The following is a 111580-nucleotide window of genomic DNA, read 5'->3' on the forward strand; positions in this document are numbered from 1 at the left end:
AGCAGAGATAGGAAATAAAAGATACACACAAGGAGTAATAAATGATCAGGAGTAGAATTTATTTAGAAAAAAAAGAGTAGTAATCATTGGTCTCAAAGTTAAAACTAAAATAGATTTAATCAAAAGAGAAGTGGGAAATTACATCATATCTATATTAATCAGTATTGTTTTAGACTATTTAAATTAACCACATAGTATAAGATTGGAATATTGCTGGGTGTAGGAAATGATTAATTACTGCATCTAGAAAAATATGGAAAGACTTGGACATATGAAGGATGCTATCCACCTTCAGAGAAAGAAGGCAAGCAAAGACTATGTGTGTGTGTGTGTATACATGAATGTATATGTAAATATGTATGGTATCTATGACTATTTGTGTTTGTGTATGGGTATATGTGTGTGCATGCATATGTATGTACATATATGCATATATAAGTACATCCATTCTTAATTGTAACCTTCTTGGGGATGTGGGAAGGAGGAAATAGAGAATAAAGAAAAAAGTTAAATGTGCACAACAGAAAACAAAAGAAAATGTACAAGTGAGTGTAATGGGAAACTGAGGACTTCTCAAAATAAGTCACTTGATAATTCCAGACCCAATTTCAAAGGTGTGTAATCATTAAGGCTCTGGGAAAGAGAACAAAAGGCTTGCTCTTCCAGTAAAATATCTGAAGTGATCCCCTGGACCTTTACTTAACTGCTTAGAGAAGAATCTAACTATTTAATAGCCTGCAGATATTCTGAGAGGTCTATAAACTGGCTAATCTCTATTTGTTGTTTGAGGAAGTTTGAGGTAAACTAAGTCTCCTTGGTTATTCTAGTTTAATAGACTACTTACCTCTAAACAAATTTCCTTTTTGTGGAGGATTATATGGTTTCTTATAAAATCATTAACTAAGGTAGATTGAATTTATAACTTAGATTCAGATTGTCTGGGGAATCTGGGAAATAGGGTGCTCATATTGGCTAAAATAAACAGTTATAAGCAGTTGCAAAACTGCCCACCATAAAACATACATGCAAACAGTTGGAAACCTTGTGAAACAGACCATTATAAAATTCAAGTCAAAATTTAACAAGTTCATGTTACTTCCAAGTATTAAGTGAGAGTGAGAAAGGGGAAGGAAGGGTATCATGGATTCTATATAACTCTAATTTCTGTGGAAATTAACCTCTCTCTACTGGTAGAACTCCAATGGAAAGATGTTCACTTCTTCCAAAATTCTAAAATAAACACTTCTATTCTTCACTTACCACACATAAGGAAGGAAAGATGAACAGTTCTGAACATAATGTATAATTTTTATTTTCATAGGCTTTCATGAAATGGAAATTTATTGTCTCATAATTTTGAATCCTCTCATATTCTACCCATGCACATGACAATGGTGCTTTTTCTTTTTTTTCTATTTTTTATTTATTTTAAATAAATTTTTTTAAAAATAAAGCTGATATGGGGCTTGTCATAGTGAAACTGGTTTGGAAAGCTCAAGCAAGGGAACCCACTATCAGCCTAGCATGAAGCAAAGTCAAGTGAGCAATCTGAACAAGGTCCACTATTTAGCACACACTGACCATAGGCTGTGAGAACTAGGGGAAGAGAGTTAGGAGGTGCTGAAGGAAATGAGGAAAACTTAAAATGCCAGATTGTCATGGCGTAAGGAAAAAAATCAAAGTTTAGCAGATTATTTCCATGAGAATCTGCATTTATAATTTGCTGGCTACCTTTTTGTACAACAGGGTTAAGGGAAGTCTTCACAAATAGGCCACTTCAAGCAACACACAATAGTGCTGGGGATTTTCTATGACATTTGTTACCACAAGTTCTCATTGTTTTTTGGCAAGTCCCTAAAGTCATGCTTTTAATATTGTCATGATTTCTTTACACAATCCAAAACTAAATGGAGTAAGTGTTGGTGCATGATTTTTTTGTTCACAGGTAATTGTGCACTCAATGCAGTGTCTGAAGCAGAAATGCAACAAAGTATGGATCAGTTCTCTGCTGCTTGTGCTAATTTTGACCTAAGAATTAACATCCAGAAACAAAGATACTCCATCAGCCAATACCACATCATCCCTATGTAGAGCCATCAGTTATAACAGATGGAGAAGTTTTGAATGCTGTGGATAAGTTAGCTGTATTCTTTCCTGGCATGTATACATAGATAATGAGGTTGACACACATTGCCAAAACGAGAGGTATTTGACTGACTACCAAATCAAAGAACCATTGTGCTGACTTCCTTGCTGGATGCCTCTGAAACCTGCATGGTAAAACAGCATCATTGACAGGAAACTAAATTGATTCCATTTGAATTATATTAGAAAGATTCTGAAGATCATCAGGCAGGATAAAATATCAAACATTAAGATTTTTTTTGAACTAAACTGCCATTCAACCTCTACTGCAGAGAATGTAACTCCATTGGGTTGGCCATGTATGTTTGCCAAAAAGAACTCGAAGAAAGAAAATGTAAGCAAAAAAAAAACAACAACAAAAAGAGTGAAAATACTATGTTGTGATCCACACTCAGCTCCACTATCCTCTCTCTGGATATAGATGGCTCTCTCTTCATCACAAGACCATCGGAACTGGCCTTCATCACCTCACTGTTGAGGAGAGCCACAAGTTGGACACATTTCAGCTTGACTAATGTAGCTTTATCATTTTGGTCCTCTTTGAGAATGAAGGACAACCACCAACCAATGGTTCCCTTATTCAAAGTAGAAGCCACTGTTCAAGGGAAATTTTCATTAAAATCCTCATGATTGGAATAAGAAAGGTAATATGAATTGGTCATCAATCAATAATCAACAAATCAATCAAATATTAGACATACTAAGTGCTGTGCTAAGTACATTATTAGAAAACTCGCTAGTTTATAGCTAGAGAGAGAATATGTAAACCAGTCTGACATGCCCTCTAAATGATCCCCAGATATGAATGTAGTTATCTATACTTCTACTGAAGTTGAACACAACATTTACAAGACAAATACATGTCACATGAGCCATCATGGGATCCAGGACTTTCCTCCAATAGTCTATTTGGTGAGATTCTCAGTCCTACTTCCCTAGAAGTTGATGATGGGGGTGGTAAGACATTTTCCAGTTAAATCTCCACTGTTGAAGAAATAGATAGCAGCAAGGATGAGGGGGGACTTTTGAAGTAGAGCTGAAGAATGGCAAAAGCAGTGTTGTTTAAAAAAAAGCAGGGGGGGAGAAACAACATCAATAAAATTATAAAAAAAATCCAACAAAAAACAAAGGTCATATTCACATTCTACATAATTTAGGAACAGAACCTGGAAAACATTTTTTTTCAAATGCAAATTTTATTATAGTAATTTATATTGTTTAAAAATTGGCAGATTCAAAAGAACTTGAAAAGTTTGTAAAGTAAAATAATAATTTCAAAGTTCATTCTGAGTATTGTACTTCATTTAATCAAATTATTTGTTAATAGTGCTGTTCTATTTGTTCACTAACAAAATGTAATAATGCTGCACAATTTATCTTTGAAAAGAACCATCCAAAAAGGAAAATGTACAGAGAAGTACATAAATTAGCTGTAATTTCATATATATATATACAATGTCAATAAAGAATTTGTTCACCAACTAAGAAGGAAGTTAAACCAATCTCATATGCAAATTACCTTGCATAAAGTCAGCTTTTGTGTTATGATGCATTATTAATTAGCTGTATTGACCTGGTCTTTTAATTGCCTATTTTTTAAGTCTCTGGAAAAAAAAACAAAACCAAATGGAATTTTAATGTATTTTATCGGCAAAGCCCCAGAAATTATATTCAGTTATATTTTTTCAAACCAAGGTGGTAAAATGGTTATACGTTTTAAAACAACTCGGGTCCAAAGCTGATTCATGGTGGAAAGACATCCTTCCAAATTCAAAACATAAGAATACATGTTATTTCAATCAGGGGCAAAGTCTATTACAACCAATTAGCAAAAAAGGAATCTCCATTTCTAAAGACAATTTGTTCAAAATATCTTTTATTTCATGGATATAATTAATAAAGATGAAAAAGATGTAACATTCTTCAATATATTTCCTCCCAGTCTGGTTTTTTTTCATTTTTTTTTTTTTTTTTTGTAATTCAGACAACTTTATTTAAAAAATTAAATGGACAAGAACATAGAATGCATATGAATGAAGGTTACTATCATCAAGAAATTTAAGTACCAAAGTTACTTAATTCCTTTGAATTATCAATATTATCAAATTAATTTTCTGCTTCCCTGTATTTCAAACGTTAGTTTTAAGACATTCATCCTAAAGGTAGACAAATTAATATCCATGCAGTATAAAATTAAGTTAAAATATTTTAAGTTAAAACTTAAGTTAAAATATTTCCCCAAATTTTAAACACCATGTAAGTACTTTACTTTTAAATGGTAAAAATTAAATAAGTCTAAGTGTATTTAACTATAAAAGCAAAATACACTTTTTGCATTTATCTCAGTAACTTCCTGAAATTTTGGACAAGACATAAAACTTCAATGAAAAATAAGAAATGAAATGTCTTTAAGACTCTCAAAGCAGCTGAACCTAAAGAACCTTAATTAGCAACATCAGTACAAAAGAGCAACTGATGTTGAAATTAGGTAACCCCATTCCTTCAAAGTAATTAAGTTTTAAAATTACTTTTCTGGGAAGGAAATAAGCTAAGTTAGAGCTTCTCTTTAAAGGTTTAAAAATCCCCTAAGCCAAATCAAAGGGCCCCATCAAACTGAAATACACCGTATTTTCCAGTAGTCATCCACTGAGGATCAGTATCTGTAATCTCTTCCCCTTGCCCAGTTGTCAAACCAACCTGAACTTCAGCTTTTATTGTTCTTATGCTGCAGAGAGGTGCAGGATGGAAACCATTCAAAGCCTGATGAAATGGAACTGTAAACTTCCACTTTCTGTCTCCTACTAATTTCCTATAGTTTAAATCGCCTTTGAAAAGAATTAAATTTGACTTCTGTAGTTCAGCATATAAATCAGGAGCAAAATGAGACATAGTACAATATTCGTGAGGCAGAGTCCAAAACATATGATCTTGGTAAACCCATGTATGCTTTTTAAGATAATGCTCCCAATTAGCTCCACACTCGAACAAACACTTAGTATTGGAGGCTTTTAATTCTTCAATCATCCAATTTAGATCTTTTTTATTAGTATCTGAAACATACCAGGGAATACTTTTTCCATGAAGATGGATCTCAGTAGCCAGCTTAGATGCTAAGAGGAAGTCTGCCATTATCAAATCTGTAACAAGTTCAAATCCTGCATTATCCAGGATAAAGTCCACTCTAGTAGTAGAAAATTTCTCCTGACTAGTTTTCTTTCGGTTTATAAGAAGTGACCAAAGCATTTCCAAATTATTCACTAAAATGAAAGGCTTCAGTTCATCCAAAACAGCCAATGGACTAGCTATCTGAGAGCTGCTCTGACCACCTGAGAGTGACAGATCACACTTATTTCCCCATAACGAAATCTGGGAAAAAAAAAAAAAAACAAACAAACATTATTCATACCTATAAACAACTGAAATATTTCACTGCCCATATCGTTAGTGGCATGATAGTTGTTGGCCTCCCCAAAAATTTCAAACGTTTTATTACTAATCTTTACATGAAAAAGCAGACTGATGACATTTTTCACTTTAAAACTAAATGTTTTTTAATTAGAAAAACAAACTCAAGAAAGAAAAATTCAATCAGTCAATACACTGCAAATTTCCCCATTTATGTGTTCTGAGTAATTGTTAAGATATTGAATAGAAATAAAAGGTAGGTAAGATTTTGTTAAAAGACAAGACTTCAAATGATACAACTTAATTCAATATTTAATAAAAAATGTGAATTTTCTATTTTTATATTCTAAAAGTGAAACTAATATTTTATTATTACATTAATAACTTTTTTTAAAGTTTTTAAGCTTATTTTTGAAAGACGTAACTAAACTTCAGCAACACATTTTGAACTAGAACCTTTAATGAACTTATATTAAACATGTTTTCAACAAAAAAACTTTATTCTTAAGAAATAAATGAAATTGTATACTTATTGTGTATCTAATTTATATTTTAATATATTTAACATCTACTAGTCATCCTGCCATCTGGGGGAGGGGATGGGGGCAGTGGAATTTTTTGAACTAGAACCTTTAATGAACTTATATTAAACATGTTTTCAACAAAAAAACTTTATTCTTAAGAAATAAATGAAATTGTATACTTATTGTGTATCTAATTTATATTTTAATATATTTAACATCTACTAGTCATCCTGCCATCTGGGGGAGGGGGTGGGGGGGGTAAGAGGTGAAAAATTGGAACAAGAGGTTTGGCAATTGTTAATGCTGTAAAGTTACCCATGCATATAACCTGTAAATTAAAGGCTATTAAATAAATAATAAATAAATAAATAAAATAAAGTGAAATCACATTATCCTAAGGAAAAAAAAAGAAATAAATGAAATTGATTAAAAGGATTTTTTTGTTTGCTGTTTTTGCTGAGGCAATTGGGGTTGACTTGCCCAGGGTCACACAGCTAGTGTTAAGTGTCTGAGGCAGGATTTGAACTCAGGTACTTTTGACTTCAAGGCTGGTGCTCTACCCACTCACTGCACCACCTAGCTGCCCTGATTAAAAGTTTTTAAAATACTGAAATAATTTTAAAATATTATTTTGGAAATATTTCTAACCCTACCTCCAACAAAAATAAAGTCACACATAATAGTATTAATACTTAACCATTATAGAGCATTTTGATTAGAATTGAATAGTTTTTTTTTCCATTTTTGTTTTATTATTAAAAAAAAAAAAGACCCAGCTAATTTATTTGTTTTGGATTTTGGAGGTAATTGGGGTTAAATGACTTGCCCAGGGTCACAAAGGTATTTAGTTTCTGAGACAGGATTTGAATGCCTGGCTCCACTGCTGGTTCTCTATTCACATACTACCTACCTGCCTCTCAATATTCAATGTAAATTATCATACTAGTTCTTCAGGGTAATAATAGACATTAAAAATTAAAAGTTCCATGTGTGGAACTAGTGTGGTGGTCTGGGAGCACTAAGAAAAACCGGTAGCAAAAAATACAAGGCATTCTCCCCATATATTCCATATTCCCTTCTGATTTAGAAATTATATCAAGCCGGGGAGACAGTTGTAGAGATAAAAATTAAGCATAAAGGGTGACCTTTTCTGTTTTAAAACTCCATCCTTAATTTAAAACTGCAGCTGGGGCTTGGGGAGGAAGTTATATGATTTTATGCAAACTGTGGAGTGTTATAACCAACTTTAATGATTCCCTTACATCTCTTTTAATTAATTTTATTCAGCTACACTGAACAAATAAAAAGAATTTTACTCTAGGCAAATAAAGTTTGAAATCAGTTTTTTAAGGTCAGAAGATTACACTAAGATATTCTTTCAGTATTTCTTATTGGAAGCTTCACACTGTGAGCACCAGAATGATCCATATTACTGCTGGATTATCGTGCTTTCATAGATACTCATTAGAATTTAGTAGTATGCAAAACAAAATAGCTGACGAGAGTTCTATGATTATAGGCCATGGTTCAAAACAGAGGTCTGCAACGTGTAGAATTTTAACTTTCTAACTCCAAAGCAAAACTTGCCTAGATTAAGTTGCATAGGTGAAACATTTTTTGTTGGAAGCAAGACTGGACAAGCAATTTAAAAGTCTGAACTTCTAGAACATATAATGATGTAACAAAAATGGTTGATTAAAGAAGAACAAACCCAAATATTGTACTAGTATACATAAAATATAGTAAGGATCAGAGAAGGGGTAGAAGGATACCCCTAGTCTAGTTTTTCTAGACTGCAGGGGTCCTCAAACTTTTTAAATAGGGGGCCAGTTCACTGTCCCTCAGACTGTTGGAGGGACGGACGTAAAAACAAAAACTTTGTTTTGTGGGCCTTTAAATAAAGAAACTTCATAGCCCTGGATGAGGGGGATAAACGTCCTCAGCGGCCACATCTGGCCCATGGGCGGTAGTTTGAGGACCTCTGCTCTAGAGGGTTTTTTGGAAGATATGAGTAATAATTATATGTGATGACAATATATAGCCAGATTATATTCTGCACTAATGCAAAGAGTACTCACAATGATGAGACCAAAGATCTACTAAAGAATTTGTGTATCTATATACGTATTCACATGTACATACAAATATATTAGTCTGAGAAAGTAAAAATGGAGAATGAACTCCAGGATAAATGTAAAATGCATTCTGCCAAGATTGATATTCTTAAGATAATTACTACCTACAAAATTCATTTATCAATATTAGTACCTCAAAATCTTTCCTATAAGCATCTTGAAATATTACTTAATCCATTATTTTATTTTATTTCTTGTAAGAAATGTCTTTTTCCATTCCTCCCACCCTCTTCCCCCATCTCTAACTAGGTTATAAACTCCTTGATATGGGAATAAAATTGAGAAGTTCAACAGTTCTCTATATTTCCTCAGAATGTTTATTTTAATGGCTTGGACAAGGGAAGATGGTCAATAAATTTTAACTTGGAAAAAGTTCTCTGCTTCGTCTTTCAAATATTCTATGCTGGGGCAGCGAGGTGGCACAGTGAATAGAGCACTAGCCCTGAAGTCAGGAAGACCTGAGTTCAAATCTGGTCTCAGACACTTCATAGCTGTGTGACCCTGGGCAAGTCATTTAACCCCAATTGCCTCAGCAGAAAAAACAAAACAAATATTCTATGCTTTCAGTTTTTTTTGCTTCTTGGCTCCTGAATACACTTTAGCCACATCGATGAGTCTACTTCCAAGAATTACTCTGAACAACAATAATATTAGCATTTAAGAATGTTTTAATGAAATACCTCATTGGAAAAACTAAAAAATGAGCTGGAAAATAGAGCTAGGATAGATAATTTTAAAATTATACAACTGGGGCAGCTAGATGGAGTGGTGAATAAGAGTGACCTGAGTTCCAATCCAACCTCAGACATTTAATACTTTCTAGCTGTATGACCCAGGGCAAGTCACTTAACCCTAATTGCCTCGGGGGAGGAGGGAAACTCTTTAAAAGCCATGATTTAAAAAAAAAAAAGCCTACACGTCACAATTTCAAAAAATTATCAGAGTAAACTGCTCTGATAATCTAGAACCAAAAAGTAAAATAGAAATTGAAAGAATCCATTAATCACCTCCTGAAAGAATCCCAACATGAAAACAGCCAAGAATATTAGTCAAATTCCAGAGCTCCCAGGTCAAATAGAAAATATTGCAAGTAGCCAGAAAACAATTCAAATATCATGGAACCACAGTCAGGATAACACAAGATTTAGCAGCTTCTACATTAAAGGACCAGAGGGCTTGGAATAAGATTATTTTGGAGTCCAAAGCAATCCCAATAGACTTTAGACAGAAAATTGTCATCTGCATCCAGAAAAAGAAGTATGGAGACTGAATGTAAATCAATACATGCTATGTTTACTTTTTTCCCCCTCTCCCATAGTTTTTCCTTTATTCTGATTTTTCTCTCCCAAAGGAAGGAAGGAAGGAAAAGAAAGGAAAGAGGGGGAAAAAAAGATTATTCTAGAGTTCACAGGAGAAATCAAGAATCACCTACATAATAAAATTGAGTATACCCTTCAGGGGAAAAAAAAAAAAAAAGACAGTCAAGGAAATAAAGGACTTTCAAACATGAAAAGACCAGAGCTGAATTGAAAAGTCTGACTTTCAAGGGAAGGTAAACAGGTAAACAGGAAAAGGAAATAAAAAATCATTTAATAAGGTTAAACCATTCACATTCCTATATGAGACAATACTTATATCTCATAAAAATTTTCTTATTGTTAGGGCAATTAGAAGAAGTATATATAAACAGAGGGCACAGGTGTAAGATGAAAATAAAGGATATCTAAAAAAATAAAGGGAAAAGGTAAAGATTGAATGGAGTAAATTATCTCACATAAAAGAGACAAGAACAAGCTTTTACAGTGAAGGGGAAGAAGGGAGGAGAGGGAAGGAATAACATGAACACTCAGTTGAGTAGAGAAATCTATCTTACCCTATAGAAAAGTAGATAGGGAAGGGAATGAGATACAAAGGAGAGTAAATGTGGGGAGGTGATAGAAGCAAAATTTTTTGAGGAGGGAAAGGGCAAAAAGAGAGAACTAGAATAAACAGAAATAGGACAGAGAGAAAAAGTCAGCAATATAGTAATTATAAAAAAAAATTTGAAGCAAGTTTTTCTGTTAAAGGCCTCATTTCTCAGATCAAAAGATATAAGGTTTTCAGATGAAGTATTGAATGTTATCTATAGAAAAATTCTCTAATTCACTATAGCAGAAATGCAAATTAAAACAATTCTGAGATACCTATTAGAATGGCTAGCTAATAGGACAGAAAAGAAAAATAACATGCACCAGAAGGGATGTGGGAAACATGAGACATTACCATATTGTTGGTAGTGCTGTTAAGTAATTCAACTATTCTATAGAGCAATTTGGAATTATACTCTAGCAGGAGTCCTCAAACTACAGCCTGTGGGGCAAATGCGGCAGCTGAGGACGTTTATCCCCCTCACCCGGGACTATGAAGTTTCTTTATTAAAGGCCCACAAAACAAAGTTTTTGTTTTTACGATAGTCCGGCTCTCCAACAGTCGGAGGGACAGTGAACTGGCCCCCTATTTAAAAAGTTTGAGGACTACTGCTCTTAAGGGCTTTAAACCATGCATACTCCTTGACTTAACAATGTCACTATTAAATCTATATCTCAAAGAAAAAAAAATAAACAAATATTTATAGCAGCTCTTTTCTGTTACCAAAGAACTAGAAACTGAGGGGATGCCCATAAATTAGGGAATGGCTGAACAAATTGTGGTTGGTGATCATGATGGAATACTTTTGTTTTGTAAGAAATGATGACCAGGATGATCTCAGAAAGACTTAAACAAGTTGATGCAAAGTAAAATATACCATACACGAGGTAACAGCAATATTGTAAGATGATAAGCTGTGAATGACTTAGCTAGTTTTGGCAGATCTAGCCAATAGATAGCCAAAAATAAAATGCTAAATAAATTCCTTCCATAAGAGTGTCTTAAATAAGAAAAGGGAAAAAAGGATGACAAAGAACTACAATGATCTAAGACAGCTCTTAAGGTATAATGATGAAGAATGTTATCCATCCCAGAGACCGATGGTAATTGAATACAGATTGAAGCATACTTTTTTTTTTTTTCTTGATTTTTTTTCCCTTTTGGTCTGTTTCTTTTTGAAGAGGGCTGAAATTCTTGAGTCGTTGCCCTGAGGTTGGTTCAAGCACTTAGGGCTAATTACTTATTGGACAATATTCTATGGGCATATGCTTGGAAAATGGTCCTTCCCACTATCCTGTGCTGGCTCAATGATTGGTGTATACAGAGGATTGTAGAAGGGACTAGGGGGCAGAGTAAGACCAGCCAGAGTAATTTTTTGCAGTAGATGAGGAAGAAGGCGGGTCACGGAGATTCTGCTTCCATCCTGTTCCATCCCGTGTCTAAAGACCAAGAATAAAGACTAAGGACTTTTGCTTATCCTGACTCCTGCTGATTCTGGGGTATCTGGGGTACTAGCGTGGTTATCACACTTTTCTTAACATGACATAATACAGAAATATTTCACATGACTACACGTGTAACCTATATAGAATTGCTTGTCTTCTCAACAGGGCATGAGAAAAAAGGAGAGAATTTAGAACTCAAAATTTTTAAAAATGAATGTTAAAAATTGTTTTTATATGTAACTGGAGAAAAATAAAATGCTAAATAAATTCCTTCCATAAGAGTGTTTTAAATAAGAAAAGGGAAAAAAGGATGACAAAGAACTATAAAAAGTTCAATGTTCCACAGCAGAAATATCTACTGAGTTAATTGACTGCTCAAGCTTTATATTATATATATATGTATATGTGTACATATGAATAATTTTTAAACATTAAGACAAATAGTTACTCTGCAACTAACAAGGATCCTAGCTAAAGAAAAAAAAAATTCTAAATTGACTTCAAAATTGATTTCCAAGTATTAAAATGAATTTTGTTTACTGAATAACATTATCTTTAAAAACATCCATTATGGAATATTACTGTTCTGTAAGAAATGACCAACAGGATAATTTCAGAAAGGCCTGGAGAGACTTACACGAACTGATGCTGAGTGAAATGAGCAGGACCAGGAGATCATTATATACTTCAACAACAATACTATATGATGACCAGTTCTGATGGATCAGGCCATCCTCAGCAACGAGATCAACCAAATCATTTCTAATGGAGCAGTAATGAACTGAACTAGTTATGCCCAGAAAAAGAACTCTGGGAGATGACTAAAAACCATTACATTGAATTCCCAATCCCTATATTTATGCCCACCTGCATTTTTGATTTCCTTCACAAGCTAATTGTACAATATTTCAGAGTCTGATTCTTTTTGTACAGCAAAATAACGTTTTGGTCATGTATACTTATTGTGTATCTAATTTATATTTTAATATATTTAACATCTACTGGTCATCTTGCCATCTAGGGGAGGGGGTGGGGGGGGTAAGAGGTGAAAAATTGGAACAAGAGGTTTGGCAATTGTTAATGCTGTAAAGTTACCCATGTATATATCCTGTAAATAAAAGGCTATTAAATTTAAAAAAAAAAAATCCATTATAAGTATGTATGCCTCATCTTAAATGACTTGGCAAATTTAAATATATATATATAAAACTATAAATAAGATACACATATATATGGGTATAAATATACATATGTACACTTCTATACATACACATGAGAGGAGAAAGGGAGAAGAGGAAGGGAAAGAGAAAAAGAGAATAAAATAATATTTTACCTGCAAGAGTTTAAAAAACTCATTTTTCAGTTGACTTTCATTTAGGTTTTCAATCCCACTACTTAACTCTTGTAGGTAAATACATAAAGTTATGATAGCATCCTGTGATTCCAAGAAATTCTGTTGTTTTGATTCTTTAAACACATCAAAGTCACTGATTGGTGAACTGAAATGGAGGCAAAAGAAACAAAGTGCAAAAATAATCATGATGCTATACTTTAAATAGTTGTTAATATTATCTTAGTAATTCAATAGTCAATTCTTATACTCTAGTAAAGGCTAAAAAGCAAAGTTTTTTGAAAACTGAAATCTTGTAAGATAATCATAAAAACTTATTTTAACAAATCATAGCCCTTTCCCAATACACAATATTTAAAAATTTGGCATATTCTTCTTGGTTGTCAAGTTCTTCTGATGAAAATTTCAACAATTAGGAAGCATAAGAGAGCAGGAAAAGCTAGTCTTAAGATGATGACAAAAAAAACCAAACATTTTTATAAATCACTTTAAAATTCTTGAATTTATCCTCACAACAATGCTATGAATAGGTGCTATTGTTATTCCAATTTTCCAAATGAGAAAACTGAGGCAGAAAAGAATCAATTTGCTCAGAGATAAGAAACTAAATTTTCCAGCAAAAATTCAAACTCTGATCCCCTGGAGTCCAAATCTCACACTCTACCTATTTGGCCATTCACCTGCCTTAACTTCATTATATAATCAAATTTTGATTACCTATGTGTGGATAACCTCTGAAAAATCTAAAATTCCAAATTAGTTACTCCCGTCTCCTCATCCCCATGCTTGACAATTATTTTCCTGGGCCATCTCATAATAGAACATGGAGTAATAAGATTGTTAACCAAAAGAAACAAAAAGGGATTTAAATCTGAAAGGGAAAAAAAAAAGGATGACTTATTGCAAAGTCAAGTGCAAAAAATTGGGGGGTTATATTCTATTCTAAATTATCCATATCATGGATCCCCTTTTATATTCACGTAAACAATTGAAAGTTTATGCTATATGAGTTGTGACAAGAAAGTACAGGACTGATTTTTAAAAACAACCTTTCAGAATTTATATATCTAAATGAGTATTTTCCCCTTCATAGCAGTCAAAGTATTAGTCAAAATATACTTATTCCAATGGTATTATCATCATTCAAAATATTTTTGGCTTACTCTTTTGGAACTGTCTTCAGAGCCTATGGCAGTCTTTTGGATATTTTTAATGGTGGTATAATAATAGTGTTGGGCTTGGAACCAGGAAGACATGAGTTCAAATTCTGCTTCAGACACTTAGCTGTGTTATCCTGGGCAAGTCACTTAAATGCTCTCTGCCTCAGTTTCCTCATCTGTAAAATTGACACATCTCACAAAGAATTATTATGAGCAAATGAAATAACATGTAAATCACTTTGAAAGTCATAAAGTGTCACATAAATGCTGTATTCATTTACTTATTATAGGCCTACTATGTGTAGAGTACTATGCTTCCCAGTGGAGGAGATTCACCATATAAATAATTTACATTTCCAACTTTCAATTAACTTGTATTCTAATAGAAACAATACATCAACATAGAAAAAACAAATGATATTACATAAGTAAAGTAGTTACGAAATAACTTTCAATGTCTAAATATAGAGAATAAAGGAAATCAAAAACAAGTTGCTCAGAAACTGGAAACAGAGTGGATGCCTATCAGTTGGAGAATGACTGAACAAATTGTGGTATATGAATGTTATGGGATATTATTGTTCAGTAAGAAATGACCAGCAGGATGATTTCAGAGAGGTCTGGAGAGACTGACATGAACTGATGCCAAATGAAGTGAGCAGAACCAGGAGAACATTACACAACACGATAACTATAAATATATAAGCATATATTGGATTTAACATATACTGGACTACTTGCCATCTGGAAAGGGGGGAAAACTGGAATACAAGGTTTTGCAAGGGCTAATGTTAAAGAATTGTCCACACATATGTTTTGAAAAATAAAAAGCTTAAAAAACAACAACAAAAAACAAGTTGCTCTTTACAATACAGAAAGCAGGCAACATTAAGGAATATGGACATTCCAAGGCACAGCAACAGCCTGAGGCAAAGTCACAGAAAGGAGCTCCGCAAGGAGTCCATTTTGGCTACAATACAGGGTACAAGAAAGTCTTTTCAGCTAAGACTCAAAAGGAACAAGTGTTGTGAAATTTTGGGAAAAGACATGAAGCATAAAAATTTTATCCAAAAGGCAAAAGTGATTAGCCAGAATCTCCATGAGAATATTTTTTCTGGGAAAGAATAAACCTGGATTAAAAGGGTAAAGATAATGGAAACAGGAAATATGTTTGAAAAGGGTGCTGGGAATAGGAAAAAATGAACAAATGTGAAAGATGTTGTGACTTCCAGCATTTTTTTGGACTGGCTAGATTTTAAACAATACAATGAACATGGCACTGTGTTGTACAGGTGTGATGTTCTCCTTTATAAAGTGAATGCTGAAATGTTACCTATTTTTTACCATTAGAAAATTTACTCGATTTTGCTTTTATAGTTGTAAATTATTTTAATAGACTATTCAAAAGTCAGATACAGTACAGACACTCTTTAAGTCTTACATTTGGCCAAAAGCTATGAATTTGGACTTCATAAGAAAATAAACCTTTAATACAAAATAAGCTAAGTAATCAAATTTTTAAAGAATTTTAAAATGGAATGGCAGATACAATCTCAAAGAAGTATGTTTATTTTAGTGAAACCTGTCATAATCACATTTATAACATGACTTTTAAGAAATATGCATCTGAAAACTTCCTGCAACTCACTTATGTTTCTACTAGTAGCCAGCTAGCTTTTTTTTGGCTCTAAGCAGTTTCAAAAAGATAAGGTTTATGACTGAACCTATGAGTTCATTGTTATGATAAGGAAATTCTTTTACTAGTGCACCTATGATTTCATTGTTATGATAGGAAATTCTTTTACTAGTGCACCTATGAATTCATTGTTATGATAAGGAAATTCTTTTACTAGTGTACCTATGAGTTCATTGTTATGATAAGGAAATTCTTTTACTAGTGTACCTATAAGTTCATTGTTATGATAAGGAAATTCTTTTACTAGTATGAGTCAACACTTTCTTTCCAACTTGTCTCTAGAAATTTACTGAGAACACAAAGTTAAATTACCGAGGGTCACATAGTTAACTGCTAAGAGACAGGATCTGAATCCAGGATTCCTTGGCTTCCCAGATGGCTTTTGTTTGGGGAAAGGCAATTGGAGTTAAGTGATTTGTCCAGGGTCACAGAGCTAGCACGTGTCAAGTATCTGATGTCATATGCTCTAACCTTTTGACAAAAAACAATGTCCTAGAATACAACAAGTAACATAGAATTCTACAAGATATTAATTTACCTTAGCAGTAATGCTTCATGAATTCTACGGTACATATAACACTCTACATATAACCAAGGAGACTGAAACCAGCTTATTTTTTTATCATTTTCATTTAAAATACTATGGTGATATTCCAGGTGTTCATTCCATACATCGGCATCAACCCAGGTATCAGCCAAAGGCAGTAATGGCTTATCAGTTTCTAGTTCATTATGTAACTTAGAAAGAAGAGAGAAAGCTTTCTTTTCTGCTTCAGCGCCTACCTGGAAAAGAGAATTAAAAATATCTTTCACAAACTATAGTCATCATAAGTCATATTTTTAAATATTTGGAGCTCAAAAAGCAAAATTGCTTTTTTTTTTTTTTTTTGGAGAGTTCAGGGTATTACAGCTGCCAAAAGCTGTTTAGAATGAACCATGTTCCAATTCAATATTCTAAAGTTCCAAATCACTTCCTATCCATGTAGGTTTCAACATAAATAAATAAATATATAAAAATATAAATAAAAATATACTTCAGGAAAACCCAATGGTAGTAACCAAGTTGGTGAATTGTGTGTTTGGGGCAACTCAGTTCCAAACAATAACATGTGACAAATAAGATACAAAAACAACAAAAAAGAAATAAATCATTAGAAGATTAAGAGAAAGACAATATAAAGCAGAAAACCAAATCTAATGAACAGAACTATAGAATTTTTTTTAAAAAGCAAAGAGAAATAACTGTTAAATTATCTCATTTTGGTTCCAAAATAAATTGATGAGCAGGAAATAATGGATATTATCCACATTCTACAGATGAGGAAAACAAAGTTCATGGTCATTAAGTGACTTGCCTAGGGCAAAATTTGAACTCAGGTTTTTCTGACTCAAATGCCAACATTGTCCACTATGCTGCATTGTCCCTATAAAAAAATATCTGGTACCTCTTAAGAATGTTAATTAAGTTACTAAAGGAAGAATGAAAAAGTGTGAAAATAAGAAGTGAAAATGTTGAAAGGACAAGGGAAAATCTTAAAGAAGTAGTAGATTCTCTGAGGAGCAGAGTGATTCAACAGAATTTTAAAAATGCTGAGACAGATGAAGAAAAAAAATTTTAAATGGTAAAATTGAGGAAAGACCTTTATAAACAAAAGAATTAGATGGCCAAACTTAGCAAGACAAAGGATTACAGTTCTCCTTGTGGGGAAAACAAAAAAAAAGAATCTGATAATCACATTCCATGAAATCATGCAAGAAAATTACACACAAGTAACAGAAACATAAAGCCAAAGAGAGAGCCTTTGAAGGACAAAAAGAAAAGAGAATCCTAATTTAACTAATTTAGAAATGAACTTAAATTCTAGAGCTAGCATTTCTAAGAAAGAATCCATAAGCACTTTAGAGGACATAATTTACATTATCAGCAAAAATCAATTCAAATTGTGAAAAAACTATTCAATAAGGACAGGAATTACTAAAATACAATATGGTAAAAAAAAAAAAAAAAAAAAAAAAAAAAAAAAAAAAAAAAAAAAAAAAAAAAAGAAAAAAAAAAAAAAAAAAAAAAAAAAAAAAAAAAAAAAAAAAAAAAAAAAAAAAAAAAAAAAAAAAAAAGACAAGAAAAATTGGCCTGTTTCCCCAAACTGTCTATCAATCAAAAAGAAGCATACTTCTGTCATTAAAAAAGATGCTTCATCCATAAACTGGAAAAAAACTTAATTCTTTCTTAATGAGAAATATAGAACTAGCCATGTAAATTGACCAAGCAACTGAAACTTAAGTAAACTACAATAGTATGCAAATAAGGAATAAAAAATAACTAAATGCTTGCATATTTTAAGAATGTGAACAATTCATTATATAGACTTTCAACCAAAACTTTTTTTAAAGTTAAGTAGAAGGAAGACTCCGTGAAAAACAACATGAAAGAAGTAGATCTGAAAAACTCAATGAGAGGGGGAGAAGTGAAATTTCTCTTGAAATTAGGTATCAATCAGAAAAGATGGTGGAGCAGAATGAAGCACAGACCAGTTGCAAGTTCCTCTTAACAACTACATCAGCAAAGATCCAAGATCATCAAAGCAAGTAGTGGCTTGAAAATCTGAGGTGAAACCACAGAAAGTTGTATTTCTAGCCCTAGATCACTAATTAGGCCCACTAGGAGATGACCAGAGTGGAAAAAGTGCCATAGTACAGGCTCAAAACTGGGAAAGGCCTATAATGGCATTCTTGATTCTCTAACTTCTGCATAGGAGTGAAGATTCAGGTTCAAGTCAGGATTACAACCTGTAAAAAAATCACAAGCTCCCAGCATAATGAGCAGACAGTAAGTAGGTTTGCTCTGAATCTGGAGACCTTTCTAGCTAGTTAACTGAGGGAGAAAGAAGAGGGAAAAATGCCAGAAAGGAGGAACCATCTCTCAGAACTCCAAGAGGCAGCTCTGTAGCTATACTGCCTAGAACCAAACTAAAGATCAGGGTCAAGAAAGGATGTGATTAAAACATGTTTTAAATCAAGATTAAATAAAACACAATGAAAGTTGGTAGTTCCTATATCAAATCACCTCTCATAAAATCTGAAAAACACAGCATTCAAGTGCCAGAAAAGTGGCAGGTCCTCAGATAATCCAAGGCAGAGACAAACAAGTCCATGACAATCTTGTCAGAAGTACGCAGAACTTGGTCCTAACTCAAAGTTCCAATCTGGGAAGTAATGATGAAAAATGAATAAATTTGTTAAAATTGCCTTAATAAAGTGCTATTATGGATAGTATTATGGATACTCAAGACCCAAACTCAGAAGAGAGTAACTCCAAAATATCTACAAAATCCCTATAAGCACTACAAGATCAATTAGTATTCTTAGAAGAAATGAAGCAAAGGTTTAAAAATGGCATAATAAATGAATTAAGAGTGGTAGAGGAAAGAACTAGAAAAATGATAACTTTAAAGGAAAAGCTTCATAAAAAGAATAGCTTAACCAGTCCTGAAATCAGGAGGACCTGGGTTCAAATTGGACCTCAGACACTTAATACTTCCTAGCTGTGTGACTCTAGGCAAGTCACTTAACCCCAATTCCTAGGGGAAGGAAGGGGATAGAGAAGGGGGAGAAGAGAGAATAGCTTAGCATTAAAGTTACAAAACCTTATCTAATTAAAAGATGCCTTGAAAATTAGAATGGACCAAAGAGAAGTCAATTATCTCCATGAGACAAAATATATTCTAAAAAGTTAGGATTGAAAAATAAAAGAAAATGTAAGGTATCTTTGAAAAAACACCACCACCACCAAAGTGGAAAGTATCAAGGAGAGATAATTCAAGAATGAACAAAAAAAGGGCCAGAATATTGTATTTCAAGAAATCAAACTGCCCACAATTATTAGAATAAGAGAGCAAAGTAAAAATAGGAAAAAAATCCACTAATCATCTCCTAAAAGAAACCGCAAATGAATGAGAGCTTCATTTACCAGGTTCAATTATTAAATATATAACCCTTACCTCTCCATACTTCTCAAAGAATTCATCTTTATGTTGGTGCAATGTATCAATAACCTTTGTTAGGATCTGTGGTGCTCGATTTTTCATTGTAAAATATGCAAAAGATCTAAAAGAAAGAGGTAACAGGTACTAGTATGTTATTTAATGATAATAAAATGTTAATAGTAATAGATCTGGAATCCCTTCATTTACAAAACATATGTATACCTTACAATTACTTTTCACATATTTGCTAAGTCATTATTAGTATGCCAATGTATACTATTTTGAGATAAATTATAAGACCTAAGTGATATGCTATTCAATTTATTCCAAGCAAATGTCTATTATATAAAAGGCACTGAAGATATAAAAATTTAAATTAAAAAAAAGCCTCTGCTTTATGTATTAAAATCTAATAGGAAAGTTAGTCATTCTCTTACTAATATTTTAGTGAACTGTATAAATACATGGGAGATGTAAATCTCCAATGATCTGTCTGTTTGATACGTCTATTTCTTTATAGGTAAGATATATACCTTGCAAACACAGTCCCTATCATCCTGAGACATTAACCAAAAAACAATTTCCTTTTAGGACTTTCATTTCTATTCATCTAGTCCTAATTCCCTACTCCAAAACACTACACATCCCTATTTTCCCCTTGCTCTTTCCTTTATATCTTTGGTTCATCTATTCCTCTATTAAATTCCTCTTTATGTTCAATCTTTTTCTTTTACAATCTTTGCATTAATTGAAACCTGATTTTCCCAAGGACTCGGGATCACTGGTATTCTCCAAATTCTGGTTGCTCCATCTTCCACATCTCCACCCTTCACTTCAGGTAGAATTGGTAAACTTCTTACTCTTCATCACAAGTTCTAAACCTTTATTCTACAATCCTCACTCAAGTCTTGAACAATTCAAGATTCTATGAAACTTTCTTCAGTAGAAATTTGTTTTGGCTATACTATCCTCCCTAATGTGCCACTTAGCTGCCTGCGTTGCAGACACACGTTCTCTGAGAATCTGGCATCTGACTTACAGTCTTTTATTTTTTCCCTTTCTCATTTTTTTCAATAACTCATATAAAAGGTTCAGATCTGCTTCAACTGTACACATCTTTTTCTCATTATTTTTTACTAATTCTGAATTTAGGTCTGATGAATCAAAGATAGGACTGTACAAAGGGAACTTACTCAGGAAGAAAGGGCAAATGAAATTTTTTCCCCTATTCCATTCTTGACGGCATTATTTGCTAACCACTATTTCCTACACCTATCACTTTTATTTCCCATACCTACTACCTTTTTTTTTTTCGTTTAATATTTAATTTGGGGGGGTTACATTTTAAGTTCCAAGCTGCCTACCCCTACTCTTAACTGAAGACTACATCACAAATATATACATACTTATACACACATAGTAAAACTATACTCTACATGCTTCTATTTATCACTTCTTTCCCTAAAGATGGATAGTATCTTCTTTCGTAGTTGTGGTTTATGTCTATTTATAATACTAGAACATCCAGATCACTTACAATTATTCTTTAAACAATATAGTTGTTACTATAATCAACATTCTCATGGCTCTGCACATTTCATTCTTCATCATTAAAATCTTCCTGCTCGAACTCTGGGAGATGACTAAAAACCATTACATTGAATTCCCAATCCCTATATTTATGCACCTGCATTTTTGATTTCCTTCACAAGCTAATTGTACAATAATTCAGAGTCTGATTCTTTTTGTACAGCAAAATAATGTTGTGGTCATGTATACTTATTGTGTATCTAAGTTATATTTTAATATATTTAACATCTACTGGTCATCCTGCCATTTAGGGGAGGGGGGGGGGGGGGGTTAAGAGGTGAAAAATTGGAACAAGAGGTTTGGCAATTGTTAATGCTGTAAAGTTACCCATGTATATATCATGTAAATTAAAGGCTATTAAATAAAAAAAAAAAAAAAAATAACTGATTCTCAGCCAGAATAAAAAAAATAAAATAAAATAAAATAAAATCTTCCTGCTCATCATTTCTTATAGCATAATAATATTCCATCACAATCATTTGCTTAGTTGTTCCCCAATTGATGCATATCTCCTCAATTTTTAGTTCTTTGCCAACACAAAAAGCATTGATAGCAATATTTTTAAATGGACTCTTCCTTTTCCCTTAAGTATTCTGGGAAACAGGCCTAAGCATAGTAATGGTGGATCAAAAAGTTTATATAGTTTTAAAACTCTTTAGGTACAATTCCAGAAGGCTCCCTAAAATGGTTTCCTCAAAAAGTCACGAGTCTTCTGAATAATGTACAAATCTTTGACCTCTTTTGTTTCTTCTTCCTGTGTCATCATTTCCCATGTATTTCTCCCTAAATTCAACTTTCTTTCTTTTGCATCAAAATCCCCACATGGACAGTTAGATATGTGTGGGACAAAGACCCAAGAGGATTTCTCAAGGTAAAAGCAGAAAGGAATTATATTACGATCTCATGAGAAAGGGTGTCTTCCTCCCAACAAGCAGTCAGATAAGGAGAGGCCTGTGTCTCACTTTAATCTGTAAAATAAATCCTTGGTTGGAACAGATAGTGATAATGATCTCCATGACAAGATGGCCTGATACACCCTTGAACTAAATATTTCCTAAGGAAATTGTGGCTAAAACTGGGAGGCTATAATACTATGTAAATGATGATGATTTTGAAAATGAATTTAGATTAATTTTGGCAATTGAGTTTAAATTACCTATGAAAATAAATTTTTTAAACATTTTTAAAAGCTAAAAGTTATGAATACATCCCATAGACACATGATTGATTCAACTTTCCAAAGAAAATAGAATCAAATTATATATTTTAGATGCTTTGCAAAAGCTTAAGCCACTATACAAAATTTTTTTCTTTTGGTGAGGCAATTGGGGTTAAGTCCCTTGCCCAAGTGAAATAGCTAGTAAGTGTTAATTAAGTGTGTGAGGCCAGATTTGAACCAAGTCCTCCCGATTCTAGGAGTGGGTTTTCTATCCACCGAGTCATCTAGCTGTCCCCACCATTATTATTTTTTACAGGAACATATAACTGCATAGCAACGAGGAACTTCATAAATTATTTAATCTAATCTCCCCATTTTCAAACTGAGAGCAAGAGATTTTACTCTGGTCAGTAGACAGAAATGAGGAGGGAGACCTTTCCAGCAGAGAAAAAATGTCCAACCCAGAGAGATGGGAATGTCTGGAAGAAAATATTCTGCAGTTAGACTGGAAACTGGGGAACCGGGAGCACGAGGTTTCGAGGGGCTTTTATGTTTGTTCCCACAGACACAGGGAGCAGTTAGATTTTGTTGAATAGGGAGATGACTGAGATCAGTGACTCTAAAAAGTCACTTTGGAGCAGGGAAAAGAGTTGAGGCCAGCAGACCCATCAGCAGGCTATTGCAATAATCCAAAACTGAATTGGTTATTGCGATTTGTCCTATGTCACTCGGCTATTTGAGTGACGGAAGCAGAACTAGAAACCACGTCTCCTTACATTGTCTTCCTCACATCGCACTTTGACTTCGGAAAGGTCTACTAAGGGCTATGAGTAACTTCAGAAAAGCGGTCCCCTGAAATAACAAGAGTTCTGCCGCGCTACCACCTAAGAACCCTCGGAGGAAAAGGGAGAGAAAAAGAGAAGTTCCCCAGAGGGGCAGACCTGCCCCAGTCACCCAGAGCACGGCCGTGTGACGGAGCAGGTTCACACCGGCTGAATTCCGCTCGGCAGCCAGACGAGCATCCTTCCCTCTCCTTAGCTCCGGTCCTGGCACGGCTGCTCGGCTTCAAGGCCCCGAGACTATGGGTGGGCCCGGGGGGGGGGGGGAATGCAGGCAGGCTAAATCTGAGAGAAGAAATGCGAAATGTACCCATGGTCTTGAGCCGACATCTGAGGGGGGAGCTCATCCATCACGAATGCTACACAAGGCCGCCAGGCTCAGGCGCCGCAAACTACCCCGAAGCCGCCGGAAGTAAAGTGAGTACGGGGAGAAGCGGGGAGGGGGAAAAGTCAGTGACGAGGAAATGCGTCACCACAGCCGTGCCGTCCAACCCCGCCTTCTCCCGGGCCGTACGAAGAGACCGCACGCCTTGTTTTGAATAAACGAACTTTATTCGACCTCGCTTTGTGGGAAAGTCGAGCACCTGCAAGGCGCAGGCTCCCGGTCCCCGCGACTGCGACCGCGGAGGGAGTGGGGGGGGCCAGGGATGAGGGGGAAAGCTGTCACGTGGAGCCAGACGCACGTACGCGCTGCGCGGGTATGGAGGTCAGCGGACCCAGCTGGCTGTGGAGTCCCGATGGCTCGGGGCCCTGCTTTGGGAGTAGGAGGTTCCGGGTTAACTTTGGCGTAGCAACTAGGGGACGCGTCTGGCTGCCGGCCTAGTCTCCATCAGTCTGTGTACCATCCGGGTCCCGGGCGGCCCCGCCCTTCCCCCCAGCGGGGAGGAGTCTTTCCTCCCGGACCGCAGGTGGGGCAGGTTGGCCTCCCCTCCCGGCCTCCCCTCCCCCGCCTCCTGGGTCTCCGCTGACTCCGAGATTCTGCGGAAGCGTGAGTGCTTCTTTAATCCCTGAAGCCCCGGGGATAAAAAGATTAAAAAAAAAAAAAACCCCTTCCCCTGCCCGCGGAATTGAATGATCTGCCGGGGAGGTAACAGGGGGAGAACCTGAAGGTCATCCCGTCCAAATCCACCCTCACCCCTCGCCGAACTGAGGTTCTGAGACTTAAGCGACTTGCCCAGGGTCATCCAGAGAATGCAAGAGCTGGGGTTCGAACTCGCGCCGTAGGAACGCCATCTTCAGCCCTGACCCTGATCATTGGTGGTCCTTTAGGTGCGTTTGGGTCTTTTTGACAGAGGTACTTTGGTTTGCCATTTCCTTCTCCAGCTCATCTTACAGATGAGGAAGCCGAGGCCGGCGGTCACACGGAAGCCAGATTTTGAATCAGAAAGATGGGTCTCCTTCACGTCGGGCCGGAACATTGCCACCTAGCTGCCCCTCACGGTAGCACAGGGAAATCCTGTTTGTTACACATTCAGCTAGTATGGAAGTGCGTAAAGCCCTGGACCCCAGAGTTCAAAGTTAGTTAACTCTGACACTTATTAAAGGACCCCGAGCAAGTCGCTTAATTTTTCTCTGCTTCAGCTTCCTCCTGTGTAAAAAGGGATTAATTCTATCGTTGAAGGTGGTTGTAGGGACAATGTGTAAAGCACTTTGCAAACTTAGTGTAATGCCGGAGAAACTGAGACAAAATAGAGATTAGAGAGTTTTTAATAATTTATTTTAAAGGGAGGGATTTACTGGGGGACCAAATGGATCCATGGTTTGGTCCCAGGGCCGAATGAGACTATGGTCTCCAAGAATCCAGCAGTCTGAGTTCTCAATGACATATATGCACGTGGTTCAGACTCAGGGGGTAGATCGAGGCAGGGGCGGAGTCCGGGTGCTGAGAGCGGGTACTTGACTCAGGCAGGGTGGGATGAGCCGCCGGCGTAGGGGAGAGGCATCTTGATGAGACAGTATCTGATACTCCAATAGCTTGGGATGGGGAGAGGCATTCTGATCTGATTAAGAGGGAGGGGTGGTTTTGCAGGATTGAGCAGAACAATTTAGGGAATCTGAGTCAGGATAATTAAAAGAGAACTGTGGCACAATATTACAACGCTATAGCTATTATAGCGTGGACGGTGAAGCCTTCAGACTCCTCAGATTAATTGTTTTTCAATTTGTAACTGGAGGAATTACTCAGCCCCCCATTTAAATGTTAGTAAAAATAGATGTCTTTTTTTTTTTTTTTTAAAACCAAGATTCACGAAGCTCTTGAAATCTGTCCATGGCCCCACTATCTGTTATGCACCCCTGCCTTGGAGGTCATCTAGCTTGAACTCCATATTTACAGACAAGAAAACTTTAGACCTAAAGAGTTGCGCTAAGTGCCAACCCAAAATTATACAGGTTAAACAAGTAACAGAAAGATTTGAACTCAAAGGTCTTCCAAGTTTTATGATCTTTTTATACTGCCAAATCCATCATTTTTCACTGTGAATAGGCATAATACAATATGGATAATAAAAATAGATACATAATACAATGAACTTAAATGGTGTCGCCTTAAAGAATAAAGCTTATAATATCCTAAGTAAAAGCAGCAGCCTGGAGCTTTAGTCACTCACAGCTTTTGAAGCCTGTAATTTCTTTTTTTTTTTTTTTTCCTGAGGATTGAGGTTAAGTGACTTGCCCCTGTCCGAGGTAAGATTTGAACTCAAGTCCTCCTGACTTCAGGATTGGTACTCTAGCCACTTCACCATCTAGCTGCCCCTAAACCCATGTTTCTAATTTAAAAAAAAAAAATTTAAAAATCATGAAAACAAACCAGACATTCAGAAAAAGAACTTTAATTAAATTTATTTTAACAAACATTATTCTAGAATCTCTCCCTTAGCAAGTACACTAAATTTTAAGTTTGCCAAATATTCAATTTATGTAAAAGGACCTGAAGGAAGAAAAAAAATCAAACAGTCCCTGCCCTCAAGAAAAATGTGTTTCTACTGATAATATGTTATCATTTAGGCACAGATAAGTAAATCCCAGATTGGGAAAGGGGAGTCCTCTGGGGTGAAAGAAGGAATGGGAAGAGGCTGGAATCAGAGAAGTACTGTTGAAGGTGACCCAAGAGCTAAAATTGAAAGAAGCCAAAGTATTAAGAGGCAAGAGGTGAAGAAGGAGTCATTCTCAGCAAAGGGGGACAGCAAATGCACAGAATGTTAAATCTAGGGAACAGTTCTATTAGGCTAAAAGACAGACTGAATGAAATTGAGTAATGTAAAATATAGTTGGAAAGGTAGGTGAGAATTAGCCTGTGGAGGAGGGCTTTTAAATGTTAGTATGAAAAGTTTGGATTTTTCTTAATCCTAGAGAGAGAAAACTTCACTGAGGTTTTCTAGTTACTGAAAGGATAAGGCCTATATTTTAAGGATATTAATTTGACAGCTGTAGAGAATGGATTGGAGAGTAAAGAGAGGGACAAGAGAATTTAGTAGTAATCCAAGGATGTAATCAAGGATGAGGGAGGACCTCAGGGTAGTGGTATATAAGTACAGGGAACTTATTAAAGGTTATGTAGAATTGAAATCAAGATTTACCAACTTATCAGATGTGGGGAAAAAAACTAAGAGAAAAGGAAGAGTAAAATATAAATTCAGATTTCAAACTTGAGTGATTGGAAGTATAATGTTGCCATTACAGAAACAACCAAATTTGGAAGAGATGCGAGTTTAAAGAAAAAAGTACTGATTTTAACCTTAGACATATAGAATTAGAATTAACAGGGACCTCAGAGGCCATTTACTTCATTTCCCTCTTTGTATAGTTGTGGAATTCATTCCAAGAGACTTTATATGACTTTCCAGAGGTCTCTTGGGTATTAAATGGGAGAGCCAAGATTCACACTCAGGTCCCTAAACTTTAGCACATTTTCCACTATACTAACTATGTAGCTAGATATGTCAGTAGGCTAGGATATTCTCTAAAATGTCCAGCAGACAGTTGGAAATTCAAGACTGGATTTCAAAATTAAGAAAATAAGATTTCAGAATTTGAGAAACCTTTATCCTCAAGAGAAAAGATCATATGAGTAAGTAAAACAGATTAAAACTGAGTAAGTGTGTATTACATGTACATATAAGATGTCCCCCAAAAAAGTTTTAGTTCAGTTTAAACTTTAGTTCCTCAAAAACTGCACTAAGACTTTTGGGAAATCGTGTGTGTGTGTGTGTGTGTGTGTGTTTATGCTTATGTGTATGTATATGCATATATATATATATATATATATATATATATATATACCTCTAGTCTTGGGAATTATCTAAATAGAGACATTTGAACTTTTATGTTAATGAGCTCACTAAAGGAAAAAAAGTATAAAGAAAAGAGCAGAGATAAAAGACAGAGCCTTAGGACTGGAGTTCTTATTTGATCATTTTGTTTGTGCTTTTAAATTTTCCTGTTTGCTGAAGACATTCTGACCTGTAATAAAACCAAGAATGTTTTGTAATTCTTGATAAGGCATTCTTTAGTTTATTCAAGGACCTTCTGGCTCTCAAACTTTTGTTTGGGACTGCATGAGGGACAAAATCACTGCAAGTTCTGAATATGGACAGAAGAATGAGTTATGATATTCTAAAAAGGCAGGTCAGAAGAGAAATAATAGAAAACTGGCTAGTTGCTTGAACAGACTTTATGAACAAGTTAGTAGCTGCTCAGATAATGTGGTAAACTTCCCTAGTAGAGAATGATTGTGACCTTGAGAACTGTATGTGGAAATGTTAAGTCTTAGAGGCAAATTTAGTCTTGCTACCTGTCTATAGCTTTTAAAAGTTACATTTAAGTTTTTATATTATAGAAAGGTTAATGAAGAAGCCCGAGGTGTTCATGCTTGTAGATAAGGCCCAATGTGCACATCTTGCATAACATCAGACATCTTTCACTGTAATATCTTAGTACATTGTGAACAAAGCTCATGGTAATGTTTTGAAACCCAAGTAACTTCTGAGTACTCATCAGAAACAGGAGTTGATGGAAACATGTTCCTTTTTCTCAAGTATATAACTCTAAAGATCCCTCTGGCCTGATCCCTTTGGTTTTCAATGTATCTGTAATTGACACATTGATTTTAATGGTTTTCCTCCCCCACAGCAGGACAGGTTTACAGTTAATACTTATTCAGGATATAAACTTATAAAGCCAGGTAAATCTCTTTCTGAACCAATCAAGACCCTTTAAGAATACATTCTTCTTCAGTATGATATCTAGGTGTTAAATTGGATAAACCTCTGCACTTAGATATAGGAAGACCTGATCTAGGTTGTATGTTCTTAGGCAAAGAGGTTAAGACCTCTGTTTCTTAGCCTCAATTTCCTCAGCTGTAAAATGAGGATAAGTAACAGCATATACCTTGCAAAGCAGCAAAAGAAGTAATGTTTGTAAAGTATTTTGCATGGCATGTAGCACTCTCTGGCATGTAGTAGGCCATATAGATACTTATTCCCTCTCTCCCTGTGGGCTTCCTTCTGCCATTGACTCTGTTCAGGATATACTCATTTTACTATGAACAGTGTCAGGAGCAAGCACATTGCCTTCACATTTGCTGTCTTTCTCATCTTCCACACCATTTTCACTCAGCTGGAATGATACATGAAATACTCAAATTACTTCTAAAACAACATTTCACCTCAGATGATTGAAGGTAGCTGTGCTACTTTGCAGAGACTTTGTCTTTAATAAATCAATGCTATTCGGAACAAATCAGGGAAGGCTCTCCATTCTAGCAGTTTCTTGGATCTATTTTTTCAGGAGAACTTAGCTGAACAAGACCACTGATATGGTCCTACTTGACTCTTTCTAGCTTTTCCCTATTATATCATCTATTTTGACTAATGGATCAAGGAATCCTGAAATACAAGTATAGCAATACAAAGTGACTCCTGGTGTCACCTTAGATCCCAGGAGAAGTTGCATGTAAGAGGCTATGATCTCAGCTATTTTAATTCAGATGATCCAAACTTATTGTAGAGATCAGAGACCATATCAAAAGGATCATCTGTTCTGTGGATCTAAACGTTTCTGGTCGTCACACATGTTTTATTTGTAGAAGATATCACTTTCCCACTGTTGTGACAAGACTTATTTTTTGATTTGTGCTGCTCCAGTACTGCTTATGTTGGGGTGATTTTAAGAATATTTTAGTGGTGGAAGTTTACCTAAGAAATTTTAAAGACCCTACTTCCTGGGAAAAGGACGAGATAAGTATTATCTGTTGTATTGTAGAATGGGAATTATCTCCTCTTGAGCTGTATCTTTGGTCCATTGAGGCCATTTTCCTTCCTTACTCTACTTGCTTGTCATTTAGACAAAAGGTTTCCAAGACTTGTTTGCAGTATTGATTGTTCAAGAGAGGTCAAGTAATGTCTTCTTTTCCTTGTGTCCTTTTTAATTGATGTTTTTAATTTGAATTTTCTTTTAATCATGTCTTATGTTCAAAAAATATTTGTTGTTTTTTGAACCTGGAACCTAATTGAGGCTTGGCCTACAATCGTAAATGAAGATAGAATTAGTTCATTGAGTGCAGGAACTCTTTCATTTTGTCCTTGTATCTGAAGTTCCTATCATCACAGTTTCTGTTGTAAAATTGGTTTTGATTTAATAAATGTTTCTTGCTTGCTTATTTGAACACTTAAAGTAACAAATTTGAGCTCATAGATGTATCTTTTGGATTTTCCTAAAGTGCTCTGTTATAGCTTCAGAATTTTACGCAACTCAAAAATAGAACATTTCCATTGGAGTTTGTTACACTGTATATAATTTGTATGTCACTAGATAAATTATCTCTCCAACTGGGAAGACATGTTCAACTGGAACATGTATTTCTCTAATACTGGGAAAGTATTTTGCCTTTTTTTTTTTTTTTTAAATAATTTAATCATTTATTAAGCAATTACTATGTGCAAAGCTTTGTGTTAAACTGGGGGTTCAAATAAAGAAGTCAGACAGCTTCAATCTCCAAGAGTTTTCATTCTGGTTGGAGAAGACAAAGCATACAGAAGTTTTCCACAAGTCCCAAAGTAAAACTCTTGGTCTTATGGCCCAGAAGCAATGTACCTGGTCAAGCCTCTTTTTGATGTCATTTTCACTGAGAAGATGATAGGTTTCTACCATTGACCCCTATGACAATGTAAAGGACTTGAGTAACAAGTTCTTTCCTGGGTCTCCAGTAGCTGTGGCTATATAGTTCCTGTAGGATCAGTCAGTTCTCTCAGGCTGCAATTCTACTGGAGCTGCTTTTCAGAATTAGAGGTGAGGATAGTAGGCTGGAAGCAAGGCCGGAAGCTTGAGGGTAGAGGGACATTAGTGGTATCCAAGATGACAATGGTTTGACCTACTTGGTATGTATTTCTTCATGTCTCTTCCTCAAGGTGCCTTGATGCTTCGGAAAGCAGCTAAACAATGGGGGCAAAGTCTGGGAGATTCAGAAGCCAAGCCCAGAGGGCAGAATGCAGAGGGATGGACAATCACTTCATAGATAGCTGTAATTTGCCTTTATTTATTAATAAGTACTTGTTGACTGTCAAATGTTAAACTCTGAAATTTTGTTTTATTTAGTTTTGAGTGCTGTGATGCAAGTTCAACTGCTCCAAGATCTGGCCAAATCTCCCTACATTTTAGCAAAACTATACCAGTGCCAAAGTCTTCCTAGAGTTCTTCGTCCAACACTAAAACCACTAAAATTATTTGAAAAGACAACATGCAGGACCCTGACAATAAATCGAAACTCGGGTTTATGCTTTTCTGAAACAGCAATTGATGATTTGAAATGTTCATTTCCTGGACACATCAATTGGAAAGTATCAGCTGCAAACATAGTATTTCAGCTGAAGACTGTGTTCTTCAGAGTTGAAGAAATGAATGTTCTATCCCAGAAATCTTTTGGGACTTGTAGGAAAATGAATCACAAACTAAGACTATTATATACTAATTGGCCTATGAAAATATTGAAGAGACATTATTCATCTACACCAACTGGAAAACTAGAAGTTCAGCAAATCAAGAGACCACTTAAAGCATCAAGGACCAAGCAGCCATCCAGAGCTAACCTTCCACTCTCATCTGTAAATGAGGTAAAGTTTATATTGTTACTGAATTCTATTTAATGATAAGCATGTATGCTAGTTAACTGTGAATATAATACTGTATCTCTATGCTGATATTTGAGAGTCAGCAAGTTAAAGTGACTTAACTGGTTTTCATTATTAAGACCTTTGACATGACTAACTGAAATCAATTCCTAATGTTTAATTGTTAATAATACAGGTAAGAATACAATAATTACCATGGATAAATAATTTCTTATATAGTAGCCATAGAACAACTTAGGGCTTCAGGCATCCTGAAAGGACCCTTAATTGATGTCCTCAAGAAGGCTTCTTCCAACTCTTAATCTATAGTTCTTTAACTCTGTGATCCTGGTGTATGTGTATTCTGTGCCCTCAGGATTTAAAGGCAGAATTCAAAGAAATTTTGAAAATGGGAAATGAAGATCATTTACTTACTAATATGTTGTTACATGTAAGCTTTTTGAATATGTCTTCATATTTGATATTTTGGATAGCAAAATATTTAATAACCTCAAAATGTTCACATGAAACCCCGTTTTGGTCAGGTAGAACATGAGGATTTTATAGAACACAGTTTCAGGAAATGGCTGCCTTAGACTATATCATACAGTATCTTTTAAAAGAGAATGTTATTTGTATGACAAAATTGCCAGGAGGCTCATGAAAACAACTCATCTGACATTAGGGTTTCATTGTCAAAAATGTATCTTTTGTGTTTTATCTTCATACATGCTTACAGGTAATTGCTCCCTTATTTGCGTAAAGTAGGTGAAAAATCTAGCAATCCAAGTTGGGAAAGAAATAGGTGATGTTCATTTGTTTTTCAGTTGTGCCCAACTCTCTGTGACCTCATTTAGGACTTTCTTAGCTCAGACACTGAAATGGTTTATCATTTCCTTTTGTAGTTCATATTCAGATTAGGATACTAATGATATTGACTTGCCCAGGTCACATAACTAGTAAGTTTCTGAGATTAAATTTTAATTCAGAAAGATGAAGTTTCTTGACTTCAGTCCTGGGTGCTCTATGTCCTGTGAGAGCTAACTACCCTAAGTTATAAGGTAGGTCTGCACTGTTCTTTTCTTGAAATATCATATTCAGGGTTTTTTGGTTTCATTTTGTTTTTCTGGGAAGCCAGTAAATGATTCTCAGATTCTCTCTAAACTCTGTTTTTCAAGTCATTTTTTAAAAATTGAATATATTTCAGGTATTTCAATTTTGTTGTATCTTTTGATATTATTTGCTGTATTATTGAATTCTTTTTTGCTTCCATTTTATTTCAGCTTATCTATGTTGCTAATTTTTTCTGGGTTCTCAGCTCTCCTTTTGGATTTTTCTTTAAGAGCTTTGTTTTAATTTCTTAGGAGTTCCTATAGTCATTCCATTTTCTTTGCTTGCATTCTAGTGGTAATTATTATTAAATAATTATTTTCTTGTGGGTTTGTGGCAGTTAAACACTACAGAGTCAAGTTGTTTTTAATAATTTAATATAATTTATACAAGGTTATTAATTGCATAGAGTTCTGTAGTAATAATTTACAATTTGCATAGTGTTTTACAGCTTTTAGAGCATAGTCCCATACATTTAATATTTGATTTTCATAGACTTGTGAGGTCGATGGAATGGGGTTTATCTTCATTTTAAAGGTAAGAAAACAGGCTGACAGACAGGTTGTGACTTACTCAAGATTGCTAAGTAAAGTAATTTGGATTTGCACATCATCCCTCAGAATACCATAATAAAAGGTTTGGTTTTTTTTTTTTTTTAACCTTGCAATAATGGTGTAGAATTCTACATATATAACCTTTCTTAGGTTCCAGTCCACATATTTTTGCTGATGTGAAAAATTTTGACCACTATTACTTTTCTTTAAAGTAACTACCTTAAATAACTAACTCTCTGTTCAATAAATTAAATCAAACATTAAGTATCTGCTATTTGGCCCTCCATTAATCAGACAGAAAACTTTTTTTTTTAATTGTAACTTTTTATTAAGAGAACATATGCCTGGGTAATTTTTTACAACATTATCCCTTGCACTCACTTCTGTTCCGACTTTTCCCTTCCCTCCCTCCACCCCCTCCCCTAGATAGCAAGCAGTCTTATACATGATAAATATGTTATAGTATATCCTAGATACAATATATGTGTGCAGAACCGAACAGTTTTCTTGTTGCACAGGAAGAATTGGATTCAGAAGGTAAAAATAACCCGGGAAGAAAAACAAAAATGCAAACAGTTTAGATTCATTTACCAGTGTTCTTTCTTTGGGTGTAGCTGCTTCTGTCTATCATTGATCAACTGGAACTGAATTAGATCTTCTCTTTGTCAAAGAAAGTCACTTCCATCAGAATACATCCTCATACAGTATTGTAGTTGAAGTATATAATGATCTGCTGGTTCTGCTCATTTCACTTAGTATCACTTAGCATTCATGTAAGTCTCTCCAAACCTCTCTGTATTCATTCAGACAGAAAACTTATTAAGCACCTACTCTATGCCAAGCAGTTTCCTCATCAGTACAAAAAGAGGCAAAAGACCATTCTTATCCTCAGGAAGGAGCTTATCTAAGAGGAAAGACAACAAGCAAACATACAAACAAGCCTATGCTCATAGGCCTGTTGTTCAGTCACTTCAGTGATGTTTGACGATTTTGGATTTTCATTGCAAAGAAATTAAAAGTATTTGCCATTTCCTTCTCCAGCTTATTTTTCAGATGAGGAAACTGAGTCAAACAGGGTTAAGTGACTTGCCCAGAGTTACATAGCTACAGTGTGAGATCAGATCTAAACTCGGGTCTGCCTGACTATAGGCCTGGCAGTTTGCCCACTGTGACATCTAACTACATACAGAATAAATAGGAATGATTTTTTAAAATTTTTAAAATTTTATTTTTAATGTATTTTTAAATTTTAAATTTTAATTTAAAAAAAATTTTTAAAAGATAGAATTTTAGTTGAGACATACCAGAAGCCATTAGGCAGAGAAGGTGTGAATGACATGATTGGACCCATGGTTTAGGAAAATTACTTTGGTGGCTGATTGGAAGATGAATCAGAGTGGGAAAAGACTCTAGTAGTGGAAAAAGACTCTGTAGTAGGCAAACAAGTTATTGCAAGAGACCAAGCATGAGACGATGAAGCCTGGACCAGAGTGATGGCAATGCTGGAAGGGAGAAGAGATACTGCAATGGTGAAACGGACAGGCCTTGGCAAGATATTGGGTGTGGGAAGGTAAGAAATAATGGAGAATGGAGAATGACTCCTAGCTTGTGAGCAGATGGACTAAAAGCATTGTGGGGCTCTTTAAAGTAATAGAAAGCAGAATCGGAAGAGGGTTTGGGGGAAAGACAATGGATTTGAATTTGAACATATGTTGAGTTTCAGATGTCTGTTGGCTATTTCAAGTTGTCTGAAAGGCAGATGGAGTTTGAAAACCAGCAGAGAATTTAGGGCAGTTTAGAAAGGTTTGAAAATCAACAGGATAAGAATGGTAATTAAATCTATGGGAGTTAATAAGATCACCAAGTGATAAAAGGAGATGAGTAGGGCAGCCCAGGACCCAACACAGTGAGTAGAATTCTAGACAGTGAGAATACTGAAAAAAGGAGTCAAGAAAAAGAGTTTAAAAATTAGTACAATAGTTCAGAGCAGATGAGGGTTCTGAATTAGAATCAGTGCCTTTGTCTTTGGAAAGGAAGGGACAGTTGTAAGCAATGTTATGAAGGTAGAATTTAAAAGACTTTGATGGAATAATTGTATGTGGGTGCTAAGTGAGGAAAAGGGGAAAGTCAAAAAAAAATACTGAGGTTTTGAACTTGGTGGGTAAGGTGCTAGTGCCATTGACAGAAATAGAAAATTTAAAGAAATCTCATCAATAAGCATTTATTAAGTACCTGTTATATGCCAGGCATTGTATTAAGTGCTGAGGATGGAGAGGCAAAAAAAACATTCTCATAAACCCATAATCTAATAAGGGAGAAAACAGTTATGTATAAACAAGATATGTATTGGATAAATTGGAAATAATCTTAGCGGGAGGTTTGAGTTGCAGGGGAAGAGAGTTTTAAAGAGATATAAGATCAGATTCCTGTTCTCATACTCTTTACTTCTTTATATTGCAACTCTGACACTGCTAGGCCAGATTTACTTAAATCTTATGTTTAACTGTTAACAGGTTTAAGATTTCTTCAGGTTTGGGGGAATGATAGAAAAGGTAATGTGAAAAAGATGTAGGTTTTCTAATGTTCATGAGCCCATTATGAGTCTGCAGTATGAAAGACACCCATGCTTCTCATTCATGATAAACACTCGTGGACCTGTGGATTGAACTGCTGGTCCACCCTACTTACCATTATTAATTTAGTTCTTTGGAACGCCGTGTTACTGGATTCTTGGGGCACTGAGTCTGGAGTACCATGTAAATCCCCCAGGGAAAGATTACTCACAGAAAAGAATTGGGGTAGGGAACCTCTCTCAATTGTTATAGAATACTCTTAAATCCTTTATGACCATTGTGCATTTTATGTAGAATGAAACACAGGCTTTCTTGTGCCTGAAAAGAAAGCAAAGGAAAAAAAAAACAATGTTAGGTGAAATATCACAGGAAAAAGTTAGTGAAATAGGAAGTGTTAAAAAGAGATAATGAACCAAGCAATCTTTCTACAAGATTTTGCTGTGCTTTGGTGGCTTTTGTTTATTTTGTATTAATGAAATTATTGTGAAAGTGGTCAATCAATAAATATTGTGCCTGCTATTTGTCATGTATTAGCGTTAGGAATTAAAAGATAGCCCCTGTTCTTGTGATAATGAGGAGCTCACTATCTAATGAAGGAAACAACATACTAATAACTATGTACAAATAAATTCTATATTCAGGTTCATTGGAGATAATCAACAGAAGGAAGGTATTGGAATTCAAGGGAATTGGGAAAGACTGTTGAAGATGGGATTTTAGCTAGGACTTCATGAAAACCACGGGGTAGAAAAAAGGAGACAGTGCTATGCTGGATATGTCTTATCATCTTTTTTTTAAAATCACTAGCTTTGGGATAGGGGGGTACGGAATAGAGTTTAGTAAGTAGTAGAATACTAAATAAAATTAATATCCTCAAAGTATAACGTTTGAATTTTTTTAGTATATATTGCAGAAAATAAAGGAAAAATTCTGATGTGATGTTTGTAATGGGGGAACGAAGTACATTCCTCTCTTTTTTCCCCAACAATATAACATTGCTTCTTAGAGTTTAGTGTTTTCATTTGGGTAATGCTTCTATTATACAAAAAAAAAAAAAAAAAAAAATCCTGTGACTTAAAAGTGTATTGTAACACTTTTGCTTTTTCCATAGCTATCTTGCACCACCTACTGGAGTATGTTTTCTTTAGCCAGAATATCATGTGGACTATACCTGTTACAGAAAATATTACTGATGGACCTTGTTTGACTTATCCAGCACCATTCCTTGATGGGTTTGGCATATTTTGCAGCAAGGTAGTGATCTATAATAGTCCTCCTTATGTCTAACTCCTGCCTTAATTTTTAATAAAAGTCAATCACCATAAAAATGTATAGTTAAAAGCTTATGTGAAACTATAGGGGATTCATATTAAATACTACACAAAGTGAAAAAAGTTCAAAAATTAAAAACTCTACCTAAGTAAAATTAAAGATTTTTAAAAATTACTTTTTATTGTAAGTAGAAATTTTTTAATTACTTAATATTGATAAAGATATTATATTGGCAAAACTTATATTTCCCAATTTCTCTCTCCCTCTCCTCACAGAGAAAAAACCTTTATAATTACAAAGAGGAGGGCACCTAGATGGCATGAGCAGAGCACCAGCCCTTGAGTCAGGAGGACCTGAGTTAAAATCTTGTCTCAGACACAACAATTCTATGTGACCCTGGGCAAGTCATGTAACCTCAATTGCCTACAGTAAATAAATGAAGAGTGACAAAAACAATTAGAAACACTAACCAATATTGAAAAAATTTTCCTATAATATGCTGTTACTCACCTTTACCACCCTACCCCTATATTCCTTTCCACACCCCATCCCGCCAAAAAAAAAAAAAAAACCCTGCCTTTTCATGAAATAGGACACTTTTTAAGTATAATTTAAGAATTATCTGTGAAAACTTATCTGGTAAGTACTCTACCATTGGAGTAAGTTTTGAAGCAGAGTTGACTTAACTTAGAGTGAGTACCTCAGTCTCTATTTTATATAATTTTCTCTTAACTGTCAGACAGGACTAGAGACTAGACATCTGCCCTGTTGCTATGTGCTTGTTTCACCATCAACTCATACCTCTTCAAATCACCTTGTTCCTCACTGAGAGCACGCAATCAAATAGGCAAGCATTTATTCAGTACCTGCTATGTGCCAGGTACTGTGTTAAACATTAGAGATACAAAGACAAAAACTAGTAACTTCTCTCAAGGAATTCACAAAGTAATTTCATTCAAATCAATCCAAATCACTCTAAAAAAAAGTAGTAAATAAAGTTATGTTATAAAGAGGATGTGTTCTATCTCATTCTTTAGTAAAGCAAAAGAGGAAGTGCTTCCTTCTAGCTCTGACATTCTGTACTTATGTGATTTTAAACGTTTAAAAAAACCAAGAAGAAATGTGTTCCATTCTTTAAGCAGAAAGTATGCCATTTTTGCCAGGATAGAGAGTGAATCAGATTTGCGGAGTAAAATTCATTGCTCACCACTGGTTAGACTAACTTTCAATACATGTTCCTTCACCCTTTCATTCCCACTGACTGTAACATGTTCTCCTTCCTTTTTCCACTGTGGTAAGGGTACTTCAGAAGCCATAGCAGTTACGTACTCATTCTTTCCATGTTAGACTACTTTTGAGTTTTTGTAGCAATCCATTTTCCCTTTAAATCCAGTGGCTGTAATTACCCTAATGGCACTTTATTTTGTTTAAGCTCATCATCAGCACTGAGAGATGAAATGACCAAATGTCCTGTGAAGTGTTTCATGTTACTTTGGGGCATTTGATAAAACCAACTTATGGATGTTTCAAGGAGAATCTGTGAGTTATCCATTCATATGTAGGAAAACTTCTTATGTCTTTTGGTTATGTTTAAAATGAAAATGTCAGTAGTGTAGTAGGTCAGTAACTTCTGTAACATGTGAATTTGTTAATGATTGGAAAAGACTCATTGGTATTATTTTTTTTTTTTAAACAGGTTATTTTAATATCCTCTGTCAGTCATTTTTTTTTTTTAAGCACTCATCCCTCTGATTATTGTGGTGGAAAAAAAAAGCATGCAAAGACTTGGATCATCTTTTTATTTTTCTTTGTTTTGTAGTTTTTCAAGACTCAAGAATTCATCATCTGTTGGTCAGCCTTCTTTTAGTTTCTTCTCTTTACTTAGCTAGGATGGTCCTTAGATAGCAGACTTATACCTCATATTGTACTTGCTGCTTTCCTATGCTTTTCCAATATGGTCTACCCTGCCAGTACTTATCCTTTGTTAATACATGATAGAAAAACCATAATATAGAATGAGAATTATTGTTTTATATTGCCTAAAAGCATTTGGAAAAGCAGTTATAAGTTAAAATGTTAAGAACATTATTGGACACTTTTGTTGGAATATTGTGGGATTACTTCCTACTTTTAGGAGGTCTTATTACTTTTAAGCTCTTCTTCCAGAATGAGCTATCTTTGTACAGTCAGAACATTAACTAGTTTTAGCAGTAGCCAAAACCAACTTGAAATTAGTAGGAAGGATAAGACAATTGCAAACACTTTCAATAACTTCAGCTTGCTCTATTCAAACAAGCCATCAAAATAGGAAATGGCAAAAGACAAACTAACTTTAGTTTTCATGATTTCCCATAAAAATTTGTTATATAAAGCAATTGTGATTTGCTCATCTCTTGGAGAATGATTTTCAGACATATCGATGATATATTTAATGAAAATGAGAAAGGAATAGACAATATTCACAAATAGTTTTATGCAACAGAAGACATCTCTAAAGTTATACAACTGACTAAAAAGGTGACTAATACTAATAGGTTGAATTCTTGTTAATCAATCAAAAAAATGGGGGAGGGAGCACTTGTTTCAAAAAGCAAAGTATTGATTTCTAGGCTTTCCCTCAACCAGGAATATCTCATGCATATACTACTAGCATACAAAATTCTTTGATAAATGACTGTTCAGTGATCTGGTGATTGTTTTGCAGGCCATAAAAATAGGAAAATATGAATTTGTCAGAAGTGTTTCCTGCTATCAATAAGGATTCCCTAGTCCAGGAATTCTTAATCTTAATCTTTTTTGCATGTGTCATGAACCCAGTTTCAATATTATATTTTCAAATGCATAAAATTAAGCATATAGGTTTACAAAGAAAAGAATTATCTTGAAACAGTTTTCTAAACATTAAAAACAAAACAAAACAAGTTCATGAACTTCACACCTTAATGACAACAGATCATCTCTACTCATACCTAGTGACTGAGCAGATGTTATCCTCTTTATTGTAGCCCTGATTGATGTCACTTCTTCTTAATGTCATTTCTTTATGTCACTATTAGCTGTAAAATGTTGGAATCACCCATAACATGGATCATATTGTTTAAATCAGGCCTCATCACTTTTAATTGGGAAAGTTGAACCAAGCCTATCATTTCAAGTCTTCATCATTAATTGACTCAAGGGCCCAAAGAGTTCTTCCTCAAATCTGGTTACTACCAAAAATTAGAGCCTAGGTATCCCAGCCTTACCCAGGCCTGCTCTTTCCTGTAAGGTTATCAAGGAAAAGATAGTAAATATAGGACACTCCCAGGTCCACCATTGAAAGTTGAGTGCTTTTCAAATTTTACCTCATTCTTTCAGTAAAGCCCTTTGTACTTCACTCCTACATCTTTTTTATTTGTCTGTTCTTTGGACATCCCTGTATTATATCCATGACCTTGTATGGTTTAACCCTTTAGAATTTGCAGTTCTGCCAATGCTAAATAATAGCTCTGCATTCACAATGTGCAGGTCTGAAGAAGCAGAAATCCAAACCTCTATCAGGAGACAGAGTGGAAGGGTGGAAGAAGGGAAGATGTTCATTTGATGTTCAGTAATAGATATGGGATTAATCTTGGGGAAAAAGCTATACTCTTAATTTAAAATAGAATGTACTGTAACAAAGATTTGGATCAGTGAACAAAATGAGATGTGGGGGGGAGGGGGAATCTCTGCCTCAGGTATATCAATGTAATTATTTCAGCTAGATATAAATTGTAGAAGCTCTAGTTACTTTCCTATTGTATATACTTGAGATATGACCCCCAAAAAGCTCCCTGAGACTAATTGAACCTGATAACCACTATTCTTGGTGATACTGTCAAAGGAAATTGATGAGATATACAGATTATTATTATTATTACTGCTAGTATTTAAATGTAAGGACTTAATAAAATAGTTGGATTTAGGAAATGAACAGTTAGATAAAAAGAAGTATTTTTACTTTTGGACCATACTTTAACATAAAGTCATGTCAGTTTCTTCATTAGGTTTAGAGAATACCTAAAAAGGGCCTGAAATATGTTTTCTGGAAGGTAGTAACCCTAACGCAGGGAGTCAAATGTAAGCCTCATGTACACATGAATTTATAAATTAAGCTTTATGACTGGGATATGACAGCTATATCCTAGTGAACTGAGTGCTGAGACTAGAGTCAGGAAGACCTGAGTTCAAGTCCAGTCTCAGTTACTAGCTGAGTGACCTGGAGCAACTCACTTAACTGCTTTCTGCCTCAGTTTCCTTGACATTAAAATGGGGATAATAATAGTACTTAACTCTTCAGAATTGTGGTGTAACATTTAAAAACATTCAGGAGACATAGTTCCTGGGTAATTTCATCATTTTACTAATGAGGCCAACAGGGCTGGATCTCTCTTTTGCTCTTTCTCTTAGAACAAATATTCCTAATGGGCATAGTTTATATGTCCTTTGAAGAGGAGGTGGGGTGGCTACTCAATTCATTAATCAAATGGGAGGTGTACTCTGTTGGGATACCTGACTTAATTAATCTTCATCAAAAACACATCAATTTCATATCACCTGTCTTGAAAATAAAGAGAATCAACATTTCCCTGAACCTGTCTGAGCAAACACAATGAGTAGGAATACACCCATTAGCCCAAACTTAGAATTTTTTTTTACTATCTGATTAGATCTCTCTGCCTGGATAAATCTATAAGAGATTTCTCACACTGGTTGATTTCTGGATGAGGAAATAGAAAACAGGAAAAACTTTGGTACTAACACAATAATTAGTTACATATAAGAGAGAAATATTTATTTCTCACAGTTGCAAGGATCAAATGAGATAATATATGTGAAGCCCTTAGCACAGTGCCTAGTTCAGAGTAGGCAGGCACCTAAATATTTATTGGCTGAATAACTTGATGAGGGATCTCAAAAACTGACATTTCCTTTTGGATTCTATGTCTACCATAAGTATAGCTAATGTAGTCTGTAATTGTAATGACAAATCTTGATCCAGAAAACTTGACGAGGAAACACTCTTCCTTCCTAATAGAACAGCATATGAAGAATGGGCATTATAAATTCAGAATGAAGCAAGTTGAGTTGTCTTTTCTCAAATATTTCTCTTTGTTTTAGGGGATTGGGAGGTAAGTGGATGGGAACAGGATTAAAGAGAAATAGTCAGAAAAACAAAACAGTGATTTAAAAATCAAGTTGCTGATACATTTTTGACTTGCCTTAATTCAACTCAACAAATATTAAGTGTTATGAATTCTAAAACATTCTCCCTTTGTCAGGAAATCCTAAAATGCTCATCCCGGAAACTTAGTTTTCCAGACTGTCTTATTGCCACAGTTTAAGGCAACCATAGTGTGTCCAGACTACCTTGATTTGCAACTTTAAGGTACCTTTAAGATATCTTCCCAAACTGTTTTGTTAAGCTCAGATAGGAACCAAGATTTCCCAGAGTATTTTTAAGATCATCTTAATATCAACATATATCTTTTATCTCCCCACCTTTTCCCTGATACTTCCCCTCTTCCCCTGAGAGACCTCCCTCAGATTATATTTCCCCTATAAAAGATGTGCTTATAAAAGAATGCTAAGTCCTTTTCTGGACCAAGCCCGCAATGAGGTATTCTCTCCCTCTTTGTAGGCTCTTCCCTTTAATGGCATCTTTTCTCCTGATATAGCTAACTCTGGTTGATCTGATAGACTCCTCTGTTGATATAGCCTGCCAGTCAATGCATACTTATACCTCATAGCACTTTTCTTTAATGACTTCTTCCAAATCTCTTTCCTTGCTAATTCTGTTATTCTCCCAAATCTATTTCTATTTACCACTCCTGGTGCCTATTTTACCTCTTCATTTTATGTATAATCTCTTCTCATAAATAAAGGTACTTTTTGGCAAAGAGAAAACTCTTGTGAATTCATCACATGTATCATATTTCAAACTAGGAGTTTCTACTCTGATCCCATTATTAAATGCATACTACATGCAAGGTATTTGCTAGAAATATAAAAATTAAAATTAGCATGACTCAAGAAGTTTGTATCTAATTGGGAGAACACAGCATGGTTTAGTTAAGCTAGCATAAGAAATGAAAGGAGTAAAGCAGAGATCTAAAGATGTTTTTGTAGAAGCTAGTTGTGGGGGTAGGGCAGTTAGATGGTGCAATAGATAGAGCACCAGCCCTGAAGTCAGGAGGACCTGAGTTCAAATTTGGCTTCAGACACTTAATGCTTACTAGTTGGATAATCCTAAAAAGATTACTTAACCTCTGTTACAGCAATACTTGTTGCTGTGCACAAAAAAGAAAAAAAGTTAAAAAAAAAAAAAAAAAAAGAAGCTAATTGGTACACTTTGAATCTAGAAGACCAGAGTTCAAATTTGGCCTCAGCACTAGCTGTGTGGCCATGGACAAGCCACTTAGCTCTCTCTGCCTCAGTTTCCTTATTGGTAAGCACCTTCTCAAGGTTGTGAGGATAAAATGAGATGCATGTAGAATTCTTTGTAAACCTCAAAGTCCTGAATAAAATAGCTATGATTGCAATAGCAATTTGGGGAAGAAAAAAGCACTGAAGGTTATGGGAATTGAGAGAGCTTCATGAAAGAATTAGCACCTATGATGAGCCTTCTGAAGAAGGATAAAGATTCTGAAAGAACAAAATGAAAATGCTTCCCAGGAATAAAAGAAAACCCATATGAGTCACAGAAATGTGAAGTGGCCTGGCATCTTTAGGGAATAGTTAATAGCAACCTAGAATGCTTGAAGGGAGTAAACGTAAATTAAAATTGGAGGATGAGGTCAGAGCCAAAGGAGAGGGTCTTAAATGGCAAACTGTAGTATTTTAGGCTGTGTTTTATGAAAGGATGACTAGAAAAGTTCTAAGACCACTTCTTGGGGAACAGATGGCGGAGAAAAGGTAGGAATACTTAACTCCTGTTGTGTTTTTGTTTTTCTACCAAAAGTTTGTTGGAGTTACATGCTGGTATCATAAAAACAATTTGTAGGCTTAGACCATCTCCAGATCAAGAGACAAAGATTTTATTACAATGAAAATAGGCCAAATCTATATGTTTTAGCATTTAACAAGAAGAAAGACAAGAATTAAGTTTCCTATCTGAATTCCAATTAAGGGAGTAGAAAGGGATGCCATTAAATGTGGCAAAATCTTAAGGAACACTCAACACCATAAAATGGGCTAAATTCGTGAAAAAGGAGTTTAACTAGGATTACCCCAGATCATTTGCTTTCAAACCAAAATGGTAGGCCAAATCTAAAAAGAAATTTAATAATGCTTTTTTTCTGAACGTTACACTTGGTTTTAAAATAACCTGATAGGATTAGAAGGACATGACTGAACAACAGATCTTTCTAAAAAATATTTGTTGGTTTTAATGGACTATAAACACATTATGACTGAACAGAATAGCCACTAACACTAGTTAGTGTCGCATTAAGAAAAGTGTAATATACAAATTAAGAGAAATGATAATCCTGCTATACTCTGCCAAAGTGAGACATATTTTGAGTTTTTTAATAAGTCATCATTAAAATGACATGTTAACAAGGGTGAAAAGTGAAGGTGAAGGGCGCTGAGATCATAATATATAAGGGTTGATTGAAGGAACTTTGGATATTTATATTGGAGAAGAAATGACTTACTGGCAATATGGGAGAGCTCTTCAGATATCTAGAGAGGATCTTTCCACCTGGTTCCAGAAGGCAGAACTTAGAGCAGCAGGTTGAAGAGTTGCTAGAAAGAAAATTTCCTACCTTCTAAAAGAAGAATAGACCATGGAGACAAAAGGGATGTCAATTTCCAGGCCAAGGAGTTATCAATTTCATATTAGTCAAACTGGAATCTTGGGCTGACTTTTACTGCTTTAAAGTAAAAATATCCTGTCACAAATGTAATTACAACTATCAAATACCTTCAAAGAATAGTGGGGTTTTTTGATCAATTGTTATTTTTTTTTAATTTTGTGTATATATAGAATTTTAGTTTTGCAAATCCAAATCTATAAAGTGATAAATTGAAGGGACTTGAACATAAGTAACCTATGTTGTATTGATCTGATTGGTACAGGACCTGATGCACTGTACAGCCTTTGCAACAGCAGATGAATATCATCTTGGTAATCTGACTCAAGAACTTGGATCTCATGGATACATAGAAATAACCAATTTGCCTAGAGGTATATTTGTAATATGAAAGCCATATATGTTTTTAAAAAATGTATTAGAAATAGAATTTGTTTTGATGAAACAATTGTCTGTCTTATTTATTTGAAGAATTGTCATATCCACATTTAGTACCCACAGTCAATTAAAGTCACTTTACATAACATATTTATATGAGAGAAATCTAATGTATTTGTGCACAAGTCAGTTGTAATAGACAAAAATAGCATTTTTTTTAAACATTATTAAGTAATTTGAAAATAAAAATTCATTTCCTTTAAAAGTCTAAAATAAGAGGGAAGATTCCTGAAAAAAGAGGAAGTGGTAGTAGTGGTAGTCACATTTTAGTCACAATTTTTAGGATGGTTCCAGATAGGATCATCTCAATAAATAACATTATTTGAATAAAAACATAATGAACTAGAAAACTGTAATAGAGGAAACTTCACAAAGCAATTGTGCTGAGCTATCCCTTAACCCCAAGATAGCGAGCACCACACTAGTGTATTTTGACAACCTTATGAATTAGAATATCTATTGCTGCTTGATTCCAAAGCAGACATAGCTTATCTGGGGTGATAAAGCTTTATCAAGAACACTTTTCACTAGAAAGCTATAATACTAACCATTAGCCTGATATTGTGTTTTAGAGGTATTGTATGTCTTTAGTTCCTGAAATCTAGACAAAACTCTTATCTCAATTCTCTGGGAAGCTTTGAATTGAAATCATCTTGCCCCTACTTATTATCTTTGTCCATGCTAGTTAAGTTGCCCACTTCTACAGATTTTTAAGTAGGTTGTAGTTCACAGAGAAGGGAAGTTTAGGATTTGGTTTCTCCCAGGACAATTTGGTGGAAGGTTAGAGGGGAGAATTTTTTAAATTAGAAGGTCTTGTTCTGCTTTGTTTATGTTCATTAAATAGGATAGTAGTTCTCATGGAGAACTTTTAAAGTAATACTCATTCCAGTATTATCAACATCCTTGTTTTCTTACCTTTATATATTTCCCCTATAGAGCTTATATTTTAAAATATTTTAAAACATCATAGTTAGGTGGTACAGGAGAGTGCTGAGCCTAGAGTCAGAGAAGACCGGAGTTCAAATGTCACTTCAGACATCTGCTACCTGTATGAACCTGGGCAAGTCACTTAACCTCTGCCTGTCTCAATTTCTTCACTTGAAAATGGAGATAATAATAGTACCTACATCTCAAGATTGTTAATGAGATCAAAAAAAGATAATAACTGTAAAGTACTTAGTACAGTAAATGCTATATAAATGGCAGCTGTCATCATCATAAACTATGTTAGCAAAATATATTAAGGAACAAAAAAGTATTCGTTTAAGATTTTTTTTAGTACTGAATCATAGCAACTAGTCCAATTTCAGTCATTAGTAAATGAAGCAAATTGTAGAATCAAAATTAGTTTTAACTGGACAATTTTAAACAGTGCCAAGTATTGCTATCAACATGGTAAATCTTTTCTTATCCTTTTCTCATTTCTGATATCCCTTTTTTGGTAAATGTTGGTAGACACTTGTATCATTTTTGGAGTAGTAGACTTAAGAATTTGAAAATTAGTTTTCAAAACAATTGATTGGGAGGAAGAAAATTATCTTTTTATATAGCTTTTCCATTTACTTTGAATTATAGATGCAGCAAATATTTTGGTGATTGGTGTAGAAAATTCTGAAAAAGAACATGATCCTGGAACAATCTTTTTCTTCAGGTAATGCAAAAATCAAAATCTATTCAAGATAATCCATCTGTAGTCTAGAAAATGAATTTCTTAATCTTGTATAGTAAATGGGACAATTAATTCTACTTCATTTGTGCTCTGAAGCTTATTTAAAAGAATCCTGTGATGCATCCTTTTGTAAGATTCCTTTTCAAGAAGTGAATAATTAGTCTCCAATTCGCCTTTTTTTTCATCTAAATTTTTCCTATATTAGGTATTTATAATAGGATACATCTATTAAAGCTTTATGTTCTAATTTTAGCATTACAGTTCTAATTGTAGGCCAGCTTTCCATAGTGGTTATTGACTAATTGTCTTTTCCCTACTCTATTTCTCTTGAAATTTCATGGACCATTTCCTCTGGTCTCCTGACTTCTTACTTTCCAGCTCTTTAGAAGCTTGATGAATTGGATTGCATCCAAGAAACTTCATTCAGCAACTTCCAGACTAATGTTGATTCCTTTCATAAGCATCAAATTAGGCAAGTTCATCCATGGCTACATATAGGTTTTACATTCTGGCAAATTCTTAAGGAACTCTGAACAGTTTAAGGTATCATCACAATTCTTTATCATTGTGGCACAACCTCATCCATCCCTTTATCTGTCCAGAGCTCTGCTTATGTCAGTCATTATGTAATGCATGCTCACAGCGTGTATTGTCATGGAGTTCCTTTCTCGTTGCTTAGGAACTGGAGAAAGTTTGATTGATGCTGGAAAAGGAGGCTAAAAAGTATCTCTGGACTATCTAGATGTTTGTAAAACCTAATTATGGCTCTGAGTGTTTGAAGAGTAGGAATTACTTGGGCATTAAAATAATAGTGATCTTAGAAGAAAAAAAAAAAACAACCTTTGTTTAAACATAAAAATAGTTATTTGATTTGAACTTAGTTTAATTTTGTCCCTTTGGTTTATTTTGGTCAAAAATGTCCATCATCTTACCTTGACAAAGTTGAAAAACACTTTAATAAAAAAACACTTTAACTAGTCCATATAGAAAACAAAGTTTCACAAGAGTTTTTTTTTTAAGTTTACTCACTTTAATAATACTTACATTTAGGAATACTCCAGGATATATAAGCATGTTTTTCTGTATTAAATAAAACAGTGTAACTCTTAAACTAAATGGATTCTTTCGTTTATTTTATATAGGGAAGGAGCTGTTGTATTTTGGAATGTGGAAAATAAAACTGTAAGTATGAAAAAAAAAAACTTGAAAAGTTGGAAGTTTCTAAGAACATGTTTTAAAAGTTTTTACATAGCTTTTAATTGTCATAATGGATAAAAGCAATGGTGCAAATAATCTAAAAGCAGCAGATAAATCTAAGCAGTATTTCTATTTGTTCTTTATTAATTACTTTGCTAAGCATATTTGTCTTTCTAATGTTTTCTTTTGTCTTATATGAAACCAGAGCAGCATGGTATGTTAGGGAGAATACTAGATTTAGAAAGACGAGTTCAAAATTCTTCTTCAGACATTTATTGGCTATATGATCCTATATAAATTATTTTACTTCTCTGTGCCTTGGTTTCCTTAATTGTAAAATGAGGGAATTGGGCTTGAATGGTCCCTTCTGGCTTTAAATCTTTGATTTTATTTGTTTTATGAAGCAGTTTATTGTAGTAGAAAGAGCTGCACTTGAAGTTAGAAAAGACCTTGGGTTCTAATGTGTCTCTGACATCTATTACTGATTTAATCAACTATATAACTTATTTGTGGTTTAAGTCACAAATTCTTTAAGCCTCAATTTCCTGTATAACATGGGTCTTAAAATATCAATGGTTCCTACCGCAGATGGCTGTTTCAAGATTCAATTGAGATAATATATATAGTTATTCTAATGATTGATGGGAAAGTAGATTACAAACAGAAGCCTGCTTGTGATTAAATATTTGCAGGGCATAATCTGCAAAATAGATAATTTATGCCTTGTTCATTGAGAACAGGCCAAACTAAACCTTAGTTTACGAAAGATTTTTTAAAAAATGTAAACATTGCAAACTATACCCTGTCAATATCAAGACCAGGATTAATTTATTATTATAATAATTGAACTTTAACTTTAAAAATAAATTTAAACAATCCCCCAAAAAGTTAACAAGTATTGTAGAAAAATACTGATATTAACATCATAGAATATTCATGTGGTTTAATTTATCTCTTATTCGGAATTGATTTTTTTATTTTCCTCTAGATGAAACATGTGATGCAAATTTTAGAAAAACATGAAGTTCAGCCTTATGAAATGGCACTGGTTCACTGGGAGAATGAAGAACTTAACTACATAAAAGCAGAGTAAGTAATTTGTTGAATTTCTCTGTGATCTCATTCATGTGGGCATTTCTTCCAGCAGTGCAGATTACAGCTCACTCAAACCTGCTCATTCCATCTCTTCTGTTTTTCTCCTAAGTTCAACATAAGGAATCCATACCATACATGGTTTGGGGCCTGAGTACCTTTGACATGTCAAAAATAGTAGTGCAGAAAAGGGCTGTCCATTGGTTATATTCCTTTTTCTCATCAAAAAACCAGTCCATCTTCTTTTTTAATCATAGATTTCTTTGACATCCTTTTTACTATTTCCCCATGTGATTTCTTACTTGTGGTTATGTTGCAACCTATTTATGCTGATCATGCACCCTTGCATTAACTTTCAAATTATATTCAAATTGAATTATAGAGAGACTGCAATAATCCATGACTCACATTAGTATTAGATCACTGGAGTAAAATGGAATAACATTGGCATGAAAAATATGGGCCTTTGTTTTAGGGAGAAGCCAGAGATCATTAAAAGAACTTTGCTATTTCTCAAAAGCAATTCCAACATTCCGTCTCCAATTCTAGGTCTTATTCATTTGCAAAAATTGTCCTGTATTGTCAGAAATATTACATACACATCTCTCAGAATTGAGTTATATGTTGTTTTGCAATAGACCATACATAAACATATACATGGATGAGCTCTTTAGATTGTCCATTTTACAGTATACTATAATTCTAAACGATAGATATTCTTTATCCACTAGTTTTTTGGTGTTTTTGGTTTTTTTTTTTTTTTTTTTTTTTATGAATAGTTAGGCCAAATTCTTGAGAATCTCATTTGGCAGCTTTATTGTGTTCCAGGACTCGGTAAAATCTGTACAATGTCATCTGCAGAAAAGAACATCTGAAGGACTTCATCATTTTTAAAGAAATGTTCTTTAATTTGCACTCCATGGTAATTGAGAATCCCTTTGGTGAATGTGCATTTATTTACCTGTTTTGTGTGGGTTGCAGGATAATAATGATCAGAGAATCATTAAGAAAAGATTCTCTTCTATTTTTCAAGGAATCACATAAAATGTTGGCATATGTAAAGGAAACACCTTGATAGAGAAGCCTAGAAGGGTGGCTTTTTTGCTGAACTACTTCTCCCTTTTTCTTTTGTGTTTTATTGCAGAGGATTGATCTCTGGGTAGGGCAGAAGGAAGAATATATTTGAAAAATGAATGTGACATAAAAATAAAGATAATTAAAGTTTTTTTCTTTATCAAACCTGTAATTTCATCAGGACCTCTCTAGTGAGAAACTTGCTCCACCTATGCAACTTGTCATTTACAGAGGGTTGCCTAAGCCACCAAGAGGTTAAGCATCTTGCCCAGTGTACCAACTTTAAAAATATCTGTTGATTTAATTTAAATTCAACAAATTCTTCATGGAATGTTTTTAACATTTTCTACAGCAGAAGTTGGCACATAAATTACTTTTACTTTCTTGGTCAACTTTTTTGCAAATATTTACCATGAACATTCAATGGGAGATTCCCAAATACTTCATTTTGTTGCAACTTTCTGAGCATATACTTCATTATATATTTTCCAGAGATTTTATTAATTTTTCAGTTACTAAATAATTGCCTTCTTTTAGTCATTTTTGCATTTGTAGTTGTTGTGTATATGGTCCTCTTGATACTCTGTACTCTCCATAAATTTATAAAAGCCTTCCAATGTTTCCCTGAATTCTTCATAACAGTCATTTCTTATACCTAATTAATATTCTATTACATAAATATATCATACTTTGTTCAGTACTCAATTGATGGATACCCACTTTGTTTCTTTGTTTCTTACACCATAAAAAAGTACCACTCTGAATATTTTGGTTTATATTAGACCTTTGTTTTCTGTCTTTGACTTCCTTGAGCTATATTGTAAATTTCTATTGCAGATGTGTTGAAATCTATTGAAATTGCTGAATTAATGGAGTAGACATTTTACTTTTTAATATTTTTTTCAAATACAAATAAAAACTATTTTTAATATTTGGGTTTTTTTAAAATCTTGAGTTTAAAATTCTTTTCCACCCTCCTTTCCCTTTCCTGTGAGACTGAAAGCATTTTGATATAGGTTTTACATGTGTCATCATGTAAAACATTACCACATTAATGTGGTAAAAGGAAAAAAAACATGAAAAAATGAGGAAAATAAGGAAAACATTCTCTGATCTGCATTTAGACTCCATTAATTCTTTCTCTGAAAGTGGAAAGCATTTTTCATACGTCTTAAATAATTCTCTTGGATCATTGTGTTGCTAATAATAGCAATAATTGCTGATAATAGCTAAGTCATTTACAGGTGATCATCATACAGCATTACTGATATTGTTTATTGTAATGTAAAGGGCTAGCTCTTTAGTGGGCCTTGGGATCAGCCCGAGACCTTGGACTTAGAGGGGGAGTGAAGTGAAGAAGGTAGGAGAGCAGACATGTGGCTGGTCAAAGATGGCAGTCTGGACTCTGGAGTCTGGAGCCTTAAGTTCTCTGTGGCTGAGATCGCCAAGGCCAAGAGAGCCCTCTGTCTCTGGGACTCTCAGAGTCCCAGCACAACTACATTACTACACCACACTGGGCATGCCCAATGGTAGAACATCACATCACCACATTACCCTAAGTATACACCAACTAGATTGACCATATCATTACATTATCTCAAGTATGTGCTTAGAGAACCACCATCTCCCACCCAGTAGATACTTAACTACAAGCACCCTGCTTTCTTTGATTCAACTACACCCTTTCAGAATCTATTACAGTTTACAATGTTTTTCTAGTTTTGCTTATTTCACTTGCATCAGTTCATATGAATCTTTCCAGGTTTTTCTGAAAGCATTCTGTTCATCATTTTCTATAGCACAATAGTATTCTATCCCAGCAATAAATCATAGTTTGTTCAACCATTCCCTATTTGGTAAGCATCCCTTCAATTTCTAGTTTTTTGACACCACAAAAAGAGCTGTTATAAATATTTTTGTTTGTAGATAGATAGATGTAGGTATAGATGTTCTTTTCATTTTTTTTGTCTCTTTGGAATACACTTGGTCAAAGGGTATGCACAATTTTATCTTTTTAGGCATAGTTTCAAATTGTTCTCCAGAATAGATCAGTTCACAACTCCACAAAAAGTGCATTAGTGTATCAATTTTCCCATATGCCCTTGAACATTTGTCATTTTCCTTTTCTGTCATAGTGGTCAATCTGAGAGGTATAAGGTGATTTCAATAGTGATTAAGAGCATTTTTCTATATGACTGTAGTTAACTTTCATTTACCCGAAAACTGCCTATTTATAGCTTTTAACCATATTTATCAATGACTTGAATTCTTAGAAATTTTAATCAGTTCTCTGTGTATTTGAAAAATGAAGGCCTTTATCAGAGAAACTTGCTGTTTAAAAATGTTTCCCAGTTTTCTCCCTTCCTTCTAATGTTGGCAGCAGTGATTTTGTTTGTACAAAAATAAAAAATTATGTAATCAAAATTATCTAGTGTTTTTAATAGGAATGAATGTTGTATTTTGTTAAAAGCTTTTTTTGTATCTATTAAATAATCAAATAATTTTTGCTGCTTTTGTTAATGGTGGTGTCAGTTATAATAGTTTCCCTAACATTGAACTAGCCTTGCATTCCTGGTATAAATCTCACTAAAGATACTATGTGATTTTTTTTTAACATTGTTGTAATCTTCTTGCTAATATTTTATTTAAAACTTTTGCATCAATATTCATTAGAGGAAGTGGTCTGGAGTTTTCTTTTTCCGTTTTGCTCTTCCTGATTTAGTTATTAGCACTCTATGTCTTAAAAGGAATTTTATAGGATTCCTTTTCCTGCTTTCCAAATAGTTTATATAGTGTTGGAATTAATTGTTCTTAAATGTTTGGTACAATTCACTTGTGAATGTATCTGGTCCTAGGGATTTTTTCTCAAGGAACTCACTGATGGCTTGTTCAATTTTTTTTTTTTTTTTTCTAAAATAGGATTATTTCAATTGATAAATGGTCAAAGGATATAAACAATTTTCAGATGAAGAAATTAAAGCTATTTCTAGTCATATGAAAAAAATGTTCAAAATCACTATTGATTAGAAAAATGTAAATTAAGACTGAGGTGTACTACTTCACACCATTCAGATTGGCTAAAATGACAGGAAAAGATAATGATAAGTGTTGAAAGGGATATGGGAAAACTGGGACACTAATACATTGTTGGTCGAGTTGTGAACTGATCCAACTAATTAGAGAGCAATTTGGAACTGTGCCCAAAGGGCTGTAAAATCAGATGTACTCTTTGATCCAGCAGTGTTTCTACTGGGCCTGTATCCCAAAGAGATCACCAAAAAAAAAAAAGAGAAAAAGACCCTCATGTGCAAAGATGTTTGTAGTAGCTCTTTTTTGTAGTGACAAGGAACTGGAAACGAATGGCTGAATAAGTTAAGGTACATGAATGTTATGGAATATTATTGTTATATAAGAAATGAGGAGCAGGATGATTTCAGAAGCGCCTGGAAAGATTTACATGGACTGATGGTGAATGAAGTGAGCAGAACCAAGAGAACATTGTACACAGTAACAAGATTATATGATTAACTGTGAGGGACTTAGTTCTTTTCAACAATGAGGTGATGCTAGAAAATTCCAATAGATTTGGCATAGATAATGCCATCCATCTTCAGAAAGAAAACTATGGAGACTGAATGCGGATCAAAGCATAGTGTTTTCAACAAATGAACTATGTTTTTTATTTGCTTCTTTTTTCTTCCTTGTGACATTTTAGCCACTTTATTAGCTAAATGTCAAATTTTATCCAGAATAGTTAACCTACTCTGCATCTCCATCAATAATGCTTTAGCTTTTTTGTGCTTCTTTAGATCCTTCAACACTGACTATTCCTATCTTTTGTTATTTTTGCCAGTTTCCTGGATAGCTCATAAAATCTCAGAGCTATTTTCATTTCTGTATTTTTTCTTACTAGTGATTTGGAATAACTGTTCATATAATTATCAAGAATTATTATAACAATTATTATTAATTTTATACCTTTTATACAAATGAAAATTTGAAGCAGACAAAAGCTAATTAACTTACCCAGAGTCACACTGGTTCAAAATGTCTGCAGTCATGGCAGGGTTCTCTCTGTTGTGCTATTAGTTGCCTCCTTAAAGGGCTACTGAATTATGTATTTTACATCCTATATAAATAGTTTTAAATAAAGATTTGTAAAGTGATTTTTAATATAGGCTTTGTTTATCTTTTTGTGTACCTTTTCATAGGGGCCAGTCAAAGCTTCATAGGGGGGAAATCAGGTTAAATTCAGAATTGGATCTAGATGAAATCATACTGGAGAAATTTGCCTTTTCAAATGCCCTATGCCTTTCAGGTAAGTTGTTATTTCAGAGTTTAGTTTCACAACATTTTTAGTAGTTATTGAGAATTTGTAAATTAGTAGAAGTTTGTCATATTTTCATAGATTAATTTACCTAGCTATAAAAACAAATAATACATAAACTTCCTGAATAAGGAACAAAAATCTTAGCTAAAACTTTTAGCATTTTGTAAGTTAGAGTGAATTTTAATAATCAACAAAGACTTTTGTTCTGTGCTCTCTTCTAGGTTTGTCTATTGTGCTACCTATTTTGTTCTTTAGAAAATGTTTGAAAATGTTTTAGAAAATGTTTTAAAATTTAATTGTTATCAGTAGATATGTTTCTAACTCATAATCTAGATTTCCTATAGGTCTTTTATTTCATATTTATTGCTTTTTACAGTACCATCATATTTCGTTGCATTAATATAGCATTAAACAGACTTTCTATGGTTATTAGACATAAAGGCTTTCTAATATTTTGCTATTATTGCAAAGAGAATACTTTTAATACTTTTTGTACAGCTAGGTAATATTTTCCTTTATTTTTTGAAGGGAAGGTAGAAATCTGGACTTGAAGCTTTGGTTGGAAAAATATGATCAGTTTTATGACTAGTATTACCCTATTGCTTTATAAAGTGCCTGTACCAGGTTACTGTCTTACCAAAAATTTAATAATACTCCTATTTTTCAGTAATATTTTTTCCTAATTACATGTAAAGATAATTTTTTAGCATTCATTTTTTAAAATTTTGAGTTCCATATTTTCTCTATCTTCTCCTCACCTCGAGGCAGGAAAGCAGTTTGATATAAATGTACAATCATGCATCATATATCTCTAGGTTGGTTATATTGTAAAAGAAGACACAGACACACCCTCTCTCTATCCCCCCCAAAAAAACCATTAAATGAAAAATAGTATATTTCTGTTAAAGACCATGTCTAGATGAAGGGACAGGTCAATTCTCTGAGAGCTTCATAACTATTAATCATAACATCTGAAGGAGAAAGCAAAGCAGCTTTTACTGAGATAGGTGTTGTATAATGTCTGGGCTAGCTATCTGGAGGGCCTCAGGATCAGTCAGAGTCAGGATTAGTCAAAGTCCTTGCTCTTTAAGAGGAGAAGTGAAGGAGGCAGAGAAGCTGCCACACAGCTTGCCAAAGATGAATCCTGAACTCTGGACTCTGAAGCCTGAAGTCTTCTTTCCTCAGCATGCTGTGTCAGAGAGGTTCTGACCCTTTCCCTCAGCCCTCCAATTCTTACCTCTCATTACCTCATCACAACACATTCAGCAAGCACCAGTTGTGAGGAGAGCCATCACATGACCATATATTTATAGAACCACTATCACACCTTGAGTAGGTAATTAGCCTTAAGTGCTCTGCTGTCTTAGATTCAAATACATCTTATCAGAGTTCCAGCCCTCTACATTTCCTGCTTTCTTTTGTTTTAGAACACAGATGGTCACGCCTTCCCTGACTTCCCAGGAAAGGGGGTGAAAACACCAAAAAGGAGGTGATCATGCCCTCCCTGACTTCTCAGGAAGGAGAAGTGTTTTTCACCACACCAAAGGGAAGTGGGGAGTCAAACCAGATATTGTTAGCGGGTTTCTAGGCTGAAGGGTCTTACTAGAAACAGGTATGCACAAATCTATCAGCATGGGAAGTATTACACAAGCCCAGGCTAGCAGTGATAACTCTCCCCACAACCGGTGCAGGCTCAGTGTGGTGTAACAAACATGAATTGTACATCCAGGTAGTGATATAACAAACAATATGAATCAACATGGTATTGTAAAAGATTTCCAGAAGTCCTAGAAGAAGAGTGTGTAAATAATGATCACATATATGCCTCCTTCAGCAGCTGATAGTCTAAAACCAATTTATTGTCCATTACTTCATGTGTCAGGGAATCCAATGATTCCTGCAAGTTTTGAAGTCCTGCAATAGTCTCATCATGTATCAGGGAATCCAATGATTCCTACAAGTTTTTAAAGTCCTGCATCAGTCTCATTAACAATTTTTGATGTCCATTAGTCAAACGCCATAACTGCCACGCTCTTTCAGTGGTGGGCACAATCAGTGATGGTACCACCTGATGTTTCTTGGGTCTTCTCCTTCATTTCAAGGGTCTGCTCCATCTCTCTCCAATGGACAAGGTGAATATGGCTCACTGGCACCCATCTGATTCCTTCTTCATCTGTAGAGAGAAGCAAACCCTCTTCCCCAAGCAGTTAACCTATCTGGTCCCTTCCATTCCCCACTTTCTGGATCTCTCCACATCACCTGGCGATTATCTAAAGATAGTGGAGCTGCTCGCACTGGACACTGCCCTTCTGGGGTTATAAAACCTGTCTGCCAGAACTAGTGCATCTTTATCAAAAATCAAGAAGTTAATTGTATAAAGAGCAAAATTTGAAAGTTCTCTAGGGTTACCTGTGGCTCCCCCTTTCTTTTGTTTTTGGAGGAGCATCTTGATGTCTGTTTCCCCTCTCTACTATTGCCTGTCCTTGAGGATTAAAGGGTATACCAGTGGTGTGTAAAATGGGATACTGTGCACAAAAGTGTGCAAAATGTTTGGAAGTGTATGCAGGTCCATTATCTGTTTTTATTGCTTGTGGCACACCCATAATTGCAAAAGCTTGTATAAGGAATTCAGTGACCCCTCGAGCTGTCTCTTTTGCTGCTGGTATTGCAAAAGTAAATCCTGAAAAGGTGTCTACCACAACATGGATAAAAGACAGGTGACCAAAAGATTTATAATGGTCACATCCATTTGCCAAATTTCATCGAGGGTTATTCCCTGGAGGGAGCATAGGAGCGTGGAAAGGAAGACAGCTGTACAGGTTTTTACTATGCTCCTAGCTTCCTCTTTTGTTATCCCAAATTGCAAATGTAAAGCTTGAGCAGCCTGATGATATTTAGAATGAAATTCTTGGGCTGCCTGAAATAAAGGAGTATTGACTAACATAGTTAGAAGGCTATCTGCCTTTGAATTCCCATCAAAAATAGGACTTGGAAATCCACTATGTGAGTGGATAAGCAAGATATAAATCTTACCTGGATGCTTTCTCACTTGCTCTTTAAGTTCCTTAAAGAACTGATATATATTAGAAGCTACAAATTTTATTTAGGCTATGGCAATTCTTTATGCCACACCTACTGAATAGGCTAAATCAGATATTATATTTACATCTCCAGGATAATAAGAGCTAGCATGATTGCATACAATTCATTCTGCTGAGTGGACTGAAAAGAAGTTCTGACTATAGTTAAGTCACGAGAGGTAGCACAAATGTTATGTTTAGATGCATCTGTAAAGATAGTTGGTCCTTTAAGAGGAACCTTAGAAACGTTTTCTTTAAGAATCCATCACCAATTATGTTAATAGTCGGGTTATCTTTAATGGAGTTCTAGTTTAATCACCATTACCTATGATGCTTATTGATGGTTTTAAATAGATGCTAGTATTTTAAGGAAAAGTCCATTTATTCCTATACTCTCTAGTGTTTTTAATAGGAATGGATGTTGGATTTTATCAAATGCTTTTTCTGCATCTATTGAGATGATCATATGGTTTTTGTTAATTTGGTTATTGATACAGGTAATTATGTTAATAGTTTTCCTAATATTGAACCAGCCCTGCATTCTGGTATAAATTCTACTTGGTCATAGTGTATTATCCTGGGGATGATTTTCTGTAAATTTTTTTGCTAATATCTTAAGATTTTTGCATCAATGTTCATTAGAGAGATTGGTCTATAATTTTCTTGCTCTGTTTTCATCCTACCTGGTTTTTAAAGTGTAGGACCTGGCTGAACAAGACAGCTTTAAAGACTCTTCTCCAACAAAGTATTGCATTTACAGATGTCAGAATTTGAAATTCTATTCCGGCTTTGACTGTAAAACTTAACTTTATAATAGCACTAATAACTGGCACTTATGTAGTATTTTTGAAGTTTATAGAGTGTTTTACAGATAGTACCAAACCTCACAACAATCTTTTGAGATACATAATACAGGTATTATTCCTATTTTATAGATCAGTAAATTAAGTTTCAGAGAGATAACTTTCCTATGGTTACATAGTATCAGAAGCAAGATGTGTAAACACATTCTTCCTGATTCCAAATCAGTCATTCTAATTACTGTTCCATATTGTGGTTCCATCAACTGATTATTAAAAGCAAATGGAACACAAAACAAGTAGAAGTATGCTTCTTTATGATGTTCACCAAGAAAAGAATGTCCTTGGGAGTCCAAATATCAGAGCTTCAAGTTGATAACATTGATCTTCTAATGCCCATTTTAATAGATGGTATTAGACATTATATCTAGTTATTTAGATATCTAAATATTTTTAAAAGCATGGCCATAAAACTAACTCTGTAAGTTCCAGTCTTATAGCCAAGCATTCAAGACCTTTCACAATCTGGTACCTTATCATTTCCTCCCTACTAGCCTCTTGCATATGCTATATGTTCCAAATAAACTATATTAAATTCCATATATGTCCAATGTTTTCCTTTCTCTGCCTTAGCTCACTTTGTACTCTCTGCTTGAGATGTCCTTCCCCTCTGTTAAATTTCTGCCAGGTCAGGAAATCTTTCCATAATGATGTTTTCTCTGAAAAGAGTACCCTTCTTATACCTCTCATAAATTTATGTATTATTTTTATTATACAAAAAAAAGTTATGTCCTCTTAAATGATTGTGACTTTCATGAGGACAAAGTCAATGACTGCAGCTCATTCCTCCTTCCTACCTGAGCTCACTATTAGACGGTAAATTTCTAAGCAGTTGGAAATGTTCTTAATAATAACTTAAATGTTTGTTGTATTTGAATTTTAAAGTTATAAAAAATAATCTCATAAAAAATTTCTTCCTTAGTGAAACTGGCTATTTGGGAAGCGTCACTGGATGATTTTGTTGAGTCTATTCAATCAATTCCAGAGGTAATAATTTTCTATATGTATTTTTAAAGTGAAAAAGAATCAATCTTATTTGAGTGGACACTAAAAAATTTTAAATGAACACTCAGTTTAATAGTAAAACAAAATAATGATAAATACCAGGAAAATTATACACATAGAAACTCCAATCTACTCTTTCATTTCAGATGCAATGGGATGTAAAAGAGAGATAGGCAGCATAATTTTTTTAGTTTGAATATAAAATGAAAGTACTTTTATTGAGATTTTCATGTAATGAAGATTTCAAAATATGGCCAAACAACACAGTGATGAAATATTTCCTGTCTCCACATCCCTAGCCTTGAATTGAAAATGCTAGAAATTATTTTGCTACTATACAAATATTTTACCAAATTATTATTAGTGTTAAACAGTAGGTATATATTTTAATTTCACAAAAGAATATTTTAATTTCATTAATACTTCATTTTTACTTATTGACCTCCTTATTTCTATTGTAAAAGAATTTTTTAGTCATTCTTATGAAATAAATGAAGCCATAGTTTATACAGGAAGAGATGACATTAGTGTTTCAGAGGAAACGATTTAGTAAAGATGAACATAGAAATGCTTTCATGATAAGGTTTTTAAAGCCTTAAGAGATAGTAGTGCACAACTAAAGATAAGTCACATATGAAACACCTTAATGATAGTAAATCAGAACTTTGCAGTTTCTTTATAATCCTGTAAGGCTCGATTTAGAAATAAAAGTTACAATCCAAATCATATATCTAATTGCTGTTTTTCTCCAGGCTTTAAAATCTGGAAAAAAGGTGAAACTTTCTCATGAAGAGGTTATGCAGAAAATGGGAGAACTTTTCTCATTAAGGTAAAGATTTATATTGAACAAAACATCTCTTAACATTGAAAAAATTCCTAAAATACATGAAAGGCATTTTCTAATGCCTTTATTAATTATAATTATACTTATAAATTAACATTTATGTTAATTGTAGCTATTTTAATAATAACTATAAATAAACTACAAATAAACATAGAAACAGAAATATGTAAGATAGTTAAGTCAGCTTTCATGCTATGGGGGAAGAAATCTAATTTTGTGAAACATACTTCTCAAATGGATCTCTGATCTCATTTATTAGGAAACATATTGTAACTTAATAAATTTCCTTTGGAAATACTGTCCATCTGTTTCTATAAGTTTTCCACAGGAAATTCACTCAATTCACTAAGTACTTCTCTTTCCCCTGACATCAGTAAGTAGAGTTCACTGACTGTCACAATGTCATATTTCACTCCTAAAATGTGACTAGACCATCTTCTTTTTCTTCATTGATATCTTTTACACCTGTTCATCATCAGCATTGCTCATTAGTGTTACATGAAACAATGTATTAGTACCTGTTGTAAGCCTCCCTGTTCCCCTAATTTGCTCCTTGGAGACATCTGCATTTCATGTTGTGGAGAGGGGTAGGTAGAAAAGGAGGGAGGGAGGAAAGAAAGAAAGAAGAGAAAGACAGAGAGAGAGATACAGATAAAGTGTGTATTTATGTGTGTAAGCATTCATGTGAAGCAATCAAGAAACCAGAGAGATGGGTAGGATGATGGAAGGAAAGTTAGAATGTGATAGAGATCTTTGTGTGAAGGTCACTACAAGATAGGGAGAAAAATGTAATTTTGTTGTCAATATATACTACAGACCACCTGAACATACAAATGATATACATGATTTCAGGAAACATCATGAATTTAGTACATAGATATGATACAATTCTTATGGGGAACTTAAATTATCTAGATATCACCTGGACCTTTTCAATAGCAGAACAGCCAATCATTTCTTGGTTTACTTTAGTGCTTCCACTCTATAAAAGGTAGAGGAAACAATAGGAGAATATTTTATTCTAGATCTAGTTCTCACTGAAAGGGAGGAGCGAATTGATGGGTTAGAAATTATGTGACCTCTGTTAGAATTGTAATAGAGAAGAAAGTTTGGGAGAATAAATTTCAAAGGATTCAGAGGGAGAATAGATAGGATCTCATGAACTCAACTTTCTACAAATAAGCCCAGTATGGAGCTTCATTTCATTCTTGAAAATACACAAAAGAAAACAATTTCAGTGGGTGAGGAAACTGTCAATTGTCAGAAGAAATCAATGTCAAAAAGTCAGAAAATTCACCAAGTAATTTAGGTTTTAAAATTATGCTTTCCGGGGCAGCTAGGTGGCGCAGTGGATAGAGCACCACCTCTGAAGTCAGGAAGACCCGAGTTCAAATGTGGCCTCAGACACCGATCACTGCTTAGCTATGTGACCCTGGACAAGTCATTTAACTCCAATTGCCTCAGCAAAAAAAAAAACCAAAAAAACAAAAACCCCTAAGTTTTCCAACATTCCTTCTTCCTACATTACACATGCTGTCATGCTTGGTTGATAGGTTCATTTTCTTGAATGCTTTGGTGCAGTATAGGGAAAAGTGGAAGAAATACATATGCAAATGAAAATATTTTAAAAATAAAAGACCAAACAAATTTTTTTAAAATAAAAATGTATTTGTAAAATACATTAGCATGATGACACGAGCAGAGAGGTCTTTACATTGACTTTTTTTAAAATAGCAAATCATGAGAACTATTTGTTGAATTAGGGTTAGTCCAGAGTAGATTGAATGACTATCAGCCTATGATAGGAAAAGAAAATTGCTTCCTGGTATTACTTTACATAGATAAAGCATTAGCTCAAGTCTATATTATAATTACAGTTCAGATTCATATTTACAATGTATAAGTTTTCTTTTTTCCTTAGTAGTCATAATTTATTTTTCCAAATACATGCAAAGATAATTTTCAACATTCATCTTTGCAAAACCTTGTGTTCCAAATTTTTCTTCCTCCCTCTTGTTCCTTCCTATGACAAGAAATCCATTATAGCTTAAACACATTGATTTTAATTCAACTACTAAAACACTTAAATCCTGGCATGTCTATTATCTAATTAAAATTTTAAGCTTAATTTAAACCAAAATATTTATACTTTTGCTTTCTTTCAGACACCGTATAAATTTGAGTTCGGATTTCCTGATGACCCCTGATTTCTACTGGGATAGAGAAAACTTGGAGGCACTTTATGACAAAACATGTCAATTCCTTAGCATTACTCGTAGAGTTAAGGTAGGTCTTCTGTTCTTTCCAGAAAAAAATTACTTATAGCAGTATGAAAGAGGGAATTCCATTTGGCATGATTATTGTTATTTCTTAAAGTCAGTATGATATAGTAGAGAGAGAGATGGCCTCAGAATCAGAAAGACTTGTATTCTAGTCTCATTTTTGACATATTGGTTATTATGACCCTGGAAAAATCAATTGACCTTGTTTGCCTAAAGCAATTCTTTACAATAGTAAGTCACAAAACAACTACCAGTTAGCATTAATAAAAGTAAGTTTCTCACCAGAAGTTCCTGACACCAGTGAAGTCATGGTTTTAGTCTTAAAAATTTTTTTCTTAGCTTCTGCCTAATCTTCCTTATCCCATATTATATTAACTTCTACGCACCAATTAAGATGGAACAGCAATATGACTGACGTGAAAAGAGCAGTGTTTAGAAGAAATAATCATTCCATTCTTGTCCATAATAGGTGCCTTCCTTTTTTTCCCTTTCACTCTGCTCTTAATATCTTACATTTAGTTTTCAGTTTCATCATTCAACTAAACTGCACTCATCAGAGTTATCAATGCTCTCTTATTTGCAAAATCCATTAGCCTTTTCTCAATCTTCACTCTCCTTCTGTACAGCTTTTGGACAATACTGAACAATATCTCTTCCTTTATACTGTGTTCTCTTTAGTTTTTCATTACATCAGTCTCCTGGTTTTCCTCCTACATATCTGATAGCTCCTTTTTGTTCTCCTTTGCCCAGTCTTCATCAAGAACATGTATTTTAAACATAGATGTACCACAGGATTCTGTCCTGTTCTCCTCCTTGCTATTCATTTGGTGATCTTATCAGCTCTCATTTAATTACCATTTCTATGCAGATGATTTTCAAACTGCCATAACCTCTGACTACTAACTTCTAAGCTCACATCTCCAAATGCCTTTCACACATCTTAAATTGGACATCTAGTAGGTAATTCAAATTCAGCGTTCCTAAAACCAAACTCATAGTGCCTCCTCTCTCATATTTTCATTATTACCATTCTCAACTCTTTACTATCTTTTACCCGCATGTTCAATCTGTTGCCATGATCTGTCTTGTTAATCTTTGTAGCCTCTCTAATATTACCCTTCTCTCCTTTGATGCCACAACACTCTGGTGCTGGTCCTCATCACCTGAATTACTGCAGTAGTTTGCTGTTGGCCTGTCTCCTACAAATTTCTCTTCATTCGAATTCATCTTCCATATAGCCAGTGAAGCAATTTCCCTAAAGCATAGGTCCAACTTTATCACCCTCATCACTGCTCAGATTTCAGGCATTCCAGACTTCTCATGCCATACTCCCACCATTTACTCTTTGATCCAGTGATTGGCCTCATGACTATTTTATGAGTAAGGCGCTCTATCTCTAAGCATTCTCTGGTTATTCCCTCATCTGAAATGCTCTCCCACTTCATCTCTGCCTACTGATCTCCTTGGTTTCCTTCAAGTCACAACTTTAATTCCACCTTCTAAAGGAAGACTTTTTCAACCCATCTGAATTCTAGAGGCTTCACTTTTTAATGTATTCCTACTGTCATATATATAGTTTGTGCATGTTTATTTCCCCCATTAGATTGCAAGTTCTTTGAGAGCAGCAACTGTCTTTTGCTTCTTTTTGTATCTACATATCTCAGGACAGTGCCTGACATTTAATATTTATTTATTTACAAATATTGTATGTTTTCCTTACCACAGCCCTATAAGGTAGATGTTAATTTCATAGCAAACGTTGACTTGCTCATGGTCTGATACTGGATTCAAATGCAGGTCTTTTTAACTCCAAGCCCAGTGATCTACCCAATGTGCCATCTTGCTGTATGATTAAACCTGCAAATTTTACAGTAGCATACTACATAAAGTGTTGGATAGCACAAGGAGATCAGTTAAGTGTCTATTTCAGTAAAACATTTATAAGTAAATAAAAAGAGTCCATATTAACAAGATAAGAGTGAGACAGATTCTGGACATGATTCAGAGGAATTTCCTAATGAAAGATCGATCATTCAGTTAAAAAGTTTATCATACTTCCCAAACTTTAATAGATATATTTTTATATCTTTAATAGATTAAATACTCTAAAAGTGTTCATCTCTTTTTAAAAAGGAAAACCATTTGTCTTGTCACAAAAAGTTATTTAGGTTGATCAAGCTGTATATGTTGAAAATCCATAAATATAACAGTAACAATAATAGCATTTATATAGCATTTTAAGGTTTGCAAAGAATTTTACAAACATCTCATTTTATATTTGCAACAACCCTGAAATATAAGCAGTAGAAATATTTAAGTTCTTCAAAATCTTTGATTTTTATTTAAGATACTCAAGAGTCATTTAAATCATTTTACAAATAATAAAATTATTAATCCTCCCAGGTATTCACTCATTTCTGTGTTAAGAATTGGGAAGGACAACTAAACAAGAAGTGGAAATGTTTTAAGGACTCAAACATAAACTAGAAGAGATATCCGTTTTCCCTTAAAATTAGATCTAAAGTTGATTTTTTTTCCCCCAAAACAAGAAAGCAAACCAGAAGAGAAAAAATAACACATAAGGCTTATGGGCATAGACCTAATGGCCACTTATTGTGAATTTTGATTTTATATGCATTTGGAATTTATTTCACTCACTATCATCAATGGAATCTGCAAGAAACAATGGTTTATATAGTGTTTTGTCCCCCAGTATCCCCTCAAACTTTCCTTTTTACCTGCAGAATTTTTCTAATATTTTCTATTCTCTGTATTTTTATTTAACACCTGACTGTTTTTTAATACTTTTCTTTGTAAACACTTCTTTTTTTAGTTTGTTTTTTCAGTCGGCAAAAATTTTTTTCCTTTCCCTACTAAAATGAAAAAAAACCCCCATTACAAACATGTATACACGCATATAGTCAAAACAAATTTGTTGGCCCAATCCATGTGTGTGTGTATATATATATATATATATACACACACACACACACACACACATGTTCATACAATATACATTTTATATAACTGTTTTTATGTTGTACACATACACACGTTATTTAAAGCTATATATATATATAAAAAACCTGTGGCTTTATATTGGCATCAAAGCAAATATTGATCATTCCCTGTGACATTTTCCTCTTCACTTCTGTTTATTATTCCTTTGCTTTTTCTTCTCTTCCCATGCTAAAATCCTAAATTGGTATTTATAGGCAGTTTCATCTTAAAGAAAAAAAGTAACTTTGCTTTAGTTTTAACATCTGGTAATAGTGTTAAAAGTGGTAGAGAGCTCTACAAATTCATGTTAGAATTGCATGTTATGGTATGATAGCCAAAAAATGCTTTAGTCAACATATCAGTTTTCAGGGTGGCTTAATATTAGGGGGAATGAGGTTTTAGCAGGTATGAAAAATTTTGTTAATTCCCTTACATGTATCTGGGTATCCTGCAGTGAAAGCAGCAAGAGTAAAGCATTTAGGAAGGCTTAAACATGCCTTCTGGACAAGTTTGTCACTAATCTCTGTGACCTCAACATTAATGCAATAAAATATTAATACACAAATCATGTGGCTCTAATAATTTTTAATATGCTATTTTTGTTTGGTGTAGTTTTTCAGGGGAGTGGTTTGTTTGCATCTTTACATTATTAATAAAGATGTACCACATCAATGATTTGAAAGAATTAAAGTGGAAGAGAAAATAATGTCATTTTATAGTAATATGTAACATCTTGCAGAATAAAAGTAACAATTTAGATATGACCTTCCTAGAGTACTTAGAACTCAAAGAAATCTGTAATATTCATCCTTTATGAATTTATTCACAAGTCATGCTTCATTCTTGGAAGCCACTATTTTGGACTCAATAGGGTTCCTAATTTAGAATTTTAAGTAGTGTCATTTAGTTCAGATTTTCACGATAGACTTCACAATGATTGGCGGGGGGGCAGAGGATTTCCTCTTTTATTCTTTAATTTCCTTTTTTAACAGAATGAATGACTAGAGGAAATTTTTGTTTCATGTTTATAGTTTTTTTTTTTTAATATTAAAAAGGTATTTGATGAACTTCAGAATTATCAAAAGGGAAAATATTTGAAAAGTGGTCTAAACTGCATTTAAATTTAGGTCAGAGCCTGTTTCATTTGTAAAGTTGAGAAAAATGGTTAATAAAAGAACTGCATACATATAAATTATGAAGGCTAGTGAGTGGCACAGCAAGGTGTAGGAGATACAGAGCTGACCTCAAAAGCTAGGAAGTTAAGTCTTATCAATGACCTATATTGGCTGTGTGATCCAAAGCAGGTCACTTAACCTCTTTTAAGACCGCTCACACTAAACTGCGTTCAAAGTGTTGATCTATATTGGTACAGGCAATTTCTTTTTAATTTGTTGAGTTCTTTATATTAGTAAATCACTGTTTTGAGCCCTTAAACCTCATTTTTAGACCTTTGATAGATTTTTTTTTTTTAAATGAAAGCTTTTTATTTTTTAAAATACACACAAAGGGGCAGCTAGGTGGCACAGTGACCTGAGTTCAAATCTGGTCTCAGACACTTAACACATCCTAGCTATGTGACCATGGACAAGTCACTTAGTCCCAATTGCCTCAGCAAAAAATAAAAATACAAAGTTAGTTTTCAATATTCACTGTTTCAAAATCTTGTATTTTTTCCCCTCTTTCCCCACCTCCTTTCCCTACACTAAGTAAAACAATATAGGTTAAAAATGTGTTAATTCTTCTAAACATATTTCCACATTAACTTTGATAAGATTTCAAAAATATAAGCACTTCAGTATATGACCTATTGTATTTTTTAAAGTCTGAGCTCTAGACCGATTTTTTTCCCCCTTTTATAGGTGATGAATGAGAAGCTTCAACACTGCATGGAACTAACAGACCTAATGAGAAATCATCTGAATGAAAAGCGGGCACTCCGCCTAGAATGGATGATTGTGATTCTTATCACCATAGAGGTAAACAGGAAATTTTGATGACCTTTTTCACCATCTTAATTTAATCTGAAGGATTTTTAATTTCATTGGTCACTTCTCTGTTGATGCATATTATAGTTCATCCATGACATCTTCTCAAGTGTTGTCCATATTTTCCATAAAATTGCCAGTTTTTTGAAAGCAAAGTTCTAGAACTCTTATCTTCAGTCTGCTTCAATAGCTGTCTTTGGGACATCTTGAATTGTTTAAGTGATAAGCATCTTCAGATTGGTTAGAGAATCTTAACCCCATAACTCCCAAAAATATCTTTTATGAATTTCCCTTTTAGCGTAGAAGACGTTGCCACTTTACCACTCAGCCAGGTTCACTCACTTCACATATCCAATCCATTGACAGATCTTTCTCCCTTCACAGTATCTGTCACGTCTTCTACTGTAGAGCCACTACCCTAATTCAGGACCTCATCACTTCTTACCTAAGCTGTTGAGCCGAAGTCTGACTATATATTGCCAATACCTATTCAAAAACTCTTCCTCCAGGGTCAAATAAAAACTTTTGACATTTAAAGTTCATCAGGACCTGGCCACTATTTCCCTAGCATTTTTATTCTTTTCCTTGCATTTTATAATCCAACTGTCCTTTTGAATGTTCCTTATACATAGTACTTCATCTCCTATCTCCATGCTTTTGCATTGACTGTTCTCCATACCTGGACTGTTTTCTTCCTTGCCTCTTGGCATCTTAGTTTTTTTCTTTTTTCCAAAGTTTCTTCTGTAGGCACTGCTGGGTTCCAAATGCTAGTGTCTTCCCCTCAGAAATTGCCCTCCATCTATTCTGGGTAGATCAAGTATAGTCATTTACATGTTGTCTCCTGTATTAGATACTGTTTTTACCTTGATTTCCAATGCTTAGAATTCTCGGAGTATAGGGGCAGATAGGTGGCGCAGTAGATAGAGTACCAGCTCTCAAGTCAGGAGGACCTGAGTTCAGACACTTAACACTTCCTGGCTGTGTGATCCTGGGCAAGTCACTTAATACCAACTGTCTCAGAAAAAAAAAAAAAAAAAAAAAAAAAAAAAAAAAAAACAACTTGGGGTATAAGAGTACTTTTTGGTTGATTTCCCAGAAATACTAACTTACCACTTTTTCCTTTTTTATCTGATTCTTGCCCTAATAGGTTTACTTCCTTTTCTGTTCACATATTCCCTCAATATATTTCTATTCTATATTGCTTGTACGCAAGCTGACACTAAAAAGATGTTTACAGTTACAATCTATTATTTTCTCAATTGGTAATTTAAATTCTGAGACCACTGTGTTCATTAATTTAGTATCATGAGAAACACAATTATTGTTAAATGCTGGGTTTTTGTTTTGTTTTTTTAAACAGTGAGTAGCTTAAGATCTTTGAGGGATCCATATATTCAAATACAAGTCACCCCAGTTCTGTACTACAGTTAATTCTAAAGCAAAAGTCTCCCTCTACATCCAGAGCCATCTCCAGTTGTCTTTTATCTTGCCACTGGATCCTTCTGGTTCCAAAGGAGTGAGGCTGATTGACTTCACATAGTCCTCTCACTCAAGTCCTATTTACTTGCATGTCATCGCATCACCATTTTGATGTCATAGTACTCTAAGAATGAAGGACAAACAAGAAGCCCCATTTCATCATCCATTTGTAGTACTTATTTAAAACACATAATAATGGATTAAAGTTTTCACCCATTTTTTCCCTCTTTACAAAAATATACCGGTACCTTTGATGTTTCTCTAAATTCCATTTAGTAGTCTTAAGGTCAAAGCAAGTGACCAAAATTATAAAGGTGTTTTGAGGTAGATAAGAAACAAAACCTCTAAACTCTTTATGTTTAGAAAAGTAAGGTTTATTAATGGTTTCCAGCCTTAATGTACCACTTAATTATAAACACCCCCAGCATTTTAAAAAACAATAAAACAGTGCAAGTTTGCTAAAGTAACAAACAGAAAATACCTGTGCCTCCAGCTCAGAACCTACCTTGTACAGAGGCTTTCTATTAATTTAAGCTCATCTGAAGAGACAAGTTCCATCTAATCATATCCTTTTAAAAATATCCTTTTCATTTTTAGAACTTGATTTGCAATAAAGCTTTGTAATCAATGAACAGAATTTTAAATTTGTAATCATTTTCTTTATTCCAACAGGTAATGTTTGAACTTGGCAGACTATTGTTCTAATTATGTGGAAAAAGATGTGGATAACTGAAAAATTGTTTTACAAAATATACTGAATAGTCCCAATGACATGTAAATAATAGAAAGCAAATACTCCTGAATTTGCCTGATCTTTTAGAATGGTTCTAAATCTTTGGTGTGTGTACATATATATATATATATTTTTTTTTTTTTGATCAAATAAAAATTATGACTGCTATACTCAAGTTGCATGTCTCTCCCTCTAATCATAGTTCTTTGACTTTTAAAAATCTCCAAGAAATTCAAGTACTGGTTTTCCTACACACAAGTTATAATAAGATACCTAATTTTTGTCCTGTGTGATTCCTCGTCATAATTCTTCATCTGTCTATAGGTTTTAAAGATATTTTAGCCTGTCCTTTTCAATGAATTTTTTAACCAATTATTTCTATGTTTTCTAATATTTTTCAGTTTAACTTTTATTACAAAGTACACACTCTAATCTTCTAATCTAAGGTAGCAGGTCTAATCTGCTTCTTTATGGCTATCAAAGATGGAAATACTTTGGTAGAAATTTCCATAATTGTTCAGTTAAAAGCCTCTGAAATATGTCTCTGTGTATGTATGTAAGTAAAATTAAGGCATATTTTTTAATTAAGTTTCTTTGGTGAGTAATGAATCAGTCCTTGACTTTATTATATACTGATAGTTTGGAAATCTAAGTTTAGTACTTCTTAAAGAGACATATATAATTTTCTTCCAGATTTTATCATTAAAAAATTATATTCAGTTCTTAAAAATAATTTAACTTAATATATCACTTGAGATACTTTTATAAGTATACTTCTTACTATAGATCCTTGTTTTATTAATAATGGCACAAAATAAAGTTCTGACTCGGTGGGTCTTCCCTCCCATCTTCTACTTTTTAACTTGTCAAAAATAATTTCATTACAATGTTCCACAAAGAATCTCTTCTAAAATTTTCTAAAAATAGTTTCCTCAAAAGTGTTTTAAACTTACAAATTATTAATTCCATATGGGGCAAATAAAGTTATACATTTTAGTTTCATTTACTTGATGCTAGAGGAAAACTAAATAGTGAGAATCTTTATATTTCTTTTAGAAAATTTGCTTAGTTCTATTTGAAGTTTTTACAGTTTCAAAAACCAAACTGAAAATTTTTATCAATCACTATTAAATAGATAATCAACCAGTTATCAAAAATTCCTTCCCAGTGGATAGAGTGCCAGCCAGGCCTGGAGTCGGGAAGACTCGTTTTTCTGACTTCAAATCTGTCCTCAGACACTAGCTGTGTGACCCTGGTTGTCATTTAATCCTGTTTGCCTCAATTTCTTCAACTGTAAAATAAGCTAGAGAAAGAAATGGCAAACTATTCTACTTTCTACATTCTCTCTTTGCCAAGAAAACCCCCAATGGGCTCACAGAGAGTTAGATACAAACTGAAGAACAAAACATAAAATGAAATGGGAGTATTTATTTCCATCCCCAAAGATCTAAATACTGAACACATAGGTAGTAGCACCTAATAAAACTCATAGGCTTCAAGATGACTAAATATACAATTTCATATGTATTTAAAACATCAAGATAACCAACTGTTTACATTCAAATCCTTTAATGCCCGTTTTAAGTCCTCATCAAGATTCTTTGGTTTGTCCAATATTTTCACTTACTTATGTCCACTTATGCGATTAGTTACTGTGTGCTTCTCCTGTGTTGTTTGTTTGATGTCAATTATCTTCATAAGAAGTGAAAAATAATCCCAACTATCCTAGCCTGACTTTTACTGAGAATTTTTTTGTTTCAACCTTCCCAGTTATCTTTGAGGATACAAATTACTATTCTAAGATGAGATCAAGTTTTTTATATTTGCATTTTTTCCATTTCTTTCTTGCTAAAAGTGCTCCAGCTAGACCACAAAACTACACATTTAAGAAAGGTATTGCAGCAAAGTTTTATTTCCTACTGATGTGTTTGAGATCCAGAAATGTGGCCTTCAATTTAAGAAAGTATTTAGAGGGCAATAACATCTATTCTCCTTCAAATTGTAGCATTCAAATGAATATATCCAAGATTTTCTCAGAACTTGAAAAGCTAATAGAAATTGAATACATTCGGAAGCATTAGTTTCTAACCTGTAAACTTAACAGGAATTATTGGAAGAGACCTGGGAATCCATAAAGATACATAACTTCTATAGACTAGATATTAGTTTTTCATAATAGTAGATACTGTTGAGATTCATAAAAGTATTACTTCAAAGCTGCTTCAGTTCATACTCAGAAGGTTGGAAACCAGTATTCTAAAATGTTGGTAATTTCAAGTCCAGTTTTATAGTTAAATAGGGATTAGATGTTATATGCACAATCCCTTTCTAAAGTAAATATAATGGAAAATGTAGGTAAACATTTAAAGTTGCTATTCTTTAACTGGGTTATTTAAAACATTAAGGGGAAAAACAAATTATAAACAAATTAGTTAAAATAAACTAAGGAATAGAGTTGTTCTGTATTTTAAAATTTACAATAAGCTAGCTAAAAAAAAAAACATGATTCTCCTATTTTCTAGAAATTTAAATGCATACAGTATATATCAACATATAAAAACAATTTTTTTCCTGATTATTAGCTTGGAGATGTGTGCGAAAAAACAAAATAGACTTAAGCCTATAGAAGGGAAAATTTTAATTAACTTATTAAAAGCTTTTTATTTTCAAAACATATGCATAATTAGTTTTCAACATTCACCCTTGGAAAACCTTGTGTTCCAAAAATTTTTCCCTCCCTCCCCCACCCCCATCCCCTTTATCTAGACATGTAATCCAATATATGTTAAATATGCAAGTCTTCTATACATATTTCCACAATTGTTATGCTGCACAAGAAAAATAAAAAAATATATATAAGAAAACAAAAAGCAAACAATTTTTAAAAAGTGAAAATACTATGTTGTGATCCACACTCAATCCCCAGACCTCTCTGTGGATAACAGATAGCTCCCTCCATCACAAGACCATTGGATTGGCCCGATTCACCTCATTGTTGAAAAGAGCCACATCCATCAGAATTGATCATCACATATTCTTGCTGTTGTGAAAAATGTTCTGGTTCTACTCACTTCACTTAGCTTCAGTACATGTAAGTCTCTCCAGGCCTCTGTAAATCCAACTTGCTGAATCATTTCTTATAGAACAATAATATTCCATAACATTCATATACCACAACTTATTTATCCATTCTCTAGCTGATGGGCATCCACTCAGCTGGAAAGGAAATTTCCAAAATTTCAGAGATAAGATCCATTCTTCCAACTTTAAAATAAAAGTTAAGAAATTTACCTGTCTTTTTATTACAAAAATAGCCAATTATCTCCATCTTGCAGGCCAATAAACTATGGTGTTTCCACAACTAACAAGTACCGATTTGTGGAGGTCAAGAAACCAAATCAAGAGATCAACTCAAACTAGTCAGATCTGACCCACACTAGGTAGAAGTCCTCAGAGTTCAAAATGTTGATCTTAATCTAGAAGCCCCATGTGGTTTGGGTCCTAGTTACCCTGGAGCTTTTCTTTTTCCAAACAACCTAATAGCAATTAAGATCTGTAAACACAACTGTATCATAGATTTCCTAATTTGAAACCTGACAACCAGAAGCTCTATTTTTCTTCAGAAGTGTTGGTGTTTGTCAGTAATGACAAAAATGAAATTGCTATCTTTGTGAAGAATTTAAAATTTTATAAATCTTTTAATACTACTACACTTTACTCATGATAGATCTAATGCATATTTATAAATGAAGACATTTAATAACATATGTACCAAGTTATTAGAATCTACAACTCTTAGAATGCTTTCCTACTTCAGCTATCTTTTACATGCATGATCTTTTTTTTAATCTAACGTAGTAATGACAGCAATATTACCACTTCTTAGCACAAACAATGACAGTGGATAGTATCTTAGAATCAGGATGCCCAGAGTCTAAATTCTACTTCTATCACTTTTTAGTTATGTGATCACAGATACACTGCCTTTGGTGAGAAGACAAGTAGTAAAATGAAGCCTTCCAAATAATCCTATGCCTTCTGTCTTCCATCTCCTGAATTTGTCTCCAATCCAATCTCCAGTCTCCTTTAGGAAAAGGAATAACTCTTTCCACTCAATGAAAGCTTCACATCCAAACATACTCTATATACCCTAGTGATTATAAATGCCTGTAGATCATCATCTAAACCCTATCTCCAATTGCTTTTTTCACTACCCCCTCAACCTTCCTCCCCCTTCAACGGTACTCTGAAATGCATATTCCAGGCAACAAACTTCCCTTAATCTTAAATCTTCTCCTCTCCCACTACTAAATCTCTCAGCTATTGCTGAAACCTAATTCCCCACTGATAATACAACCTCCCTGGCCACTCTTTCCAGTATTGACTGCACCTTCACCGATTCCCATTTACTGGTCCAGGTTATGTTGGAATAATCCTTGTTCTCCATTGCCACTTATTAGTTCACTCCCTATAATTTCTCTTCTGAGATTTATACTATTCAACACTACCACTCAATCAAAACCCTGGTAAGTTGTTGTCAACAGACATTCCTACTATTCTGTCCTCAATGAATTTAGCACAAGTCCCAATTTTTCTTTCCAAACTCCTAACCTCACATTAAGTAACTTCAACATATATATTAATTTTCCCACAAACACCCTAACCACTCAGTTCCTCACTTCCTATTCTCAGTCATACACAGATGGTCTTCCTCTTGATCTTGCTATAGGAAGGCTTTCCCAAATCATCTTAATTCTGGTGCCTCTCCTGTCTTTAGTTCCTACTTTGTATAGTTTGCAAATATTTGTTTACTTATTTATCTCTCCCTCATATTTTAGGTTCCTTGAGAGTAAGGACTAATATTTTGTGTCTTTTTTTTATCCCCAGCACTTAGCACAGTGCCTAGCATATAGTCGGCACTTAATGTTTATTGATAAGATTCAGTCTTTATGAATGTCTATTTTCTTAGCTCTAAAATGAGGATACTAATACTTTAATCTACCTTCAAAGAACCAGTGGGGAGAAAGCAAGTGGAGGCAGGGGGAGGGAGAGAGTGTAGAAAAGACTTATGGAAACCTTAGAAGGTTATTACTAGTATCAGCTTTTAGAAGTAGCTTGGAATAATGGACAAAGTTCTGTACCTAAGCACAGAACATCTTTGCTTCCTACAATTACTATGTGACCCTAGACAATCACTTTATCAAAGCCTATTTGTAAAACAGCAGTGATATCTAGATATCTATAGTACCCATTTCACAAAGTTGTTGGAAAGTTCTAGTAGAACACTCTTTATTTCTTCATAAACCTTATATAAATATTTCATTTTGTTTTTAAAATAAGTATGTGAAGTATGACTATGAATACTGTCCCCATTTCATTGGAGCTCAAAAGTTACTTACCCAGGATCATACAGAATGTCAGATATAGCAAAGCTTCTTAAACTTTGGGTCAAGAGCCCATGTAGAGGAGTGGCAAAATAATGATTTACTTTTGGTAAATATTTCACTTATATATCTATTATACATATAACCAGGGTTGTGTAAAAGTTTCTTGGGCTAAAAGGGGGCACAAATGAAAAAAGGTTAAGCCCTGAAAACATCATAATAAAACATCTCAAATGCTGTAGTAGGCTACTGTAATAATCTACGTGAAAGGTAATAAGGGACTTGACTATCATGGTGGCTATGTAAATGAGAAAGATAAGCAATGTGAAGGAAGAATCTACAGCATATAGTAACTGACTGGATAGCAATAATAAAAAAAAAAAAAAGGTAGAGGAAGATTCCAAGGTTCTGGTTCTAAGTGATCAGAGCAATTATATATTGTTGATCAATCAACAAGAAATTATACACTTCTAGCACTGTACACACACTAAGTCTCTGCCGTTAAATTACATTTCTGCAGCAAAAATATCATAGGTATATATGCTACCTCCACCAACCCCCCCTCCCCACACACACACACACTAGATACAATGTAACAAAGTGGGTGGTGGGACCAACAGCAGAGAGTAATCATGAAGTTACATAAAGCATAAGAAAGGAAGGAGTGCATTTTAGGTACAAGAGACAGTCAGTGCAAGGATAAGGAGAAGGAAATTGAACCGCAATAAGAAACATAAAGGCTAGTTTGGCTAGATCATAGGAAAGCATTTAATATGTAATATGTGGAAAAGTAGGATAGAGCCACGTTGAGAAGCACTTTAAATATCAAGTTACATGAAACCATTGGAGATAGAGTAATCGGGTGACATGCTTAGACCTATACAAAAGGAAAATCATTTTGGAGATTTATAACAGATTTAAAATGAGGAAAAAACTGAGGCAAGAATATTTAGGAGCCTATAATAGTCCAGCTCCCAGTTTCTTAAACTGTGCGTCACGATCCCATATGCAGTCTCATAACTTGAACATGGCGGGGGGGGGGTGTCACAAAATTATGATTATCAATAAGTGTTTGACATGTATACTTATACAACTATATATATATTTCTCAGGGTTGAAAAGGGATCAAGAGCAGAAAAAAATTTAGGAAGCATTAATCTATATAAGAGGTGATTAAGGACCTGGAAAACTTGCTGACTACATTTAAGGGAAGAGATTAGAAAAGAGAAATCGAGTTTGATTAGTATATTGTTAAATAAATAAATTACCCCTAGCCATGAACAATTACTATTTCTTCTAATTATGTCTGCAAAAGGTATTTTTTAAAATTATTTCAAATAGATCCCAGTTGTGCCTTGTAGATTCCCAAATATTTTATATGCTCTAGTTATTTTGAATAGAATTTCTCTTTCTGGATGAAAATGTTGAGGTAAAAACCAAATTTGACAGATGACTAAATACATGTTAAAAAATATAACAAAATGATGCTGCATTCATGGATGATTGGAAAAGATAGTGATGCCCTCAAACAGAAAAAGTATCAGTCTGGAAGAGGAAAAGGTTTTAGAGAAGGAGTTCTGTCTTTAAAACATGTATGAATTAGAAATGTCTGCAGTATCTTCACTTCAAAATGTCCAGTAGGCATTTCATGACTAGGGCTCCGTAGATATGAATTTTGGAATTGGTTTCGTATAATCAGAGATGATTAAATACATGGGAGCTAATACAAGTAAGTCTAGGGAGGAAAAAGACAGGGACCCAAGACAGAACTTTGTTTTTCACCCAAATTTAGGAGTTTTGACATGAATGATGTTCCAGCAAAGGATACAAAGGATGCTTAGACAGGTTAGAGGAAAACTAAGAGAGTAATGTCTTGAAAATCCAGAAAGATGTTTCCAAGAGAAAAAGGGAGTCAAAATACAATTAAGAATTAGAAGAGGAAGTCTAGAACATACAATAAAGAATCAAAGAAAAGAGAAAAATAAGTTTTCATCATTGAAATATACTATGGAACACTTGGGCAAGGAATTTGGGATAGGTATGGTAACTTTTCTTGTCACTTCTCCCTACCCTTACCTCTACCTTTTCCTCTCCCCTTCTCCTGAATATAGACCACCGTTCCCTTTAACAAAAATGCTCTCCCATCCTTGGAAACTGTCTAATATTTAAAGGCACAAACCATGCTCATCAAATTTCCATAAGACACTACTGGGAGAGATTTTGAACCCACTATGATGTGAGAACTAGATGAAGAGACTATGGTTACTTAACCTAGAGAGCTGAAGGTCTGCTATGTGGAAGAGGAGATTTTATTTGCTCAATTTGGCCCTAGATGGCCCAAAACTGGAAACTGAGTGGATGCCCATTAATTGGAGAATGGCTGAATAAATTGTGGTATATGAATATTATTGTTCGGTAAGAAATGACCAATAGGATGATTTCAAAAAGGCCGGAGATTTATGAATGATGCTGAGGAAACAAAGGCCAGGAGATCGTTATAACCAACAACAAAATTGATGACCCTAGGACCTGGCCATCCCAACAATGAGATGAACCAAATATTCCAATGAAGCAGTAAGAACTGAACAGCCCCCCCAGCGAAAGAACCTGGGAATCTAAAACCATTAATTGAATTCTAATCCTATATTTTTCCCCACCGCATTCTTGATTTTCCACCAGTACAATATTTCAGAGTCTGATTTTTTTTAAGCAAAAAATGGTTTGGTCATGTTAATTTATTTGTATCTAATTTTATTTTAAACATTTAAATCTAAAATTTCCTACTGGGGGAGGGGGGGGGGAAGGAGGGGAAAATTTAACAAGATTTTAATTGTCAATGCTGTAAAGTTACCCATGCATATAACCTGTAAATAAAAGGCTATTAAAATTTAAAAAAAAAAAAAAATTGGCCCTAGAAAGCAGAAGCAGATAGAGGTGGTTGAAGAAGTTACAAAGATACAATTTTGGGTTTAATGTTTGAAAAACTTCCAATAATTAAAGCTGTCCAAAAGTATAAGTCTGTTACTATGTAAAAGAATAGGCATCTGATTTAAGCATAAAAAACTAGATTATAAATAAATTAGAGGAACATAGGATAGTTTATCTTTCAGACTTATGGAGGAGGAAGAAATTTGTGACCAAAGATGAACTAGAGACCATTACTGATCACAAAATAGAAAATTTTGATTATATCAAATTAAAAAGCTTTTTAAAAAAAACAAACAAACAAGATTAGAAGGGAAACAAAAACTGGGGATACATCTTCACAGTTAAAGGTTCTGATAAAGGCCCATTTTAAAATATAGAGAATTCTAATTTATAAGAAATCAAGCCATTCTCCAATTGATAAATGGGTCAAAATAGAACAGAGAATTTTCAGAGGATGAAATTGAACTATTACCACTCATATGAGTGTTCCAAATCACTATTGACAGAAATGCAAATTAAGACAACCTGAGATACCATACACCCTTGATTTCAAGATGACAGGAAAAAAAAATGAATGTTGGATGGGATGCAGGAAAACTGAGACACTGATGCATTTTGATGAAGTTGTGGAAAATGCAACCATTCTGGAGAGAAATTGGAATTATGCCCAAAAATTATCAAATTGGATACCCTTTGATCCGGTGTTAAGCTTACACCCCAAAGAATACTAAAGAAGGGAAAGTGACCAGATGTGCCAGAATGTTTTGGCACCCTGTTTGTAGGGCTAGGCTGGAAACTAGTGGATGCCCATCAATTGCAGAATGTTTGGGAAATTGGTATATGAATTTTAGAATATTATTGTTCTAAGAAATGACCAGCAAGATGAACAAGAGGCTTGAAGACTTAATGAACTTGACAAGTGAAATAGAGAACCAGGAATCATTGTATACTTAACAACGATACTGTATGAGGGTATTTGATGGAAGTGGTTTTTTGACAAAGAGACCTAACTCTTTAATCATCAATGATGGACGGAAAGGTACACCCAAAGAAAAACACTGGGAAAAATTAAACTTTTGATTTTTGTTTTTCTTCCCAGGTTATTTTACCTTCAATCCAATTCTCCCTGTGCAACGAAATGTTTTTCTGCACACATATGTTTATCTAGGATATACAGAACATATTTAACATATAAGGACCTTGCCATCTAGGGAGGGGTGGAGGGAGAGGGAAAATCAGAACAGGGAAATCAAAATGTTGTAAAAAATTACCTTGGCATGGGTTCTGTCAATAAAAAATTATTAAAAAAAAAAAAAAGAATAGGCATCACTTAAGTCTTTTAAGCAGAAATTGGAGTACTTGTCAAACATGTTATAGTAGGGATTCTTTTCACTGATAGGTTGGACAAGATAGCATTGAGGTCCTTTTTCAATTTTGTGTCCAATGTTACAGAAAGGTTAAAAAAGATGAAGTACTTAAAAAAAAAATCATTTTGCAGGGAGGAATATGGTTAAATGATATAGTCAGAAGATTCTCATCTGACCCCTTTCTCTTCCCTTACACAACTATCACTAATTCAGGCCCCCATTACTTCCTTCTAGGACTATGGCAATGATCTTCCAATTGGAATCCCTATCTAAAGTCTCAAATCTATTCTCCATACAGCTGCAAAGTTCTCAAAGTATAGGTCTGACCATATTACTCCCCACTTCAAAAAGCTTTATGGCTCTCTTGCCTCCAGAATGAAATATACCAAAGACTTATTTTACCTACTCTCTTTCACATCCTGTTCCAAACGGGCTAGCCTATTTGCTATTTCCTGTCTAGGGTGTTGCATCTTCTTGTCATGCTTTCGCATACTCCATGCCCTATGCCTGAAATGTACCTATTGGCTGACTTTGTCTCCAAGAACCTTTAACTTCCTTCAAAGCTCAGTTCAAGTGTTTCTACCTATAGGAAATGCTATCCTGGTCTCAGTAGTTGCTAGTATCCAACAACTTCTTCCATCCAGTAAGTACTTTGTATCTACATTGTTTCTCAAAACGAAGTGTAACCTCCTTGAAGGCAAAGATGATTAAAAGAGTGACAAGCACTTTAAATTTCATAGCCAGACACATACTGTTATCAAGCATTATAAAAATTTTCTTGACTAGTTTATTCCAAAGAATTGGTTCTACTCTCAATTCATTAAATCATTTGAGTCTCTTGTGAATGTAGCACTACACAGTATTTTACAAATATTTTTTAAAAAGAAAAAAAAAAAGGGGAGGGGCCCTGCTCCAAGAGCTTACCACCCAATTTGGGAATAAAGCCATCAATAGAATAACAATGAAAGACAATACATAATTTAATGGAACAATTCAGAAGAATATATACAATAATAAGTTTCATGAACTTCTCAGACTTTAAGCTGAATAAGAGGTAGTGAATGAAAAATATTTTAAAAATTATAAACAAAAATAGTAAAAGATGAATATTCAGCTTCAACACTGAAGAAAACAATATTCCATTCGAATGTAATGTAACTAACTTTGTGGAATATCTCATTCTTAAATAACGGAAATTTCATAAAAAGTACTAGAAGAGATTACCAAAATAAACCTGTCTTATTGAATATTAATTAACTACTCACATTACCACTAAGTTAAAGTAGGTGGTGTGTAATAAATACCTTTTCCTATAACCAGATTTTACTGCATAATTGATGGAAGGATACAAAAAATTTTTTTTGTTTTTCTTTGTTGTCCAATTTCAGAGGTTTGTTGTGAGGATTAAACGAAAATGTACATAAAAGTTTCTGAAACATTAAAGGTCAGTTACTGTTAATAAGAACCAGCCTACCTGATTATATGCTACCCTGATTTTAAGACAACACAAATTTTGGGGACAGTCTCAGGTCTATTTCTTTAGGAAATACACCTACCTAATTTCTAATTTTACTATATATACTTTGCTACTGAGGTATAAGATGCTATGTTGCAAGTTATTTCTTTTTATCATAGAGATGATTTTGGAAATATCTGAATTTACATCATGAACCTTAACATGAAAAAATTCTTTCAAAATAATTTCCCAGGTCAATGAGAATGGATTCTACTACAGACAAGTCATGAATTCTTTCAATCTCAGTGAAACTAAACTAAGTTGTTCTTTTCAAAATTCTAAAACTCTAATCCAGCATTCTATAAGTTATTTGAAGATTCAGCGGATATAAAAAGCTAATATTAGTTTTTATTAATATTCTATTTTTAACATCAATAAACTGGAAAAATACAATGTAGATCAATAGTTTTCAAATAGTGTTCTATAAGGGATATCAGTTCCTTGGGAGGAAAATATGGTCACAGTGTTGGCTTTGTGCAGGTAAACTGAAACATTTTAGTGATTCACCAAGTCACTACATTTTCAGAAATGGTATAGACTTCAAATTAAATATCTGGCAGATTAAATGCTAGGTTTGTTACAAAAGAAATTTATAGGCTGATTCTGCCCAAAAAGCCAAAAATGAAACTTATTAAGTTGGTAAAATGGTAACTTCTATTTAACAGAGCAACTACCATAGAACTATCTATTAATAAATACAGTAATAAAACCTAAACACTTGAATACATATAAGATGTTTTTTTTACTTTTACCATTTCCATTTCCAAGTGCTTTCCAAATCAGTAAATTCAAGGGTCAAACTGAAAATGCCTAAGTTACACCAAAAAATAGCAGCAAAACCAAATCAAGATTTTTAAAGGAAACTACTATACATTCAACTTTTAAAAATACTTAAATCTGATTTTTTGGGGGGGAGGTGCTGAGGAAATTGGGGTTAAGTGACTTGCCTAGGGTCACACAGCTGTTAACACAGGTTAACAGTGTTAAGTGTCTGAGACCAGATTTGCACTCAGGTCTTCCTGACTTCAGGACTGGTATTAATCTCTGATTCTTAAGGGTTCCATGCTTTTGGAAAATTGCATCAATATAGATCAGCTATATACCTTCATGGTTATGCTTCAGGTGCTTCATGTGTATGCATGCATGTCAATGTATTTCCCTTTTCTAGCACATTTGGTAGATTTCCTATAGACCTACCATATTAATAATAACAGAGCTATTATCACATTATTATATATTATATAATAATAACATAGGATAAAAGGTTGAGAAGCTGTGCTATGTACCAGTATATATCAATGAGATCATTGGAGTAGCAAAATATACTAGAATATAAATTTTACATTAAACTTCAGTTAACATTTATTCCTCTTTTTATTTGAAGTCCACTTTAAGTATTCTACTGGCATACACATTTTGTTATTATTTGAATATAAAATGTTACAATTATTAATTCATCTTCCTCCTCCCAAATAACTGATACACACATACACTGACCAGAATATTCAACTTTTAAAATAGTATCTGATACTCACACAGCCTTAGCAATCAAAGAACAAACATCCTCTTTGGTTGTCCTCTTCATGTGGAATTCCCATAACAACTAGTCATCAGCTAACTTCATGTTTTTCCACTAAAATATTCTAAACTCTAAGAAGCAGCTCTAATTATCAGGATAACCCTCAGTAAAGCACAAATTATAGTACATCTGAATATAGTAAGTGCACTTTGATGATTATTACAAAGGCATAGGATGACAAGTATAAATGGAAAGGATCTCTAAGCACAATCTAGTCCAGCACCATTTTACAAATAAGCACACTGAAGCCATGGGAGATTAAATGACTTGCCCTAGGTAATAAGCATGTCAGGATCAGAACATGGGTCTTCTGACTCCAAGCATTTTTTTCCCCCACAGTACAACACCACTTCAACCCATTCCACTCACTTGGGCCCATAGGGTAGATTCAAAATCTAGAACTTTAACCCTTAATTCAGTACAAGTGGCTACTGAAGATAAATGAGATGATCCTCTCTATATAAAACAAGTTTCATGCTTCTTTGCCCCATGGGATTCAGTTTTCAAAAGCTACTCCTGAAATTCTACTTTTTATTTGGTAATATAAGGTAGATTTCCTTTTTTAAAGACTTATACATCTTAGACCTGAAAGTCACCTTAGGTATCATCCATTCAGACCAGATTCTCATTTGCAAAATGAGAAAACTGAGGCTAAAAGATTAAGTGATTGGCATCATTGAACTGAGATTTGAATCTTAGCATTCCAGAGAAGTCTAGTGTCCAACACACTATGCCCTACTGTGTCTTCAATGCACCCCAAAATGCTTAACAAAGTTCACAAATCGTAAAAATAACTAGGCTCAAAAAAAGTAGAATTGAAAGGATCTTTTCTAAAAATCTGACTCAATTCAATTCAATTTTACAGATGAAGAAATAAGACTCAAGTGAACTGACTGATAACTATCAGTCAGGAGCCCTACCCAAACCTCATAATAAATCCCGTGTTTATCACTTGGAGAGCAGGGCATAAAGTTAAGAAAAGTAAAGATCCTAGTGATGTGAACTTTTTAAGAGAAAAATAAGATAACAAAACAATTCGTTAGAAACTTTCTGATTCATCAGAATGAAATTAAAACTTAACAAAATCTGAAATGTCTCAGTTTCCAGATAAAATTATGGTTGTCAGTACCTGAAACTAAATTTTGTTTTGAAGTCAACACACTTGACCTTCAAAACAGTCATTTCAGTAGTTTACCAAAGGAAAAGAAAGTCTATATACTAGAAGTATTATTTACTTTTAGGTTGCTAAAACTCCCTGTATTGTTACTTTCAGTTCATGGAACCACAGGAACAAAATAATGGGTTGCTACACTAAATCTATATTTCAGGAGAATTTCTGCTCTTATACCTTCCTGGATTGAAATCAGCTTTTTCCTTCTTGGGATTGACCAAAAGTATAAAACTGCCAAAGTATAAAGTGAAAAGAAGTCAACAGTGAAACACTGGCAACAAGATTCTTAACTGCTTCCTCAGTAATGAGGTAAATTTTCGTTTCTGAAATTCAGAACTCCAAATCTACTCTTTAAACGGGCAAAAGGCCCTACTAAAACTTATTTTTCATCAGAGAATACTACTATGGTTTCAAAAAATAGCTAAGGAAAAGAGAAGTTGGTTATAAATGTTAATCATCAAGGTATCGAATTACTTTTTAAAACTAATGTGGATACAATGTTTCAGTCCATGTTTTAAAGTTTTTGACTTTCTAGACTTGGAATAAACCTGGAGACTATGAGTAACTAAAATACCAATCTTGTAACAGGAAAACAGATGCATTTTGAATCGCAAATATGCTTCACAGCCATAATACTTTTACAACCAAAGTTACCGAGTTAGTATGTCACAATTTTTAGGCATTTGAAGAGACAAGCCACTAATCTGACCTCCTAAGCAAACAATGCTAAACATTTAGCCTATTTTTTTCTTTAACACAAATTTCAGAATTTTTAAATCGCTTACATGAACTATCCAGAAAGTCTTCTACGTACTCTGTGGTTTTAAATCGCATTCCCTTACTAGTTCAAAAAAAAAAAAAAAAAAAAAAAAAGATTAAGTATGAGAAACTGACAAGCCAAGATAAAAAGGTGCTGGTCAAGAGGCGTCAAAAGCAAAAACACGCATTAAACCAGGTGGCTATAGAGGCTGAAAGCCGGGTACCCTCCACACTCACTCCAAATTATCAGAAATGTGCCCCTCCAAAACACCTTATATAAACCACCAAGGAGTTGCCACTGGAACCATACGCCTTCCTATGTTCTAACTTTCCACGCTTTGGCCCCACATGGCTTGCAGAAGTTTGGCTGGAGTGGGGGATAGGGTGGGAGTAGCCCAGTGGTTGCTGCTGCTGCTGCTGCAGTTGCTGCTAGTGGCGGCGGCCGTGCCGGCGGCAGAGAGTAGCAAGAGGCGGAGGCGGAGGCGGGCGGGGGAGGGAGGCGGGAGGGGGGGGGGTTCTTGCCGCCACAGCTCTCGTCGCCCCCCCCCCCCCCCTCCCCGGCGGGAGCCGCTCTCAGCCTCTTTGCACAAGTCGCTCCGCTCCCGGTCATGTGACCTTAACGTAACCGGACAGGAAAAGCCCCGCCGCCGCCGCCGCCGCCGCGCCGGAGACACCGACCGCGGCAGCAGCAGCAGCTAGAGCCAGAGAAGGCGGCGGCGGTGGCGGCAGCGGGAGAGCGGCTGGGGCTGCACAGCGGCGCCCCCCTGCACTCCTCCTCCCAGCAGCGGCGGCGGCAACACCAGGTAAGCAGGTACCGACATGGTCCCAGGGCCCCGGTTTCCACGTGCCACCCCTGCCCCAAAGCCCCCGGAAAAACGAGGAGGCATGGGGAATGCAGGGGTCCGGGCTCGTCAAAGATCCCGGCGGTGTTAACAAAGGAGACGACGAACAAGTCGTGTCCTGCTCCCCTTTACTCCCTGCCCGGCTCCAGGTGATGATCAGGAGGTTGAACCCGGGCAGCCAAGAGGCCCGGTTCAGGAAAACGGGAGAAGGGTGCGCCCCGTGGGGGTGGTGGCGGCTGCGCCTGGCGCCGGGACTCTGGCCGCCTGACAAAACCATCCCCCGGAGCCAGGCGGCGGCGGCGAGTCGGCGGCGGCCTCATCCGGGGCTTTTCGGGAGGGGGAGGGGACGGAAGCCGAGAGGGCGGGCGGCGGAGCTGGGGAGGGGGGGCAATCCGCGTTCCGTTCCCCTTCCCCGGCCCCTCCCCTTCTCTCCACTCCCCTCCCGCCGCAACCGCGAGGTCTGTCACGATCGGCGGCGGCCGGTGAGAGTCCCGCGCTGGAGCCTGGAGAGACGGGCCCGTCTGGTGCGTTACCCCCTCAGATATTTCGCAGCCTCCGCCTCCTCCCGCTGCGGCGGCGGCTGCTGCTGCTGCTGCTTCAGCGGCAAGGCCGCGAGCTGCGGAAGTGGGTTTGGGGGGAGGGGAACTGGAAGGGAGGGGGAGGGGAGGGATCCGGTCAGACCGGAGCAGGCCCGGCCTCTCTGGCGCTTCTCCCAGCTGCAGCGACTCCTCCAGCTCCTGCCGCTAGTGCTGCGGCTCCGCCTCCTCCTCCCAGCTCGCGGGCGGGGGCGCGCACGCGCGCTTCCGGCCTACCCGGGTCTCGCGCTGTCTCCGGCTCTCGCGCGCGCTTCCGGCCTACCCACTTCTGGCTCGCATTCTTACCCCCCCCTACCCCCACTCTCTCGTTTCTCCCCTCCCCCTTTCTCATGCGCCGGGTTAATCGAGCTTTCTGGGGCGGTGCGCGTGGCGTTGGCGTCGGCATTGTGTTAAACTCCGCGGGACTTGAGAGAACGCGCGCGGGAGCGAGCGGCGCAGGCTGGGAGTGTCGCATGTTTTTCCTCCGCCCCCGCCCTTGCCCCTCCCCAGCCCCAGGGATGTCTTCGCCGGCCCCGCCTCTATTCCGCCTCTCCCAGCCCCTGGCTCGGGGCTAGTCTCGGACTGAGAGGCTTGAGAAAATGCTTTTCTCCCGCCCTCGGGAAATGACCGTTAACGCTTCCTGGGGCCTGGCTGGTCCGATGGGCGCTCGCCGCCGACAGCTGGCGGGGCGTTTAACCGGCTGCTTCGGCGTCCTCCGGATCCGTGCAGGCGGCGGTTTCTCGGTCGAGGCCCCCGAGCTTCCGCCGACCCCAGATCTGTGCCTCCGATAAAAGATTGGAACGCCTCGCGCTTGCTCGGGTTTTCAGGCAGTTTTACCTCCGGGTGTGAGACGATAATTTAGCCTCGCTCCCGGGGCTAAACCGGAATTGTCATTTTTAGGCTCCTTGGAAGAGGGGGAGCACCAAGGGGCAAAATCACTACCTTTAAGGGAGCCTAGGGGAAGAGAGAACGGTGGTGTTAATCTTTCAAGAACGAGGGAAATCTCCTTTAACATCCCTTGGAGTCCAGGGCTATGTTATTGAATAGACATGGGGGAAAAGGGATACAAAACATTACAGTACAGTGTTATGTAATTGGGGTTTTCTACTACTAATTGGAAGTGACTCTGAAACAAGTGATGTCTTCTAATCATTTCCCAAGAATTATATTTGGTTATATCTTTAAAGTCACTTCTGATAATATTTTAAGTTCTAAGTAATACCATAAATTAGTAATTCTGTTGTAAATTACACTTTTCTTCTGCCATTTGGCTGTTGATCATTTTGTTGGTTAAATCACATCTATCAAAGGATGAACTTGGCTTAAGTTGAAAATTTAAATCTTTGCTTGATCAGTAAAGTAGATGGTAAAAAAGTTAAAAACAAAATTTTGGAGAATTACTCATAATATTGTTTCTTCTCTGTTGGAATAATCATTTTGCTCCTCATAGAGCTTCAGGAACAAGTGACCTGTAATTAAAATTCCAGTTTGGGAAGTATGAATTTGGTTTAATTGAAATGAGTTGGATATCAATGGAGATGTTTGTAATACTTATTTCTGCTACTTGTCACAAATTAAATTTTAATAGTGGAATTTACTTTTCATGATGAATTCCCATTCCCCTACAACGTGGTAATATTTAGGCTGTTAAAATATAATTTTAAGTCTACGATGATTTTCTAAAAAAAAAAAAAAAAATCACTTGAGTGATTTACTAAAGTGATGTTTCTTTTTACTGAATCCAAACAGTAATTTATTACATTTATACACTCAAATTGCAGGGCAGTTATTCTTAATTAGTAGAAAGGGTTTCTCCAAGCTAGTGAAATCACACATGTAAACCCGGATTTTTTTTTTTTTTTTACTTTTTTATTATGGCTTTTTATTTACAAGATATATGCTTGGGTAATTTTTCAGCATTGACCCTTGCAAAACTATTTGTTCCAATTTTTCCCCTCCTTCCCCCCATCCCCTCCCCCAGATGGTAGGTAGACCAGTATATGTAAACCCGGATTTCCTACCACACCACCAAAGATTACGTTTCTCTTGTAGATTTTGAGACTATAAACCACACAAAAAACATTCATGCCTTTCTGGAGCTTAAATTCTACTGGAGAAAAAACCCACCATGGATGTAGAAAGTTCTATGTCCTTAAAGGGAAGTAATTTGAAATCGACTTGTAAAGGTAGGTTGGAACCAGGGAGTTAAGGACTTTAAATTGCAAACAGAGGTATATAAATTTCTAGCCGCTGAAGCTTCTTGAATGAGGAAGTGGCATGGTCAAATTGAATCTAAAATTAATTTTCTCCGGTCAAATAATTTTTTCATCATGAAATAAAATGCAATTGTGTGTTAACTACCTATTCTATATAAAACTCTTATTAGGCCTGGGAGGTGGTAGATTAAGTCAGACACTTATTAAAAACCTATTTTTAAATTTTTTTCCAAGTACATGTAACGATAGCTTTCAACTTTAATTTCTGCAAAACTTTGTATTCCAAATTTTTCTTCTTCTCCCCTCCCCAAGACAATAAGCAATCCGATATAGGTTAAATATGTGCAGTTCTTTTCAACTTATTAACATATTTGTCATATTGTGCAATAAAAATCAAAAGGATAAACCACTACAAAGAAAATAAGCATACAGCATGAAAAAAGTGAAAAATATTCTGCTTCCATTCACATTCAGTCTCCATAGTTCTCTCTCTCGATTCCAATGAACTGCATAATCTTGTTACTGTGTTCAGTGTTCTTTTGGTTCTGTTCACTTCACTCGCATCAGTTCGTGTATTTTTCCAGGTTTTTTGAAAATCTACTTGTTAGTCATTTCTTATAAAACAGTAATATTCCATTATATTCATATACGATAACTTATTCAGCCATTTCCTATTCCTTGCTACTACAAAAAGGTTTGCTACAAACATCATAGTCCTATCTTTGAAGTACTTGAAATACTGTTTTCCTCACTGCCCAGTACTCTACTTTTTAAAAAAAATTTACACCATTCTTAGTTACATTGGTTGGCAAAATCAGCCCAAAATATTTGCTGATCCAACCAGTTGCTTTCATCAGATTACTTCTCTTCTAGAGAAGGAAGATGTAAATATAGCAGTGGAAAAAAAAAAAAAAAAATGGAAGAGCTAGGCATTGGAATTCCCATGAAATAGTGCTGTTTTGTGATAACTTAGAATCATCTACCTGTTTTCTGCTGTCAAAACATGTATCACAACTTCATATTTCTTCATCAGTAATGGTGCTTCTTCAAGAAAATAATACTATGACACTTTGAAATTTTGAATCTTTAATTGTACCCATTAGACTATGCTATTTCCATCAGTTTTTAATAGAATCTTTACAAGTATATACATATATTAAGGGGTAAAATTCTTATAGATAATGCACAAGATTCAGCCTTTTATATATCAGGGTTGATAACTAATGATACTAGAAATGATTTTTTTTTTTTATGACATAGCAGCTTATAGGACAGGTGATTGAAAAGAACTTATTCCCCATGAAATATCTCTACCTTATATTTCCTAACAGTTTTTACCCAAAATTTCTGGGTTCAGGAGATTTTTTTCCCCAGTATTCTCTACCATATCTCTGCTGTCAGACTCACAAGAGTCTCACTACATCTCCCATGAGAAAAGGCTGATATAATCACTAATCATTTTCTCTTAAAAAAAACCAAAAAACTAATATATGACATTACTGATTCCCAGTGTTAAGATATGTCATGATTTTTACTAATGAAGATTTTAGAAATAAATCCCATAGTGGGAAGAAGATCTGAATTCTAGGCTTGGCTTTATCACTTTAGCAAGGCAATTAGAATCCTAGACACATTTTAGAAATAGAAAAGGAATTTAGAGATTATCTAGTCTTAACATTTTCATTTTATAGATAAAGAAATTGAAGTGTTTTGCTAGAGAGTGTTTTGCTGATGATTCCATGGGTTGTAGATAACTGATTCAAGATTGGAATCCAATTTAACTCCAAAGGCAGTAATTTTTTTCAGAAAGAAAATGTTTTTATACCACATTGCTGCTTTCATACCACGTGCTTCTTCAGAGATTCCATTTCTTCATCTGAAGAGATTGAATTGGATAATCACTGAAATCCCTTCAAACTCTAATCTTCTGTGAATATATGAATGTTATGTTTGACTTTGGAATCTACTTTAAAAAATAAAATTTACCCAAAAAAAGAATTTATAGAAAACAATTTTAAATAATTTAAAAATATATAAACATATTAAAATAATTTTAAAAATTAAAAATAATTATTCAAGCAAAATTTTCCATTTATAAAGGTCTTTACAAGGTTCTTTTATTCATCAAGCTTTTCCTGACATGTTTAAAATATTCATGGATCCATGAACTAATTTTAGAAGTTTCAATAACATAAGCACAACATGAGCACAACTCATCCATATGCCCATTCTCTCATAATTTTGCCAGAAAAGATAGTCACCTGTGCTTTAGGAAGTTTCCAGTAGAGCAGTTGTATTCTGTGTCTTGATGCAACAATAGGATGGACCTGGAATTTAAACAAAAAAATAGCATCTTTGCTTCTTGGAAAACTTGGGAGTGAGAGTGGAGAATTTTAGAGGAATTTTGCTGTTTCCTGAAAACAGTATATGGTCATCGCTTGCCTTCCCCTCAACCCCAACTTTGGGCTTACCATACATAATGATAAGTAGGTTCTATAAAGTGTTCATCCAAAGGCATATTAACATCTGAGCAATAAATATTTTTTCATTTGGTCTTCACCATGAGGCGAAAATCAGTGACTACAGAACTCTTCTGGGAAGCTTGAAAGTGTTCTGAGGCTTGATATAATCCTGACAGTGTCCAGAAAGAGGAGCATCTAAAGTGTTTCATCATCTACAGGGCCTTCCAGTTCAAAAGGTTCTGTGATAGATCTCCATGACAGTATCAAATAATCTTTGATAAGCATACATATCTCTATTTTATGCCTCTCTGATGTGTTGTTAGAGGGTTGCCAATTAGTATTTCAGTTATTGTCATCTAGTGAGTATGAGATGAGATGATTTTGATGTTTGTAGAAAAGAAACCTTGTAAAAAAGCCTATTAAGTGTTCTATTCTACTAAATCAAATACTTTGTCTTAATCGATATCTTTAAACTTGACAAGATCTTATAATGTCTTTATTTTTCAGTTAATTGTGAAATTGCAAATATATGGTCCATTGTTGAATACTGCTTGCAAAAGCCTGTTTATTTACTACTGATACTTCTCATTAATGAGGAGAATTAACAATTCTCTTGATTGATCTTTATTGATTATTATAAAGATTTTGTATAAATGGGAGACTAGGTAGATATAACTCAATAGTTTTGATATTCTCTTAAACATCCTTTTCAGTATTTTAAGGTCTGGATTTTTTTCACTTTGATGTCTTCCTCTTCACATATCTTGTGTATCAGTCTTTTAATGCCCTTAGAATTGTGTCAGCTACATCATAGAATTCTCTAAATACATGCTTCAGGGCAGCTAGATGGTGTACTGGATAGAGCACCAGCCCTGAAGTCAGAAGGACCAGAGTTCAAATCTGACTCAAACACTTAGCATTTCCTAGCTGTTTTATCCTGGGCAAGTCACTTAACCCCAATTGCCTCAGTGCAAAAAAAAAAAAAAAAAAAAAAACCTGGCTTCTTTTCCCATCTAGGTACCTCTTCTAGAAGTAACTTATCTGAAATGCTAGGATCCAAATGTGGTGCTCAGTATCCTTCATGGACAAAAACTGGCAAAAAATGATTATTACAAATATTTCCTATTTTTCTTCTATTTATGGGCTTCCTTTTATTTTTATCTTCTAATATCCTGAGGTGACTTCATTTAGCTCGATATTTTGCCAGCCTTCTTTTATCTGATTATAGTATCCATTAATTTTTTGTATTATGAGATGATTGTCATAATCAGCTATTATCCTTCATTAGATTTTATAAGCAAGTTTATATTTTTGCCTTATGTTGACTTTGAAAGTGCTCTCTCTCTCTCCATTTGGTTAATAAGTCAAGATGCTTTCTATGCTCTTGGTCGTTTCCTTGAGAAAGTTAAGTGCTGTCAATATCATTTCTGTTGTCTAAAAATATTAATTGGTATTGTCTTTAAAAAAATTTAAAATAGGATAAAACGAATCTGCTACCAAAATAGGTTAATATTTTGTTTCCCAAATTAGATTATGTCATTGTTTCTGTTCATTAATGTGGGTAAGAAAAAGATGTTTTGTTTTTTTTTTTTTTTTTGCTCAATACCCCACCTCTACACTAAATATAAATAAAAAGAGGAAAATCTTAAGGGAAGTCTATAAAGCTGTTACAAATTTAAGTAAGGTTTGAATTTTAAGATGTTTTTATTTTAAAATTGCCATCTCCATTCTTTTAAATCATGAGCATTCAGCTATTAATTACTGATTTGTTAGTGGACAAAGCAATATTCAATTCCATTGAATAATCTAATTTTGAATTCTCAGAAATTATACCAACAGAACACAAGCTTCTGACTGATTTTATCAATCTAGAAAGACCTCAGATTTGTATCCAAGAGGTAAACTATTAAATAAAGACTAACATAGTCCAGTTCATAGAGACCCATCACTACAAAATCAGCCAAAAAGTTGATGAATTTTTGTCCACAATAATTCTGTCCATTCTAAGGCTGAAATAACTAGAATTTGTTAGTGGAGGAATGGTCACACTAATGAAGGCACAAATTTCTTTGAAGTCCTAAGACAACATGGTATAGCCTATAAAGCAGTAGATTTAAAGGTCAGAAAGATTTGGGTTCAAAAGTCACCTCAGCCACATGAAATATAACACGGGGTAAATCATTTAACCTTTTCATTTGTAAAAATGAGGATTAGATTATGGTTTTCCCATTTCTAAATCTGTGGTTTTATGGAAGAAGAATGATATTTAGGCAGTGTTGAGGGTCAGATGGAGACTTCCTGGTATCCTGTGTATGTCCCATGAGATTTTTTTTTCATGTATGAAATTTTAACAGTGAAATTTATTAGAGCTTAAAATTTTTAATTTAAGGTACCCTTCAAATACATAATGGGGAGGGGAATCCTAATTTTTTTAAAACTTCCAATATAAGACCCATAAGTTTCCTGAGCAGTTTGGTCCCTCGTTTTTACATTTACAAAGAATGTAACTTCATTCAAGCACACCTACAACAAATGAGTAACTAACTTACTAAGGATCAAGCCTACTACATTTATAATAAAAAGTGCTACACTAATAAAAATAGAAATAATTTAACAAAGTAGTCAATCCTCAGTTATTCTTTTAATTGAAAGTATAACAGTGGTATGATGTGATAAAATGCAAAACAGATAACTTAAATCATGTATCTTTATCTTTAGAATACATTTGCTAATAAAGTTTTGTTGATTGATCTTTTTGTTTTTACATCTTGTACATTTTCTAATATTCCTCTCCTACCTTCTCCCAGGGATATCTATCCCTTAAAGAGTTTTTTAAAAAGAAAGTTCAGTAAAAGTAATCTGTTCTATAAAAAATTTAACATTACATGTGGTGTTCCACACCCATAGTCCAGCAAAGAAGGAAGGCTGCTGCTAAGTAGCAAAATGGATAGAGCATTAGACTTGTGGGAAACACCCTAATACAAATCCTAGCTTGCTTATTTTCATGACCCTGGACAAATCAATTAGCTTTTCTTAGCCTCAGTTTCCTCATCTGTAAAAAGGGCATAATAATAGAACCTGCTTCTCAAGATTTTGGTGGGGATCAGCCAAGGTAACATAAAAAGTGTTTTTAAAACTTGAAAATCTCATATAAATGCTAGATGTCATATGTGAATGTTATATATCTCTTTACATATCTGTTCTTGGGAGCCAGATGTAGTCATTAGAATTTCATTGCATTTGACTTCAATTGTTTTCTTGTTAATCTTTCCATTTATATTGTCATTGTATTGGTTTTTTGGTTCTGCTTAATACATGTTTCATCACTTCATATATGAGCCTAGGTCCCACTACTTTCTCTTTTATTATTTTGGCATGAACAAGTCGCTATCACCTGTGAGCCCTGGACAACTTTCTAAGAACTATTATAGGTAGGTTTTTATTTGCATCAGTGAAATTTTGTCCTGATCGTGGTGTTAGATAATTTAATCTAGAGGAATGGTGGAAATGTGATTTATATTTTAACAAAGCATTTGACAAACTCTCATGTTGTTATTCTTATGAAAAAAATAGTTATTCACCATGCAAAAGAACTTAGGTGGTTCCAGATCTGATTTAATAGCCAACCTTAAATAGTGAATTCTTCACTAAATGTGGAATTTAATCAACATGGAATTTAATTTCTAGGGTTATATTCTAAGGATCTCTGATCCTATGCTATCTAACATTTTTAACAATAAATTTTTTGGAGGAAAATATTTATTATATTTACAGATAACACAAATTAATGCCAGGATCCAAAAGAATCTAACAGGATAAAGTTGGGGCTAAAAATAATAAGATAAAAAATTAACTTTACACTTGTGTTTTACAAGTCAACTTCACAAATATACTATAAGTACAGTTAGATAAGCAGTTCAGCTGAAAAGGATCTGATGGTTTTTAGGAAACTATAGGCTATACATAAGATCAGCTCAATGACAACCCAAAAAAAACTAGTGCCATCTTAAATTCTAGTATTTTTATTTTTGTTACTGTAGTCATTATGTGAATGGTCTTTAAAATTTTTTGTCATTTAAAAAGTTTTGAGCATACTTTCCCAGTATACATCTTCTAGAATAAATAATACACATAAACAAATTTTTTGGCATAAAAGTTTAATTTGTTTCAATACTTAGTTATAATGGCTATCATAGCTGAAAAAAATATCTTACAAAGATATACAATTCCAAATAAGAAGCAGCATGTCTTTGGCTGTACTGTCATGTCCATTGTTCAATCCCAATTATGCATTGTTTTCTATTGTGATTTGACTGTTCCACCTTCTGTAAAATCATTTCAGTTCTCAAAATTAAAAGATTTTCAATATCTTATGTTACATTTTTAATACATGAATTCAAACCCAGCAAAACTATGTTGGAAAATTTAAATAAGTTTTAAAATTTTATTTTCCAATTTTTAAAATTGTGTAGGTGAGAGTTTTTATAGATGACATGCTTATATCATTTTTAGCAAAATAATCATAGAAATATTTCCAATCTATTTTCAAAATGCTCTCTTGATAGCATGTTTCTTTAAAAAAAAAAATCACTTTCTCCTTGTTAAAACATTACTTTTATCTGAGATCTGTGGTATATAAAGAGTAAACAGAAATAAAGCCAAAAATTATTCCCTAATTGATTAGTGGTCAAAGAATAGAAATAGTTCTCAAAAGAACTGTAATCTATTAATATACATATAGAATAATATTCCAAATCACTAATAATAAAATCAAAATATATTTTACCTTATACTCAGAAAAGATTCCTGACCATGGATGGTTGGAATGAATGTTAAAAGATAGGTTCATACTATTAGGAATTGGCATAGCCATTGTAGAAAATAATTTGGAATTATGCCAAGACAGTGACTAAAATGATTATATCCTTTGATCCAGGGATGTTATCATTAGTATATACCTCAAGAAAGTCAAAGATTAGTTAGGAAGAGATTTAGACATTCACCAAAGTACCTATTAAAAAACAAAAAAACAGATGTCCATTGATTTGTGTAGTGGCTAGACAGATTGTATGGTATGTGAATGTAATGGAATATTGCTATGTGTGTGATAAGAAGAGACTAGAAAAGACAGGGAAACATAGGAAAACATATAGCCTGACACAAAGTGATGAAACCAGGACCAATAAAACAGTTAACACAATGATTCTGACAATGTAAATGGAAAGAGCAATGACAGCAAAATAAAACGATGCTCTATATAATGACCAGAAAAATTAGAATGTACCTTTGGAAGTTGGGAGACTGAGTATGGAGTATTGTATATACCTTTGGACTTGATGCATTAGTTAATTTTGCTTAAATGCTTTTTTTCTTTTCTATCTTAAATTCTTTGTTATAAAGGTTAGCCCTCTAGGTAGCAGAGATTGGAGGAAAATTTTGGGAAATGAAGTTGGCATAAAAAATGTGAATAAAAATTTTAAGAGGTCATCTTATCTTGAAAGTAGAGATTGTGTTTTATTTATGTGTGTGTGTTTCAACTTTACTGAAGTTTTGATATAATCGTGGGTTGGCATAAGAAATAAAATTGGAACTTTATTGGAAGTTTTATGGAAACCACAGATAACACATGAAGGCCAGTAGATGGGACAGAATCTAAACCCAAATATTTAATGCAATTTTTACAATAAATTCCTGTAAAAACCTCATAAAAAGACAAAAAAATTCAAATTTCTTCTCTGGTAGATTAATGTAACATACTCCTGACCACTACTTACTATCACAGAAAAGGTGAGCAAATTTGGGATGCCTTTTTTTTTTTTTTTTTTTTTTTTTTTAAAGGAAAAATGTTTAATGTCTTTAAGTTGCATGTAATTTTTAAATATTTTGACAGGAAATAATCCAGAAGACCCCTGAGTGGAGAAAATGTCATGTGTATTCATTTTGGTGGGAAAGACTTTTGAAGGTTTTTTTGCTTGCCTTGGTAACATGTGCAAACATTTCATAGTAAAATATTAGCATTGTTTCCAATATCTGACTACAGAACTCTGCACCTCCTCATTTGTTTTCCCCGAAATATATATATACTTTTTCTTTGCCTTGTTTCATTAATTTGTATTTCATGTATTTGTAGATGGGAGACAGAATCTTATTTGTAAGATACAACAGAAAAGCCAATTTGGCTGAAACTATATATAGACTAAAAGAAGGAGCATGATGTTTTATAAATATGGAAAAGTATATTGGAACCAGGTTGTGAAGAGCTTTGATCGTAATGATAATTGAAAACCAGTAGAATTTATGAAATAGGGGAGTGACATGATCAGGCCTATGCTTTAGGCAAAAAATCACTTTGGTTATTTGGAGGATGGATCAGAGAGGGAAGAGGCTTGAGGCAGAGAGAGCAATTAGGCTAATAATTAAGTCAACATAAAGTACTAAAAGTCTGAACTAAGGTGGTGGCCTTGTTAATAGGGGGAAGGAAATAGAAATAGAAAATGTTTTAAAGGCATATGAGATAGCATAAGTGAGGAATTGAGAATGACACCAAGTTTACAAACCTTGATAATAGAAATGATAGTACCCTACAAAGAAAGAGAAGTTTGGAAGAGGGGTAGATTTGAACAAGAGATTTGCAATTCAGTTCACAGCCCTATCCAAGCCTGCTGACTAGGAAACATTGTCTAACTGAAAACAAAAGGGTCATATTCTGTTTCTTTCACTGGCCTACAGCCAAGAGGCAGTTGAAGTAGGGATGGGATTTTACCAAGAGCTTTTGTGCAACTAAAATAAATTCCTGAATCTCAGATTATGACTACTACTCAGATTAACACTAGCACCTGGTGCAGAAGGTGAAATCTTGTACAATTATGAGAGAGGACAGAGTGGCAGTGTTAGACAATAGTTGGAAATGGTAAAGAAATGGGTATTTTCAAGGAGAAGAGCTGTAACCCATTCCTCATGGGCCATCCCCTTCACTGTGGAACTCACTGGTCTATATTGTTGTCTTCATTTTGTTTTATTTCCACATGCATTGATTCCTACAAATTTTCCTACATTTCTCTTAATTTCTATTTGTTGTTTTTTATAGCATAATAGTATTTAATTACATTTAGAGCCAGAAGGGAATTTAGAGATGATCTTGTCCAATTCCTTCATTTTATGGATTAAGAAACTGGCCTTAGGAGAGATTAAGTGACTTGCTCAAGGTGACACAGGTAGCACTCAACAGCAGCAGGAATTGTAGACTCAGGTCTACAAGTTCTGACAGCAGTACTCTTTTCCACTGTACCATGATGTTTCTGTTTATTTAGGGCTCTTTCCCCAGTTATTCAACAGCTACTTTGTTTCCATTTTTTTTGTACCACAGATCTTTGAGCAAAAGCTGAATTACCACTGTTTGGATATGTTGCACACCAAAATTTTTGTTCAGATCAAGACTAGCCCATTAGGTTCCCTAACAAAATTGAGATTTGGTGATTTGAACTTTCCAGGTTAGATTATTTGGGGGGGTGGGAGAGGGAAGTACTTTAGAATCATCATAGGATGTAAGATCAAGAAGGAACTTTATAGATTTTAAAGTCTATTCTTTACATTTTTTCATGCCTTCATTCACTCCCAGAGTCAGTGTAGACTGGCCTTTGTCACTACTTCTCAATAAGAATTATGCTCCCTTCAATCTTAACAGTTATCTTCTAAAAAACCATGTATAGTAGCAACATATGATCCTCATCCTCCCTGATCTCTGCAACATCTAAAACACCATTATAACCACATTCTTCTTAATTGAGACTCTTCCTTCCCTTCCTTAATACTGCTCTCTCCTAATTCTCTTCCTATCTCTGAAACCACTCCTCTTAAATCTCTTTAACTACTTTTTCTCTGCCCTCTAATACCCTACTTATATTCATCCCTCCAGGTTTGTTCTTGGTCTCTCTCCTTTTGCAGTCTTATCAATTACCATTGCTTCAGTTATCATACCATACAGATAATACCCAAATCTCCAACTCCAGCTAACTCAATTGTTCTGAGTTCTAATTCTAATTTCCAAACATTAGTTGTAATAGTAATGCCTAAAACAGTATAAAAGCTGAATTTGTTATCCTTTCTTTAAAATTTATTTTTCCTAATTTCTCTGCTTCTGCACATGATACTATATCATTGCCTTAGTCACTCAGAAATATACCTCGTTCATTTTTGAATTACCAGTTTTCCTCACCTCCTACCTCCAATTAGTTTACAAGTCCTTTCAGTGGTATCTCTGAAATTTTCTTCCATCCTATGCCCTCCTCCTCCTCATTCCTACCCTTCCTGCTACCAATTTAGTCAGGTCTTTATCATTTCTCCACCAGTTTCCCTTGCTCCATTTTTTTACTTCTAATCCATCTTCACTTCACTGACAAAATAATTTTCCTAATATGATCAGGTTGCTCCTTACTCAAAAACTTACACTTCAAGTGTAAGATCCTTTTCAACATGCATGTAGCCCTTGATAATTCTGTTAGAAATGGTAGAGCATGTATGTAAAGTGCTTTAAAAAATGTAAAGTTATCTATAATTATGAAATACTATTACTACTAATAATAAATAATCTATAAATAATCTTACTTCCCTTAATCTGTCTGGTCATTCTAACCTTTTATAGACAGTTAATTATTTTTCAAGTTCTTTGTGTATATTGCATTACTCTGTTGAATTGTAAGCTTGATGGTGATGAAATATTTCATTTTTTCATCTTTGTATCTCTATTACCTTCTACAATGCCTTGCACATAATGGGTGCATAGCAAATATTTTAAATTTTTTTTTCATTTTTTGGTGAAGAAAATATAACAAATTAAGAGATTCACTCACTATAACCAGATTATAATAATAACCAGGTCAGTGATAAAATCCAGATATCTTGAATTCTAGTTTAGTGGGGGGGAGGGGTGGTTTAATTCATCAAATATTTATGATAAATAATTATCAAATATTTTGCTGCTTACAAAATGTTAACTCCTTCTCTCTATAGAACCCTCTTTTATAAAGAAAAAAAAAAAACAATTGTTAAACAAAACTGTCTAACACAGCACCCTGATTTTAAAAATATTCAGCACCTGTAATCTCATCATCTCTTTATCAAGAAGAAGGTAGTGTGTTCCCGTATCAGACATCTAGACAGCTATCATTTATCAATAAATTTGTTCTGAGTTCCATTGCCTTCAGTGATCTTTCAACCATCCCCTGCATATATTCAGTAAAGTAAACCCTTAGATTCATTTTTTTAGCTATCAGTGCAGATATCAGAGTAAGCCAAGATAGTCACCAGGACCTGTTTCTCCTTCAAAAATAAAAAATGCAAAAGAAAGTTCATGACAATGAATGTCAAGGGAAGAATAAGAAAGAAAAGATACCTGAAGAAGACAGGAAACATACATACATGTACCTTAATAAGGATGTATCAACTAGTTACTGCTATATGTTGCTTTCTTACAACTCTAGGTAAAGCCTAGTTCCTGAACATTGGAATGACAGTGCCCCCATTTGGTTGTGCCATAACAATTCTGCCCACGTGAATTTTTTTTTCTTTATATTGAACAAGTCAAGTAATGACTAAGCTTTTTCTTTATTAAAAAATAAAATCAATTATTCATTCCCACTTTCCATGCTGTTACTCATGAGAATTTATTGCTGTTTCCTGTTTTTCATTTCTTCCTCTCACTTGGCTTTTATACTTCTGTTACTTGCCTTCTCATATTTCTATTTATAGTTTTTTCCCATTTCATTTCCTGCCCTCTTAGATTTCCCACCTAAAATACTTGTTTGGCTCTTTTAAGGAAAAGCAATTAATAACTATATCCTTGATTGCATTCTTGCATTCTCATTTTTCTACTATCATTGTTTACTTGAGTATACTTTGGGAGGATGATACCCAGAGTTGTGTGTTTTGTAAGATCATATCTAGAGATAAACATATATTTGACATATTTGAACATATTTTATTATTTCCTGATGTCTTTAATGCAAATGGACTAGTTTGTAATAACACTGTGGGAGCTAAAGTTAGCTCTACATGTAGGTAATAAATATCGGGATTATTGAAAATGTACATGTAATACAGGTTGTGCCATCAGTGAGGGTTTAAGCTTTAATAATTACAGAAGTATAAATGTTGTAAACCTACAAAAAAAATAACAGTTATTTACAATTGTAAAATATTTTTAAGGTTTCTTATTAAAATTCAACATAAACACCATCTTTTGTCATACAACATTCTAGTCAGTTTTTGAACTTTATAAAACTTTTCATCAGCACCTGTTCAGTGACTAAAAGTATTCATTTGTAATCTTAGCTTTGAGATCATCCAAAGAACCAGGTTTTGAGGCATATATGACAATTTCAATGTTACTCCACAAGAAAAAATCTAATTAATGGAAGTACATCAGTTGACCAAAGTGGCCAACCAAGAGACCAGTCTGAGAAAGTATCATCCAGAAAATTAAATTTAAAAAGTTTTAAATATTCAAAATTCACAAAACTAAATAAGCATAAAAGAATTGAAGTAATTCAACTTTCAGATGTTTGGAAGTATGCCTTTATGTGTTCTGAAGTTATTAAAGCATAAAATCCTTTTTTTCAGTCTTGTCTATTATTTGTAGAGGAAGGATTTACACTAGGACCCTAAAGTACTCTGTGAATCTGCAGATTATACCTGTTAAAAGTAAACTCTTACCTAATTGTTGAGCAAAGATTAAAGCAGTTTTTTTCCTAAATTGTGACCAAGAGCATATGATTCCTAGCAAACCCTTTACAATCATTCCCCATTTTCCTTTTGCTTCTCCCTGCCCTAAGATTGTTTCTATAAGCCTCTCTGCCTTTTACCTTCATACTATTGTTTCTTATGTTGATGGATGTAATCCCTGGAAAAATTTTCATAGAAAACATCAGCTACTATTTCTTTTGTGCCCTGTGACTGTTTTTCAGTCTTTTCTAACCCAATTGTAAGTCATATTGTGATTTGCCAAAATGTACTTGGAACAAAAAATTGAGTGGGAGATACATGTCCATTGATTAAGAATTGATATGTATAAAGGACTATTATATGCAAAGAGAGAAAAGAGAAGAAAATGAAACTAGCAAAAATGGCAGCTTAACAACTATCAATACATTAAAATTAGGAGTTGATGTGCCCTTGGTTTCTGATTTAAGAAAGGTAGGAATTCATGAGAGTAAGTTTTGAGGAAGAATCTTTCTAGTAGTAGTAGTGGGGGTGGTGGTGGTGGTGGTGGTGGTGGTGGTAGTAGTAGTAGTAGTAGTAGTAGTAGTAGTAGTAGTAGTAATAGTAGTAGTAGTAGTAGTAGTAGTAGTAGTAGTAGTAGTAGTAGTTCACAAGTAGGGAACAAGCAAGAGCTGGAATTTGGGGAAAATAACCTTGCTTTGCCATGGACATATTAGTGAGACATTTAAGAAACACTGCACACATGCGCGCGCGCACACACACACACACACACACACAGAGTTAGTTGTACCTTCCCAGTGGTGGGATGTTGTAGTATTTGTACATAAAATATATAAATGAAAAGTAGATATTCACAATATTGTTACTGTTATAAATCCAAAATGATTCCGGAATCTGATGGTACATGCTAATTTGGAAATCGCCTCTCTTAAGGAAAATCATTTGCTTTGCAGATTTAAAAAATGGATTTGGCCAACCATGGACTTATTCTGCTGCAACAATTAAACGCTCAGCGGGAGTTTGGTTTCCTGTGTGACTGCACGGTTGCTATTGGTGATGTTTACTTCAAGGCACACAAATCAGTCCTTGCTTCATTCTCCAATTACTTTAAGATGTTGTTTGTCCATCAGACCAGGTAAATAAAATGGTTGATAATAAATATGATTATAACTTTCTAACATCTACTACCCCACTCTGTTCTTCTAGTTCATAAGTTATGTTCTTAACTTGTGTCTCTAATTCATCCTGGATCTTATAGTCAGCTGTTTCAATGAAACAATTACTTTATGCTGCTTCAACATCTTGACCATCTTCAGTAGTGACCATTGTGCCATTTTCCACTTTTGAATAGCTTCTAGAATATGCTTTCTCTGCTTCCATCCTTAGTTTACAGAGCACTTCTGGAGTACTTTTTATATACATAAAAACTTTAGGTATAGCAATTCTTAAAATTGTTAACATCCTATTAGTTTCATGCTATTTTAGCTCAACTGGGCATTTGCTAGTCCTTTTGTCAAAGAAGTTTGCTAATTTACCATAGTCTATATTTTAGGGGCAATCTTGCTAAATACAGTTTAATTCAATTTAACATTATTCAATATTCAAGCATTTCTAGTTTAGAGAGAGAAATGTTGAAAGTGGCATAGTTCACTTAAGCCATTAAATGTCTCTGTCTCCAAGATTTGAGGTAACATATAGAAATCTTAAACCAGGAAAAGACAATAATGTTTATGGTTAACATTCCAGGACAATAATCAATACTCACTTTCTTACTTGATCACTTTCCTCAATGGTATTTTCCCAATGATCAGTATCACAATCCTTCAGACTACAGGATGGGCAAGGATCTTCACCTGAGTTATATGTTGCAACTTTAGTTTCTATCTCCATTCTCTTTCCTGAAGAAGGACTTTTATCCTCAAACAATTTGGAGAAAGATAGGGGGTGCTAGGGGAAGGAATAGGAGGATGAGAAAAAAAAGCAAGTTTGGAAGAGCTTTTAGGACAGAGAAATATTTTTTTCTTACTTAAATTACTTACAAGGTTTTTTCTGGGACCTTGCTTAAGCAGTTATTTCTTTCTCTTCTCTTTTCTTTAATACCATTCTACTGGCTCCTGATATTAAGTCAAGAACTAAAAGTTCTCCTTGACATTTCTAACCCTTTGTTCTTCTGTCTTCACTTTCCTTTCATTGTCATAGTTGGAGACAGAAGAGAAAACAATTCTCCACCATTCTCTTACAATTTAATTTTTGTTCTGACCACTCTGCTGAAACAGCTTCTTTGAATATTGCAGCTGGATTGGTATAATAGAAGGAGTGCCTGATGATTGAGTTAGGAAAGCTGAATACATTGGTTCTTTACCACCAGTCAAGCGTGGTAACCCTGGGCAAATCATTTCAGCTTCTTAAGCCAGCCTTGATGATCATCAGGTCTCTCATCTACAAAGTCCTTAGTATACTCCCTTGTCAGGCTTAATAAAGGCTTTTTTTTTCAGTCTTAAACCTTTCTGAAAATATTTGACATTGCTAATAAAATCCTGTTTCTTGAACCTCCCTCCTTTCTTTTTGTGACTTTGCACTGTCATGGGTTGTCCTACCTCTCCAAATGTTTCCTTTGTGTCTCCTTTGATGGCTTTTCTTTATTCCTGGAATAAAATGTAAGCATCCCTTAAGATTCTGTACTCGGCCTTCTTTAGTCTTCTCTACATTTTATTCCTTGTTAATCTTACTATGTTGCTTTATGTCTGATAATTAAAGCCATCATGCTGATAATTCTCAAAATCTCTTTCCAGTGCTGTTCCTTCTTTAAAACTGATTCTATAGCTCCAATTGTCACACATTTCTATTTGAATATCTCACTGTCACCAAACCACTTCATATCAAAATACCTTAGTCCCACCCAGTATTATTATTTAAAATAATATTTAACCATATTAAAAAAAATACTGACCAAGACTCAGTATGTCTAAAATTAAGCTCATTATTTTAACCCCTTAAACCCTTTTTAATTTTTATATTTTTGTTAGTTTTATCATGCTCCTAATTAGGCAGGCTCAGAACTTCTGAATTGTCTCTGATAATTCTCCCTAGCATTCTACATTTCATGTCAAATACTGTCAAAATCATTTTCATTCCTAATAACATCATAGTTCGAATCCTTATTATGTCATAAATGAACTGCTGTAAGGACTTCTTAATACCATTTTTCTTCTTGCATCTTCTTCACTTTAATATGTTTTTCTTCAAGCCATTCTACATACCCCTGCCAAGTTAATCTTCTAAAGTGTTTTGATCAGCTCAGTGTTCTCTCAAAACCTACTGTGCTTTCACTTGCTTACTGAATGAAATTGATACTCCTTACCCTAGCATTCAAAGCCCCCCATGATTTAACAGCCTACCTTATTATCAGACATATACATGCTATTCAGTACTCCCTAATCTCCGAACATTCCTTCATTTTCTCATCTCTGGTTTTATTCCTGCTGTTACCATAACCTGTATTGTCTATACTATCCACATACATCTCATGGCAAAATTTTGCATGCCCTAGCAAGCCCATCATAAATAACATATCTTTTCTATAGTGACCTTTTTCTGTCACCCCAACAAAAAATTATCTTCTCCCTACTCTAATTTCCTAAAATAGTTTCTATCATTCTTATGGCACTTGATCACATTTGACTTTTAAAAATATTTCTTCATGTACAATTTTTGTTCTCTACTAGACCTTAGGCCCCATGAAATTAGGAGTGATTTCTTATACCTTTTTTCATTACCCACGTTTCCAAGAATAGTACCTTGCAGATACTTGGCACTTCATGAATTAATGAATGATAGGATTAATAGCACTGAATATGGTTCATTTTAATTAGAAATATTTAAAATGTTTATTCTATTATCTGTATGCTTTAAAGATTTTAATTAATAAGAATTAATGTACTAAATTAAGATGTTGCTATAAACAACATGGATTTTTATTTTGAATTTTTAGTAACAGTATAAGAGTGGCCTCTTATTAGTGACAAGCTTAAGCAATATCTAAGGATTGATTGATGGTAAAGAATTTAGACTATAGGGTATTATATAAATACTTACTAAGCATCGTACCAGCTTATTTCTATAGTCATGGGTCATATATCACAGTTAGCTAAAAAACTAATTTGAACACACATCAAGAATAGTAGCTAATGCCTTTCCCATTTCTCTAAAACTGTATTAGAAATCAGTGATAATCAGGAGTAATAGAAATGTAAGGCCCCAAGACTACTTTAAAAACAAATCACCAGCACCACACCTCAGAAAAATTAGTTCACCCAGATAAATGGGAATAATCCATTAACTATAGCTGATCATTTGTGAAAATGATCACTGAAACTGAAGATAGCACTTGAGACTGAAAATAGCACTTGTTTCAAATTTACTTGGTAGGCCTATGTCTTAATTTTACCACTAGATGTCTCTGGTCCTGTGTAAATGTTAAAGTTAACTGGTCCAGTGAATACCACTTTTATTTGGGGGCTGTCAAGAAAGCAGGAAGAAAAGGAAACTTTGTGTATTAAACACCCTCCTTTGATAAAATCTAATATTTAGCAGTTATACTTTTAACTTTCTTTAAAATCATTCTTTGTTTTTAATGATCAAAGAAGGAACTGAGGTAAAACCAGAAGTGATTTTGAAAATTTCATGATAGAATTTTTATCTGTCAGTAATTTCAAAATCATATTTGTTTTTATTCTAGCCAGTAGATTCATATGAGATACTGAAGTCAAAGCCAAAGCATAACATTTATAAACAAATTGCAGACGAAGTCCACCTTTGGACATTTTGACTCTTCTAGGAAGAGTATCTTAAGATACAGTTGTACGCCAGCAAAATCTGCCATATAGTAGTACAGTAGATACTTAAAATAACTTTCATTAGGAATGAAAGGTACAGAGTATGAAGATATATTACAGTAGGGAGATTAGGCATAGACTTTGTTTCTTAATTCTGTTTCCCCAACTTTGAGAAGAACATAAAATCTCTATTTACAAAAGATATGTTTGGATTGATAATTTCCATTTTGAAAAATAGCCTTTACAATTTATGAGTTCTTTGAAGCAGTAGCCTCCTCTGGTACATTTAAAATAATCTTACTTCATATATTTTTCTAACAACATATAGGGCACCATGATAGTCGTTAAAGGAGTTAATTTTAGTGAATTCAAATCAACTTCACATGCTTTCTAATTTTGTCCAAAGGTAGGTAGATTTAGGAGCCTCTAAAGTCCCTTCCAGATTTAAAATGTATGTCTGTATACATCTCATAAAAAGATCAACTATAAGTTACTCCCATTTTTAAAGTGACAAAATAGCAATATAGAAAGATCTTATGACATTACAGTTATACTATCCTCTTAAAGGAAAAATTGGTAGAAAGTTATTTAAAATGTTACTGTTTTTGTTGTCAGATTAACTTTTTACATTCACATATTTTCCTTCATATTTCATTTTAAGATAAACTTCAATAAATTCCATATCATAGACATGTCTAACGGAACTCGACATTTTTATCTTCTGGTCTGGTCAAATGATATTTAAGTTTAGAATATAATCATATAAATTAGTATCTTTGAACATTAATAATGTTTTTAAATGTCTATAAATGAAGGAATTACTGTAGCAAGAATAATAAAATTCCAAAAGCAGAGATTACATGCACTTTGTAATCTGTGTTTATTATGTAATTCTTTGTGATTACAAAGTGCATATAAATTAATAATAACAGGTAATATATAGAGAGTACTTTAAGAGTTACAAAGTTCCAAGTATAGAGGCATGCAATAAAAAGAATTTTGATTCATTGAAAATAAAATGTTTTATGTTAAAGATGCTCTACATCCCATGGGAGATATACTCTCTGTTGAGATATAGGTATATACACATGTACATACACATGTGTGATAACTTTGTCTATTTAAAAAACACTTATATTTTCCTATAAAATTGGTATAAAAACTAAAGGCAGCAAAACTCTGGGTTCTTAGGACTCAGTTACTGCTTTCAGCTTAGTAGATTTCTGATATATAGTAAATATAGATCAGTCATCAGAAAAAAAAGACCAGAATATGATTAAAAGGAATGATGGAGGTCACCTAATCCCATGTATATTTGAATAGGAACTACTTATCTCAAAGTCTCTTTTCAGCGCTAAATTTCTGATTCTGCAATTATCAAAAGTGGTCATCTAGCTTCCCATTTTATTCTTGGTAGCTTTCATTATTTGGAAGTTTTTTTTTCTTATCTCAAATATCTTAAATCCACCTCCTCGCAATGTCCACCTTTACTCCTAGTTCTGTCCTCTGGTGTCAAGCAGAACAAATCTAATCCTCCATGTACTGGAAGAAAACTATCATGGGCCCGACTGCTGTTCCCTACTTTGGACCTCAGCTTCCTTACCTAAAGTCATAGAAATGTGGACCCCAGAGAGATGATAGCTAGCTTAGAGTTACATAATTTAGTTAATGACGAAATTGGGAATAGAACTCAGATTTCTTAACCTAGAGTTCAATATTCTTTCCACTATATCATTTTCATCTTAAATGGGAATAGTAATTCTTAGTCTAATTTACAATATTGTGAGGCACAAAATTATACTATGTATGTATATAAAATAATGTGTGTATACCAGGGGTCCTCAAACTACAGCCCACAGGCCAGATGCAGCAGCTGAGGATGATTTTCCCCCTCACCCAGGGCTATGAAGTTTCTTTATTTAAAGGCCCACAAAAACAAAGTTTTTGTTTTTACTATAGTCCGGCCCTCCAACAGTCTGAGGGACAGTGAACTGGCCCCCTATTTAAAAAGTTTGAGGACCCCTGGTATACATTGTACATATATGACTTTGAAAATATTAAAATATATATAATTACAAAAATGACTCCTTACACAGATTGGTCCAGAAGTCTTAGTGTTTTATAAGCTTTTTAATAATTTAAAGTTGCACTAAGACTTATAGGCCACCTGTATTTATCTCACCTTGTCCAATGAAATATTTTTTACTTTTCTCTTTCAGTGAGTGTGTTCGTTTGAAACCAACTGACATACAGCCTGATATTTTCAGCTATCTTTTGCATTTGATGTATACTGGGAAGATGGCACCTCAACTTATTGATCCAGTTCGACTAGAACAGGGGATAAAGTTTCTTCATGCCTACCCACTAATTCAAGAGGCCAGCCTTGCAAGCCAAGGAGCCTTTTCACATCCGGACCAAGTTTTTCCATTAGCTTCTTCATTATATGGGATCCAAATTGCAGATCATCAAGTAAGGCAAGCCAACAAAATTACCTCAGCAACTGACAAACTTGGGCGGGAACCAAGACCACAGGCTTCCAGAATGAGCCAAGAACAGATATCCGAGGGATCACAACTTTCTCAGTTAAATTCAAATCTGACACAAGTCAGTCGGACAAATATGACCCCCTCTGACCCACTACAGTCTTCACTGTCTCCAGAACTTGTTTCCACACCTGTTCCTCCTCCTCCCCCAGGGGAGGAAACAAACATGGAAGCATCTTCTTCAGATGAGCAACCTGCATCCCTTACAATAGCCCATGTCAAACCAAGCATCATGAAAAGGAATGGAAGCTTTCCAAAATACTATGCCTGCCATCTATGTGGGCGTCGGTTTACTCTTCGCAATAGCTTACGTGAGCACCTCCAAATTCATACAGGGGTACCATTTACATCAAATCAGCCTGGAGAAAGTAATGTTTCCCTCTCTCTGTGTAGCAATGCAGTTGAACTAGGAAAAGATGCCATGGAAGTGCCAGAAGCAGGCATGATAAGTGACAGTGAGCTTCAGCATATTTCTGATTCTCCAATCATTGACGGGCAACAGCAATCAGAAACTCCACCACCCTCAGACATTGCAGACATTGACAACTTAGAGCAAGCAGACCAAGAAAGGGAAGTAAAAAGACGGAAATATGAATGCACAATATGTGGGCGTAAATTTATTCAGAAAAGTCACTGGAGAGAGCATATGTACATACATACTGGCAAGCCTTTCAAATGCAGCACTTGTGACAAAAGCTTCTGCAGAGCCAATCAGGCCGCCAGGCATGTGTGCCTGAACCAGAGCATAGACACTTACACAATGGTGGACAAACAAACTCTGGAACTCTGTACCTTTGAAGAAGGTAGTCAGATGGACAACATGTTAGTACATGCCAACAAGCCCTACAAATGCAATTTGTGTGACAAAACTTTTTCAACACCTAATGAGGTGGTTAAGCATTCATGCCAAAATCAAAACTCTGATGTTTTTGCCCTTGATGAAGGGAGATCTATCCTCTTGGGTAGTGGGGACTCCGAAGTTACAGAGCCTGATCACTCAGTGTTAGCTTCCATCAAAAAAGAGCAAGAAACAGTGTTATTAGACTGAATGTGTTACTTCACGTTTTTCATTTTTTTTTACAAAGACTATCCTTTCCCTTCCCAAACCAAAACTACAAATAAAGTTCACCAAGGCATGATAGAAACAGTTCCTCTCCCCTTTCTCCTTTTCCTCACATTCACTTTCTCAATCCTCGCTCCCTCTGAAAAAAAGGCTTTGTGCATTAGAACCTGGAATACGTCGATTTTAATACAAAGAAAAATTGGACAGATAATGGTTAGTAGTGTTTACAAATTCAAGAAATAGATTTTGAGAAATGTTAGATTATTTTAAAAGAATACTTGGATCTAATGAAGGGTACATAAAAATTCAATTTGGTAAGTTAAAATTATACAATTATGACTTTCTCCGAGTAGTAAGGCTTCCTTTTTGAAAATAGCAGTTGCAAACATACCAAGACAGCTGTGTACTATTTAAAATCTAAGTGGTGTGGGAAAACTTCAGACCCAAGACATTTTTTATAGTACTTAATTTTCCTCAAGGTGTCTTATTTCAGGTTGCATCAGTGAGATTATGTCCATTCAAGAAAATCATTATTTACAGCATCTCCTTCAACAACAACAAAATTGAAAGAGAAAATAATAATGTGATGGCAATCTTTTTTAAAATATTGGATAAAATGTGGAAAGTTCGTGAGTATGTGTGTTTCTGAGAGAGATTTGTATGTATGTTTAATATAAACAGGTAAATAAATGCACACGCCTTATCAAATTGTATCTAACTCTTTCCAAATTGAGCCAAAAAAAAAAAAAAAAAAGATGAGATAAAAAATCTAAGAGTACTTTTTAAAAATAAATTAGTTATGTTTTTAAAAAATCAAATTAAAAGTAGTATCCCAGAATTTTATTATCTTTCTGAACAGCAAATGATATGGAAGTAGAGAAAATGTCGTTATCATATCTTGTTCCATTGCTGTTCCAGCAATTACCCATGCTGAATTCATTTGTACTATTAACATTCCTTTATAGTACTAGAAATGCAAAAGGGGGAAAAAAGACTGTATTCAGTAATACTTACCTTTCCTGAAGATGATATAAATAGAATGATAACCATAGTACAATTACTCCACAGTGAAGATCTTATCAACATCAGATTTAAACATCAAAATGGAATACAGAAAAATGGGTAAATAGCTGTACCTGCTTTTTGGGATAAGCATTTGGCTTTGATGTTCATTATCAAGTTGTGTTTTTTTGTTTTGTTTTGTTTTTTATTTTCTGCCTGAAATTTTCATTGGCTTGAAAATGGTAACATTCATCATTTCCTTAGGCCAATAATAGGAATGGCTCAAGGAAAAAAGTAGGAACCAAAAATGACAGGAGTAAAGTATCGAGGGGGAGAGGAATAACATCTAATAGCTCTGCTCTGTGTATATGTTTAAAACTGAATATCCCATCATCCTTCTTGTATAGTTGAGTTCTCAGATTTGTAAGTTTTTATACATCATTTCATTGAATAAAGATTTAATTAAATGGAATGTTATGTATAGCTAGTTCTTTAAAGACACTTAATAGGGGAAAAAACTGAACATGAGAACATCAGAGCTTAAAGCTTTTTTTTTTTTCATGTAAAAAATGGAGATAGTACCTGCTCTACCTACCTCACAGGGTTGTTGTGAGGACCAAATAAGATAAATATTATGGTAAAGCCTTTAGAATCTGTAAAGTGTCAAACTGCTGTGCAAATGGAGAGCATATCGGGAAGGAGTACACTTAACTTGTAATTTTAATGACCAGTTTCACAGGTTCCCAAGACCAGTACCTCTATGTT

The 111580-nt window shown here is 34.5% G+C and overlaps 3 protein-coding genes across 7 annotated transcripts; 2 read left to right on the top strand and 1 right to left on the bottom strand.

The window, feature by feature from the left end:
- Positions 1–3787: 3787 nt before the first annotated feature.
- On the bottom strand, positions 3788–23926 carry LOC100914473 (damage-control phosphatase ARMT1). Of its 2 annotated transcripts, XM_031937623.1 has the most exons (5): positions 23651–23926; positions 19768–19873; positions 16308–16552; positions 12896–13061; positions 3788–5511 (listed from the first exon to the last, which is right to left on the bottom strand). In XM_031937623.1, the coding sequence occupies exons 1-5, from the start codon at positions 23689–23691 to the stop codon at positions 4741–4743; spliced, it is 1329 nt and encodes a 442-aa protein (XP_031793483.1). In that variant the 5' UTR covers positions 23692–23926; the 3' UTR covers positions 3788–4740. The 2 variants fall into 2 exon arrangements, with proteins under 2 accessions (XP_031793483.1, XP_031793485.1); XM_031937625.1 differs by lacking the exon at positions 19768–19873.
- A 98-nt stretch (positions 23927–24024) lies between these two features.
- Positions 24025–69913, top strand: RMND1 (required for meiotic nuclear division 1 homolog). 3 transcript variants are annotated; one of them, XM_031937622.1, is made up of 12 exons: positions 24025–24328; positions 30934–31448; positions 45055–45163; positions 46803–46878; positions 48039–48078; positions 49082–49182; positions 54471–54577; positions 59452–59516; positions 60287–60363; positions 62544–62664; positions 67520–67636; positions 69797–69913. In XM_031937622.1, exons 2-12 carry the CDS (start codon positions 30948–30950, stop codon positions 69827–69829), a joined length of 1347 nt encoding a protein of 448 aa, XP_031793482.1. In that variant the 5' UTR covers positions 24025–24328; positions 30934–30947; the 3' UTR covers positions 69830–69913. The 3 variants fall into 3 exon arrangements, with proteins under 3 accessions (XP_031793482.1, XP_031793481.1, XP_031793480.1); XM_031937621.1 differs by having other exon boundaries at positions 24026–24609; XM_031937620.1 differs by lacking the exon at positions 24025–24328 and adding an exon at positions 24626–24857.
- A 15368-nt stretch (positions 69914–85281) lies between these two features.
- On the top strand, positions 85282–110567 carry ZBTB2 (zinc finger and BTB domain containing 2). Of its 2 annotated transcripts, none has more exons than XM_031937627.1 (3): positions 85282–85364; positions 102326–102507; positions 108427–110567. In XM_031937627.1, exons 2-3 carry the CDS (start codon positions 102335–102337, stop codon positions 109796–109798), a joined length of 1545 nt encoding a protein of 514 aa, XP_031793487.1. In that variant the 5' UTR covers positions 85282–85364; positions 102326–102334; the 3' UTR covers positions 109799–110567. The 2 variants fall into 2 exon arrangements, with proteins under 2 accessions (XP_031793487.1, XP_031793488.1); XM_031937628.1 differs by lacking the exon at positions 85282–85364 and adding an exon at positions 85866–85927.
- The last annotated feature ends 1013 nt before the right edge of the window (positions 110568–111580 follow it).

Source organism: Sarcophilus harrisii, chromosome 4 (assembly GCF_902635505.1).
Source record: "Sarcophilus harrisii chromosome 4, mSarHar1.11, whole genome shotgun sequence".
NCBI lineage: Eukaryota > Metazoa > Chordata > Mammalia > Dasyuromorphia > Dasyuridae > Sarcophilus > Sarcophilus harrisii.

Coding starts and splice junctions, on each gene's coding strand:
- LOC100914473 (XM_031937623.1), bottom strand. CDS start 23,691: ATGGATGAGCTCCCCCCTCAGATGTCGGCTCAAGACCATGG. Junction 16,553..19,767: donor TCTTTGAGAAGTATGGAGAG/GTAAGGGTTATA, acceptor TCTCTTTTCCAG/GTAGGCGCTGAAGCAGAAAA. Junction 13,062..16,307: donor CATGAAGCATTACTGCTAAG/GTAAATTAATAT, acceptor CCTCCATTTCAG/TTCACCAATCAGTGACTTTG.
- RMND1 (XM_031937620.1), top strand. CDS start 24,821: ATGGAAGTGCGTAAAGCCCTGGACCCCAGAGTTCAAA. Junction 48,079..49,081: donor GGAATGTGGAAAATAAAACT/GTAAGTATGAAA, acceptor ATTTTCCTCTAG/ATGAAACATGTGATGCAAAT. Junction 60,364..62,543: donor GGAGAACTTTTCTCATTAAG/GTAAAGATTTAT, acceptor GCTTTCTTTCAG/ACACCGTATAAATTTGAGTT.
- ZBTB2 (XM_031937627.1), top strand. CDS start 102,335: ATGGATTTGGCCAACCATGGACTTATTCTGCTGCAACAATTAAACGCT. Junction 102,508..108,426: donor TTGTTTGTCCATCAGACCAG/GTAAATAAAATG, acceptor TTTCTCTTTCAG/TGAGTGTGTTCGTTTGAAAC.